The sequence below is a fragment of the Pipistrellus hanaki genome (genome assembly GCF_964339955.1).
Source record: "Pipistrellus hanaki genome assembly, chromosome: 2".
Classification (NCBI taxonomy): domain Eukaryota; kingdom Metazoa; phylum Chordata; class Mammalia; order Chiroptera; family Vespertilionidae; genus Pipistrellus; species Pipistrellus hanaki.
The window spans coordinates 196,237,449-196,375,332 of record NC_140504.1 but is presented as its reverse complement, the minus strand read 5'-3'; the positions used below and the strand labels follow the sequence as shown (position 1 = coordinate 196,375,332).

The 137,884-nt window shown below is 62.4% G+C and overlaps 2 protein-coding genes and 2 long non-coding RNA genes across 7 annotated transcripts; 2 read left to right on the top strand and 2 right to left on the bottom strand.

The window, feature by feature from the left end:
* Positions 1–2,607: 2,607 nt before the first annotated feature.
* Positions 2,608–2,978, bottom strand: LOC311618367. The gene is made up of 2 exons (XR_014794310.1): positions 2,901–2,978; positions 2,608–2,868 (listed from the first exon to the last, which is right to left on the bottom strand). It is a non-coding gene; the product is annotated as an uncharacterized lncRNA (long non-coding RNA).
* A 6,187-nt stretch (positions 2,979–9,165) lies between these two features.
* Positions 9,166–23,910, bottom strand: LOC311618363. Its single transcript, XR_014794303.1, has 3 exons — positions 23,657–23,910; positions 9,621–9,915; positions 9,166–9,281 (listed from the first exon to the last, which is right to left on the bottom strand). It is a non-coding gene; the product is annotated as an uncharacterized lncRNA (long non-coding RNA).
* A 31,153-nt stretch (positions 23,911–55,063) lies between these two features.
* On the top strand, positions 55,064–80,813 carry H6PD (hexose-6-phosphate dehydrogenase/glucose 1-dehydrogenase). 3 transcript variants are annotated; one of them, XM_084875763.1, is made up of 5 exons: positions 55,064–55,301; positions 64,277–64,913; positions 65,855–65,972; positions 76,152–76,421; positions 77,765–80,813. In XM_084875763.1, the coding sequence occupies exons 2-5, from the start codon at positions 64,296–64,298 to the stop codon at positions 79,123–79,125; spliced, it is 2,367 nt and encodes a 788-aa protein (XP_084731889.1). In that variant the 5' UTR covers positions 55,064–55,301; positions 64,277–64,295; the 3' UTR covers positions 79,126–80,813. The 3 variants fall into 3 exon arrangements, with proteins under 3 accessions (XP_084731889.1, XP_084731890.1, XP_084731891.1); XM_084875764.1 differs by lacking the exon at positions 55,064–55,301 and adding an exon at positions 60,237–60,277; XM_084875765.1 differs by lacking the exon at positions 55,064–55,301 and adding an exon at positions 61,866–61,943.
* An 8,025-nt stretch (positions 80,814–88,838) lies between these two features.
* On the top strand, positions 88,839–137,517 carry SPSB1 (splA/ryanodine receptor domain and SOCS box containing 1). Of its 2 annotated transcripts, none has more exons than XM_084875841.1 (3): positions 88,839–88,980; positions 131,761–132,524; positions 135,645–137,517. In XM_084875841.1, the coding sequence occupies exons 2-3, from the start codon at positions 131,831–131,833 to the stop codon at positions 135,770–135,772; spliced, it is 822 nt and encodes a 273-aa protein (XP_084731967.1). In that variant the 5' UTR covers positions 88,839–88,980; positions 131,761–131,830; the 3' UTR covers positions 135,773–137,517. The 2 variants fall into 2 exon arrangements, with proteins under 2 accessions (XP_084731967.1, XP_084731968.1); XM_084875842.1 differs by lacking the exon at positions 88,839–88,980 and adding an exon at positions 89,789–89,888.
* Positions 137,518–137,884: the final 367 nt, after the last annotated feature.

The window sequence follows — 137,884 nt, the reverse complement described above, 5'->3', positions numbered from 1 at the left end:
TATATATATATATATATATTATATTTAAAATGCTATTCATGCTCATCACTACTTTTCTAGCCATCCTAAGACCAGCTGTCACTGGATCTTCTGTAACGTGCTCATAACGTGTACTACTCTAAAACAAATGTGCTTTCATCCACAATTATAGTATGTAATTATAGTATATAATTATATACTATAATTATGCCGCTTCGTAAGTTTGCCTTTATCCTTTGGGTCACAGGCATGGCTAGATGGCAGAGGGGCCCGTGGCAAAACCAAGGCGGAGAGCCTGTGCCCAGGGCTTGCCTCGCTTACACCTCTACCACCATCCCAGGGGCACACGCTGTCCTGGTCTCAGGTTCACACCCAGACCCCGGGTCACGCACAGTGCATGTGCAGTGCCCACTGTTCACCACCAGGAGGCACTGCTCCTCCCGGGTCAGAGGAAGCCCAGGGGCAGGTTCTGGCCTCCTCCCTCCCATCTGTGTCCTAACCAGGGCTGGCCTCGGAACCTCCCGGGAGCGCTTCCCCCTTTTCTCCATCTCTCTCTCCTTAAACTTTTTGTGCTGAAAAAGCACACGAACCCCCAGGGAGCCATCAGCCAGCTTCCATAATCACGACACACGACCAATCTCGAGTCATCACGCCCTGCCCAGGGAGCTAAGAGCACCAATGCCGGGGCAGCGCCCTTGATGGGGGGACTGAGGGTTAAGGCTTATTGTGAACCGGGCACGGACTCCTGGGCAGGTCTCCAGACATTACTGCTCCTGGCTCTCAGGACCTTGACCCTGCCTAACCCTGCCGACCTGAAGGTCCTTTGCCATCTCTGACCCCAATCTCCTGATCATATCCATTTCCTCTTGCCCTGGCTCCAGGACTTGGGGAGCAGAGCAGCTGGCTCCTGTCCTCGGCACCCTCGCTCTTCCTGTGTGGCCTGAAAGCCGGTATGAAGTAACCCGTGCCTCAGGCCCTTGAGCAACCACCCTCAGCCACGTTCTGCTGGCGGCCCAGGCTCACGGCGCCTCTTCCTGTGGACGGATAACACACTGGGGAGATCGTGTTAAGCATTAACCCTTGATTTTGAACCCAGAAAAGTCCCCGTGGAAGGCTGAATCGTGTCCATGCCGTCCCCTCCGTGCCCCCAATTCATATGTGGAAGCAGTAACGCCGCAGTTACTCAACATGTGGCTGCATTTGGAAATAGGGTCTTGAAGGAGATTAAGCTGAGGTCACTGGGGTGGGCTTCTGACTGCACCTGGCGGGGTGAGGGGTCCCCCAAGGTCCAGGCAGGAGCAAAACCACCTGGCGTCTACCAGTCCTCCCCATTCTGGAAGCACCCTTGCTGCAAGGCCTGGGCCAGGTGCCGGCTCCTTATTTTCATGTTGACTGGATTCCCCACCAAATTTAACCACTGGTCCTACAGTTTATATAATAGATTATTTTGTATGTTTGCAAGTACAAGCTTAGAAAACAGAAAAGAATTTGAGTTTGAATATTCCAGGAAATCACAATCTGATGACCTCAGTTCTTGTCTGTCCCTCAGTTTCTGGTCTGGAAAATGGGATTGTATCACCATGAGTCCTCTCACTTGTATCACATTGGAGGAGAGGATTCAGGGCTCCTATTGGTTTCAAGAGCTCTGCAGGATTCCTTCTGGCCATACAGCCAAACAAGGGAACAAAATTATATATATACTAGAGGCCAGGTGCATGGATTCGTGTACCAGTGGGTCCCACGGCCTGGCCTGTGGGTATCGGGCCGAAACCAGCTCTCCAACATCCCCAAGGGGTTCCGGATTGCGAGAGGATGGTTCTCGGGGGACGCACCCTGGAATTTGTTTCTTCCTCTCTGGTTCTGGGTGCGTCACCTGAGAACCACGGCTGCCGAGTCACCGTAGCTCGGCAACTCCTGGGTTGAGCAACTGCATCATAGCTACTGGCCCGGCAGACCCTTAGGCTTTTATATATGTAGATACTGTGAACCCTGAGGGGGTCGGGGGGAGGACACCTACTCAGAAGGGCTCCTTGTGGCTAAATGGGTTCAGAAAAGAAAAACAAGACAAAACAAAAACAGCCTCGCAGCCATTCCTGCACAGGGGCCTCTCAGGAACACTGCACTTCATGGGGAGCTGGGGAACTCTCCGCTCCTGCCATCTGAGCCAGTGCTTCTAAGGAGTCCCTGGAGTCCTATTTCAACCAATAGGAACGAGGCTTTCTCCACCCAGTCAGAGCTATGCAGCTCTGACCAATCAGAGCAGCTCTACTCTGGCCAATCAGGAACCAGCAGTCCGGACATTGGTCCATATATGCCAGCTCCCCCCGTAGGTCCAAGAGTGCATTTCCCTCAGGTCTCATGCCAGGGTCACAGGCCAAGGGCAGGGGCAGAGCGACGGTTGGGGAGCTGCCGAGCTGAGGGGGCTGGTCCTGGGCAGCTCGTGGCGGCGCCATTTCCACGGCAGCCGCGGTTCGCACTGCGGGACGTCCCACAGCAGTGTCCTCACCGCCATGCTCTGCTCCCTCCAGCTGTTTGCGCTGTCAGGTTTCCTTCCTTCTCACACCCCGATTGGGCGTTCCTGTTGGCATTTGAGTTTGACAATCCATATGCACACAGACACACACAGACTTTTGTTTTTCTAACCTTTTTATTTTGGAATAATTTTAGATTTACAGAAAAGTTGCAAAGGATAGTACAGACTCCCTCAGACCCTTCCCCCGGTTTCTTTTAATGGTACATTTGTGAATACTAAGACATTAACACTGACATATTACCTTTAACTAAAGACCTCTTTTGGATTTTACCTTTTTTTTCCCTACTCGTGTTCTTTTTTTTTTTTTTTGTTCCAGGATACCACACAGCATCTAATCAAATAGAAATATATATGCTCTAATTTTTTATTTTGAAATAAAAATAGCTACTCAAGAAATTCTTTTTAAAAAGGGATGTACCCTTCACCCAATTTCCCCTGGTGGTTACGTCTTATGAAACTACAGAACAATAACGAAACCAGGAAACTGATAGGATAATCCACAGAGCTTATTAAATATGTATGCACACATGTATTGAATCAAATACTTTAAAACCCCCCTTTGCCTCTCAAGCAAGATCAACTACTTTTCCTCAGAACATATAAGGTGCCCCTACCTCAGGTCACCATGAAATTCTTGATCCCTCTGTCCAGCCCATCAGTACTGACCACGTCGGCCCTGCAGTCCTGAAAGCAGATGTGCACTCTGCCCGGCATCTGTGTGGACACCTCCATGTCCTGGACCCTGGCCTTTCGAAGTCATGGCCCGTGGGTGGGGACCGGGGGGAGGAGTGAGGAGGGAGGTGGGGATGAGGGGGGTAGCTCCGCTTTGTCTCAATCCCTTCTCTACACTCACTCCCATGCGGCCAAGGTGGCCCTTGGTGCCTCCTAGACCTCGGAAGATGAAGCGCTAGACGGATGCCCAAGCACCTTTCTCCTGCCAGGCAGACACCACGCACACACCCTGTACCCCTGCTCTGAAGGCGGTATCGCTTAAATTCCACTGCCGCCCAGCCACCCGCTCCATCAGAGCGCTGGGCGGAGCCAAGATGGCTTACTCACTGCCCAGGGCGCCTGCGGTGAGCTCCACCAGACGGGGACCCTTTCTCTGGGGACCGTGGCACAGCCTGAACACCGTGGGAGGGGACAGGAGGCTGCTTGCAAATGGTTTTCCCTGAACTCGGAATAGTAGGTTACTGAGGTCAGAACCCTTTCACTTAAAAGCTCAGGACCCAGCCCAGCCGGGTGTGGCTCAGCGGTTGAGCGTCGACCAGGGAACCAAGAGGTCACTGGTTCGATTCCCAGTCAGGGCACATGCCCGGGGTTGGGGGCTCAATCCCCAGTGGGGGGCGTGCAGGAGGCCAATCAATGATTCTCTCTCATCACTGATGTTTCTGTCTCTCCCTCCCTCTCCCTTCCTCTCTGAAATCAATTAAAATATATTTTTTAAAAATAAAATAAAAGTTCAGAACCCCGAATCCATCGGTGGTTGGGCGGTGGCAGACATGCTTTACACCGGCCTGGAGCTGGGAAAAATGCGAAGACTTTGGCTCAGAAACCATCCCAGAGGCCGCGCCGGTTAGAGCTCCCTCCCGCGAGGGATCGGGATCCGGGCCTCTGTCCCTGCAGCCACATTCCGGGCATTCCCGGCCCCACTTCAGCCCACACTGCCGGCTGTCTCCGCTCCCTCCGAGGCTGGGCAGCCAGAGGAATGGGGGCCACGTGGCCTGGGCGAGGCCAGTCCCTGTGTGAGGCAGGCCCTCGGGGCGCTGAGGAGGAGGAGACTGGTTCCCACAGGAAGGCCTCGCATCGCAGTGTGACTCCCAGAACACCTCTCTCCGGGGCCTCTGACCTCCATACGGTGGTCAGAACACAAACAGGCTCCTCCTCCGCCATTGGAGGCAGTGAGGCAGGGAGACAGGCCAGGCAGAGCAGGTGGGGTCCATCCGGCGGGCAGGGGCGGGGCAGGTGCCCGGGCAGGAGCTGGGAGGGAAGCAGCAGGAGGCGTGGGGAAGCCGGGTGTGTGTGTGTGTGTGTGTGAGATGGCAGGTGCTGTCTTAGGCCGGAGTCAGAGGCACAGGCGGTCCCTCCTCTCCCAGACCCTGTGGGTTTGATTTAGTCCGCGTGCTGGAGGAGAAGCCACCGACACCAGCCTCACCTCCCAGACCTGGGCGTGTTTCTGTGCGCACCAGACTGGAGACCCGTGGGAAGAATCAGAGGATGGAGACCGGGAGTCCTCAGGGCTCAGGCCACAGAGCGCAGGGACACGGGCGGGAGGGAGGCAGGGTCCAATCAATGATTCTCTCATCGCTAAAGCACAGGGCCTGCTGGCGGCTGCCCCGGCTCCCTGGCGGCCCTGGGTGTGCCTGGTGCTCCGAGACCTGGAGGGGCTGCCACGGCCTTCCTTCTCCGTCCCCTGGTGGCGGGTCCCGTGCCCGTGGCCATGGCCTCAGCCCGCTGGAGCGGGAGCTGCCTCTGGCGGGACCCTGGGAACTGAACCGTCCTGGGCGGCCGGGCTGCCTCGGAGGAGCCACACTCAGACAACACACCGCCCCTCCTCACCCCGCCGGCCTGGGCCCCCGGGCAGACACATGGCAGTGCCCACAGCGCATTCTCCACAGAGACTGCCCTCGGAATGTGTCTCCGGGGGCAGAGTGGGTGCGAATGGGTGCGTGTTCACGCCCAGGTCACCGCCAGGCGGGGCCACAGGGCAGTGCCGCTACCCCCGGCCCATCCCCGGGGACACGGGCCGGTGATCAAGGTGCAGCGCCTGGAGCCTGGCTGCTTGGGTTCAAATCCTGGCCCCGCCTCCTCCTGGCGCATCCTTAGCGACCGCTGTCTTCCGTCCCCGTCCTCTGTGTGAGAGGAGCTGCAGCCTCTCACCAGGAGGCGATGCGTGTAGAACGCTGAGAACAGGGTCCCACCTACCGATGGCTCCGTGAACGCTGGCGACTGTGATCCCCACATGCCCACCTCCCCCGGCCTCCGGGAGCCCTCCCAGCATGCTGCCTCCTTCCTTCAGCACCCGAGCCTCGGCTCCGGGCCCCCCCCCCCCCGCCCCCCGGAGCTGGCTCCCCAGCGCCCCACCCGCCGGCGTGACAAGCCACGTTCTCCATGTCCTCCTGGCGCCTCGCAGACATCTCTCCTCTCGGGCCCAACAGCGCGCAGCATTTCTAGGGCAGTATACTTGCTGATTGCTTCCCTCACTATTGCTCACAACAACCAGCTAAGACACTGCCAAAGAAACACCCACAGAGGGCCTGCGGCGGGGGGCAGCCGTCCGGCCTCCCCGGGACCTGTGGAGAAGAAGGAGACCTGGGGAGGAGAGAGGGGACGGAGGAGAGAGCCGAGACTGGCCACGGAGCCCTCCAGGGCCGGCCCACCAGGAGCCGACAGGGGGAATATGAGCCGGGACTTCCCTGGGAGAGGAAGGGGAGAGATGTCCATGTGTCTGCATGGGAAGCCGGCCGCAGCATACAGCAGCCCCCCGCCCCCGCCCCCCGTCGAGCACCGTGCAGAGCGTGTATCAGTCAGTTCTGCTGGACAAAAAGCCCGCAAGAGGCAGAGATAGAAAGATTCATTTCAAGGCAATGACTGACATGGCCCAGGCTGGAGGGCAGCCACGCCGAGTCCACCAGTGGAGCTCCTTCTTCCCCAGAGAAACCCCAGCTCTGCCCCTAAGGCCTTCCACTACCAGGCGAGGCCCACCCACTACACACCCCGAGGCAGACCCTCCCGGGGAGTCCCAGCCCGGGGCCGAGGGAAGGTTACAGTTGCATGAATGGTCCTTCTGACGGAGGGGCCCTGGTCCATCCCTGATGGGCGAAGCCCGCAGCGGGAACAAGAGATTCAAGGCCTGGCTCAGGGCGCAGCCTGACGTGGCCGTCACTTCTCACAGGGCCCTGAAGCCCCAGGCCCCACAGGCGTGCTGTGGGGTCGGCGCTGCTGGTCTAGGGAGCGAGGGGGAATGCAAGGAAGCCAGAAGTCATCGTCACCAGGGCAGTCTTCAGTTCCTGGCACTTAAGCTTTACGAGCCCGCCCGGCGGCGTGGCTGAGTGGCTGAGCATCAACCTATGAACCGGGAGGTCACGGTTCCATTCCCTGTCAGGGCATGTGCCCGGGGGGTGGGCTTGATACCCAGTGGGGAGTGTGCAGGAGGCAGCTGATCCATGATTCGCTCTCATCATTGATGTTTCTCTCTCTCTCTCACCCTCTCCCTTCCTGTCTAAAGTCAATTAAAAAATATATTTTAAAAAAAGAAAAGAGCGAAAGAAAAAGTGATTCCGGTAACAAGGCCCTTGGAAGTCCCGCCTTCTGGGGGAGCAGACGGCCCCTCCCCCCCCCCCCCCGGATGTGGAGGGGCACTCAGGAGCCCCGCCCACAGCGCGTCCTTCGGAGAGCCGCGGACCGCACCCACCGCACCTACCGTGCTGGCCACACGCGCTGGGAGGACTCGTCCGGGGACGGATGTCCTGGCCGCGGGGGAGCGCGGAGAGGGAGCCGGGCGGGAAGGGCGCACAGGTGTTCGCAATGGACTGCACGCCGTTCGGAGCCGCGAACAGTGCTGCTCCGGGGCCACCTGGAGGGAGAGGCGGGTCCTGGCACCACCCACGCCCCGCGCCCGCGGGAGCCCGTGGGTGTGGTGCCGGCCAGTGTCCACAGGGACACCCAAAGCGGGACAGAATGTTCCGGCTCTCGCACTGCTCTCATCCGGTAACCCTGACCCGGTGACCCTGACCCGGTGACCCTGACCCGGCGGCGGGAGGTGAGCAGGCTCAGTCAGCCTCGGAGGCTGCCCCGTCCGCAGGCCGGAGCCGGGCGGGGAGAGACCTGCCCTGAGAGCGGAGGAGGTCTCAGGGGCCAAAAAGGGACTGACTTGGATGTTTTCAGTCTCAGCAATGACATCAGGCCTGTGCCTACCGGAACCCGCCCCCCCCTGGGGGCAGCCAGCACCTCCGTTCCCCCTGAGATCCAGGAGAGAGAGAGAGCTCAGCGCGTTCCTGGCAGTGAGCTTGGTGCCGCCTGTCCTGCTGCTGGGCCCGCAGGCAGCGTCCCTGGGTGAGTGACAGGCTCGCTGGCTCTTCGGGGAGAGAGGGGCGTGGGGGGAGGGTCTGCCCTTTGCAGAACCAGAAGCCTTGTTCTGTTCACCTGACGCCTCTGAATAGCCAGAACCCTCATCCCCACCCCCCCCCCCCCCACGCTCCCCCCTGCATCCTAGGTCTCAGCGAGGGAGCTGAGCAGTCGGCCTGGGAGGCCTCGGATCACCGAGAGGGAGGAGAACTCAGACGCTGGAAAACTCCAGCCTTGATGCCAGAGGAGAAAGCCTTCCTGGGGGTAAAAGGCTCAGGGTGGACACCGAGACTGCCTGACGCTGCCCTTGTGCTAAGAATTGAATATGGAGCCCTGACCAGTGTGGTTCAGTAGATAGAGTGTCGGCCTGCGGACTCAAGGGTCCCAGGTTCGGTTCCGGTCAAGGACATGTACCTTGGTTGTGGGCACATCCCCAGTGCGGGGTGTGCAAGAGGCAGCTGGTCAATGTTTCTGACTCTATCCCTCTCCCTTCCTCTCTGTAAAAAATCAATGAAATATATATATTTTTTTAAATAATTAAATACAGCCTGGCAGGGCTCAGGGGTGGAGCGTCGACCTATGAACCAGGAGGCCACGGTTCCATTCCTGGTGAGGGCACATGCTTGGGTTGTGGGCTTGAACCCCAATGTGGGGCGAGCAGGAGCCGCCTGTGGATGAGTCTCTCTCATCGTTGACGTTCCTCTCCCTCTCTCCCCCTCTCCCTTCCTCTCTGAAACCAATAAAAACATATACATTTTAAAACAAGCTGAGTATAACATACATGTGTTTTAGGAGAAGGGCTATTGCATTTCCCCAAATCAGTCAGAAATCAGAGTGGGTTTACATTTTCTGACGCAGCAGACACTGTTGGTCACCTGTCCCGAGTCCACGCCCCTTCTCCTCACAGGCCCTGACCGGGCTCAGGTGAGGCTTCCCGGCTCCCTGGTCTGGCGTCTCACCAATTCCACCACAGCAACCTGTCTCACCAATTCCACCACAGCAACCTGTCTCACCAATTCCACCACAGCAACCCCGTCTCACCAATTCCACCACAGCAACCTGTCTCACCAATTCCACCACAGCAACCCCGTCTCACCAATTCCACCACAGCAACCTGTCTCACCAATTCCACCACAGCAACCTGTCTCACCAATTCCACCACAGCAACCCCGTCTCACCAATTCCACCACAGCAACCCCGTCTCACCAATTCCACCACGTCAACCCCGTCTCTCGCCTCCGATGGGCTGGGCTGGCCAATGGGATGTGCGGGAAAGCCAGCAGGGGGTGGGAGGTGTCCTCACTCAGCAGGAGAGACCCCGGGAGGGGAGCCCGCCAGCGGAAGCCGGTCCTCGGAGAGCAGATGTGAGAGAACCTGACCCCATGTGGCCGAACTGCTGGAGGTGCCCACCACGGGGGCGGAGGGGGGGGGGTCCTGGGTCTATTCCTCAGACCTGCGCTCCCTCCCTTCCTGTGCACCCCATACCCCACCTTCCCTCCCACCCCCAACATCCCCGGGAGACAGGAGACAGGGAAGGGGCGCTCACCGGCTGGACGGTCGGAGGGACAGGCTGGAGCTGGCTCTGCAGGCGGAGTCTTCTCACAGGAGAGGGGATGTCAGACCCTCGGTGCCACGTAAAACCCATCCCCTGGGCCGGCGCGTCAATGTGAGTCTCAGCAGAGGCCCAGCAATCCCGTGTTCTCTGCGTGGGGACAGCGGGTCCCTGGATAAGGCTGAGCCCCCACCCAACCCCCTGCCACACACAGCAGGTAACGGCCCCACCATCAGCACCACGTGTGCTCTCACCCCTCCGGACTGGCCTTCCCGCCGGCCGCCGGGCATGCACAGCTCGGTAACGTGTTTGCTTTTCGGAACCCAGGACCAGGCGATGGTGCTTTTCGCTTTTCTAACATCAAAGCCAAATTTCCTATGCAAAACCCCAGTAAACCCCGGCCACACCAAATAACGATTTCCCCCACTAACTCCAAAGGCCTTTCCCTCAAAGAACTAAACCAGCAGAAAACCTCAGACGGTGTCTTACCTGCTTTGTGGCTGCGGGAGGGCAGGGATCGACCTCCAGCGGCGGCCCCAGGGCTGCCGGGCCGGCTCCACCTGCCGGACTCGTCGGGCTTGCTGCCGCCTCGGACGGGCGTGGCTGCCAGGGGCAGGGCTGGGCCAGCGCCCTGCCCTCCACGGTGCACTCACCTACGGAGGTCAGGGCTCGGCATGTGGGTTCTCTCTCCTGTCCTCGCCGCTCTGCCCCCATCCTGTGACCTGCCCCAGCCAATCCGGGGCTGGGACATCTCTCCTGAGTCATCTGGACTCTAAACCTGAAGCTGAAGAGAAAGAACGGGAAGAGGAAGAGGGTGGGGAAGAGGAAAAACCCGGCCCGCACCCGCCAGCAGTCCCTCGCGGACGGGGACCGTCAGGTGGGGCTGGGCGGCCCGGGGCCCGGTGAGGCCGCCAGGGTGACCATCAGGGTCAAATTCCAGGGCTGCCCTGCCCCTCGGGCGGCTATTTTGGGAAAGTGCTCGGCTCCGGCCGTCAGCAGACCCGCTACCGCGGACCTGGCATCCGGAAGGCGCGGCTCTGCCAGGCCGGCCGGGCGGGCGCAGGTGAAGGCGGGGAGCAGCCCGGAGAGCAGAGGGAAGCCGGGCGCCCCGCACGCTGCTCTGAGCACATGCAGGCCCCATGCCCCCGGCCCCGGCCCCGAGCACCTGGGGTGTCTCTGGTCTGTGGGAGAGGCCTGGCTCGGTGTGCAACCAGGGTCCCAACCAGCCATTCTGGGGGGCTGCTGGCACTCTGGGGGGCTGCTGGCACTCTGGGGGGCTGTTGACATTCTGGGGGGCTGGTGGCATTCTGGGGGGCTGGTGGCACTCTGGGGGCTGGTGGCACTCTGGGGGGCTGGTGGCACTCTGGGGGCTGGTGGCACTCTGGGGGGCTGGTGGCATTCTGGGGGGCTGGTGGCATTCTGGGGGGCTGGTGGCACTCTGGGGGCTGGTGGCATTCTGGGGGCTGGTGGCATTCTGGGGGGCTGGTGGCATTCTGGGGGGCAGGTGACATTCTGGGGGGCTGGTGGCATTCTGGGGGCTGGTGGCACTCTGGGGGGCTGGTGGCATTCGGGGGGCTGGTGGCCTCAGGCGCAGCATCACGGCCTCGGGGCCGCCGTCGGACTGAGTCCTCGGCAGCTGGTGTGGCTTCCCTTCCTCCCCCCTCCGGCCCCGATGCCCCTGGAGCCTGGGGATTGGGAGCGCCCAGCTGTCTGAGGTCACGGTCACAGACGTGGCTGCGGGCGGGACCGGCCACCCCGGCCACCGCTCAGGCTCAGGCCCAGGACACCGAGCCCCGGAGCCCCGCAGAGCTGACCCGCGTCGCTGCGGGGAGCGGGGCACCCGGGCTCGTCTGTGACTCGGTTCCCGAGAGCAGGGCGATGCTGAGGTCTCACCCCCTCCTCAGAAGCCGGGGCCCATTTCCCTGGGGGACAGGGAGGCAGAGGGAGGAGCAGGGGGACCGGTGGTGGAATTCAGGCACCTCACCCACGTCCTCGGGGTCCAGCCACTCCCCGCCCCACCCCCCCCCCCAGGCTGGAAGGAGAACCTGGCGTGGCCGCCAACCTGGGGGGAATGAGGGGGTGTCTTCTCACAGCCTCACTGTGCTGCGTGAGGCCCCTCAAAGCCAGGGGCTCTCTGTGACCCCCTGGGGGACAGTAAACCGGCAGGTCTTGACCTGATGGGTAGCGGGGGGTGTGACCCCAGTGGGCCCATCCTCCTCCTCCTGGCTCTCCAGCCCCGCTCCACTGCCTCCCTCTCCCCCAGGGCTGGGTCCCAGGCCCTAAGAAGTCCTCCCAGCACGGCCAGCCTTGGGCCCCTGGCCCGGCCCTCAGATCCCCCACCAGTCGCTGGGCTGAGAGCGGACGTCACGGGAGGGAAAGGGCGGTGACTTCAGAAAGCGGAACCGCGGAGGTGCGGGCAGGAGAGCCGGCGGCGGGGGCTCCGCCCGCCCAGCAGGACTTTGGGGAAGCCGGGAGACGCGGGGTCCCGGCAGGGTCCTGGGGTAAGTCACCGGGGTCCCCCACGCGGGGCAGCTGCGTGGGGCGGGCGCTGGCGAGTCACGCAGACAAGTGAGCCGGTGCCTGTGCTCAGCCTCCGGGAGAGAGCGCGGGGGGCCGCGGGGAGCGAGGGCAGCGGTGATGAAAGCCCCTCCGACCCGCACCCTGAGCCAGCGGTTCTTGGGTAAGGTGCCCAGACGTCCCGCTTTTGAACAATTTGACCCGCGGCGTTTTAAAAAAGTCCCGATTTTTTTTTTCAAAAATCGGGACTTTTTTAAAACGCCACGGGACGCGGGACGAATTGTTAAAAATCGGGACTGTCCCGCCCAAAGCGGGACATCTGGTCACCTCATTCTCGGGGGCCGGGGTGGCGGGGGGGGGGGAGCGGGGAGCAGGGGGGATTGTGTGCCCCATCGGGCAGTGTCACCACAAGGGAGGGGCGCCCCTGGGACCCAGTGGGTAGAGGCTGGGGGGCTGATGACCACCCCCCAGGCACCAGACAGCCCCCCCCGCCCCCCAAGAACGGCTCCACCCCAAACGTCAACAGCCCTCCACGGAGGAAAACGGCTGTAACACAACGAAAAGGTGTTTTTTAAAAGTCCGAGGCACACAGTCATCTTTGGTCACCGGACACGTCCCTCCGCCCAGAGGGCCACTGCTGGGGACACGGCCAGGGGAGGGCGGGGCCGGCACCGGGAGGGCCTCCGGGACAGACCCCGCCTGGGCGAGGGGCTCCCTCCGCAGAGCCCCCCGGGCGCGCTCACAGGGCAGCGATGGAGAGAGTCCTCACCCCCGGGGCAGGTGCCTCCGGGCCGGGACCGGCACGTGTGCGTCTCGCCCGGATGGATAAAGCCCCGTCCGCCCGGAGAGCAGTCAGTCTGCGTCCCTGACCCGCCAGCCAGGGCCACGCACCCAGAGGTGCCTGCCCCGGGGGAGGCCAGCCCGACCTCCCCCCGACCCCCACAGACCTCCCCCCGACCCCCACAGACCTCCCCCCGACCCCCAGAGACCTCCCCCCGACCCCCAGAGACCTCCCCCCGACCCCCAGAGACCTCCCCCCGACCCCCACAGACCTCCCCCCGACCCCCACAGACCTCCCCCCGACCCCCACAGACCTCCCCCCGACCCCCACAGACCTCCCCCCGACCCCCACAGACCTCCCCCCGACCCCCACAGACCTCCCCCCGACCCCCACAGACCTCACCCCGACCCCCACAGACCTCCCCCCGACCCCCAGAGACCTCCCCCCGACCCCCAGAGACCTCACCCTGACCCCCACAGACCTCCCCCCGACCCCCAGAGACCTCCCCCCGACCCCCACAGACCTCCCCCCGACCCCCAGAGACCTCCCCCCGACCCCCAGAGACCTCACCCCGACCCCCACAGACCTCCCCCCGACCCCCAGAGACCTCCCCCCGACCCCCACAGACCTCCCCCCGACCCCCACAGACCTCCCCCCGACCCCACAGACCTCCCCCCGACCCCCAGAGACCTCCCCCCGACCCCCAGAGACCTCCCCCCGACCCCCACAGACCTCCCCCCGACCCCCAGAGACCTCCCCCCGACCCCCACAGACCTCCCCCGACCCCCACAGACCTCCCCCCGACCCCCACAGACCTCCCCCCGACCCCCAGAGACCTCCCCCCGACCCCCAGAGACCTCCCCCCGACCCCCACAGACCTCCCCCCGACCCCCAGAGACCTCCCCCCGACCCCCACAGACCTCCCCCCGACCCCCAGAGACCTCACCCCGACCCCCACAGACCTCTCCCCGACCCCCACAGACCTCCCCCCGACCCCCAGAGACCTCACCCCGACCCCCACAGACCTCACCCCGACCCCCACAGACCTCTCCCCGACCCCCACAGACCTCCCCCCGACCCCCACAGACCTCCCCCCGACCCCCAGAGACCTCCCCCCGACCCCCACAGACCTCACCCCGACCCCCAGAGACCTCACCCCGACCCCCACAGACCTCACCCCGACCCCCACAGACCTCTCCCCGACCCCCACAGACCTCCCCCCGACCCCCACAGACCTCTCCCCGACCCCCAGAGACCTCTCCCCGACCCCCACAGACCTCACCCCGACCCCCAGAGACCTCACCCCGACCCCCAGAGACCTCCCCCCGACCCCCACAGACCTCCCCCCGACCCCCAGAGACCTCCCCCCGACCCCCACAGACCTCCCCCCGACCCCCACAGACCTCACCCCGACCCCCAGAGACCTCTCCCCGACCCCCAGAGACCTCACCCCGACCCCCACAGACCTCACCCCGACCCCCACAGACCTCCCCCCGACCCCCAGAGACCTCCCCCCGACCCCCAGAGACCTCCCCCCGACCCCCACAGACCTCCCCCCGACCCCCACAGACCTCCCCCTGACCCCCACAGACCTCTCCCCGACCCCCACAGACCTCCCCCCGACCCCCACAGACCTCACCCCGACCCCCACAGACCTCCCCCCGACCCCCACAGACCTCCCCCCGACCCCCACAGACCTCCCCCCCGACCCCCACAGACCTCCCCCCGACCCCCAGACCTCACCCTGACCCCCACAGACCTCCCCCCGACCCCCACAGACCTCCCCCCGACCCCCACAGACCTCTCCCCGACCCCCACAGACCTCCCCCCGACCCCCACAGACCTCCCCCCGACCCCCACAGACCTCCCCCCGACCCCCAGAGACCTCCCCCCGACCCCCACAGACCTCCCCCCGACCCCCACAGACCTCCCCCCGACCCCCACAGACCTCTCCCCGACCCCCACAGACCTCCCCCCGACCCCCAGAGACCTCCCCCCGACCCCCACAGACCTCCCCCCGACCCCCACAGACCTCCCCCCGACCCCCACAGACCTCCCCCCGACCCCCACAGACCTCCCCCCGACCCCCACAGACCTCCCCCCCGACCTCCAGAGACCTCACCCCGACCCCCACAGACCTCCCCCCGACCCCCAGAGACCTCCCCCCGACCCCCACAGACCTCACCCCGACCCCCAGAGACCTCCCCCCGACCCCCAGAGACCTCACCCTGACCCTCAGAGACCTCCCCCCGACCCCCACAGACCTCCCCCCGACCTCCAGAGACCTCACCCTGACCCTCAGAGACCTCACCCCGACCCCCAGAGACAAAGTGCGCGTGGGGGCAACTGAGGACAGGATCTGAGGAGGCGGAGGTCCGGAACTAAAGGGAGCCCCTCGCAATCCAATCCGGGCATTTGCTGGTCGCCCTGAGGCCCAGCAGAGTCCACAGAAACCGCCCCCTAACTGGGTGGCCGCGCCAAGGCAGATGCAGGCCCAGGCTCATGGGGCCGCCTTAGGGAGCTGGGGGAGATGTGGACTTTTAATTTTACAAGAACCTTTAAAAAAATAAAAATGAGAGCAAATACTTCGTATCCATACCTACTGTCCTGGGGACACACTTTCCCTGCTCAGAAAACTTTCCACCGAGTCTCCCACGGCTGCCGATCAGGGTCACCGGACCCCCACAGCTGCCCCAGTGAGCCTGGGGGGCAGAGGGGAAGGCAGGGGCAGGCGAGAGCACCCCCTCCGGCTGAGGGAACGGGAAAAACCAGCCTCTGTGCCGCCAGGCCCACGGGGAGGAGCCGCGGCTGACCTCCCCGCTCCTGCCCACACCCCAGCAGGGGGACCACAATGAGGTCCTAGGGCATCACTGGCCCCTGGGTCACCCTGAGGAAGGGTCATGGGTGCTAACGTGCACCCCGCCCCCACCCCAGCACCTGTAAGCGCTGTGCCTGCTTCTCCCCCGGAGCTGCCAGGCCAGCCCCCTGCCCTCGGAACCGCCCCCTGGTGCTCCCGGCCTGAGATTCAGCATTGTCACGGCCGCCACCTGTGACCCCCTCCAACGCCCAGGAAGTGTCCCCCAGGCCCCCCCCTCCCAGATGCCCGTCCTGCCAGCGGAGCCCAGACCGAGGCCGGAGCTGGGGGCAGGGCTGTGCTGGCAGGAGCGCCCGCTCACGGCTCTAACACCCTCATCTCCTTCCCTCTCTCGTCAATGGCAACGCCCCGCGCAGCGTCTGCCACAACCACGGCACAGTGGAACCAGTCGGTGCACTCTGAGACTGCCGTAAAGGAAAGCGAATCCGTCCATAAAATAAACACCCAAAGCTGTGCGTGTGTCTGCGGATCACACACAACCTACCGCTGCCGCCCTGGCTGGTCTGGCTCAGCGGATAGAGCGTCGGCCTGCGGACTGAAGGGTCCCGGGTTCGATTCCGGTCCAGGGCATGTACCTTGGTTGTGGGCACATCCCCAGTAGGGGGTGTGCAGGAGACAGCTGATCCTAGTTTCTCTTTCATCAATGTTTCTGACTCTCTATCCTTCTCCCTTCCTCTCTGTAAAAAAATCAATAAAATATATTTAAAACAACAACAACAAAACCTACTGCTGCCGCGCCCTGGGCAGGTGCCCCGGCAAACAGAAGCCACCTGCCCGGCGGGCTGGCCAGAGGGGCTGCCCCGCTGGGCCCGGCCCGGGGGCTGGGGCTCTGAGAAGGCTGCCATCTCGGGGGACGAACGGGAGATCCGGATACAGGAGGGAAGAGGGGGAAGAAGTCCAGTGAGTTAATGGGGGAGCCTGCTTCCTGCCCCCCAAAAGGAAGGGCATGGGGACCCAATGTCCAACGCGGTGGGGCCGCTCCAGGCTGGGCCGAGAGGAATAGGAAGGAGGGGTGCCGGGGGCCCCAGGGGCTGTCCTCCTGCCCCACATCCTGTCACGTACCCCACCCCTCGGACCCGGCCTGCCCTCGGAAGAACTCCGACACACACACACTGGTGGGCCGAGCAGAAGCTTCGTCCGTTCAGGGGATTTTGCGTGTGAGGGGAGAGTGAATTTGTCATCTAGCTTACGCCAAAAGAATGAAGCTCCAGTTTTTAATTTCCCTGAGGGAGAGGGCGGGTGTGGCCGTGGGCGGGAGAGCTCCCTGCGGTCACAGACAGGGCCTCCCGCCCGTGGGACGTTAGCTCTCTCCTGCCCGTGCCTCCGGGGCCGGTCTCTGCCCCCGGCACCCTCCCTCCCTGCCAGTTTCACCAGACGACCGTGCTGGTCCTGCGGGCCTCGGTCAGCTCTCCCCTGCTGGGGAAGCACCGAATTTCAAGTTAACAGTCCTCTGGGCTTTCCCCAGTTCGGTCCCAAAATGCTAACACTACTCTTGTCCGGGACGTAGCTGAGCAGCCGGCTCAGAGCAGACTCAGACACCCGGAAACACCTGCCGTGCCCCCTCCGGGCAGGGCCACCCCCGCCTCCCTCTGTGTCCTGGCACCAGACACCGGTGAAGGAATGAAGTGTGATAACAGGATGACAGCAGCATGACGTGGCCCCACTGTGCGCCAGGCGTTGTTCTAGGCACCAATACAAATCAGCCCCGAAGGACAGACACATCGAACCCCGGGGCCTGTGGATGGGACCGCATTGGGAACAAGCATCTGTACAGATGTGAGCCCGGCTGGTGTGGCTCAGTGGTTGAGCATCGACCTAAGAACCAGGAGGTCCTGGTTGATTCCCAGTCAAGGCACATGCCCGGTTGCAGGAGGCAGCGGATTGTTGATTCGCTCTCATCGTTGATGTTTCTATCTCTCCCTCTTCCTTCCTCTCTGAAATCAATAAAAAATATATATTTTTTTAAAATAATTTTGAGATGAGGTCCTTTTGGATCACCTGGGTCAGTGGTCGGCAAACTGCGGCTCCGAGCCACATGCTGCTCTTTGGCCCCTTGAGTGTGGCTCTTCCACAAAATACCGCGGCTCTGGGCGAGTCTATTTTGAAAAAGTGGTATCAGAAGAAGTTTAAGTTTAAAAAATGTGGCCCTCAGAAGAAATGTCAATCGTTGCACTGTTGATGTTTGGCTCTGTGGACTGATGAGTTTGCCGACCCCTGACCTGGGTGAACCCTAAATCCAATGACAAGTGTCTGTCCTTATCCATGGAGGCCCAAGGAGGTTAAAGGCAGGAGAGGAGACGGACACTGGAGGTGAGGTGAAGAGAGGAGGGGCTGCAGGGTGCAGCCGGGACCCCAGGGGTGCAGGGGGCCGCAGCGGCAGGAAGGAGCCAGGACGGGTGCCCTGCTGGATTCCCATGCCTGACCTCCCGGCTGGGGAGGGGAAATTTCTGTTGTTTTAAGCCGCCCAGTTCGTGGTAATTTGTTACAGCAGCCACCGTGCACTAATACACTCCCAGAGGCCTCTGGGAACTCCTCCAACAACTGCACGGGGGGGGGGGGGGGGGCGCAGACAGCACGGGTTTGGGGAGCGGGGTGGGAAGGGGTGGGAAGGGGTGGGCAGGGACGGAGGAGTGAGCGAGAACGAGGCCTCTGAGCAGCCCAACCCCAGCGAGCATTTGCTGCCCTTCCTGAGACCGTCCTGGGACCCCCAGTACTGTGTCCCGGTCATCTTCCCGTTGTCTGTCCATCTATCACCCCCTGAATAACACCTCACCTCGGCTCCACAGTGAAATCCAGAGGCAGGTACGTCCACGACGGGACTGACAGTGAACAAAAGCAGCGGGTCCCCGCAATGCCGCGTTCCAGGGAAGGTCCTCTCGCTGTGACACTGGGGAGGGCAGGCTTGCTCTTCTGCCCCCCCTCCCCGTACTAACCTGGTCCCTCCATGCAAGACTAACTGACAGGGGGGGGGGGTTCTGACCCCCAGGAGTTTAGGAGCAGCAACTCAGAAAGGAGAAGGTTTGCTGGAATCAGTCACTGACAGAACGGAGAAGAGCGAGGGGCGGAGGACAGAGACACGGAAAGGCCATGAAACACACATCATCCACAGCCCCGAGGTTCGGCGTGGCCCTGACTCGGCAGAAAAGGCAGACTGTGTCTGTTCGGGTGTAAGCAGGCACACTGTCCCCTTTGTCTGCCTGGCCCGGCTGTGACCTCCAGGGTGGTCCCCTTGCCAGCAGAGCATAAAGCTGCCCACAGCGCCCAGGCCGAGGGTGTGCCCTCTCCTGATACTCTGCCTGGGGTGTGTGTGTGTGTGTGTGTGTGTGTGGGTGTGTGTGTGGCCACGACTCTCGGCACCCAGCACGGGAACGGGCACCGCACACAGAAGACATCCACAGTGTTCGGCCACGTCCTGGTCCTCCTTCAGCCACTCCTCTGGTTGCGAGGTGGTGTGACTTCCTCAGAATATGTTCAATGTCAGGGTTAGCCATCCATGCCGCTCCCGTCAGCTGACACCCCTCCCCCAAGGGGACCTCCCCGCCCCCACCCAGCTCCTCCTCCTCCGAGGCACCCTCCTTTTCTCCGCCCGCTTTTCTTCCACTGAGTGGTGAAACTCCTTTCTTCCGAGGGGGAGGGAGCGTGGCACCCCCACCCCCCAGGCTGACCCGCCCAGAGGAAGGAGGGGGGCCCGATGGGAATCCGGCAGGGGAGGTGGGGAGGCTGGGAGCAGTGGGTCCCCAAGGACAGCGTGGGAGAGGTCATTGGCACCGTGAGGTGGGGGGTGGGGAGGAGGGCATCAGGTCTAGGCTGGTAGATGTTGGGCTCTACCCACTGGGGTCAGCTACCACCTGCCCACAGCCAGGGACTGGGGTGGGAGAAGGGGTCGGGTGCGGTTCAGGGTGCCTTTGGCATCCACCCAAGGCACTTTACTCCCCTAAGTATCAGCAATGCTGGCTAAGGACAACAACAAAGGAAAGCACCATTTTTAGGAAGTGGAGAGAGGGAGATTTGCACCCCTAAGTATCAGCAATGCTGGCTAAGGACAACAACAAAGGAAAGCACCATTTTTAGGAAGTGGAGAGAGGGAGATTTGCAATGCAAAAGCCGACCAAACAAGAATCCCCAAAGCCCGGGGAGGGCAGGGAGGGCAGGGATTGCAGGGGTGAGGAAGGTTCTCCCGGCTTCCACCTGGGAAAGCGAGGCTCTCCGTCACGGTGAGGCCTCGTAGCGGCCACGGCCTGCGGCAGAGTGTGTGTCCATCATCGGATGGATTTCACACCCGGCTCCGCGGGGGGGTCCCCCACGAGCCCGGTCTGACAGATGAGGAAGCAAACCCGGGCGGTTAGTCATCCTTCCCGATTCACCAGCCAGAGGCTGGGCCCGGGCAGCAGGCCTTTGACCCGCACCCAGCCCTGGCGGGCACTTCCAGGGGAGGAAAAGCTGCCAGACCCCGCACCCAGCAGCCTCCGTGTGGCATCGGCACCCAGGCCCAGCATGCGGGAGACAGCCGACGGCGGGCACCAGCCACTTCCATTGCTGAGGACTCCGATCACTGAGGCTGGACTTAAAGGGCCCCTGCCAGTCCTCCCCTACTGTACACTACACACACACACACACACACACACACACACACACGTGCACGCAAGAAGATGCCACTTCTGCTGGCTCTGGAGTCCACGCCCCTCCTCTCGGTGTGGTACAAACAGTGATCTGCCTGCCTCCCTAACACCGGGGTCCCTGCAGGTGCTGCCCCACCAGCAGCAGATCACTCAGTTTGTACCTAACAGGAGGGCAGGCCACCCACCACCCATCCATCCACCCATCCATCCAACTACCCACCCACTCACACACCCACCCATCCACCCACTTACTCACCCATCCATCCATCCGTCCATCCATCCAACCAATATTGATCAAGCACCTGCCACACGTCAGGCGCTGTCCTGTCACTTTCCTTGCCCATCCTCTCCCTGTTCTCCAAGATGACTATTTCCCACCTTCTGCTCCACCACCACCCCGCCCTCGGCAATCCCATCCAGCCCCATGGCACCATCTTAGGTGCCATCTTAGCAAGACCTCTCTCTTTCACTCCAGGTCCCAACACCCTACCATCTCCACGTGGGCAACTAGCCAAACCAGAACTGCAGATCTCCCAGAAAACCCTGCAGCCTGCTGCCCCAGGCTCCCCATCCCAGGGAACAGTCCGTCCTTCTGTGCAAGGCACAGTCTGTGCAGCCATCTTTGATGCTGTTTGTTTGCTAATCCTCACCCGAGGACACTTCCCCATTGATTTTCAGAGAGAGTGGAAGGGAGAGGGAGAGGCTGAGAAAAACATCAGTGTGAGAGAGACACATCAGTTGGTTGCCTCCTACATGCACTCTGACCAGGGCTGGGAAACCTGCAACCAAGGTATGTACCCTTGACCAGAATCAAACCTGGGACCCTTCAGTCTGAAGGCCAATGCTCCAACCACTGAGCAAAACTGACTAGGGTGTATGCAGTCATCTTTGTGTCCTCCTCCGCCCCTCCCCGTCACCCACCCAGGAGCAGGCTGCTGGCTTTACCTCCAAAGTTTCCTCCCCTCCCCTCCCCTCCCCTCCACACTACAGCCGCAGTCCAGGAGGGGACCGAAGAATAGCCTCCAGGGGTGTCCCTGCTGCCACTCTTAGCTCATTATTCTCTTTACACAACAGCCAGAGGGGTGGTTTTAAGGTGTAAGATCATGACAGGTGCAGCTCAAAACCCTCCAAAGGCTGCTGCCATCGCCCGCTGGATTTTCTTGCGAAGTCCTCGGGCCTACAAAGCCCTGCCCGGCTCCACCTGGTACCTGTTAGCTCTCTCCCGTCCTGGCCAATGTCTCAGATGCACCAGGCACAGGATCTGCTCTGCTGGCCCTGCTGCCCGGGAAGCCCTCCCCTCCCTCGATGACGTAGCCGCCCACCCCCACCCCCACCCAAATGACACCCTGCCCCGGCACACGTCACCCTCCTACTGCTCATAGCACTGATCACAACCTGACAGTTCCAAATATTACTCTGTCCGTTTATCGCCTATTACCTCCACCAAAGCCCAGCTCCCCACCCGCCAGGATGTGCCATTTGTTTAACTGCCATCGCCTCAGAGCTAAAAGGATGCCAGCGCATGGCAAGGACTCGATAAATATTTGCTTTACGAATGGACGAAGGCAGGAATGAATCCCGTCTATTTCCTTATTACTGCGATTTTCAACCTTTCTCACTTCATGGCACACATACTAATTCCTACAATCCTGCAGCACACCAAAAAATATATATATATTTTTTGCCTATCTGGCAAAAAAAAAAAAAAAAAAAAAAAAAGGTATAATTTTGATTCATCCACCCTGGATGGCTATGGTTGTGTTGGCTGTTGTCGTTTTTCAATTGGACAGTCTGAGGCAGGGGCGGGGACATCCGGCCCCTGGGCCAGAGGAGGCCTGAGAAATATTTGGTCTGGCCCTGCCAAGGCTTTCGGGGCGAGTTAATTAAATGTTTGCTCAAATATGGCAGGCTCATTGCTAAGTGGATAATTCTGTGTGGCCCTCGGGCAATCGTAAACATATCCAAAGGGCCCTTGGCAGAAAAAAGGTTCCCCACCTGTGATCTGACTAAGCGGCTGGCTGCCACATGCTGTAAAAACTGGCGCTCACCAGCGGAACATCGCTGCCTGGTCAGAAGCTCGGGTCTGCCCTAACCTGAGGTGGAGCAGTGTGGCCGGGAACCTGCTGGTCTTCCCGTCTTCCCTCCCCGCCTCGCCGGGAGGCCAGGGACCAGGCCGGTTCAGGGCGGGATGGCCCTCGGGTGGCGCCATCCAGGGAAGTCCCGCCCGCTGTGCGGAGTGGAGAAGGACGCTATTGATCTGTGATGGGTGCCAGGACTTGGGGCGGGAAGTAAACCTGCAGTCCGGTCCGGGGACCCAGGACGCGGGAGAGAGAGCTGACAGGAGGGGCAGAGCGGGCCAGTCCAGCCAGCCCTCAGGCTGGGACGGTCAGGAGACAGGCCACTACCCGGATGGCAGCAGATGCCAACGGGCCCCGGGGTCCCTTCCGGTGCTGCCCCACCCGCTCTCCACCCACTGACAGGCCGTGAGGGAGCTTCCCGGGTGCACAGCACTGGGGGCTCCGCGGGGACACAGGCTCAGAGGAAAGGCCGGGTGTCCCGGAGCTCGGACCCGAGGCAGGCGCAGAGCCCGCCCGCCCCTCGTAACCTCCTCGTGCCCCTGACACGAGGGCATCTGCTACGGAGGCCCCCCGGGCGCCCCTCCAGGAGGCACAGCCGCCCTGGCTGCAAGAGGCCGGGGAGGATGGACCATCTGCACAGCCAGCAGCCCTGCTCCCTGGGCTCCACCAGGCACAGGACAGTGAAGGCGCCAGCATGTGCCCATCCCCGCTCCCTGGCCACGGCCACCTCCCCTGGGGAAGCCCACCAATACCTCCACCCACCCCCACCTCCACCCACCCCCACCCCCACCTCCACCCTCCCCACCTCCACCCCCCCCACCTCCACCCCCCCCACCCCCCCCACCTCCACCCACCCCCCCAGCCACGCGCCTGCAGGTCTCAGCCAGGAGCTGGACTAGGACAAGCGGGCAGGGCTGCAGCCGCGGAGTGGGGCGGGCGCGGGGCGCTAGTGAGGGTGGCGCTCACCTTCACCTGGGGCAGTGGTCTGCAGACTGCGGCTCAGCTTGCGAGCCACACGTGGCTCTTTGGCCCCTTGAGTGTGGCTCTTCCACAAAATACCACGGCCTGGGCGAGTCCATTTTGGAGAAGTGTTTAAGTTTAAAAATTTTGGATCTCAAAACAAAGTCCAATTGCTGTTCTGTTGACATTTGGCTCTGTGGACTAATGAGTTTGCCTACCACTGACCTGGGGGACTGGAAGCCTGAACCCCTCTCCTGGGCCTCTTTAGGGCAGAGCTGGGAGACCTGCCCTCTCCATCACCATTACAGCACCTTGCTCAGCCCCAGGATTTTCCGTAACCGCGTTGGGGGGGGGGAAGGGGGAAAGCCCCCCGCCCCCCGCCCCCCACCTCCCACCTCCGGGGTCAGGGTTTGCTCGGCCCCGTGGGCGGCAGCGGCGGTAACACCAGCGCCCCCTCCGCTCCGCTCCAGGCCGGCGCCCCTGCGCGGGGCAGCGGAGGGAGCAGGGCGGCGGGCGGCCCGAGGAGGACCCTCTCCGGGACCGCGTAGTCCCAGGGCATCGCGCTGCTTCTGGGAGTTCTCCCCTTTGGCCTCGGAGGCCACAGGCTCAGCGTGTTCCTATGGGGATTACAGCCCCAGAGCCCGGTGCAGCCCAGCCCCGCCCGCTCACCTTCCCGCGGCGGAGAGCGGCGTTACCTGCGCTCCCCGCGGACGCACGGACGGACGGACGCACGGACGGGCGCGGGGCGCGACCCGGGCCCCTCCTCCCGGGCTTGGCGGCGGGGCTCCGGCAGGACCTCCGGTCCCGGCTGCGCGGCCGAGGGAAGCGGCGGCTCCGGACAAGCCCAGGCAAGCCCGGCGCAGGCAGGCGGGCGCGGCCGGTCCTCCCCCTGCGCCGCGGGGCGGGAGCGCGTCCCACCGCCCCGTCCGGCAGGCGGCGCCCCGGAGGCCGGGCCCGGCACCGCCCCCACCTGAACCGGAGGGACCCGGGGGGGACGGAGGGGCGGGGGCGCGTCAGCGGAGCGGGACGGGGCGGGGGCGCTGCAGACGCCGGTCCGTCGGGGGCGGGCGGTGCGCTGGGCCGCGAGGCGGGGCCCCTCGGGCGCCGGGCTGTGCGCCGCGGGGATAGCTCGGACCCTGCGCCGCGCCCCTCGCCTCCGCCGCCGGAATGCCAGGGCGCGTCCCCCAGGAACCGTGTCCCAGCCCGTGGCCCCAGACCCTCCGAGGCGGCCCGCAGCCCGGCGGGCGGAGCGGGGGTGCAAGGAGCCGAGAGGAACCCGGGGACCCCCACGGGCCTCCCCCGGAGGAGGGAAAAGACCCGTGTCCGGCGCGGAGCCGGGCGGCGTCCCGGGCCCGCCGGAGGCTGGGAGGGCCCGCCGCCCGGCTCCAGGCCCGGCAAGGGGTCCGGGTGCGGAACGGGACCGGGAAGTGCCCGCCCGGGGGAGGCGGCCGGCGCGGGAGGCGGGCGGGGGCACAGCGGGGCGCCGCGCCCCGGAGCGGACCGGGCTCCTGGGCTGGGGTCCGCTCAGGGCGCCGGTGCAGCCCCTTCCCGCACCCGCCACGTCCCGAGACACAAACGCTAACGGGTCGGTGCAGAGCACGGAGCCGGGGAAGGCGGGGACAGCCCGGGAGGCGCCCCTTCTCCCTTCTCTCTGTTTGCCTCTACCCTGTGCCCTTGGAGTTGGTGGGGACGCAAGTGAGTGCAGGGGTGAACACCCCTGAACCCCCCTCCCTGTGGGAAGGGGCTCCCCAATAACACCCACCCCAGGCATCTAGATGCCACCCAGCGGGAAGGCGGGACCAGTGTCCTCGGCCTCCCTCTGCCCTGGGGGCTGTTGCAAGCTTCTCTGGCCCCGGGTGTGCCCTGGCACATGCCCACTCACAGCTCCGAAACAGTGCCATCCCAGAGGCCTTCCGTCTTAACCGTAACCACCGAGGCCCGAGGGTCCCGCTCCCCAGCTGGCCGGCCTGCGGGTCCATCTTGCCCAAAATGTGAATTAAACACAGACGGGTGACGGGGTCCTGGGATTGGAGCACGGTCCTGGTTGCACGATTTTGTCAACAGACGAAATCCCACGACATCGCACACTGTGCCCTGGCGAGGCGGATGTCAGGGAGCCACGTCTCAGCAGAGACAGAAGGAACCGCCTTCCTCACCGGCTGGAGGACATGGCGTGAGCAGGGCCGGCCACCGGAAGCCCAGGCGCTCCTGGCAAACGCCAACACCCTGGCCCAGAACCGGCCCCTTGTGGGGGGCACGGGGGAGGGGGGACAGGCGTCCTGCGGCTGTGGCCCTTCCCTGTAGGGGCCGGCCAGCGGTGGCCGCCACGGGGCAGGTGGCTAGGAGACCAAGCAGCCTGTGGCACCCATGAAGACAGAACCACAGGGACGCGGCCCCGGACCTGCAGGGGCCGGGGTCTCTGGGGGAAGGTCTCTGTAGCCCTGACCTCAGAGAATCGCGTGGGGGTGGGGGTGGAGGTGGGGGTGGCAGTGGATGGGCCAGTGTGTGTGTGTGTGTGTGTGTGTGTGTGTGTGATGAGGGAGTGCTCCAGGGAGCACAGTGTGCAAGGCCCCATCTCTGAATAAGAAACCCCGGTGGGGGGTGGAGAAATCACCCCCAGATTAAGAATAAACAAATGCAAGAAGTCCAACCGCTGTCCCAGGAGAAGCGCCCGGCGCTGGCTGCCTGGCCCTTTAGCTAAACTAGCTCTGAGGTCCTCTTTGCTCCCCTGAAGCCGCTCTCGGCTCAGCATCAAGGCACCCTTTCCCCGAGGACACAGAGGCCCGCCTGTCCCCAGGAGCCACCTGAGGATGGATGGACCCGTGTGCAATGCAGACCCAGCCGCCCAGCCGCCAGCTGCTGCTGACAAGTCCTCATGTCCGTGCAAGGCCCTGCTCCCTGGTTTGCAGTCTCGCTCTCATTGGTCCCCCAGCAGCGCCATGAGCTCCCTACTCCGAAGCCCGTTTAGCAGGTGGTAAACTGAGTCTCACAGAGGCTTCAGCCCATGTCCTTGTCTAAGGTCATGCAGCTTGGAAGCGGCAGACCTGGGACTGGGCCCTGTGCTGGGTGCCCGAGGCAGGGCCGTCAGCCTCAGGACACAGGGCCGCTGTTTGACAGAGGCACTGGCCCGGGGGAACCCTCGATTTTTACTGGGTGAGTGTAAACTCCCAGGCCTGCGTCCAGAGAGGGGAGACACCGGGACTGTGTGCTGCCTGCAGCTTTCGTCACTACGTGCCCCTGGTCCCCCCGTTGCTCCAGCTCCAAGAGGGAAACAGGGCCACACTGACCACAGCCCATGGCCCAGCCTGAGGACTGTGGGAAGGACAAGGGTCCCGCCCCTCAAAGACCTCCCTGAGGCTCCAGTCCTGGTTCCCGCCCCCCTACCCCTTCAGAAGAGCCTGGGCCAGCCAGGCCACCCCTGCTGGGAGGAGGGTGGAGAAGGATGCTCCTCTCTCAGACGGGGCCGCCCCTCGGCCCTCAGTGCCACGGCTCTCCGACAGCCGTGAGTCTTGCCGACCCACACGCGAGATTATTCACAGACACACCAGGGGTCTCCCTGGGCCAGGCTCGGCACAAGTGCTTTCCTTGTTTAATCCTCACACGAACCCGAAGCTTTAATTAGCCCCATCTTACAGACGAAGAAACTGAGGCACGGAGAGGTTAGGCCCAAGGCCATGGTGCTGTTGCTGCTAGCTAGCATCGGAGATGAGGTGTGAGCCCGCGGGTCTGGCCCTGTCCTTGCTCTGAGCGCTGCCTGGACTCTGCGTCCACCCCCTTCCCAGGACACTCAGGTCCCCGGGCTTGGCTTCAGGTGACATCCCCGGACACCTCAGCCTTTGAAGTGTGTGATTCCTGTGGCTGACCTCCTCGGGGACCGCCCAGCCCAGGCAGTGCAAGGGTCAGGGTCCGCACCTCCTTCCCCCAGGCATCTAGTCGCCTTCCCGCCATCTTCACGCTCCGCCCGGGGAGGGCACACCACACTACCTGGCCACAGCCTCCCTCAGCCCCAGAACCGGGTCCCAGGGACCCGAGTGGCCCTTCCCAGGGCAGAGCGGCTCCTCGGGGGAGGTCTGGGACTCCACTGCCAGAGGCGGGGCCCCAGCTTCTCTCCCCTCAGTACAACGTCCTCTCCCGCCACCCTGGCCCAGCCCAGCTGGTTCGCGCGTCGTCCCGATACGCCAAGGTCGCGGCTTCCATCCCCGATCGAGGCACACACAACAACCAACCAGTGAATGCATGGCTAAGTGGAACAGCGACTCCATCTCTCTCCTTTCCTCTCTTTCTCTCAAGCCAATAAAAATTAAAAAAATAAAAAGGTTTTTTAAGTTTCATTCTGTCTCACCAGGTGCTTGCTACCCCACAACATACATGTAACACACATTATGTCGTACATGCAGATAATATGTGTCTCACTACGTATATAACCTGTTACCTCAAATGGATGGTTCTTCACCTTTTGGGGGAGTCACATGATCCTTTGAGAATCTGACGGAAGCTATTAACCTTTTTCTCGAAAAACAAAACAAAAAACCAAAGCAAAACCTAAAAAACAACAACTAGCATCTCACGGAATTTTACAATTTTGGAAGGTCCTTGACTGCCTCCTCCCAACACATTGAAGAGGCTACAACCTGCCTGCGAGGGTGTCCCTGCTGTCCGCTCGGGAGCCGCTGGCCACTGTGACGATTGGAATTCATTATCTAATCCAATGTCCGAGGCACTTCCTCCCTCCTGGCCTCAGCACGGGCGGCCAGTGGTTCCCGGACTGGACAGCCACTCTGACGTCCACCCTGAAGGAAGCGGGGGCGTCTGTCAGGGAACGGTGCTGGGTGGCCGGGGCCCACGTTGGGGGCCTGATGAGAAAGAGCCCAAGACACAGCCCCCACGCGTGATGATCGCGCTAAGGCACTGTCAGCACGAAGCATACCAGGTATTGACAGGCGTCTCCACGACAACCCACCTTGGGGGGCTGAGACCCCAAGTGCAGCACGGGAAAGGGACTCTTCGTTAGCCCCCAACGTGTCCTTTACGCTCCTCGCGAGCTGGGGGCCCCTCCTCTGCCAGCGGGCGCTCTGATCGTGAGAGGTGGCCGGGGGACTGCGTTTGCACAAAACGCTTTGAAGGGTCGGCTGGGCCGCTGGTGCTGGGCGGCTCCCAGAGGACAGAGCTCGTGTGGCAGCCCTGCGGCCCAGTGGCCGGAGGCTGCCTCCGGGCGACCCCGGGGACAAGAGGCCGGCCCAGGAGGCCTTCAGGACTGGCCAGGGCCCACCGCTGAGCTGCCCGCCCGCCCGCCTCACAGACCGCCCCCTTCCTGCTGGGCCTTTGTCAAGGTCATTGGTGACCTCAATAATGGCCAACTCCAAGTCCCATTTGGCTCGACCCATCGGCCTCAGTGGACACAGCTGGTCCCTCATGGACTTTTGAAGCCGTTTTCCTTTCCTCTTGAGTTTTGGATTCTACTCTCTCCGTTCCCACTTCCCTCACCGACCTCTGCCTCAGTCTCCTCTGCGGGTTCCTCCTCCAGGCCTCACTGTCTGTGTTGGGGGACCCCAGGGCCCAGTCCACTCCCTCCCTGGGGGATCTCATCCAGCCTCACGCTTGTCAATCAAGAGCCGCCCACGTTCCCATCTGCAGCCACGGCCTCTCCGCCGACCGCCGGACTCTGACAGCCGAGTCTCCCGATGTAAGGGAGTCTGAGCACGCGATCGCTCCCAAACGGAGGTCCTGGTGGCAGTGACCTCTAACTGCCCTCCGGAAGTCCCCCATCTCCACACACGCAGCCCCGTGCTCCCGGCATATCCTCCCCACGTGCTGGCAACAGTCCCTGCAGCCCGGCCTGGACCATCAGCACAGCCCGATGCAGACCCTCCTGCTTTCCCGTCACACGCCTGCCTCCGCTCCCCGGTCCAGGCCGCTCTCACGGTCCCACCCGCTGCTGCCCGGCCTCCCGCCTCTTCCTCTTGGCCCTGCTCCCCACGCCTGTCCTCACAGCACCCAGGAGAGGCCTGGTGTCTGATCACATCACTGGGCTGCTCATACCCCTCCAGACACTTCCCCCCGCCCCCCAAGGCAAAGCCAGAGGCCCCTCCGCAGCTAAAAGCTCAGGTGAGCCAGCCCCCCTGGCCTGGACCTCACGCTGCTCCCTCTCGCTTACTCTGTTCCAGCCACACCGCCCCCTTGCTGCTGCGGAACAGCGAGACGTTCTCTCCCGCTCCCCCTAGCTCTGGACCAGGAGCTGGCCAACAGTCACCATCTCAGTACACCATCCGCGGCACCACCATCCTCCTCACCAACGGGCGGGAGAGCCAGAGGCTGTCCCCACGGAGCCTTTCCCAGCCTGGGCCCAGGGAGGCATCAGAGGGAACAGCTCCCAGGAGGCTGGCCCCAGGGCCCTGCTGACCACACAGCTCCGGCAGCCGAGGGGCCCCGGAGGGAAAGGGACGCTTTTCTCCTGGCTCAGAAAATGCGGACTCAACATAGCGTTTCCGATCACCACAGCCCCCTGGCCTGGGAGGCCTTCGGGACCAAAGGCTATTGATTCTATTCTATTGAAGAGAGAGAGAGAGAGAGAGAGAGAGAGAGAGAGAGAGAAGAAGAAGAAGAAGAAGAAGAAGAAGAAGAAGAAGAAGAAGAAGAGAAGAGAAGACAGGAGAAGAGAAAGAAAGGAAGAAAGGAGGAAGGAAGGGAGGGAAGGAGGGAGGGAAGGAGGGAGGGAGGGAGGGAGGGAGGGAGGAAGAGAGGAGAAAAAGAAGGGAAGGGAGGGAGGAAGGAAGGAAGGAAGGGAAGAAGGAAGGAAGAAAGGATGAAAGGAAGAAAGGAAGAGAGAGAGGGAGGGAGAGAGAGAGGACAGGTGCCCTGGTGAAGCAGGGCAGGAGTCAGAGACACAGTAATTGGCGTGCTGGGCGCCCGCCTACGGCACATGCACGCTAAGGACAGGGGAGGGTTCAGAGAAGGCACCGGACCTCCCTCCGCACAGCGGTGGGCTGTGGGCCAGGGGCTGGCTCCCCCCACGATGACGCCCTTGGCCCGGCCTCACGCACGCTGGGAAGACACCGCCACGGTGCACGCTTGCCGTCGCCGCCCCTTTCGGCGTCAGTAGCCTCAGACCAGCATCCCCAGATCTTTCTAGAAATGGATGCACGCGGGGCACGGCCCTCAGAAGACCATACTGCTGGCAGCATCCGGATTGCAGGCTGGGAGAGACCAAGGGCTCTCGCCCCTCACGGGACTTCTCTGCTGGAGCGTGTCCCTCATGGGCCGGGCCGGGGGAGCGAGGGGGGTGGGGGGAGCCTGTGGAGACCTAGAGAGGCAAGAGGCCAGGCGGTCGTGAACACCAGACACCGCCAGGCCCGGGGTGCAGGCGCCGAACTGCAGGCACCGGCCTTCTCTCCCAAGGGTGGCTTCCCCGGTAAGAACCCCTCCTTTGAGCTAGGACAGTGGTCGGCAAACTCATAAGTCAACAGAGCGGCAAACCTCTGCTCTTGAGCTGCATGTGGCTCGCGAGCCGCAGTTTTCTGACCACTGAGCTCGGGCATTGCAGTCCCCGGGCAGTGGCTGGGAGAGCGTGCGCCAAGCAGAACGTGGGAACTTCTAAGGTGAGGGGGACGGGTCAGCCATAACACAGACGCGGTGCCCCGGCCGCCGGGCTGAGCCGGGGCGGTCCTCAGAGAGGACCTGCAGCCCCTGGAGCTGGGGGAGCCCGGAGGTCAGGGAGGTGACCCCCAGGGGGGAGCATCAGAGGCGAGCTCGGCCCATTTCACAGTTTCACCAACTCGCTCCAAACCCTCCTGTTTGGAAGAAAACCCAATTCTGTACTTTTTCAATGGAGCCTCCTATGCCTGGGCCACTGTCGCGAAATAAGCCCATTTACGACCCAGAAGGAAGCCTGGTCCGTCTCCCTGAGTGAGGGACAATGACAGCATTTGGGCTGTGGGGCGAGGGGGCCGCCCCGGGACAGGCTGGTGGGGGAGAATGAGTCCAAACCCGGGGCTGGTCCACGCGGACTCGTGGCTGGACTTGCTGCTGTCGCTCCGTAAGGTTTCCTGAGCCAGGGGTGGGCACAGGGCCCCCTGACACCCACTGGCGGCCTGAGAGCTCAGCTTAGTGAGCAGATGGATTGTCCCATCTGACCTTTAACACCCCCCCCCCCCCCATTCAAAGACGGGCAGCATAGCCCGGGAATATGCTAATGTTCTCAGGGAACAGGTTCATGAGCAACTAGCCCAGCCTGCTCTGAGAAAGGAGAGTGACCTCGAGCGCCCGCGCACCCCTCTGCTGGCCGGAGCTCTGTAAGATGTCCGAGGAGATGCCACGGATGCTGAACGGCAGGGGGATTTCTAAGTGGACTTCCTAATTTTTATTAGTTGACACAAAAATCTTGAAAACCTCTTCTGCCTGCCTGCATGGGATCATATAGCACTAACCACCCACCCCGAAAACCACCCCTCCCGCCAGGGCTGGGTTTGCTTTCCTCGTCCTCAGGAGCCCTCTGCTGGACGAAGTCTGAACTACAACTTCAGCAACCTGACTGGGAGCCGCCAGACTCCAGTGGCCCTAATTTCCCAGCAGTGAAGGAGGAGGAACCATGAAAGCCCGAGTTCCTCCCCCCGCCCCTGCCCCCCGCCCCTGCCCCGTCCCCTCTATCCCGCCCCCCACCTCCGTGTCCCCCCTCCCGCCCCTGGCACTTTGCCCGCTGAGAGCTGCAAATCGAATGTGCTGCAGACCTGCTGGGAGGCAGCATCCCAACCCCAGAGCAGCACGGCCTGAGGCCCCCAGGTCTGTCTGTGTCACCTCCCGGTCCCCCATGTCCTTACCTTGCTCTGTGTCGCCCGAGACAGGGTGCCTGGCGGGTGCAGCGCTGAGGGCTCCATCCTCGTCCCCGGTGCCAGGTCGGGGCATGTCCCAGGGACTCCCAGGTCTGCCCTGGGCTCCCCGCATCCTTGGGCACCGCGGTCCGCTCTGGGCCTCACTGCGCTCCTCTCTGAGCTGGTGCTAAGCCCAGACCACTCCTGAGCGTCCTTCACTCTCGGGGCAAAAGTTCACCCGCAACGGAGGAGAGCCTCCCGCAGACCTGCAGGGGAGAGCAGCTGAGGAGCGGCTGACACTGCACTGTGTGCAGAGCAGAGCCGGCCGGCAGGGGACCCTTTCCTGCTGCCCCCTCCCCCCGCCTGCGTCCCTGGCAGCCCCCTGCTTCAGGGCTCGGGTGCTGTGCCTCCCGGCTGGGCACCATCCGTGCCCCCCATCTGTTCCTTCACCCCCTGCCCTCCAGGGCTGCCCGTCGGCTCTGCCTGGAGGGAGCAGGCACCCTCTGGAGCCGCCTGTCCCCGTGTCCTTGGCGGGAGTCTGCAGTGCCGGGACGGTCTGGGCTGAGCCGGGACGGTCCGGGCTGAGCCGGAGGCCCCTGCGGCTTGTCCTGGGGCAGCCCCGGGCCTGGGCAGGCCCCAGAGCTGATGACATCAGCTCAGAGCAGGGTCTGCAGTCCCCTCTCTGCCCACCTCCCATCTCCCTCCCGGGGCAATGCAGGCCCCAAGGGCAGCCTCCGTGGTGCAGACACTCGGGCGAGTGACGGGGAGAAGCGGTCCCGGGGCCGAGGCTCTCTCCTCGGAAGTCCGGGTCCGGGCAGGAGAGGAGCAGGCTCCGAGCCGCCTCGCCACCACAGCGGCCCCTGGGCACAGCGTGACATCACTTCCCATCTTGCCAGGAGACGAGGCTTTTGCCAGGAACGGGCCCCTGGGGACGAGGCAGGCAGCGTTTTCATGACGCTGGCATAAATGAAGCCTGCACCACAGGCTGCTATTCTGGGCAGAGACGCCCTGGGACTGTCCTCTCTGTCCCCAGGCCCCTGCTCCTGCCACACGGCTCTCTCTCACGTCATCGGGGGGTGGGGGGGGCTGCGGCAGGACCCCGCCCACATTGGCTGCTCAGCTGCCCTCTGCAGGGGGAGCTGGGGCCTCCACACCCACCTTTAACCTCTGCCACCAGTTCCATGGCAGGGGGGACCCCTCCTCCCGCCTCTGAGCCTTCGCCAGGCCGTCCCGGACACCCCGAGGGGAGCGTTCAAGCGTGGGGGCCAAGAAGGACCCTCTGCCCGCCCCCCAGAGGCTCCTGTGCCGGGGGTCCCCTCCTTACCCGCCAACTGGGAAGGCAGCGTCTCTTCCCAGACTGGGGTCCGTGGTCCAAAGGAGAGCCGGAGCCCGGAGGGGACCCAGCTCCCCCGGCACGGCTCCCCGGCTCCTCGGCCTCCGCCTCGCCGGGCTGCACACGGAGGTCCCGACGTGCCCCACGCTCGGCGGGCACCCATCCCGGAGGCGCCTGTGAGGATGCCCGAGCGGAGCCGGCTGGTGCAGGAGCCCGTTCACCATCCTTCCTCCCCACGGCAAAGGCTGCCTCCCATCCCGGTCCTCCACTCCCGGGGAGCAGAGTCGGAGAAAGGTTGTGTCCGTCCAGCGGAGGCTCACTCCCTCCCTGCACCAATCAGGGCCGGCCCGGCTCCGGCCGGCGGTGCGCAGCCGCCAGGAGGCGCCGTGGGGGCCGCGGCCGGGCGCCAGCGAGCAGTGGTGCAGGGCCTCCGCACCCCGCTGCAGCCGCAGCCACTCTGCTGACTTGGCCCCGGCGCCCGCCCGCCCGCCCGCCCGCCAGCGAGGGGGAGGGGGGCTGCAGCAGCCGGGTCCCTCTGCCCCTGAGCAAGGAGACCCAGAGCCGAGGCCGCCAGGCCGGGCAGTTGGGGGTGGAGGGGAGAGTGGAGAGGCCCTGAGTCAGCATGGTGCATCGCCAGGCGCCCTGAGCCTCGGACCAAGACACACAGCCCTGTCCAACGTGCTCCTGCAGGCACCCCCCCACACACACACACCCTAACTGCAGGCACCACCCCACCTCACCCCCCGACTGCAGGAGCACCCCCACCTCACCAGGGACTGGCTCCAGCCTCATCTCCACCTCAACTATGCCAGGACTGCCCTGAGCGCTCTGGGGATGGAGACCCGGGGGTTCTTTGTAAAGAACACCCCGTCATGCTCTGGGTGTTACTGTGGGGTCAGCACAGGCCCGGGGGAGCTGACCGGGGGGCCAGGAGAGGAGCGTGTTGGCCTCACTCCCATCCTCTTGCGGCCCAGCGAGGGGATCGGACACAGGGACACCGGGGGCCTGGGGCGGCTGTCACCAGGTGCGTGGGGGCTTTCGCCTGACAGAGCCTGGGGAGCACCGGCCGCTCTGTGGCCGGGCTGGCTCTGCCCTCGCCGGCTCTGGGCAGCTGGCTTCCCTGTCCTGCTTCAGGTATGAGGGGCCGCCCCCCCCCCCGCCCTGGCCCACCCCTGAGGGTCCCGTGTCACCTTGCTGCTTCATCCCCAACTGCCCTGCTGGGTCCCCGCGGCCCAGACGGTGCTGCCTGAGGCCTGGCCGTGGAAGCCACTAGAAGCCTGTCTCCCTGCTGGGGAGGGAGGGGGCGTGTGCAGCTCAGGCCACAGCCCCGGAGGCCACAGCCCGGGCTCAGGGTCACCTGCTCCCTCTCGGAGCACACCTATGCCGGTCCTGTCTCCCCAGACCTCCCAGGGAACCAGAGACGAGGGGGCCTGGGCGGGCGCTGGGGGCCAGCGGCTCCATTGCTTTTCGGTCACTGACAAGAGGCCCATCTCCGGGCTGATTCCAGGGACAAAGGAATTAATTCCGGGAACAGAGGGAGCCCCTCTGCCATCCGTGCTGGACAATCCCTCTCACTCTCCCCCCCCCGGGGGAGGGGCACCTGCACAGCCGTCCCGTCTGCCCAGTCATTGGGGTGTGTGTGGGCCGGGCCAGCGCCACCTGATGGACAAACCAGGCTCCACTCCAGCCCCACGGGCTGCTGACCTCAGAGACCCCGGCTCCCTGGGCCCCGAGCCCTTCTCATCGGGGTGCCGCTCAAGGGGGCGCGGAGGTCAGAGAGGGCCTTAGAGACACAGGTGGGCCGAAACCGGTTTGGCTCAGTGGATAGAGCGTAGGCCTGTGGACTGAAGGGTCCAGGTTCGATTCCGGTCAAGGGCATGTACGCTGGTTGTGGGGCGTGTGCAGGAGGCAGCTGATCGATGATTCTCTCTCATCAATGTTTCTAACTCTCTATCCCTCTCTCTTCTTCTCTGTAAAAAAATCAATTAAAAAAAAAAAATATATATATATTTTTAAAAAGATTTACAAAATGAAAATATGCACTTAAAAAAAAGAAAAGACACAGGCGGTGTATCAAGGCGGGTGGGGCCGGACGTGGGGGATGCGGGGCCGGATGGGGGTTTGACAGACGAGAAGCGGGAAGGCTCCCCGATGTGGGGGAGGGGGCTGCTTTCACCCGCAGAGCTGTCCAGTCTCGGCAGCCCTGCGGCCTCAGACCCTCTGTCAGGTTTGTCTGGGCACCTGTTTGCCTCCCACAGAAGGTCTGACCGGAGCCCCTCGCCCCAGCTGCAGCGGGCAGTGCTTTCCCACCAGGACCCGCCCCTCCAGGGGCTCCTGTCTGTGAGAGCAGAGCCCCAACAGGAGCCCTCGGGGGCAGAGTCCTGGCAGCCCGGGGCCGGCTGTTGGGTCATTTCTCTCTGAGAAGTCTGCTGCTCCTGAGAGGCAGGGCCCGGGTCCACCTGGGCAGATGCCACCATCGGCCCCGCAATGCAGACCCCGGTCCAAGCACGTCTGTCTGGGGAGGCCACGCAGCAGTGCAGCCTGGGGGACCTCGGCCGCCGGCACCACTGAGGCAGCAGCTGGCCGGGGCTGCCCTTGGCTGGAGGGGAAGCATCGGACCCGAGACCACGGAGCCCCGGGCTTAGGTGCCAGGGCTGCGTGCGTTTCCCCGCCAGAGCCCGGCCCCGAGAGAGCGCGCTGTCTGCTGCTTCTGCGGGATCCCCGCCTCGGCGAGCCCCTTCAGGAGCCCCCCTCCCCTGCCCGCACCCCGCACAGCACCCCTCAGCACGCACAGACGCAGAGGGGGGTCATCCCTGTCAGTGCTGCAGCCTGCGCCCCTGCAGCCGCGATCACGGTTTCGAGTTTCCCTCCAAAGCTCATCCCGGTAAACCCCAAAGAATGAAAGCTCCACCCCCAGGCACCAAGGCCGCCAGGCTGCGGCGGTCCCCCGGGCTCAGCCAGGCCGGAGAGAGCGCCGAGCCCGCAGCCTCGGAGAACAGCTCCGAGGGCCAGTCCGCCCGCCCGGCGGAGCGCAGGCACCGAGGCGAGGACTCCTGCAAACTCATCCTAAGTCCGTGGGGTCCCCCGGCCCAAGCGGGGGACGGCCAGCCCCCAGGTAAGGTCCTGGCTGTGCTTTAGGTTCTGCAGGGGGCTCAGCGCTCCCCAGACCCAGGCACCCAACCCAGCGGCTGACGGAGAGTGGGTATCCCTCCCCCCTGCCCCCCTCCCCCTCCTCCCTGCCTCCCCTTTCCCTCCCCCCCACCCTCGGCCGCCGCCGCTGCTGCGGTTCTGCAGTCACTTGAAGGAGAAAGATTTCGCAGTACGGCATTCTTAAAGCTGCAGTGTCCAATTCTCCTTCAAGCCCGGGTGTCAGGGACACCGCTCACTTACCGGAGTCTCTGGCGGAGGGTGGGTGGGCGAGCAGACGGAGGCCGGGGCGGGGGCTCGGAGGAGCCAGGGGCGGGAATCGGAGGCCCAGGCTCCGGCGGCCGGCGGGGTGAAGCCAGGCCGCCCGCACCGCCCGCACCGCCCGCACCGCGGCAGCCTCTGCGGCGAGCCAGGTGCCGGCCCGCAGCGCCGGCTGCAATGGAGAGGGATTTTTTCCAACCTCATCCTCCCCGCCTCCCCAAATTTCTGCCACAAACTTGGATTCTTTGCAGCTTCCTTCAAATGCAAGACGCAAAAAAAAAAAGACACCCGCAAGCAAACCCATTTGCATTTTACAATGATTTCGAGAATGTGGCTCCCGTGGACTGACTCAGCTCCCCACGCCGCGCGGCCGGGGAGCCGGCGGGGAAGGGCCCGGGGGAAGTTCCCGGAGCCCGGAGTTTGTGCAAAGTGCGGGGAGGGGGCTGCAGCGCGGTTCAAAGCCCCCGGGGCAAGGCGTCCTCCCGCCGGGCCGGCCTCGGGAGCCCTCAGCGCCGCCCGCCTCCCCGAAAGTTACCTCCGTCCTCCGCTCCGCGCCGCGTCCTGCCGCCCGCGAGTGGCAGACTGCAGCTGGGAGGCAGCCCGGTCCCGCGAGTGGCAGACTGCAGCTGGGAGGCAGCCCGGTCCCGCGAGTGGCAGACTGCAGCTGGGAGGCAGCCCGGTCCCGCGAGTGGCAGACTGCAGCTGGGGAGGCAGCCGGTCCCGAGCGTCCGCTGGCTCCGGCACCGAGGATGCGGGAGCCTCTGGCTGCAGCCGGCGCGGGGACCGCCTCTCCCCCGCCCCCGGGTTAATTCAAACCCCTGACACTGCAGGACGCCGAGGAGCGTCTCCGCGGAGCCTCCTCCCTCCCGCACCTCCTCACAGCAGGTCCAAGCTACGCTCCACCTCCCGCATCACAGGCTTCACCTAAGACGCTTCTCTGGCGGGAGGGGGGGAGCAGGGAGGGTGACGCTGGGACTGCAGAATCCATAATCCCGTCCCTCCGGAGCCCGCATTTTGGAGAAGGTGGCACTTGTTTGGAAGTTTGAGAATTGCAGCCTGATGCCCGGGAGGGAACAGAGAGAGGAAAGGCATGATGGTCTGATTGGCTTTAGACAAGCCCGCACCATCATTTTCCTTAAAAAAAAAAAAAAAAAGGACAGCGGTCAACCCACCTGGAACAGAGAGAATAGGACAAGTCCTCTCTGCCCGCATTTCCCGGGGTTTGGGAAATCAGTCTTTGCCGCTTTCCTCCCGGAAAACACCTTTTAAAAAATATGGCATGCGTGTCACACATACAAGATGGCCACAAAGTGAGTTTTGTCCCGATGGGGCTGGTGTTCTGGAAGTTCTGGCTCCGGCCTCCCCAGAGGGAGCAGCGCCTCAGGCAGAAACGGGTTTCCCCGGGACATTCCGGGGGAGAGAGAGGGTCTTTAACGGCAGAGCTGGTGAAAGCAGCTGACACACCGCACGGGAGAGGGTGCAGACAGAGAAGCCGAGAGGCAGGAGAGGGTGCAGGAAGAAAGGTGCCCCCAGACTCTGAATGCACGCTGGGCGTGTGAGAAAGGACCATGAAGGGGAAAGTGGGGGGCACCCATGACAGACGCTCCTAGGTACATTGTTCAGGGGGACCCACTGCATCCACTGCAGGTGCATCCATCCCCGGAGTGAGAGCTGGCTGCGGCTGTGTCTGAGCAGGACGGGGAGGGACGGTCAGGCCCGGGCTGCAATGCACCAGGCCGGCGTGGCGGGCACCGTGCCAGCACTGCACCCAGCAGCCTGCCAGGCTGTGCTGGGGAACAGGGCCCAGGGCAGGCCGTGCTGCACCCCTCGCGTGGCCGGGGGTGGCCGTGCACCCACGGGGGAGTGTCACCGGGGAAGGGACCTCGCAGAGCGGACAGCCAGATCCCTCCATTTCACTGACAGGAACACCGAGGCCCGAGGCCGCCCGGCCAGGGAGAGGCGGGCCTTAAGATGCTCGTCCTGCGGGCTCCCTGCACCTGTCACCGGCCCTGTGAGATGGGCAGGCTGCCTCTGCAGCTTCCGCGCGTGACCTTGAGGATGACCTCTCTGCACAGTGACTCGGTTTCCCTTCCACAGGTGATACTGAGTCTCGGGCAGAGGAATTTCAGCTCTCGGAGAGCAGAAAGGATGCAGAGTCGCTTTCCTGTGGGCAGAGGCCGGGCCACATACGCAGGCTCCAGAAGCAAAGCCGGCTCTCCTGCCCCTCCAACGGGGACTCAGAGTGCCACCCGCCTCCGCCTCCTGCGGCTGCTGCCCCAGACGGCCACACGCCTGGCGGCTTCCAACAGCAGACACTTGCCCTGGCTGGAGTGGCTCAGTTGGTGGGAGCCTCACCCCATGCACCGGAAGGTCGAGGGTTCGATTCCCGGTCACGGCACATACCTAGGTTGTGGGTTTCGGGGAGCATATGGGAGGCAACCTAATGACATTCCCTTTCATATCAATGTTTCTCTCTCTCTCCCTGAAAAAAAAAAAAAAATCAATAACCATATCCTCGGAAAAGACAAAAAAAAAAAAAAAAAAAAAAGACGGCTCAGCACCTTTCCCGGCGATTCAGTCGTGTTGGCTTATTGAGGTCCTCCCGCAGCCTCTGAGCTTACCCTCAGGGGACCTCAGGCGCACGGAGGGTGTGTGGCCAGCTCGGTGGCGGGATCGGGGCCCCTGGCTCAGGAGTCCGGCTCTCAGCCACTCTCCTCTCCGTGGAGCTGGGGGGGCGGGGGGCGGGTTGTCTCTCTCTCTCTCTCTCAGCCTGACAGCCGGATTGCTGTCCAGCCCACAGCCCCAGTGCTTCTCTGACAGATGCGCAGGGTCGCTTGTGACCGGTGCTCCGTGGTGATGTCAGGTCAAGTGCCGTCCGCGATGCAGCCGGAGGGAGTCGCCGGAGCTCACCGCGCAGGTAAGCGTACAAGGTCACCCTGAGCGTGGGGGGCGATGGCGCAGCGCCCTCACCCTGTCACCAGGGGTTAGCGAGACACCTGCCAGGCCAACAATGAGCGTGGCACAGCATTCGTTCTGAAATCAGTAAGGAAGGAGGGCCCGGCCGGCGTGGCTCAGTGGCTGACCTGTGAACCAGGTCAGGGTTCGATTCCTGGTCGGAGCACATGCCGATTTGCTGGCTCGATTCCCATCGTGGGGCGTGCAGGAGGCAGCCAATCCATGGTTCTCTCTCATCACTGATATTTCTCTCTCTCTTCCTCTCTGACATCAATAAAAATACTTTTTAAAAAGAAAGAAGGAACTTGAGAACACGATCATCTTTCGGGAACTGCCCACGCTATGGGTGTTTGAGCTCCCCTTCTCTCCCCGTGCTGTGAGAACAAGTTCTAACACGTGTTGGATGTCCCTTTAGCCCCAAATCCTCGGAGCTTTGCCGCCCCAATGGCCCTGTGACATAGACCTTGTCACGTAACACGTCCAGCCAGTTCCCTATCGGTCTCCTCCCCGGGCAGCGAGCAGTGTGCCCACACAGGGTGGGGGGCGGACAGGGTCCTGTTTGTCCCCACTGTTGGCCCTACGTGGGGTTCATTTGCAATTGCCTCAGTGCTCTGTTTACGCTGGTAACAGCCGTAGAGGAAGGACTAGGTTAGAATCAGTGGGAAAGCCTCCTACCCAATGCTGACCTACAAGATTACTCCAGAGGTGATGGCAGGGTTTTCCCCTTTTAGGGTGAGGCAGGAGCCCCGAGATAAGCTCGCGGTGGCCTGACCCAGGGGAGTTCCTGCCTCTTTGGGGGGGCAGTACCTCTGGGCTGGGGCTGGAGAGCGTGGGGGTCCCCGCAGCGGCCCCTCTTTCCGGAGCCACGCCTCTGCGATGACCTTCGGGGGGTCGGCTGGCCTTTTCTCCACCAACACAAACCCCGTCCCGGGGAGGGGCCGAGAGGCTTTCCCGTCCTGACACCTGCGTGGCCCGTGTGGGCACTGCGCTGCCCCGTCCATTCCGCTCGGAGCAATGCCCTGGAGGGCGCCGGTGACAAAGCCAAACGCGTTTCCCAGTTAGCGAGAGCCCTTCCCCCCGTGCAGCTGCACTGCTGCCTCTGCTCCTCCATCACCTGCTACGGTGGCAGCCCCCTACCCCCTACCCACCCCGCCTGCCTCTCAGCGGGTTTCCGCGGAGCCACACACGCTCAGATGCCGACCCGTGCGCTCTGTGAGCGTTCCCCCTCGTCCATGTAAACAGTGTTTATTGAGCACCTACTATGTGCGGGCAGTGGGGAGATGCACACCTGTCAGCACTGGGCTCACCCTGGGCCCACGCTCCCTAGATGGCTCATCTCTCCAAGGTGCTGGCGGTCCCCTGCTTCCGCTGACATTCCTCCCCAGGCGAGTGAAGACACTGCCCAGGGCGGAGGGCGGAGGGCGGCTCCAGGCCTGGCTGCCCGATGAAAGGTGGTGCAGTGCAAGGCGGCCCCTGCCTGGGGCCCTGAGAACGGCCGCCTCGGCTGTGGAACCCACCTCGCCTGGGCTGTGGCCTCATCAGAGTCCTCCCGCCTCCCAGTCAGCACCCCAGTGGCCCCTCGCTCTCCTCCCGATCCGGCTGCGTTTCTCTGCTGCGCAGGTGTCAGCGCCGGGCGGGGGGTCAGCACCGGGCAGGTGTCAGCGCCTGACCGCATACGGTTCTTCGTGGATTTGTCACACGTGCACCTGCAGTGAGGGCGGCTCCCCCAGCTCAGAGCCGTCGGCTGTTTCATTCACGGCATGTCCCTCGTGTCAGAGCAGCGCTCAGCGCACAGTAGGGCCCCAGAAATATTTGTAAACGAAAGAATGACTGAATGAGTGAGCACATTCCCTCCCCGCCTGTGCCTGGTGAGATCCTCCCTCAGTCCCGGGCAAACCTCCCACCTCCACCCTCAGAGTGGCAGCCGGCTCCCACAGCCACGCGGCTCCGCAGACCCCCGCGGGGAGGTCGCGCTTCGGGCCTGGCCGCGGGCTGGCGGGATGGCTAGCGCTGTCCTGCAGCTGTGCCCTGGGAGCTGGGCCTCACCTGGACAAAATGCAAATGCTCAGGCCGGGAGGCTGTGGGTCCCGCCTTCCTCTCCACCCCAGCCTCCCCTGGCCACTCTCTCCTCTCTCTGCTCAGCCCTGAAGCTCTGGCCTCCTGGGGGGAGGGGGGAAGTTGGGGGGACCTCTAAAATGCCCCCCTCCATCCCCTGCCGCTGGAATCCCCCGCCCCCCCCCCCCCCCCTCGAGCAGCCGGCTGCTCACCTTCACCTGCAGGTCAGCTGGTCCCGCCTCTGGCAGCCTCTTTGGCAGCTCCCTGTCTGCATGCCCCCCCCCCTGGGGCTCCCAGACAGTCCCCGCCCGGCACCTGCTCAGCCTGGTCCTCTGATCCCCCAGCCCGGCCGGCACGTAGGATTCTGTCTGTTCTCGGGTCCGTCACGGATCTGCCTGTGCCCGGCACATCAATAACAACAGCGGTGACTGTGGGTAAGGGATGGCGGCTGCCTCCAGATGGTCCTTCCAGAGCCTTCTGTGCCGACACCTGCATCAATCTGCTCGCTGCCATGACGAAGCACCGCAGACGCTTGGCACCAACAGCAGAAGCGCGTCCGGTGCTGAGGCTGGCGCCGGAGAGCAGGCTGGCACAGGGACTTCCTCCCGAGGCCCCTCCGTGTCCTCACACGGCCGGCCTCCCTGTGTCCTCTCCTCACAGGACACCGGCAGGACTGGCTGGGGGCCCGCCCCGCTGAGCTCATTCTAGCGGAATGCAGTCCTTCTGAGGTGCTGGGGGTTAGGGCTGCGGATGTGGAATCGGGGGACACATACCAACACTTGCCCTGGCCCCCAAACTCCCACCCGTCACCGGCCGAGCCCCTGCTCTCCTCTGCTCCTCCCAGGGACCCCTGTGTCCTGGAACTCAGGTTTTACTCCCGGATCCTTGTTGCTCCGGCTGGTTATCCGACCGCTGAGCCCTGCAGCCAGCAGCTGCCCAGCGGGCTGAGTGCTCGGTGAGGGCCGGGCACTGCCCCAGCGCGCCCCACACTCCGGCCCCCATCACCCGGAGGCAGCACTGACTGCCCCATGTGACTGCAGGTCACAGGAGCTGCCTGAGGTCATGGCGCTGAGAGTGGGGGTCCCGCAGGGGGACCCAGCCTTTGCACCCCCTGGGCACGCGCACTGAACACCGTGTGTGCCCCCAGATCCTGAGGGCACATCGCCAACAGGGCGGACACTAGGACAGACGGACAGACAGACAAGCTGCTTAAAGAGCAACAGGCAGGGCCGCTGACAGACTGACCGCCAACGACACAGAAACCTTCTGGGCTGTGTGTGGGAGAGCGGTGAAGAGCATGGCAGTGAGTCCGGCTCAGAGAGCGGCCGGGAGCCGCCCCTGCCCCGCCGGGCCCACGGCCACTGCTCACCTGCTCCAGCGAGCAGCGGGACGGGGGTGCCGAGTCAGGGCCGGCAGGGTTAGGAAACAAATCACAGGACTGACTCCGCGTTAGAGCTGAGTTTCAGACAAACAACAGATTACCTTTTACTATCAGCATGTCCCGTGCAGGATTTGGAATATTTATTTGTTGCTCATCTGAAATGCAAATGTACTGGGTGTCGCCTAGTTTGTCTCGCGACCCCCACGCTCATCGCACGCTTGGTCTGGAAAGGCGGGAGAGGACGCAGTGCGCTCCGGAGAGGTTTCCTTCCGAAACGGGGAACGGGAAGATCGGTGCTGAAGCAACGGATGCAGCAGATGAGAACCGCATGAACGACACGAGTTATACACACAGAGGCTTGAACAAATAAAAGTTTATTTCTCTTTCACGTGAAAAGAAACCCCCGGAGGTGGGAGGCCCTGGGGGGTCCCGTGGTGCCACAGCCCCGCCAGGAATCCCGGGCTCCTTCGACCTTTCTCTGCTGTCGTCCTTGGCCTCTGACTTCCGGCCTCACGGTGGCCTCAGGAGCCAGCAGAGTTGCCGGTGCCCCAGCTGTCACATCAGCATTCCAGGCAGGAACCCAGGAGCAGACGGGGAACGGCTCTGACAAAAGCAGGTGCCCGCGCTCTATCGCCCCCTCTCGCCTCATTGGCCAGAACTTGGCCGTGTGGCCACATGTAGCTGCAAGAGAAGCTCGGAAACGCGGTGTGAGAACTGTGCGTTTCCGCGTTGAATAAAGTCAAGGGTCCGTGACCAGAGAGGAGGCTGGGGACTGGGGAGGTAGAGAGACCCAAAGACACTGTCTTCTTTGTATCTGAGGACACCTGGCCTTTTCTCAGGGGGATGCTGGGAGCCCACTTTTTAAAAACATAGGCAGTTTAATGAGCCTGCTATTTTGTTTAATAGACTTCACTTGTCATGGCGCTATGCCACCAACGGTACCATTGAATATAGTAAAAGAGTAATAAAATAAAGCGGCAGATTGTTATTTTTTTATATACCTAAGATCTAATTTTAAAAGTACGTTTTTAAGGAGAAGAGTAAACTCCTTGAAGAATAAATTCCTGGTCTTGGTGGATCTCCATAGAGATTCTAACTCAGTTCCGGCTTCGTCTAGAGCAGTGGTTCTCCACCTTCCTGATGCTTCGACCCTTTAACACAGCTCCTCGTATTGCGGTGACGCCCGACCATAAAATATTTTCGTTGCTCCTTCATAACTGTAATGTTGCTACTGTTAATGAATCATAATGTAAATATCTGTGTTTTCCGATGGTCTTAGGCTCCACAGCAGTAAAAGGTCTAGCAGGGTCGCCTAAGACCATCAGAGGATGCGCCCCCCGCCTGGGCCATGAACGCCCTCACTGACGCCTGGCTGGCGTAGCTCAACCACTTGAGTGTCGACCTAGAAACCAGGAGGTCACAGTTCAATTCACAGTCAAGGGCACATGCCAGGGGTTTCTGGCTCAATCCTCAGTAGGGGGCGTGCAGGAGGCAGCCGATCCATGATTCTCTGTCATCATGGATGCTTCTCTCTCTCTCTCTCTCTCTCTCTCTCTCTCTCTCTCTCCCTTTCTCTCTGAAACCAATAAAAATGCGTGTGTGTGTGTGTGTGTGTGTGTGTGTGTTTAAAAAAGACCTCACTGACTGTGAGCACTCCTACAGGGGACTTGTGTTTGGAGACAATTCTCGGAGCTCCTGAAGTCCCTCAATGGTTCACACGGGTCCCCTGAGTTCTGCTGGGAACATCTCACCTTTTAGGTTTAGTATCACTCTCACCCTGAACTGAGCCAGGAAAAGAAAGTCTTGGTTTCGTCAATCCATTGTCATCTAACAGGATGGGGCTCGGGCTCCACGTCAGTCGCAGGCCCAGGCTTGAGGCCACCGTTCCCAGCTCCAGGGTGAGCGGGGACACACAGGCAGGCATGCACAGGACCGGCCTGCGCCACCCTTAGCTCAGTAACTACTTTGAGGAGGGAGAGAGGCAGCACTTTGCCACGAAAGAGTTTCCTAGAGCCAGTGTCTGCAGGAGCGCCCCCACGTGGAGGAGCAGGGGGCTTGCCTCCATCACCTCCTGCTGACCCAGAGGATCTGTAGGGAGAGGACCAGAGGCCCCGTCCCCTAGGACCCCGACATGGCACTTCCCGGCGAGAAAGCTTCTGGGGACGAGGCGTGGGTCTGGAGTCTTAGACCTCCCAGCGGACCGCCTGGAGGGGAGGAAGGACCGCCTAGAGGGAGGGAGGACCGCCTGGAGGGGAGGGAGGACCGCCTGGAGGGGAGGGAGGACCGCCTGGAGGGGGGGAGGCCGGGAGGAAGAGTGGCCGGCCTCCAGGGGCTGAGGGTGGCACGAGAAGTACTAACAAAAGAGCAGCTGGAGAGGTTGTTTTCTTTTTAAAATATATTTTATTGATTTTTTACAGAGAGGAAGGGAGAGGGATAGAGAGTCAGAAACATTGGTGAGGAAAACATCAATCAGTTGCCTCCTGCACACCCCCCACCGGGGATGTGCCCGCAACCAAGGTATATGCCCTTGAGCGGAATCAAACCCGGAATCCCCCAGTCTGAAGGACGGCGCTCTATCCACTGAGCCAAACCGGCCAGGGTGAGAGGTGTTTTCACTGGAATCCAAGGACAGCGGGTGAGCCCTCCCGGCGGAAGGAGCCCCCGAAGACCTTCAAACGCCTGCGGAACCCGGGGGCAGACAGACCTCACCTGGCCCTCTTCCTCCCCTTCCTGTCCTGCTGGGATCCACAGGCCACAACTAGCAAGGGAGACGCTCACCAGTGTGTGCGTGTGTGTGTGTGTGAGTGTGTGTATGTGTGTGTGAGTGTGTGTGTGTGTGAGTGTGAGTGCGTGTATGTGTGAGTGCGCGCGCGTGTGTGTGTGTATTGTGTGTGTGTGTGAGTGTGTGTGAGTGTGTGTGTGTGAGTGTGTGTGGTGTGTGAGTGTGTGTGTGTGAGTGTGAGTGCGTGTATGTGTGAGTGCGTGTGTGTGTGTGTGAGTGTGTGTGTGAGTGTGTGTGAGTGTGTGTGTGAGTGTGTGAGTGTGAGTGTGTGTGTGAGTGTGTGAGTGTGTGTGTGTGAGTGTGAGTGCGTGTATGTGTGAGTGCGTGTGTGTGTGTGTGTGAGTGTGTGTGTGTGTGTGTGTGTGTGTATACACAGGATCCCCACCTCCCCAACCCCACCTCAGGAGCCGGGGCAGGCAGAAGCTGTAACGGTGGTGGACTATCACATGGGACTAGACTTTTGAAGTCCGGGCTGGACAGAGAGGCCGAGAGGTGGCTTTCATCCTTAGCTTTCCATCCAGAACATTCCGGCAGGCCCCCACAGTGGGAGAAGATGCAGTTCTCTCTCGCAGCCAGTGAGCCCGGTGGCCACACACAGGAGCGTTAAGGGCCAGGGCTCACTGCCCCACTGCAGGGGGCGCGATGGGCACGTGCACTAGCGAGGGCTCCGTCTGCACCCCGGCCACCCCTAGCTCCTGCCTTTGGGCAGGTGGCGCCAGGGCCGCGCCCACTGGTGTTCTGTCTGTGACCGGTGCTTCCTGAGGGCCCGGGAGCCCAAAGCCTCACTCTGACATGGCCTGGCGTCCGGGAACTCAGTGCCGATACTCACTTGGTGCCTCGTCCATGCGGTACTCACTTCTGGAAGCGCCAGAGAGACGTCATGGCCGCATGACCCAGCTGCGCGGGTCCTGGGAAGGGAAGGTCTCGGGGACCTTGGTGTCCGCTTGAATTTCCTACGCCATCGACTTTGGAGCAGGGACTCACACGAACTGAACCTTCTCCATCCGGGACCGGTTCTCAGGCACAGGGTCTGCTTAAGCCCACACATGGCCATCCTTTCACAATCAGATCGCGTGGGACAGGTGCAGCGGCAAGCGGGCCCCGGAGGCGTGGAGGAGCTGGGGCCTCGGGGAGGCTTCTGCTGAGTGGACACTGGCTGCTGTCCCAGCTCTGACAGTTGTCAGTCTTGGGATAACCCTCCATGTGTCTCCCTTCTCGGTGACTTAAAAAAAATTGTGATGAAGTGTTCAATTCAACAGCATTACGTACTCACGACACTGAGTGACCATCGCCAGGTCCCCTGCAGAACTTTGCTCATCTTTCCCAACAGAAACTCTGCACCCAAACAATGCCACCTCCCCCAGACCCCCCCCCCCCCGCCCCTGGCACCACCTCCTACTTTCTGTCTCTCTGAGGTGCCTATGCTGGGCTTCCTTCACTCAGTGTGATGTCTTCCAGGTTCATCCATGTTGTAGCGTGGATCCGAATTGCCTTCCTTTTGTGGCGGGAGATATTTCACGCTGTGCACATCCACAAGTTGTCTGTCTGCCGACTGACACTTGGGTTGTTTCCATCTTTGGAAGAAATGTGACTGTGCTGCTGTTGAGCGCTCGCGTACAAGTTTCTGAGTCCTAGCTTTCAGTTCTTGGTGTGCAAACCTAGAAGGGGAAATTGCTGGTCCCACAGGGATTCTGTGTAACCTTTGGAGGAACCTCTAGGCCAGTGGTCGGCAAACTCATTAGTCCACAGAGCCAAATATCCACAGTACAACGCTTGGAATTTCTTGGAGAGCCAAATTTTTTAAACTTAAACTTCTTCCAAATGCCATTTCTTCAAAATAGACTTGCCCAGGCGTGGTATTTTGTGGAAGAGGCACACTCAAGGGGCCAAAGAGCCGCATGTGGCTCGAGAACCGCAGTTTGCCAACCAAGGTCTAGGCTGTTTTCCAAGCATCGGCACTCCATCAGCCATGCACAGTGACCCGATTTCTCCACACCCACAGCACTGACTTCCCTTTTGTGCATTTGATCCCAGCCTCCTAGTGGGTGTGAAGTGGTGTCTCATTTTGACCTGCTTTTCCCTAAGGACTAATGATGTTGAGCATCTTTCCATATGCTTATTGGTCATTGTGTCTTCTTTGGAAAAAATATCTATTCGTGCTTTTTTGCCTGTTTTCAAATGGGGTTGTTCGGTTTTCTTGTTGAGTTGTAGGATATTTAGATATCAGTTGTAGGGTATTTTAGATATTAATCCCTTATCAGACACATGATTTTCAAATAGTTTCTCCTATTCTGTAGGTTGTTTTTCAACTCTCCTTAAAAAAATGTTTTTATTGATTTTCTTTTTTAGAGAGAGGAAGGGAGAAGGTGAGAGAGAAACATTGATGTAAGCAAGAAACATTGATCCGTTGCCTTCTGTACGCACCCTGACTGGGAACTGACCCACATCCTGTGCATGTGCCCTGAACAGGAATTGAACTAGTGACCTTTCAAGGCATGGTATGATGTTGAACCAACTGAGCCACACTGGCCAGGGCTCTTTGCACTCTCTGGATGGTGTCCTTTGATGTAAAAAAAAACTGGCCTGACAGAAACCTGCCATTGACAGCTATGCTATATTAACAAATTCACCCATTTTAACCCACAAGCATGAATCATGGGGGGCCTCGTGCTAGATGCTGGGGGGGGGGAGATGTTCAAAAGACACAGAAGCCACCAGACAGCTCACCTTCAAAGTGTCTACTGTCTAGCTGACAAGACACATAAACCAGAGAGGCTGAAAACCAGTGACAATGAATGTCAGCAAATGCCATCTGAGCATCTCAAAGATGTGAACTGCAGACATGTGACCAGAGAGAGCCACGTCAGGGGAGGTGGGTCAGGGCAAGCCGCACAAGCCCTTCACCGCCTGCCCCGAACCACACCATCCAATCTCTCACCAGCAATCGATACTTCCCATTGTAGGCGCGCTGTGATAAATCAGCAAGAACTCGAGAACCACAACTCCAGGTTGTGAGCAGGTGGGCGGTAAGAAGCCAGTGCTCCCAGACTGCGAGAGGGATGACCCACTGCTGGCTTAGGCCCAATCCCCACAGGGAGCGGGCCTAAGCCAGCAGGTGGACATCCCCTGAGGGGTCCTGGACTGCGAAAGAGTGCCGACCAGGCTGAGGGACCCTCCTGCCCCAGTGCACAAATTTTGTACACTGAGCCTCTAATTAATACCTGCAAGGAGCAAAAGGAAGCTGCTTATCTGTCAGTCACACCTGGAAGCAGTTCATTGGCCAGAATAGTGTGGCCACTGCAAGGATCTGAAACCTGAGATGCACAAGCTCCTAGACAAAGGGAGTGCTCTCTGGCCCCCGCGGCCTCTGGCCACTCCTGGCTTGTGGAACGCACATGCACTGCATTCACACACGTGCTCGTGGCCTGGGCTCCACACAATGGACCATGGACTTGAACTGCTGCATCGGACCAGGCTCCACTGCGAAGTGGAAACTCTGGACACTGGCTTTGCTTCTAGCTTTAGTGAAGCCCCCGCTACACATTTTCCCAAACTGGATTAAGGGAACCGAGACTTTGGAAACAGAGAAATACAATTCCACGCAAAGAAAACCCATTCGTTATCCCGTGAAAGACTTAGAAGATTCTTTTTCTCAAGATATCACAAGAACCCCACTCCCACGAACCACAGAACTTCCCCATGCAGTCCTCCGAAACAACATGGCTTCTAACTGGCGGATGCCCACGTCTGCACCATGTATCGATGCTGAGCGACATGTCTGGTATTTAAGGCAAAGTGCACTCACGCTTCAGGGAGCCTCGCTGACTAGCGTGGCCGGCTCTCCCTACTTGAAGCTGGGCTCTCCCATGACAGTCTAAACCAGTGGTCGGCAAACCGCGGCTCGTGAGCCACATGCGGCTCTTTGACCCCTTGAGTGAGGCTCTTCCACAAAATACCACTTGCGGGCGCACACGTACAATGCGATCGAAACTTTGTGGCCCAGGCGCAGAAGTCGGTTTTCGGCCTGGGCGAGTCTATTTTGAAGAAGTGGCGTTTAGAACACTCAAGGGACCAGAGAGCTGCATGTGGCTCGCGAGCCGCAGTTTGCCGACCACTGGTCCACACTCACTGTGGGCAGCTACGTCTCCTGGCCCCAAAGACTCGCTTTGAGAGTGAGGGTCCCCGCCTACTTAAACCGAAAGCCCAGACAGTATCTTTGATTCTTCCTCTTCCCTGTCACTACATCGAACACATCAGCAGACCCTGTCCATTTCCTTCCTTGAGCCTCTCTCTGCGGAACACAGGTGCCTCCTGTGTGTTAACCACGTGTTTATTTGGCATCTGGGGCCTGGCTGACCCTGGAGGAGAGCCCCCTGGGTGTGAGCGCCCCCTGGAGGAGGAGGTGCCCCCCATCAAGGACAGCCAATTCCTAGGAATAGTAAATGATTCCCTGGGGAGAGCACATTTCCCTTACAAACCAACCCATAGGAAGCCCAACCTCCCACCTCCTCCTCCAGGGGGCGCTCACACCCAGGGCCGCTGATCACACCCAGGGCAGCCCTTAAGTCCCCAAACCACTGAAACTGTTCACTGGGGCCGGGCCTGAGCCTGCTGACCCCGTGTTCCCACAGAAACCGCAATGCAGGCTTTTGTCCACATTCCCTGTTTCCTCTGCCTCCGGGCCGACCCTGGTGACATGTGACATGTGGCTGTACGGGTGACTTGGTCTGCCCCCTCCTCTTGGGGACTGTAACCAACCGTCTTCCCAATGACAGCCACCTCCCGATCGGCTGGCCTTGCCACACCTGAATGGTCACACCTTTCCAATCAGCCCGGAGTTGTGTCTCTGGCCTGTCTGGACCCTTCGAAAGCTTCCCACCGGCTGTGTGCTCTCCATGAGGCCCGAGGCCCAGGAACCAGGGACTGTTTCCAAATGAAGACGATGATTTAATATCCTCCAGAGCCCTCCACTACACATGGGAAGAAAACCCGCAACCTCCATGGCCTCTGAGCCGTGCGCCCGGCTCCTACCTCTTACTCAGGATCCCGGCCACACGGCTTCCTGTCAGTGCTTCAGAGACGCCAGGCGGGCTCTGCCTCCGGCCTTTGCACGCGCCATTCTCTCTGCCCAGGACACCGTCCCCAGCCTGCGGGACCGGCCTGTCCCCCCTCCTCTCAGTCAAAGATCACCGCTCAGAGTGGGCTTCCTAAACCAGGCTGTCAGACATCCATTCCGAGTTCTGATTGCCTTTTCTTCACCACACTTGCCACTCTGCCATGTTCTTTACTTGTTTGCTGTCCGTCTTCCCACCCCCCACACCTCCACTTGGAGTCAAACATAAGCTCCTTGAGAACAGGGACCTTGTTCACAGCTGTGTCCCCCAAGTCTACACAGCCTGGCGTGTAGCACTGGACAGATTCATGCGGGACCTTACCTGTACTCCCCAGGACCGGAGAGGGGAGGGATGGGAGGAGCTGAGGGGTGCAGAGTTGTCCCAGGCTACGGCCTTGCAGCCCCTAGGGAGTGTCGGCTCACCAGAGGCTCCCACACTCCTGGCCGGGGGCCAGGCCACCGCAGTGCCAGGGCCGGGAAGGGCAGACAGGCCTGCTTCCTGGCCCAGCCGACGGGAAGCGCCTGTGTCTCGTGAGGTCCTGCTGACCATCGCACTTTCCCTGCGAGACCCCAGGCTCACCGGCTGCCGGCTCCGCAGCTGGGCCGTCCCCGGCCGCACGGAGCTCGGCTCGGCCCGCAGGATGCAATGCAGCGCTGCTGGTGCAGAGACGTCTGGGGTGGCTGCCAGCGCTTTATCTTTCCGTTTCATCTGCCAGCCAAGAGCTTTCCCTGCTTTTGCCTCTGAGAGCTTAAAACAGGGAATGCTGACCTTGAGTACAGGTGCCTCTTGCTTTGTTACTCAAGGTCCCTGTCCTGGTTCACATCTGGGCCAGCTACTCCAGTCTTCTTTCCTTTGCTTGACACCCTCCCCCCGCCCCTCCAAACACACACACAAACCTCCCCAGGCAGCCTCAAAGCAAAATTTTGCATTTCCCACCCTGAGATCTGGCTCAGGCAGTAGCAACATTTCTTTTTCCCAAGGGCACTGGGGCACCCCTTCAGACTGGGGCCCAGTGGCCACTCAAGTTCCCAGAATCACTCAGCCAAGTGCAGAGCCAAGGGGGTCCGGCACCCGACCGTGGAGGCCCTGGCTCCCCACCTTGCATCACATTCATCTGACAAGCACTTTTGGAGGCTCTGTCATTTGCCAGACAGTGGTCAGCCAGGGCCTGCCTCGCTGGACCTGGTAGGGACTGCGGTCACATCAGTGTGGTGTAGCTATCCAGGCAGAAGCTCCCGGAGCTCTCCCACCCAGGATGGCTGAAATCCCCGCTGAGTTCCAGCAGCCCGTTGCAGGCCCCCAGATGGCTTGGGCCTTGGTGACGCTGGGGTCCAGCCCCCCTTGCCTTTAACGTCCGGAACCCATGTGTCGCCTTACTGGGCAAACGGGACTTTGCAGGTGTGACTAAAGGTAAGACTCTGACACGGGGAGAGTCAAAGCACGTGGTGGTCTGCTGTGGCTTTGACGATGGGGCTCGGGGGCCAAAGCCTGGGGATGTGATGTCGCTGGACGCTGGGAATGGCCTTCTGCTGACAGCCAGCAAGGACGCATGGATCTCGGTCCCAAACCACAAGGAACTAAATCCTGCCAGCACCCAACTGAGCAAGAGAAGGGCTCCCCAAGGAAGGGACACAGCCCCTGGGGACCCGCGTGGGACTTCTGACTGACGGGACTGGAAAAGTCTATGTTTGTGTTGTTTAAGCCACTAAATGGGGGCAAGTTGAGCGGACATACAGCTATTCATGGAGACTCTTGAAGCCATCCTTTACAAAGCAGGGTGCTGGTGTTCTTCTGCCTGGGGAGGGAAAGATCTTCTGTGGCCAAAAACCCATGACACCTGTTCATTACCCCACCACCACCACCACCACCACCATCACCAAAGCCAAGCGTGTACAGGCAGGGCTGACCAGGGAGCGCTGCCCAAAAATAGAAACTCCACAGACGTCCTCATGGGTCACTCATCACCCTGGGTCTCTGTCCGTGTCTGCGTCTGCGAAGCTGCCTGTGACCCTGACATCTGCCCACCCCGCGATTGAGGAAGACAGACAAACCTGCTGACAGAGCCCCCGGGTGCCCGGACAGGCCCAGTTCGGGTCCGGGGACCCTGCGGGGGATGGGGCGACATCTCCTCTCTCTGGCTCCCTCCAGTGTCCCCCGCACACCTGGCGGCTGATGGTGTGGCCTGGAGTGTCTGCTGCACCGTTAGAAATGGTGCTGACGCTAGGACTTAGGTCCAGCCAGCAGGTTTAGATATTTGCTTTGGGGGCCGTACTCTCACACCTGGATGAGACCACACCGCTTGCAGATGGAAAGAAAGCAAAGCAGTGATCCAGCTCAGGCGAGGAGGTGCTGAGAGGGGAGAGACGGCGGTAAGCACTGAAGGTGAGCGAGGAGGGCGGAGAAACGGAAAGGCCCCCGTGACATGTGGGGTGGAAATCCTCCCGGGAAACCAGGTATGACATCCTAGGCTCATTGCCGTCACTCCTCAGACCCCGCCCCACAACATGCAACTGCACACACACTTTCTTAATAAGCCGGTTACAACTGACCGGCTTTGGGGGGTATTTTTAAAGATGCCTTCAGGGTACCTGACGATCACCCTCGTGATGCCTGCAGAGGAGTCTGGGAAAGGCCGCTCCGCTCACCTGTCTCTGGGCACCTGGGCCCTCCCGTCTGTGCCTGCCTTAGCCCGGGCTTACATGGCTGTGCGGGTGCATGGTGCGCCCAGAGTTACAGAGCGTGGGGAAGGCTCCTACCAGGAGTCCTGGTATCGCTCAGTCCGGTTTGGCTGGTCCCTGCCCAGACCCTACTGCCCATGTCCAGCTGTGAAGGCAGCCAGCGGGTACCTGGCTCCTTGACCCTCTCCGCACAAGCCCCATCCAGGATGGCAGAGTTCCAGCAGCCCAGTGCAGGCCCCCAGATGGCTTGGGGCTTGGTGATGCCGGGGCCCAGCCCCCCTCGCCTCCCCAGCTTTCTTGGAACCCTCTTGCCCAACATCCTGTGTGGCAATTCTGCCTGTTGGCCCTACTTCGTCCTGCTGGCCACTGCCAAGTTCCCTCTGCCATTTCCCGACCGGCTACCTCCCCCAGACCCTTCAAGAAACAAAAAGCTGCTCCCGTTTTCCCGCTCGGGTCAGATCCCCTCTCAGGGGGTCCAGCGTCCTCCAGTGAGATGGCCACGCATTCTTTCCCCTCACGGATGGGAGGAAGCAGGGAGGAGCAGCCGCCTCTGCAATGCCCGGGGCGCCCTGGGCACACACAGTGCAGTGGGGCTGGGAGAAAAGTGGGCACAGGGCTGCTCCGGGCCGAGGAGCAGGGACTGCATGATAACGGTGAGGAGTCGGGTAGAGGACCATATATAAGGTGACCAGATGTCCCAATTTTTAACAATTTGTCCTGTGGCATTTAAAAAAAAAAGTCCCGATTTTTTGAAAGATAAATCGGGATTTTTTTTTAAAACGCTGCGGCACGCGGGACAAATTGTTAAAAATCGGGTCTGGCCACGTTAACCACATACCATTCACTGGATGGCGAGCCAGGCAGCTGGCCAGGCTCCCTCACTGTACCCCTCACATCACTCCACAGAGTGGGCAGGGCCTTCCTCCCACTTCCTGTCTCCCTAACAAAGCCCCCCAGGGGCAGGCTGCCGTTTACTGGGCACGTGTCACCGGCCTGAGAGCCCTGGCCAGTGCTCTCACTGGCCCCCCTGGCGCAGGGAAAGAAACTGGGTCCCCGGTCACCGTCTTCAAGGTCACGCGGGGATCAACACAAATAAAGCTGCCTGGTGGAGGCGTGGGAACAGCTTGCTCTCGGACCCCTCAATCAATGCCTCTGGCTGCTGAACATGGGAGAACCCTGCCCCTCATCAGACCACCCGGATGGCGAAAAGCGAGGCCTGGGGGGCGGGGGGCAGGTACCCCGTTCCCACAGCGCGTGTCAGAGTCCGGGGAGGAGCCAGCGAGCAGGCTCCCGGCTCCCGCCCGGACACAGCCTCTCCCCGCGGCCCCTCCGTCTCAGAGGCAGCCCCTCCGCCCCCAGCGGGGCCGGGCGCCGCGAACGGGAGGGAGGACGCGCCGCCTGGCCGAGCCCTGCGCTCCTAGGTCCAGCGCAGGCAACCGCGCGAACCCGGAAATCGTCCCGGAGGCCCCGCCCCTCGCCCTCTGACCCGAGCCGGGGGCGTGGCCTCGCCTGCGCCTCCGCCTCCAGCGCGCGCCACCGGCTCAGTCCCAGTGCGCGTGCGCGCGCCCCTGACCCGGGGGGCCCTGTGCGCGCGCCCCTGACGCGGGGACCCCCTGCGCGCGCGCCGAGGACGCCCGGGTCTCCGCGCTTCCGGGCGGGGAGGGGCCGCGGGGCTGAGCGCGCCCTCCCGGCTCGCCGCCCCGGCTCCGCTGGCGGAACCCGAGCGCGCGGCGGGCGCGGGGCCGTGACGCACACCTGTCGGCCGCCGGCCCGCGGACAAGGAGGGTGCGCGGCGCCCCGCGCTTCGCCACCTTCTTACTTCGCGACGCAGTAAGCTCTTCCCCCGCTTCCCCGCGGCTCCTTTGGCCGAGCCGGAGGTCGGTGGGTCGGCCGCCGGCCACGCGCGGCTGTGAAACCCGCGGGCCTTTCGCTGGGGCGTCCCCTTCGCCACCCCCGCCTGCTGCAGCCGCTGGGGAGCAGGCGGGCAGAGCTGGCAGGGACTCCCCTCGCACCCTCGCTGCAAATAAATGGCTTGTCCGTGCCCTGCCCCTGGGCATAGGTCTGTCTGCTGGCGGACCTGCAGCTGGCAGCCTGGCCCCTGCGAGGCTAGTCCTGCCGCCCACCCCCCCACCCCGTGCTTTTCCCCTGGGGTCTGCTTCATCTTTGCATTAGCCCTCGGGTTTCAACCAGCGTTTCCAATGCACAAGGACTAGTTTTCCAGAAGTAAACCTGCCCAGAGCTCTGAAAATCGGCTCACTCAAATTGGAAAGTTTTGCCTGAAATGAGAACTTACGGGAACATTATAAGCCTCGGTTCCTTGCTCCCCTCTCCACCCCCGTTATCCCCACCCCCGGAAAGGGGCGGATGAGGGAGCGCTGGTGCAGCGTGGGCGTGTTCAGGCCATGCTCTGCCCCTGCAGCAGTGAACGGCTGGTTGAATGTTGGAGCGTGTAAGGCCCAGTGTGTACGTTTCAGGAGCACCGGAGGTAAAACTGCTCCGTGTTTGGCCTGAACAGAACTCACGTTCCTGGCAGCTTTTTTTGTAACTTTCTTTGAGGCACAGGACTGCTCATTAGTAACCGCTCCAGGCAAACACGCAAGTCATTTGTATCCAAACGCTGGAGTTTACTCAGTTACTCTGTTTAAAAAAATTGTTTTTCATCAATGATGTGTGAGAGAATAGAGGAACATGGATAGGTTGTTCCACTTATTTATGCATTCATTGGTGGGTGCTTACACGTGCCCTGATGGGACCAAACCCACAACCTCGGTGTATCTTGGTTTTGCAGGATTATGTTCTAACCAATGGACCACCCAGCCAGGGCTGCTAAGTTCCTATCGGGTGGTTTTAGGCCATTGAGAAGGGAAACGGTTAAGGGCAAGGAAAGAAGCCGAGAGGCACGTTGGTCACCTGGGGCCCGGCCATCTCACTCTGTGGATGGCATTGTCATCCTGGTTGGCAGACTGCACCTGGGGTGTGTCTGACCCTCCCCCGGCCAGAGCAGGGAGTCTGGTTTTGCTTCTTGCTGCTCCCCGTTGGAAGCCAGGAGGCTCTTGGGGAGAGTTCTCACTACTGTTGCCTCCCATCGAATTTCTGGGGGTTTTGGCGATGATCCCCATTTTACAGCTGGAGAAAAGGCCCTCGGCAGTAAAGCAAAAGCCAAACTCATTAGTCCACAGAGCCAAACATCAACAGTACAACGATTGGAATTTCTTTTGAGAGCCACATTTTTTAAACTTAAACTTCTTCTAACGCCACTTCTTCAAAATATGCTCACCCAGGCCGTGGTATTTTGTGGAAGAGCCACACTCAAAGGGTCAAAGAGCCGCAGGTGGCTCGTGAGCCGCAGTTTGCCGACCACTGGCCTAGGGCTAGGGAGTTAGAGGGTTACTCTCCTGTGCTCTCTAGGCCCAGGTTTAAACCCTCTCTGGGGCTGGGGGGGACTTTTAACCATCTCAGCATCATTTCCCGTTGCTTTCCCATCTGTGTGGTAGGAAGGTCGGGAAGCTGTCGATGAGCTAGCTTAGTTGTTCCTTGGCATTTTCTGCCTAGAGGTTAATTGTCTGGTAGCCGTTCCAGGAAGCTAGCGAGAAGAGTCCCTGGACTCCTGACGCTGCTGGTTTCACAATAAGGCCCTTCGAGGGTGGTGCTGTCGGTTGCGTAACGGTGTGGCTAACGTTTCTCGGGTGCTTGCTGTACACCAAGCTTCTCCACACGGAGCGTCTTGTTTGTTTTGTTCTGATCGGCGTGCTGTCCCCTCCGAGGGGAAGCGCGGGAGGCCAAGCCACGTGCCAGGTCACACAGCTGCTGTGCGGCCGAGCCGGGACTGGAACCCCGAGTTCTCACACTTCAGAAACTGGAGGCACCTTCCTGGTTTTAACAGAGAAACAAGGCTTTCCTGACGTCAGGGGGAAGGAGGAGGGTGAGTCACGGCCAGGCAGAGGGGCCGAGGCTGGTCACAGCGCCCGGTGCTCGGGCTGTTTGACCGCACGCTGTAGAGCTGCCTCCCTGTGTGGGTGGCGGATGCTGGAGAAATGCCATATAATTCACTCGTGTCCTGGCTGTGAGAGGAGCAGGATCCGTGTCCACCCTAATACAATGTGTACGTGTCGCCGTTTGGGGCTGGAGTCACCCATTTTTACAGGTGTGGGGGGGAGGTAGGGCTGGAGCCAGGCTGCCTGGATTTAGATCCTGTCACCTCTGACCTGCCTGACCTTCTAAGTTACTTCACCTCTCCCCGCCCTGACTTCCTCTCTCCGCATTCTAGAAACAGGGACAGTCAGTACTTCTCAGGCTGTGGTGTGATACATGTCCAGCTCTCAGCCTAGCATCGGACATATGATTAAATACTCTATAAAGATCTCTTTTATTATTCATAGTATTGGCACACGTAGTAAGTTGCTGCTAATGTGTGCCGCGCCACGGTGCTGGATGTCACCGCTGGAGCCTTGTTCCCGAGTGCCATCGCTCGCGCAGAGAGCTCACACACAGGCGGCCGTGGTCTCCTGCCAGTGGGTTTACCTGTTCATTCAGCAGATGTTCATGGCTCACCCGCAGAGTGCCAGGCCCCTGTTTTGGATACAGGAGACATGCATTGATCCGCCACGGAAACCTCTGTCCCCACCAGCACGTATGTTCTTGTGGGGGGAGGGGTGACAGACAAGCCTCCTATTAATAAAAGGCTAATATGTAAATTGACCGAACAGTGGAACAGCCGGTTGCTTGACACTCACTAACCACCAGAGGGCAGACGCTCAACGCAGGAGCTGCTCCCGGTGGTCAGTGCGCTCCCACAGAGGGAATGCCGCTCAGCCAGAAGCCCTGAGCCAGGCTCACGGCTGGCGAGCACAGTGGTGAGGCCGGGAGCCTCTCCCGCCTCTGCAGCAGCGCTAAGGATGTCCGACTGCCGGCTTAGGCCTGCTCCCCATTGTCAGTCGGACATCCCCCGAGGGCTCCCAGACTGAGAGGGCTCAGGCCAGGCTGAGGGGAACCCTCCCTCCCCCCCACAGTGCACGAATTTTGTGCACCAGGCCTCTAGTAACAATCACACATTAAATAGCGACATGTACCACGGAGAAGAATGAAACGGGTTGACTTGGGGACGAGAGGTTTCCGGTTTTACAGAGTCGGCCAAGAAAGCCTCACTGAGGTGACATTTCAGCAGGGAATCAAAGTTGCTGAGGGGTGAACCAAGTGGATATCTTCGGAAGAAGCAGGTGAGGCCGAGGGACCAGCAGGGACAGAGACTCGGGGGCAGGAGTGGCTGGAGCCTCAAGGGGGCAGGGGAGCCGGGGAAGAGATCAAAGAGCTAACAGCTAGGAGGCCAGAGCATTAGACCCTGCAGGCCGCGGAACAGAGAACACGGTGACCTGACCCGTCTGTAAAAGATCTCCCTGCCTGCTGCGTTCCGGGGAAGAGGGAAGCGGGAGGCCAATTAGCAGGGCTCTGAGCAGCCCAGACAGGTGCCGGGGGCGGCCAGGCCAGCGTGGCGCTGGGAGGTGAGAGAGGTGGGCGTTTTTACAGAACTGTCGGATTTGCTGACTCCGTCGATGACCCGAAGTTTGCCGGCCTGAGCACGGGAAGGCTAGAGGAGCCTCTTACTGAGAACGGGGACATGTGCATAGGGAGCAGGCTGGGAGCTAAGCTCATTGGATTTTCAGCGTGGGAAGTTTTGTAGACAACGGCTAATGGTGTCAGAGTAGCAGTTGGTTATCTGAGCATGCAGGCTAGGGGGAGAAAGTCCAGCCTGGAAACAGCCTTGGCAGAGCAGGCCGGGCATGCTGGTAAATGTGTAACAACCCCCCGGGCAGGGGGGCTGGCTGGTGGGGAGCTGGTGTGTGGTGTTGGCCAATGTCTGTTGTGTAAACACTGCTGGCCGGCCAGGCTCAGGAACTTGCTACAGAATATTTTCCCTTACAGATGAAACAGTGGAACTAATGTCAAGAGCACAGATAATAGTAAAATGCAGTCTCACCTGTGTTTTTAATATAATTGATTTAGTTCTAAGTTTGTATCATCCCGTTATTAGCAATGCCTGTGCTTAACAAGTGGCTTGAAAAATTCCTGGAAGCTTAGCATTGAATCTTGTGTGGAGGTACAAGGGGGCTCCGTCCAGCACAGCGTTTGGGTCATGGGGACCCCAGACTGGTACCTAAAGAGGTGATGGGAATCAGGACTCTCCGAGAGGAGGAAAAATGGCCCGAGTTTACCGTGTGTGTGTGTGTGTGTGTGTGTGTGTGTGTGTGTGTGTTGGGGGGGGGGTGTGTGTGTGTGTGGCACAGACGGTCCCCCAAGCAGGAAAGAGTGAGGGAAAATTGAGTTGGCACTCACAGAAGGGACTGGGCACGGCCCTTTGTACTTCAGTTGAAAAGGATCTTTAGTTTCACTTGTTTTCCTTTTAAAGATTCCAAAGTCCTGGGCTGTGGTTTGAGAAAACCTTCCTTCTTCCTGCCTGGCACACAGAAAGTGGGCGCCCAGGCTGTGGGTACCGGCAGAGGTGTGGATGCCAGGCTGTGCTGGGGAGGGCAGGCCAGCAGCGGCCTCTGACCTTTTCCTCCTGCTCCTCTCCCGCCCTCGGCTGCTGGGCCCAGGGACCAGAGCCGCTTCCTCCCGGGCTTTACAGACACGCCGAGCGCAGCACGGGCCACCCGGTCTGTGCGGGCCCGGGCAGGCACGGCGTGCGGTGCCCCACAGCGCCTCTTTTGCTTGGGCAAAAGCAAGGACTGGAACCCCCCCGATTCTGACCCAAACCCTCTGGCCGGCCAGTGCCCACACGTTGTGATGTTAGCAGAGCTGTGCTGTGAAAGGTGAGTCCCCAGCATGCCTGTAGACCCCTCAGTCTGGAGCTGGGGTGCCTGGACCCTGGGCAGGTGCCCGGTCAGCCCCAAAGCCCCGATGAGCCGCCAGAGGACCTTCTGTTACCTCCCCACCCCTCCAGGAGGCCTCGGGCCTGCCCCGTGCTGTGCAGTGTGTTTCTGGCGAGTGTCTTGAATAATAATTGTTGTAAATGAACTTGCATTTTCTGTGCATGTAACTTACAGCTTCATAGAGTTTTGTCTTAATTTCTGAATGACACTCATTGCTTCATATTTTATTATTATTATGTTTTTATTGCTTCATATTTTAGTTCTGCATTTCCACCTGCTACTTTGGCCTCGGGCTGTGTTTCTCTGTTAATATTATAGATGGCCATCTTCTTTCCGTGGAGAGTGTAGGAGTTGAGGACCGGAGAGTGTGGTGGCCCTGGAGCTCAGACCTCATGTCCTGGATGGGACGCGGGGGCCTAGCCTGGGTAGAAGTCTCATTCAAGGTGGTGTGATCGTTTAGCAGCCGGACCTGGGCAAGAATCACCACGTGTTCCAACTCAGTCCGCTGTCCCGTCCGTCCTGCCCTGTGGCTTCTCCACCTTTTCACTGAGGGTTTTCTTGTTTATTAATGATAAAGAGAAGGGATTCAGAGCAGGGTCAGCGGTCAGAACGCCCCCTCCATGCTCTCGCGTGAGCTTCAGGATGTAGCTTTAGATTTCCTCCACAGCCCGGCCCTCTCAGGGCAGGCGAGGAGGCAGGAGGAGGAGCTTCAGCGGAACCTCCCCAAGCAGAGCTGTGAGCAGAGCGGGCTCCGGCCACAGGCTTGCGGGGGCCGCCCCGGGGGGGGGCCCTGTTTGTCATTGAGGAGACGTGGACCCTCACTGTTGAGGGGACTTACTGTGTGCCAAGCCAGGGTCGTGTGGCTGAGCCCGAGGTGGCTTTGAGCCAGTCCTCTGATTGAAATGCCACGCTCTGTCTACACAGACGGAGGCTCAGGCTGTGTGGCCCCTCAGCTGCCGCACCTCCAGTTTCCTCAGCTGTCAGACGGCCTCCGCGCTGAGCCGCCTCCACAGGCGCCTGGGGGAGGTCAGGCACTTAGCCCTCCGCGCACACTGCCTGCTCGGGCACCTCGGGCGTTAGCGTCGGGCTCGGGGGGTCGCCCGCCGTGGATGCCGAGGTGCCCATCGCGTGGTGAAGGGAGCAGGAGGCAGGTGTGTGTGTTTGGACCTGTCGGGGGGTCGCCTGCCGTGGATGCCGAGGTGCCCATCGCGTGGTGAAGGGAGCAGGAGGCAGGTGTGTGTGTTTGGACCTGCGGCCCCTCTGCTGAGACTGCCGCTCTAGACTCAGTGCTCCGTGTCCCCGAGTCTGGCTCTCCGGCCCCTCCCTGGGCCCTCTGCACCAGAATCTGCATTTTAAAAAAATCCTCAGGAGACCCAGATGCATATTAAAGTTTGAGAAACACTGTTAAGGTTAAGCAAACATGGCAATAAGCAAATCCAAACACACACACACACACACACTCACACACACTCTCACACACCGCCCACACTGGTTCAGGGAGGAGCTGTTCCCGGGCGTTTAGCAACCACAGAGTAAGCAGACTTGCTGCAATCACGGGTAGCTCTGATCTGTGCTTGTTTCACGGAGTTCTGGGACATACGCTGAGGTAAGGGGGCAAACTGGAAACCGGCTGGTCAGGGGAGGCTGCAGCAAGGGCTCTGAGTCAGAGCCGGGTTACAGAGGGACTGGGAGGCGGGCGGGCAGGCCCGGGCCATCCATCGCAACTCTCTGCAGCCTTCTGGGACCTGCCGGCGGTTCTGGTCCGTGGCTCCCTCACCTGCCCACCCAGGCTCCGGAGGTTCTTGAGCTCCTTCCCCCGAGTGTACGGGCACATCCAGAACCCTGGCCGCTGCTCGAATCAGGAGCCCTGAGACGCAGCCTGCCAGCTGGCGGCTGCAGGCTTCACCTTCCTCCTGCTCTGACCTTGCAGCTCTCCCTCCCTCCCCACAGGGCATTGCCACTTAGGAAGGAAATGCTGAAGGGCCAGGGCCAGGAACTGGAGAGCAGGAGGAGAAAGTGGAGGGGCCTGTGGCTCCTCTGCATTGGGGGGGGGGGGGGGGGGGGGAGTGTGCAGGTGAAGGAGAGGGGAGCCCCCGGTCCTCCACTTAAAGCTGCAATCGGGAAATGTCGGTGTCCTGCGCATGCTGGTGCCGACACTGTGGTTGGATCTCCTCTTGGTTTGGCTGCTAACGGTGCCGTCTCGGGGATGGGTCCCCAGAGATGAGGACGAGGCACAGGGCACGTGGAGGAGGGGGTCAGATGCCCGAGTCAGGGGGCAGATCCCGGGCCTCGATCCAGGGGCGATGCAGCCTGCAGAAGGTCGGCTGGCCGGGGCTGCAGGGCTTCTGTCACTTCCTGTGATTTCTTTAAGCCTCAGTTTCCCTCTCTGTAGACCAGATTACAGACTTGTGGTGGAGGATTCCCTTCATTTTTTTATCTGCCTGCCATCATAGGTGTTAATCAGTCATTCTAGTTCCAAATAAATAAATAAATAAATATTTACATGGTATTGATTTCAGAGAGGAAGGGCGAGGGGGAGAGAAGAGAAAAGTCAATGATGAGAGAGAATCATTGGCCAGCTACCTCCCACAGGGCCCGCACCAGGGATCGAGTCCACAGCCTGGGCATGTGCCCTAATTGGGAATCGAACCGTGACCTTCTGGTTCATAGGTCGATGCTCAACCACTGAGCCACACGGCTGGGCCCAGTCCCTTCCTCATTAGCACACCCAGGCTGGACCCATTCCCCCACCTGTTCCTGAGACCCAGCTGCTGGCCCGACTCCTTCCTTCCTTCCTCACCCCCGCCTCTCCCTCGGAGCGAGGCCCCGGTGGAAATGGAAGGATGGGGAGCCTGGGAGTAAAATTGAGCCCGATGAGCTTCACAACCTCGGTTCGAACAGAGGCCAGAGAAGTCGACTCCCTGGTGTGTTTGTGGCAGGTGCGAGGCCTCACGCCCTTCATACGTGTCAGCTGCTCCAACCAGCCAATGGTAGGCCCGCCCGGGGAGGCTGCAGCGTGCCGCTGCTGTGCAGTTAGCTCAGAGCCAGCGGCTGGTGCCTGCCGGCTCCCCCACCTCTCACCTGGGGACCCTCAGTGCCTCGGCTCTCCTACCTGCAGGAGGGCCACGAGGTGGGACCCACCACTGCGTCTCAGGCTCCCGTCCGCATTCCGTGAGACCTAATGCTCATGCGCATCACGGTCATGCTTGGAACGTGTTAGCATTCAGTGTTTGCTGCTCTTACTAATATACCACGATAATTATACAGCCCTGTCCCCGCACAATATAAACATTACCTCACTGTAATCTTGTAACAGCCCTATGATGTGGGAACCGCTAATACCCCATTGCAAGCGAGGAACCGAGGAACAGAGGTCATGATATTGTCCAAGGTGAGGGCTTGCGCTGAGATTTGAACTCAATCCTTTGGTTCCGGTCTGTGCTTTTATCCCCCGGTGTATTCGCTGTGTGCTGGAGCCAGTGCACTGGGAGAAGCCAGGGGAGAGGTGAGAGGAGTGGCATCTCTCACAGCTGCAGCCACCAGCTAAGGCCCTGCCACCTTCCCGAGCTGAGACTGGCCGTGGCCATGAGGTGGACAGCTCCAATCCCATGGCGGCCCTGAGGCCTCCCTCACGGCTGTGCCACCTTCCCGTGTTCCTGGAGCAAAACGTCCCGCCTCTGCCCGGAGCTGCCCCCTTCCCGGCAGAGTCCTGTTGACAGAGCACACTGCCGACCCGCCGGCTTCCTGGCACTAACACAAGCTGCCAGGAGGATTGGGGGGGGGGGGGGGGGCGGCGGCGAGCGCTGGGACTAGCGGTTTCCTGAGAAACACGTGGCTGTGTCTTGCCAGGCAGGAAATGTTCGATAGCCTGGAATCGCGTTCGCCTGCATCACGCCACCTGGGCGAGTCTGATCCTTCCTTGTTCTGTGTCTCTCCCAGGCGCCCGGGCTTCTGGAGGATGCTCCTGGTGGCCGTGTGCATGGCCCTTCTGGGCTGCCTGCGGGCCCAGGGCCTCCAGGGCCACGTCTCCGTGGTCCTGCTGGGGGCCACGGGGGACCTGGCCAAGAAGTACCTGTGGCAGGGGCTGTTCCAGCTGTACCTGGAGGAGGCGGGGAAGGGCCACAATTTCAGCTTCCACGGGGCTGCTCTGACGGCCCCCGAGCAGGGCCAGGAGGTCATGGCCAAGATCCTGGAGGCCCTCTCCTGCCCCAAGGATGTGACGCCCGATCGCTGTACCGAGCTCAAGGGCCAGTTCCAGCGGCTGAGCCAGTACCACCAGCTGAAGACCACGGAGGACTACGCGGCCCTGAACAAGGACATTGAGGCGCTGGTGCAGCGCGAGGGCCTCTGGGAGGCGGGCCGCATCTTCTACTTCTCCGTGCCGCCCTTCGCCTACGTGGACATCGCCCGCAGCATCAACGGCAGCTGCCGCCCCGGCCCCGGTGCCTGGCTGCGCGTCGTCCTGGAGAAGCCCTTCGGCCACAACCACCAGTCAGCCCAGCAGCTAGCCACGGACCTCGGCAGCTTCTTCCACGAGGAGGAGATGTACCGGGTGGACCACTACCTGGGCAAGCAGGTGAGCCTGCCAGGCTGGAGCGAGCGGGGGCCACGACCCTGACTGTGGGGCTGGCCTGAAGCTGTGGGAGACATGGCTCCGTGGTCGTTTTGAAGCCGGGCAGGAGGTGAGAGGGCGAAGGGCAGAAGGTGAGCCGGTCTGTGTGGCCCTTGTCCTCGTGCCCTGTCCTGTTTCCCAGCAGGGGCCGGGCTCTGATCTCTCAGCGGTGCCCCGTGCCCCCTCCGGAGGTGGCCCCGAGACACTGGGGTCTGAGCCCGGCTTCCGGCTGGCTGTGCTGTAGGAATTAGAATTGATACCTCATTCCACCCCCAGTGGCCTGGTTTTCAGTATTTTTTCTTCCTGGGTTCCGATCTTAGAACAGAATAGGGACCCAAGGCCCCTGCTTCTCAGTTGGGCCTGTGGCAGAGCGTGGGGCTGACCCGAGGGACGCACCTCAGCTGTCTGCACCCTCGGAGCCCCGTTAGGACACCCCCCTCCCCACCTGGAAACGCCAGCAGAGAGTGCGCCTGCGTGCCCGGTGCTGACCGGCGGCGGGCCCCGGCCTCAGGCGTGGCTCTCCGTCCGGCCCCATGAGTGTCAGCGTTCCCAGAGTGGCCCTCAGCCAGGCCTGTCCCGGGGAGATGTCACTTGCTTGTGAGAAAATGAAAAAAATAACACTGAATGTCAAGCCGAAGCTTTCCTTATTCCGTTTTTGGTGTTACAGTATCTCTCTGATATTTAAAGTTGATGGTAAGAGGCAAAAGATCATCTTAACTATTTCCTTTCCTGACAAACTAAAAGGCTGGCGGTCACCTGAAGTGGGAGGCGGGAAGCCTGACGGCCAGGGCCATCGCCCTGACGGCCTCTCGGAGTCGGGAAGAGAGGGTGGGGCCCTCCTGGGAGCCAGGCCTCCTCCTCGGTCCCGAGGAGACCCCGCAGCACCCCGTCTGCTTCCCCGCCAGGCCGTGGCCCAGATCCTGCCTTTCCGAGACCAGAACCGCAAGGCCCTGGACGGCCTGTGGAGCCGGCACCACGTGGAGCGGGTGGAGATCGTCCTGAAGGAGACGGTGGACGCCGAAGGTGCGTGGAGGGTCCGCTCCCGCCGCCTCGTCCTCCCGCCGGGTGTCCGCGGGGCGCTGGCTGACCCCTGCCTGCCAGTGCCTCGCAGAGGGTGCTGTCGCTGGTGTGTGGACCGCTAGCCCCCAGGGCCCTGCAGGCAGACCGGAGTGGCCAGCGCTGCCCTCAGAGCGTGGGGTCTCCTCAGGTCAGTGTGGCTCTGATGCTGAGCGGTTGGCCAGCAGTAAGTGCCAGAAGGTACCCCGAGTTCTCTGGGGGTGCGGGGGACAGTCGGGTCGCGTGAGGCTTCCTCAGACTTTTGTACTCGTCCAGTCCAAGTGGCCACCTCTGCCTGGTGCCTGCCGGCTCCCCCACCTCTCACCTGGGGACCCTCAGTGCCTCGGCTCTCCTACCTGCAGGAGGGCGACGAGGTGGGACCCACTGGTCTTCTCAGGCTCCCATCCGCATTCCGTGAGACCTAATGCTCATGCGCATCACGTTCATGCTTGGAACATGTTAGCATTCAGTGTTTGCTGCTCTTACTAATATTCCGCAATAATTATACAGCCCTGTCCCCGGCACAACATAAGCATTAACTCACTGTAATCTTATAACAGCCCTATGATGTAGGAACCGCTAATACCCCATTGCAGGTGAGGAACCGAGGCCCGCCCTGCCCCGCACGGTGTGCCTGGGCGGAGCGGGACCGGACCCTCGGCCTGGGTGGGGGACGAGGAGGTCTGCCCTTGTTCTCTGCCTTCTCCTCTTTTTTCTTCTCTCCCCTGGTTGCTCTCTCCAGTTTGCTCTCCCTCCTCTTTGGATGTGTATGCAGAGCTAGATCTGGTGACACGGGGAGCAGTGAGATGCAGCCTCTGTCCCCCAGTACCTCACACATTCATCGGGGGGAGAATATATTGGGACAGACTCCAAACTGGATGAGGCAGGCAGGGGTGCGTGGGCAGGGGCATCGGTCAGCCCTTGGGAGCCAGGCCCGAAGGGCACTGCCGTCCTTCAGAGGAGCCGGTTCCTCCATCCCGGACCCCCATCAGAAGAGAGGTCCCCACGCAGTGAGCTCCCCGGGGTCTCAGGATCACCCCAGCCCTGCCGGATCCCCCTGTGTCCTTAGCGAGGGCTCAGGCCGGGGCTCCCTCCCGGGCCTGTGTGTCTGATGTCCTGGCGGCAGGAGGGCGGGGCCTCCGCTTGCTCTGTCTGCAGAGGGTGCCCGCAGGCCCTGTGCCGGGGGCGGGGGGCGGGAGGGCGGGCCGAGGGCCGCAGGATGAGGAGCCGGCCGCACCTGCTGCGGGACCAGCACTGCCCTGCTCTGCCTGGAATGGCCTGCTCGCCGCAGGGCTGGGGTGCAGGGCTCCCCTCCTCCACGCTGTCTGGCAGCTGCTGCAGTGCCTGCGCCAGGCTGGGGAAGAGCCGGCTGTCTGGAGGACCCAGTGGGCGCCATGGCCTCTCATTTCGGGGCCCCGTTGTCATTTGTGGGTTTCTTTGCAGGATCCCCATGGAGCCAGGGCCTAGACAAAGGGCAACATTCTAAAGGAAGTGAGTTCTCTGTCTCTGTGTCTCTTGCTGTCTCTCTGTCTCTCCTCTGTGTGTGTGTGTCTCTGTCTTTCTCTGTCTCTCTCTCCCTCCGACCCCACTGGGACTTAGGACACGCATTCTTCACATCCAGGAGGTGGCCTGTGCAGCTCTGGTGCCCCGAGCACTGAGCCTCGCTATCCCCTCTGGGTCCTGCTTTGGAGCCCGGACCCTGCAGCCCCCCCACCATGGCCAGGAAGCCCCGTGTGCAGCATGTCAGGGCCTCGGCTCACCTCTGGGTTGGGTAGGAAACAGGCAGGGCAGTCTTTTCCCTGCTGCTGGGGGGCACCGCCCGCTGCAGTGGGACTGAGCATGGCCAGCAGGCAGCTCTGAGCCGGTGCCTGCTCTGACCATTGAGCCAGAGGGAAAGTGGGCCTTCTCCCTCTAGCACCCCAGCACTCAGCCCCTGGCTTTCTCCTCCTGCAGGTGCTCAGCCCGCTGAGTCCTGTGAGGGAGGCAGGGCGGGTCCCTGGTGGCGGCCTGGACTACCACCCGAGCGCTGGCAGGGGCGGGGTTTGAGCCGTTCTGGCCTGAGCAGCTGCCCCCGGCCCGGGAGAGGGATTTGTGAGCTGCAAGGCCATTAGGATGTCCCCACCCCACTCACTCCCATCCACGGGGACGGGGCTGGCTGCCCCAGCTCCCTCCCTCCACGGCTGCGGTGGCTTTTTTCTTCTTCCTTTTCTGCCTCAGCTTCTGGCCCAGAGGAGTTTGCTGCAGCGTCAAGGCCGCTGCGCAGACAGCAGGGCGGGGGGGGGGGGGGGGGGGGGGGGGAGGGAGAGGGGGAGAGACGCTGAGAGAGACAGACGGGAGGAGGGAGGAAGACGCAGGCCTCCCTCCGCTGCAGTGCAGCTCCCTCTTCTCATCCCGGTGCCCTCCTGAGGGGTCCCCATCCAGTGAGCCCCTGAGAGTCTCGGGAGCCTGGGACCAGGTCCCCTGACACCGCCCTGTGGGCCACACGAGCAGTGACCTCGGTGGGCCACTTTGCTTCTGTGGAGATGACGCCTGCGGGTCCCAGTCCGGGCTTCTGGGAAAGGCTCTGCGGAAGGAGGGCTGGGCCGCTGACCGACTGAGGCCCGGCTAGGGAGGGTCCCTGTCCTGACCCTGCGGACAGAGCGTGATGCGTTCCACTTCTGAGGGCGGAGTGGCCGCTCAGGCAGCCGGGTCCTCCCAGAACCAGCTGGTGTGCCAGAGGGGCCGGAGCGCACTCAGCAGTGCATCCCCCTCCCTCCCGCCCCCTCTCCCGCCCCGTCTGCAGAGCGGCCAGGGCGAGCCGGGCAGTGCCAGGCAGTGCCAGGCTCCCTGACCAGTGGGCGCTCACTCCTGGGCCCGCCCCCTTTTTGTTTTTAGTGATCCCAGAAGGCACTGGTGCGGATCTCAGCTGCTTTTAGTTTCTTGTGTTTATAAAGACCTGTTTGTACCAGGAAATTGGGATCTCCCATAACCTGGAGGCAACAGGACCGGTCTCCGGCCCCAGCAGTCTCTGTACATAGCTACGGTGACCCGGGGTCTGTCTCTCTGTCTCTCCCCGTCTGCCTCTCTGCCTCTCTCAGAGTGTCTTGGGGGTTAAATCTGATGGTGTATGTACATGGGAATACTTTACAACCGGAAATGCTGTTCTCTATATATGTTGCAAGGATAGGAAGTGGGCATGGCCTCAGGCCCTGGGTTCCACCTGACTTATTTATTTTTATTTTTAAAATATATTTTTATTGATTTCAGAGAGGGGCAGGGAGCAAGAGTGAGAGAAACATTAATAATAAGAGAGAATCACTGTTTGGCTGCCTCCTGCATTCCCCCTACTGGGGATCTAGCCCGAAACCCAGGCATATGCCCTGATTGGGAATCAAACTGTGACCTCCTGGTTCATAGGGTGGTGCTCAACCACTGAGCAGCACCAGCTGGGCTAATATATACCTTTTAGTAGCTCTATATTTCTGTTCAATTCTGTTTATGCCACAGAGTACGGATTGTTCTATTTTTAGGCATTTTGGTTGTTTCAGTTTTTGCTAATTTAAATAGTCCTTTGTGAGCTTTCAAAAAAATGTTAAGATATAATTCACATGCCACAAAATTTACCCTTTTAGCCCTAGCTGATTTGGCTCAGTGGATAGAGCATCAGACTACGAACTGAAGGGTCCCAGGTTCGATTTCGGTCAAGGGCACATGCCTGGGTTGCGGGCTCCATCCCCAGTTGGGAGCGTGCAGGAAGCAGCTGATCTGTGATTCTCTCTCATCATTGATGTTTCTCTCTCTCTCTCTCTCTCTCTCTCTCTCTCTCTCTCTCTCTTCTTCTTCTTCTTCTTCTTCTCTGAAATAATAAAAATATATTTTTATAAAATTTACCCTTTTAAAATGTACAGTTCACTAGTTCTTAATATATTCACAAAGTTGTGCAACCATAACTTTGTGAATATATTCTAGAACACTTATGAGTATTACGTTTATTTTCCCTCTAAGTTAAGGTGATCAGACATCCTGCTTTTGGCGGGACGGTCCCGATGTTTAACAATTTGTCCCGTGTCCCGCGGCGTTTTTAAAAAGTCCCGATTTTTAACGACTCAGGACAAATTGTTAAACATCGGGACTGTCCCGCCAAAAGTGGGACATCAGGTCACCTTACTCTAAGTACACTCCCGAAGTGGAATGAGTAGGCCAAAGGAGAAAGTCTCCTTTGCTATTCCATCTCCCCAGACTTCTCCTGCCTCCCATGGGATGCCAACCTTTGAGGTTTCGAGGGGCAACGCAGCGGGGGGCAAAGCGGTGGGTCTGTCCAGCGTGTGACAGAGCCCTGGACTCGGGCAGGATGGAAGCCAAGTGTATCGGGCCTTCCTTCCATCGTCCCTCCCACTGTGCTGGTCCATCCTGTTCACATCGATGGACTTGAACCCTCAGCTTTCAACCCAGGAAAGAGTGCTAGGGTCAATATAGATCATTTTCAGAAAAACAAAAAACAAAAAACAATAGAGTCCACAAAAGCTGGTGGCAGCTAGAACAGCCCAGCTTGTTGGCATCTCCAGGAGGCCTCGCCCTCCCTTCCCTGGGCCTGTGCTTAGCTGCAGTCCTCCCCCTGAGAGGCACAGATTCGGGTCACTGCACTTGAACTCTGAGAAGACAGCCAGCCAGGGGAGGATCGGAGTCTGCAATCTGTGGGCGGCGCCGGACGCGGCACCCCCAGGCGCCTGAAATGAGGAGGAGAGGAAGCACTCTTTTACACAGCGGGCAGGACGCCTCGAAGTGCGTGCTCCCCGCGGATCGGGAGGGATAAAAATAGGAGAGGGCCACTGAGGGATTTGCTCAGCTAATGAATAGTAAGCAGATAACAGGGCTTTTAAGGACTCTGCTGTGTTCTCGCCATCAAAAATTCCTCTGTTTGCAAAGCTTTATTCTCTTTATACTCTTAAGTCCGCTGCGATTCATTGATTCTGAGACATGTTTTCCCCATCTCTGAAGTTGGATTTCCCACTGGCGAAATGGCAGTTGAATTGGCACTCCTTTTCTTCGAGGTTGTAAAAAAAATGATTCTTTCACCATCGATGGCAGTTTTGATTTGACGAAATCCAGCATATCCTTCCCATCATTGCCTCCCCAGGCCCATCTCAGACACCTTTTAAGATTTCTACCTTTTAGGATTTCTTTTTAGAGGAAGGGAGAGGGGGAGAGAGAGAGAGAAACATTAATGATGAGAGAGAATCATTGATCGGTTGCCTCCTGCACGCTCCACACCCAGGATTGAGTTCGCAACCGGGGCATGTGCCCTGACCCGGAATCGAACCATGACCTCCTGGGTTTGTAGGTGGATGCTGAACCGCTGAGCCACACTAGCCGGGCACTTTTTAGGTTTTTTTCACTGGAGGCCACACCACCTCTTCCGACTCAGCAGCGTTAGGACTAAAACCATCCTTGCATTTTTCTCATGAAATATAACTACTCTAACTCTTAATTCCCATGTGGTGACTGCTGTCCGAGTTGCCTGGCCGGGCCCCTCTCATGCCGCCCCTGAGCAGTGCCAACACCAGCCGGTGTTCATGGTGCTGCCTGTGTGCCAGGCACGGTTCCAGGCCTGCGTGTGTGCGGGCTCATTAGCCTCCAGCAGCCCCGCTGGGAGCACGTGTGAGACAGCCACTCCCCGGGCCACAGGCTAAGGCATGGCCGGACGGGGACCCCACTCCAGGTCCCGACCCTGAGCTGCCTCTCGTCACTGCTGCTCCCCGCACCCCGCCCTGCTTACTGTCATTCGGCCGCCCCTGACAGGTCACCGGCAGGCCCTGGCCGGCTGGTCTCCCCACAGCGCCTCTCATGTCTCCACTTTGTAAAGCAGTTCTATGGAGAGGTGATTATGTGTCACAGTTCACCCCTTCGAGGTGTGCAGTACAGTGCCTCCCATATGTTCACGGAGTGGGGCGGCCATCCCCACGACCCACTTCAGAGCATTCTCGTCACCCCCAGGAGCGCCTGCCTCTAACTCCCTCCTCTCCCCCAGCCCCCCGCAGCCCCTGACCTTTCTGTCTCTATGGATTTGCCTGTTCTGAACGTTTCACATCAATGGACTGATTGATACGATCTGTGGCCTTTTGTGTTTGGCTTATTTCCCTTAGCGTGATGTGTTCAAGGTTCGCCCATGTTGTAGCATTTGCCAGAGCGACCTTTTTCACTGCTGCCTAATACTCCGTCCTGTGGGCAGGCTACATGTTAGTCCTGCGTTCGTCAGCAAGTGGACATGCAGGACGCTGCTCTTCGGTGGCTGCCGGGAGCAATGTGGCCATGAGCACCCATGTACAGGTTTTTGTGTGGACGTACGCTTTCCTTTCTCTTGTGTATACGTGACAGTAGGATTGCTGGGTCACATGGTGGCTCTTTAACTACCGTATTTTTCGGACCATAAGATGCACCGGACCATAAGACGCACCAGTTTTTAGAGAAGGGAAATGAAGAAAAAAAGATTCTGAAACAAATAGTGTCCTAAAATATTTTATGTGCATTAAAACCCAACATCACAGTCATAAACACATGTAATCAACCCTGTAAAGTAAACAGCAGCATTTAGAACCATTTTAGAGCCGGGCAAGCACACAGAGACCACACAGAGCCGGGCAAGTAAAAAAACTTTTTTTTTACAGTATATGTGTAGGCTATATTTGGACCATAAGACGCAGGGACTTTTTCCCCCCACTTCTGGGAGGGAAAAAGTGCGTCTTATGGTCCGAAAAATACGGTAGTTGCGGTCAAGAACTTACAAGCTCCTCAGACTCCTCAGTCTAGTTTCCAAGGCCCTTCCCTTCCATCCTGGATGCCTGCTGTTCCCAGCCACAGCCGCTGCTTCTGCGGGGCCAGGCGCTGCCGCTGAACAGTGTGCTGGAGCCTCTGCCCTCTGGCCAGTGCTGTCCACCCAACTGGGATGTGGCCAGGGACAGTCAGCCCAACATGCATGCCTTTGAGTCACGCAGCATGTTAAGCAATCTGAACTATGTGTGCACATTGGAAAACCATGAGATTACGCTCCTTGGCCCAAATGCTATGTTCTCCAAAACAATGAGAAGGCTTGGTCACCCCGAGCCCACACTCCATGAGGCACCACCTGCTGGCAGCAGAGGCATTTAACTGTCCCAGGGGACGTAAGTGCTGCCCCATCCCCCTCACACCCGCACTGGCCCCCAGGCACGGGGTCCCCGACCTTTGACCTATCCCTTTCTCTGGATCCCTGTTCAGTTTGCTCCTCCGACCATGGTGCTCCGTCCTGAAGTTCCTGGTGCTTGGGCCACCAAGCGTCACTCTGAGTGCCGTGTCCTATGGTCGTTTCAGTGGGGTGGAGGAAGTAGAAAGGGAGGTATTTGGTGGCAAGAACTGCAGGTGCTGGGGCCAACTGCCTGGTTCAAACCTTAACCAGCTGTGTGACCTTGGGCAAGTTACCTGACTTCTCTGGGCCCAGGGGTCACAGCAGGACGTCCTTAGATATCAGTATGCGAGGAGTGAGCGGTCTGATACCCATACGTTGTTATTGTCACAGCTTTTTCCTGGTGTTTTCTCAGCAATGTTGTAAGAGCACTGTGGGGCGGGCTCGGCCATTGTCTTTTTGGGACTCTGAGCATGCGGCTGGACAGGGCTGGACGGTCTGCTGTCCCCGGGTTTCTGGCCAGGGATGCCGAACTCCCGGTGAGCAGAGTCAGCGCGCCCCCACGGGGACACGGTGCCTTCCTGCAGGCGGCCGCGGCCTCCCCTCGCCCACAGCACTGGTCCCCGCGTTGGCGTGGCCTGTGTTCAGGGCGGGTTGTTCCCTTGCCTGGTCCTGCTCATGTCCAGCTGCTGGAGCCGCGCTGGGAGCCGGGCAGGCAGGGGGCTCGGGACCTCACTCAGGCCCTGGTGGCCGCTGAGGGCAGTGTGCTGGCCACGCCGCCTGAACAAGGAGCCCTCCTGCTGTTTGTGTGAACTAGATATTGACTCGATAAAAAGGAATGCGTACAAAATGCACATAAGATCCGCAGGACTGTGGCACAGCAAATACCACGTCCCCCCACCCGACTTTGAAACGGCTCTCTTGTCTCCGGGTCCCCCCCAAACTGCCTCCCGCCCCGCCTGTGGACCCGCCCTGGCTCTGCCTGCTGCTGCCGTGGCTGCCTGACCCTGACTTGGCTGTGGCATTTGAAGGGCGCGGTGCTGAGTGTGGGCTGGAGGTGGCTGTTTGTCCCTTCATCCTGCACTCAGGACAGTCTCTGAGGTCTGGCTTCTAATAACTGACTCCTTCCCTGTTTCTGGCACGGAGAGCATCCCCAAGTTCCTGGAGCAGGTTTCCTGTCGAGGTTCTGTTTCTCTGGTCATTCTCCATCCTGTGTTCAGTATTAATTTTGGGGGAAGCATTCATGTTTTTTTCCATCAACATGTTTTTTGCAGTCGTTCCGTGGTGACGCGTGTCTAAGCGTTTTCTCCGCCGTTCAGTGTCCGTGGCTGCAGGCTGCGCTCTCGGGCACCAGGGCAGCCGCACTGAGCAGAGCCCAGCTCCTGCTCCCATGGGGCTCCGGGTGTCGCCGGGCAGCGACGGGCGGGCACTGAGTCGGGCAGGAGTGGGCAGGAGGCAGGGCCCACAGGGGTGCCAGAGGTCAGGGACATCTCCCAAAGCTGACGGCGGCCGCGTGGCGCTGCGGGGGTGAGAACTAGCCTCATCGTGGACAGGGCATGCCAAGCCCCACCCACCATCGCCCTCCTGTCGGGATGCGAGGCTTCCTCTGTGTGTCCTCGGCTGGGACAGGGGCCCTGCCATGTGCTGGAACCTCGCTCTCAGACAGTGGAGCATCTGCACTTGACTCTGACAGTCACAGCTCACGCCGAGCTCCGGAGGAGAGTGTGTGTGTGTGTGTGTGTGTGTGTGTGTGTGTGTGAGAGAGAGAGAGAGAGAGAGAGAGAACCGCCCCATCGCTGCTGTCCTCACCAAGTCCTCTCTTGCCCCGGGGGAGCAGGGACAGGTGTGGTGGCTGCCGCGCCGCAGGACCGTGGTGTGAGTAGAAGGCCCGGGAGCCTCTGCACTGGGCCGGGCCACAGCGGGCTCGGGCTGTGCTGCGGCCGTGCCCAGTCTGTGTTCCTCCCTCACCTCGTCCACCGCCAGACGCACTCGGTAACGGGTGCGTCTCCACATGCGTGTTCAGCCAAAACTCACCTGAAACAGAACTCGCGTTTCCCTCCATCTGGCTGCTCCTCGCCGTCTCCCCACTTCGGTGATGGCTCCACCACTCTCCTTCACTTAGGCCTTGATTCTAGGAGTCACTTTGGCTCCTCCTCCTTGCTCAGCAGCTCAGTCATCCCTCCCTCTAGCCCCTGTGCTCCCACTAAAGCCTTGTCCCTGGGTTCCTTGTTTCTACAGCTCTTTTCCCCTCACCTCTACAGCTCTTCTCCCCTCACCTCTACTGCTCTCTTCCCCCCAGCCGGCGTGGTCTAGGCCGAAGGCGCCTCTGAGCTTGTCCCTTCCTGCTTGAAATCCACCAGGCGCTCCCCCTGAGCTCAGAAGCAAGTCCCCCCCTCACCTGGGCTCCGGGCCCCTGTCCCTCCCTCTGGCCATGAGCCAGCCAGGCTCCATCTGCCTCAGGCTTCGCTCTGGAATTGCTCTCCTTGCCGCTGCAGGGCTGACGCGTCTCAGGGGCCTTCCCTGCCTCTGTCACATCTCTCGTTTCTCTATTGACTTACTTTGCCCTCCCTCCACCTCCTTCCCCGGAAGCCGAAGACAAGGACCTGTGCGTGTCCTTGGCGCCTGCGTGTTGCTGGCACCTTGGTGCACTCGGTAACGGGTGGCAGTTGTCAGCCCCGCTGATCGGCGGGAGGCAGACACAGGCACTCAGAGGTCACACCAGTAAGCGGCCCTCGGACCGCAGAGCCAGGCCCTCTCCATGAAACTGGGGGGCCGGGGCCGGGGCACGTGCAGCCTGGCCGTGGCTGGGGCCAGAGCCTTCCCACCACTTCCTGGAGAAGCCCAGAGTGTGACGCCGTCTCTTAAACGGCTCCAGGGGTTTCCGCATAACCCCTGTTTGTGGGCTCTGCGGACCGGGCGTGGGTGCGGACAGGCGCCGGGCTGGGGTCTCGGTGCACCTCGGGACGTGGGCGTGCTGCCACCTTCACGGCTCCGGTCCTCCCCCTCAGGTCGCACCAGCTTCTACGAGGAGTACGGCGTCATCCGGGACGTGCTGCAGAACCACCTGACGGAGATCCTCACGCTGGTGGCCATGGAGCTGCCCTTCGACGTGGGCAGCTCGGAGGCCGTGCTGCGGCACAAGCTGCAGGTGTTCCAGGCGCTGCGGGGCCTCCGGAGGGGCAGTGCCGTGCTGGGCCAGTACCAGGCCTACAGCGAGCAGGTGCGCCGCGAGCTGCACAAGCCGGCCGGCTTCCTCAGCCTCACGCCGACCTTCGCAGGTGGGCCCCGGGCCGGGCACGGGCACCCCCACCCCCCAGTGAGGCTGTGAGCCTGTCCGGCCACTGCCCAAAGCACCCCCCCCCCCCAGAGCATCCTCTGGGCAGTCCCCGAGGCTCAGAGCCTTCTGGGAGGGGTGCCCCTCAGACGGCAGATCATACCCCCACAGCACAGGAGCAGCACTGCTGAGTGCCAGGCACTCCATACACATCATCTCATGCAGTCCTCACGGCACCAAGAGGCAGTTGTGGTTATTATCCCGCTTAGAGCAGGAAGTGTGAGGTTCAGGGACGGTGGGAAACCTGCCGAGGCCCGCAGGCATGTAATGGGACCCGGGCCGGGAGCTGAGTCCGGGGGACCCTCAGCCTGGCCCTTAGTCCATGCCCCCCACCTGCCCAGCCCCCCAGCAGTCAGCCTCCCCCATCCTGGGATTCAGAGGCTCTGGGTCCGACCTCAGCCCAGCTCTCCTTCCTCGGGGTCGGTGAGTTTAGAAGAGACGATGTCTGCGATGGTCCCGTGGCTGCTTTTCTTGCTCCTTTTTCTTCTTTTTTAGTTGACCCTCACCTGAGCATATTTTTTTCATTGATTTCTAGAGAGAGGGGAAGGGAGGGGGAGGGACAGAGAGAAATGTTGATGTGAGAGAGACATGATTGGTTGCCTCCCGTACAAGCCCTGACCAGGGCCAAGGATCGAGCCTGTAACTGAGGTATATGCCTTTATTTATTTATTATTTATTTTCAAAATATATTTTATTGACTTTTTACAGAGAGGAAGAGAGAGGGATAGAGAGTTAGAAACATCGATGAGAGAGAATCATCCATCAGCTGCCTCTTGCACACCCCCCACTGGGGATGTGCCCGCAGTGAGGTATATGCCTTTAACCAGAACTGAACCCGGGACCCTTCAGTCCGAGGTTGACAATCTATCTATCCACTGGCTAGGGCTGCTTTTCTTTCTTTTTTTTTAAAAAAATATATATTTGTATTGATTTCCAAGAGGGAGAGGGAGAGAGAGATAGAAACGTCAATGATGAAGGGTAATCATCGATCGGCTGCTTCCTGCATGCCCCACACTGGGGATTGAGCCCATAACCCGGGCCTGTGCCCTTGACCGGGAATTGAACTGTTAACCTCCTGGATCATAGGTTGATGCTCAACCACGGAGCCACACTGGCCCGGAGAGGCTGCTTTTTGAGCACCGCCGGAGGGAAAGTCATGGGAGGGGTGCAGGGGGGTGGGCCTAGCTAGGCCGTGGGTGCCAGAGCGGGGCGGAGGCAGGAAGGGGAGGCGAGCGGGCGGAAGCCGTGTCCGCGCTGGAGGGTCACCGCCCTGTCCTCGTCCCGCAGGCGTCCTGGTTCACGTGGACAACCTTCGCTGGGAGGGCGTCCCCTTCCTGCTGATGTCGGGCAAAGCCCTGGACGAGCGGGCGGGCTACGTGCGGGTGCTGCTCCGGAACCGGGCGTGCTGCGTGCAGAGCGAGGCGCACTGGGCCGCCGAGCGGAGCGCCTGCCTGCCGCGCCAGGTGGTCTTCCACATCGGGCACGGCGCGCTGGGCGGCCCCGCCCTGCTGGTGAGCCGCAACCTGCTCCGGCCCGCGCTGCCCCGCGGCTGGGAGGAGGCGGCCGGCCCGCCCGGGCTCCGCCTCTTCGGCCGCCCCCTGTCCGACTTCCACGTCTACCGCCCCGCGCGCGAGCAGGACGCCTACTCCGTCCTCATCTCACGCATCTTCCACGGCCGCAAGGACTCCTTCATCACCACCGAGAGCCTGCTGGCCTCCTGGGCCTTCTGGACGCCCCTGCTGGACGGCCTGGCCCGCGAGGCCCCCCGCCTCTACCCCGGCGGGGCGGACAACGGCCACCTGCTCGACTTCGAGTTCAGCGGCGGCCAGCTGTCCTTCTCGGTGCAGCAGGCGGAGCAGCTGGTGCCGGGGCCCGGCCCCGCTCCCGCGCCCAGCAACTTCCAGGTTCTCAAGGCCACGTACCGAGACGGCCCGCTGGTCACCGCCTGGGCCGAGGAGCTGATCGCCAAGCTGGCCGGCGACGTGGAGGCGGCCGCCGTGAGGGCCGTGCGGCGCTCCGGCCAGTTCCACCTGGCGCTGTCGGGCGGCTCCAGCCCCGTGGCCCTGTTCCAGCAGCTGGCCACAGGCCACTACGCCTTCCCCTGGGCCCGCACGCACCTGTGGCTGGTGGACGAGCGCTGTGTGCCGCTCTGGGACCCCGAGTCCAACTTCCAGGGGCTGCAGACGCACCTGCTGCAGCATGTGCGGGTGCCGCACTACAACGTGCACCCCATGCCCGTGCACCGGCACCGGCGGCTCTGCGCCGAGGAGGACCGGGGCGCCCAGGCCTACGCCGAGGACATCGCCGCCCTGGTCGCCAACAGCAGCTTCGACCTGGTGCTGCTGGGCATGGGCGCCGACGGGCACACCGCCTCCCTCTTCCCGCAGTCGCCCGCCGGCCTGGAGGGCGAGCCGCTGGTGGTGCTGACCGAGAGCCCCTCGGGGCCGCGCCGCCGCATGAGCCTCAGCCTGCCGCTCATCAACCGCGCCCGGAGGGTGGCCGTGCTGGTCATGGGCCGGCTGAAGCGCGAGATCACCCTGCTGGTGAGCCGCGTCGGCCACGAGCCCAGGAAGTGGCCCATCTCGGGCGTGCAGCCCGCGTCGGGCCAGCTGGTGTGGTACATGGACTACGAGGCGTTTCTGGGGTGACGGGGCCTCGCCCTCCGCTCACTCCCGGGCAGCCTCTCCCCGTCCTCCCCCGTCCCGAGTCCTGCCACCTGCCCGGGCGCCTGGCTCTCTGGACCCGGGTGCCCCAGGGTCAGCCCCGGGAGAGGCCCCGTCCCAACCCCTGATGGTCCCTGTCCCGATGTGTCAGACCCAGAGACGAGGAGGAGAGGGAGGCTCGTGAGAAGCTTCAGATCCAGGTTAGGGAGAGGCGTCCCCCTAACGGGGAGACTGACTGGGGCTTCCATGTCAGCATCAGCCCGCCTCGTGGCCAGGCTGGGCGCGGGTGCTCCAGCTTCAGCAGGGAGCCTGGCCCAGCGGTGCAGGGGCCGTGCCGGGCAGGTGCTGGGATTGCCTGGAGACCCAGGCTTCCCAGTCCTGCAGCCTCTTTCCTTCCTGCTTCCCTTTCCTCCCGGAGCCTCTGCCGTTCGGCTGCCGTCCTGCCCCCGTGGGCTGCCTCCTGCTCCGTGTGTCCTTCCTTCCTCCTCCTCCCGACTTGGGGGCGTCCATCCCTCCTTGGTATGTTGGCTGTCCCCAGACTTCCTGTTTAGACAGGAAGTTGATGACAAGAACACAGCCACAAATGCTGGGTGCTATCACCGTGCCAAAACCCTGTGACTTGTTCGGGGCCCTTCCTCAGCAATGACCTTCTCTGCATGGGGGGGCCGCGCCCTGCCCGCTGGGCACACGCTGGGCACAGCCTCAGCCATCCCAGGGATCCCTCCCGAGGGCTCTTTCCCTCTCAGGACCTCCCGGCAGGTGCTGCTCGCAGGGTCCTCCCTGGCTTACCAGGAAAGATCTCGTCGATCTCTGATGGGGACAGCTCTCTGGGGGAGAGATGTGACATCAGGCGATGCATCGTCCAGACGCTCTGATCGGACCAGACAGGAGCCAGGCCTTTTGCTGGGGCGGCCGCGGCTCCAGCAGCCGGGGCTCAGCACCCTCCTCACACTGCCTCTCTGGCACCCGCCCGTGGCCTCCTGCCTGCCCGCCCCTCCTGCCGTTCCCTGCACCGCTGCATTGTGGGAGGCTCGGGAGCAAGGCCAGCTTCTCCATAGGAATGGGTGAGGTGCTCCCCTCTCGAGAAGCGGGGCCCTCGGGGCCTGTTCTCCCGAGACCCCCCGGGGTGTCTGAAACGCTTTTAAAAATCACCAGTGATGGGACAGAGTATTTCAGCTCTCCACCTGGGCATGCCCCACTGTGCTGTCAGGAATAAGATGCTTCATGTGACTGTGCCCCGCCCATAGCCTCACCGAGACAGACACGCCATCAGATGGGCTGTCCTTGATGAGGAGGGCCCCCCGAAATCCATTTCTCTGCTTTTGACTGCTCAGACTTTCCTCACAGCTACGATTTAAAGGACTGTGGCTTCCGTGTGGGGTGGGAGCCTGGGAGCTGGTCCCTGTCCAGGGGCTCCCGTTAAAATCTTGCTTCTGCTGGCAGGCTGCCGCCAACCTCGGCAGCACAGAATCAGTGCCGGGTGGGGAGTCAGCATCTTGGCCTTTTGGCTCTAGAGATGCTGGTGGACACAGGTGGTTGCAGGTCGGTGGCCACATGGGGGCGCTCAGGCACCATCCCTGCCGTGTTTTGCAGTCTGACCCCCATGAATTCCCCGTGTCCCAGGAATTCCCCGAGTCCTGCTCCCGTTTTTTGCACTCTGCCTCCCTGGGCCCCCAGCTCCCCTCCCCCCCCCCCCCCCCAGCTGCTCCTTGGAAACGTGTTCCTCTGGGGTTGCAACACCAGAGAGGATGGGACCTCCCGTGCCCGCCTCAGTCTGGGATAAAGGGTGAGCCGTCACCACTTCTGAATAACCGTGAGTCACTGCAGCCTGAGCCGAGCGTGTCCTGTTCTTAGAGGGCTGCCTGCCCCGAATGTCTGGGGGAGTTTGCACACGGGGTTGGGTTGGGGCAAAAATGCCAAAGGTTTCCTTTCACAATCCGCTGCTGTCTTAAAAGTCCCCCCGGGGGCCCTGTCAGCACTCACTCTCCCCACCCTTCCCCTCCCTCTTCCCCTTCCCCTTCCCCTCCCCGCCCTGAGCAGGGAAGCTCAGCTGGTGGTTTCCAAAGGTTTGGGCCCGTGGCCCACAGCCAGAGCCCCGTCTCTAGCTCAGCGTGGTCAGGAGCATGTGCCTCTTTTCTGTCTCGTTGAGAAAATGCTGCTCATCATCCGCTAACTGAGCTGATCCATAGTGTGAAAAGTGCTGCCGGAATCCGGCTTTACCCCGTTCCACGCCGAGGACCCCGGCTTGGGAGGGAGCACGCCTGCCTGGCTCCCACGGGGACACTGCCACCATGCTGGGCCTCGAACCCGGGCTTCCCAGTCCTGCAGCCTCATGCCCGGGCCCAGAGCAGGGGCTCCCCCAGCACCTCAGGGCTGCTGGGGGGCGGGGGGGCGTCACGAGGGGACAGAGCGGTGGGTGGTGAGGAAGTGCTCCCCAGAGGCCTGGCAGTGATTGTGACGGGGGCTAAGTCCCCGGCTAAAGACTAAACATTCTGCACAGCGTGGTGTCTGACCGTTCAGCACCCTGTGAAGTGGTCCAGAGCCACCTTTGCCGGTGACTGTGGAACTGGTGTCTAATGGCGACAGGCCAGGTGCTCCTGAGCCGGGTCTTAGGACTCTAGCCGGGCCCTCCCAGCCCGCGGGGCGCCTCCCTCCGGAGCCCAGGTGCTGGTGCAGCGCAGCGGCCTCAGCGGAGCCTGCACAGGCTGAGGCCTCCTGGGCTGTCAGAGCGGCATCTCTGGAGAAGCCGGTTGCCATGTGTGTCCGGAAAGGAGGGGACTTTCCAGGCTGCTGTGAGCGGGAATCTGATTGTGATCCGGGAGCCGCGCTCTGCTAACCACAGCCCCCGTCTGTCCGTGCTCCTGCCCGGGTCTCTGCAGACGGCGCTTCGTGGCCGCGGACCGGCACTCCGCCAGCTGGCTCCTCAGCTCTGCCCGGGGTGTCGCTCCAGAATCAGGCTGGGCTCCCGGCCTGGGCGCCCCGTCCTCCCCGGACCCAGGGGTGGCGTGGTGGGAAGGAGGAGAGCGCCCATCAGACCGTCTACAGTTCAGTTTTCAGAAACAGTTTTTTCAGTGGAAACACCCACAGCCTCATCGGCAGTTGCCAGCAAGACGCCTGGAGGGGGTGGGGCAGGGACGCAGGTGTGATGGTGTCCGTCCTCTGCCCTCTGTCCTCTGCCCGGGGCTGGGAGACGGCACTGGGCTCTGACCAGGGAGCCGGGGGAGACCCCTGGGCTGTGGCGGGGGGGGGGGGGGGGGGGCGGGGGGCATGGACACACCCCTGCCAAGCAGCAAGACTGCGGTGCCTTTTTGCCAAGAGAACTGCCCGGTTTTTATGGGAAAACTGGGCCCTTAAAGAGGCCTCAAACAGACACATTCAGTTTCAAAATGACTTTTTCTATGTGAGATGAAACATATATTTTTTTAAACAACAAAATTGTTTTGCCAAAATCCCTGTTTTCCTTCTTTCTGTGGGAGCTGGGGGGTGCGGGCTGTGTGTCCTCGGAGGAGGGGGTAGGGAAGCATGGAGGGCCCCCTCAGACACGGGCCAGCCCAGCGGCTGCATCCCATCTCCCGAGGTCCCTGACCCATCTCACGGGTCACCCACCTTCCCGGCAGCCGCGGGGTGGGGAGGACACCCGCCGGGGGGGCGCTGTGCACCCGGGAGGTGCCGGAGAGGGCAGTTCAAGCGGCAGGACCGGGGCCATTGCTGGCTTTGCCATGTCCTCTGCCTGATGCTCACCCCAGCCTGTGCCACCAGGAGCGTAGGGTTGTGGGCGGGCAGATAAAACTGCAGAATGGGGTGGGGGGCAGGGAGAGAAGTTGGAGGGGGAAGGGGGAGACGGGCGTGCACATCAGAGGTACAAACATGACGACTCCCCCTGCTGCACGGAGGGTGTCCTCACCCTCGGGTCACTGTCCCCGCTTCCTGAGGAGAGCAGGTGCCATGGAGGCCCTCCCCGCCGCAGGGAGGTCCAAGGAGAGAGGGTGACCGCAGGGTCTGTTTGCCACCCTCTGTCCTGTCAGACCCGCCGATGGAGCGTGAGTGGAAATTATCACCCAGCAGAGCGGGCGCCCGGACTGGCCCGTCCCCCGGAGGACACGGCGCCCACGCGGCCTGGCCTCCCGTGTTCATCGCTCGGGATCCCCACGCTGTTCCCGCCGTTGAGCCTTCCCCCGACTCTGCAGGTCTGGGCTGCGGCTCAGACCCGAGAGCCATTTGCTCTCAGACCTGGCGGACGGCTCACTTCCCACGCCCGCGGGAGGATCCGGGCCCAGGACTCGGGTCCCTGCTGCTCGAGGCCTTTGCAGGACCGCGTGCTGCGAGGGGCAGATCCTGGGCTCTGGGTTCAAACCCTGGTCGTGCTGGTTTGCCGGGGAGCGAGGGGCCTGGTTTACCAGAGCTCTCTCTCCTCCTCTGGTAACCGGTAAGGGCTGCTTCCTGGGGAGGGGTCAGCGTGGCCCTCCCTCTGGCTCCCTCCACGCTGGAGGCACCACAGGGACTGTGTCCACTCACCAGGCCCTCCCTCTGACACTGCAGTCTCTTGTGCCCCAGGGGCTGTGACACAAGGGGAGGAGCCCGGCGCACAGGAAAGGACAGTCTAGCAGAGAGCTGAGCAGCCGACAGGGCCGGCCCCCAGGTGCTGCTGCTGTCCTGGGCGGGGGGCACAGGAGGGCTGGGGGGAGGGGAAGGTGCCGGGGCCACAGATTATGTTGAGTTTCCAATTGACTTCACACCCCTCCCCTCCCCCGGTATTTATTGAGCACCTACTACGCGCCAAGCACTGTGCTTGGTCCGGGCAGTAATGGGGGCCCAGGACAGAGGAGGACCAGCCTGTGGCTCCCAGTCCCGCCGGTGGGGAAAGAGACAGGACCAGGTGGTCGCAGGCTGGCTGGAGCTGCAGGGGTGCCTGGTGGGGGCACTGCCCTGCCTGGGGCACCACAGACGTTCTCCAGGGGGTGCTACAGCGGGGAGCCCTGGTGCGGGCCATGGGCACAGCCCAGCCCCCTCCGGGCCTGGGCCTCATCCTCTGAGAGCCTGGGCCGAGGGTGCGGGACTGTGGCTGTGGGTTCTGGGGCTGATGGGATGCAATTCCCAGGAGGATCTGCTCCTACTCAGTGACCTGGCAGCCCCTTCGAGGGCTCGCTCAGCTGTCAGGATCGCGGCTGTGGAGGCAGATTGGTCCCCAGAGCTGTCCATCAGCAGCCCAGCCGGGCAGGGCCCTTCCTCTGAGCCTGCTTTGCCCACATGCCCAGGTCTCAGTAGATCTGCATGTCCCCCTCCCCCAGCCACACCGGAACCCGGAGCCCCTGGCGGGAGGCAGAGCTGGTCTCTGGGCCTTTGCTGCCATCCCGCTGTCCTTCCCAGCTGCCCTGGGAGACAGGGGGACCCCCTCACAGGCCAGCTGCAGGGTCGCCTGGGGCCCCTCCTTGCAGAGACGCACAGGTTGACAGATGGCTTCAGGCATCTGCTGCGGAGTGTCTCCCAGATGCGGCTCCCAGACGGAGCTCAGCCCACGCTCGCTGCGTACCAGCCGCCTGGGTGGTCTGGAGCGGAATGGAATCCAGAGGCCAGAGGAGCCGGGTTCCGATTGCCACCAATTTCCTGAAAGTTCCTTCTGGAGCTGGCTGAGTGGGGAAAGCAGACCCTCACTGAAACCAGATGTCAGCGTCTGTCCCCACCAGCCCAGCCCGCCCACCACACAGCCGACAGGGAAGGCCCCGGGTAGAGGAAGCCGCTTCTTACTGGCACCTAAAATACTGGCTTCGGTTTTCCCCTTTAAATAATAATAATAATAAAAAAAAACTCCCTTCACCCTAGTCCTTCCCCTCCTGGGTGCAGAGTGGGCACCCTGGGGACCTCACCCAGACTCGGCTTCCCCAGGGACTGGAGCAAGGACAGCGTGGAGAACAGGAAGGGGCTGGCCTGCCCTGGGGGGGCATTCCTGGGGGAGGCGGGGAGGGGCTGACCGGCACTGGGTGAGCCCAATCCCCAGAGCACCCTTCATCTCTGTGGCACAGAGAAATCAGAGGACAAGGGCGACCAGATGCCCCAAAACATGAGAAAGGGGCAGGAGGGGCTAATGCCCAGAGCCACCTGGCTCCTGACAGCACCTTTGCCTAGATCCTCCAGGGGCCTGTGCCAACAGGGGGTGGCGTCTGGGGCAGAACCTATCCCTCTGGGTCAGGTGCCAGCACTCTGCCAGGACTGAAGGCTCTGCTCCCGCATCTTAGTAGCTGGCTGCATGGGGGTCCTCAGTGGCTGGCTGAAACCATTACTGTCACAAGTCCGAGGTTACTTCTTTATTGATTTCTTTTCAAAGTTATGGGAACTTTGCCTGGTTTTCACCAGTGTCTCATTGAAAGCCACTGAAACTGCATGATTCCTTTATTCTGATGAGTGACCATGTCTGAGAGCGCTACACTGCAATGTCACATGCTGCCAGCAGGTGGCGATGTCCAATATGTGATCCTTAATGAAACCCACAGATGTTGAAGGCCAGAGCCTACTCATTCATGGACGCTGTGAGATCAAAGTTCTGTCAGATAAGGTCCACTCCGCTTCAGGGTCACTGCCTGAGATAAAGAGGTCCTTTGCTAGACATGCAGAACGGGTCTAAATTGTGTTAATACTCTTCAGTGTTCTTTTTGTTCTGCTGGACCTTGCCACACTTCTGTATTATGGATCCCATGCTTTTCTCTTTTAAAAAAGATGAATCTTTATGGATTTCGGAGAGGAAGGGAGAGGGAGAGATAGAAACATCAATGATGAGAATCACTGATTGGCTGCTTCCTGCACGCCCCCCACCAGGATTGAACCTGCAACCCTGGAAATCGAACTGGGATTCCTTGTTCATCGATGGATGCTCAACCACTGAGCCACGGCCAGGCAAGGAAACCTCTTTTTATTCTTGTCAATAATAATATGTAACATGCGTCCATTATCTGGAAAGTCCTCAAAGCCCTATGATTAATATTTGTTGAATGACTGTCCCTCACCCCACAAATTCTGGGAAACGTGTAGAGCTATACTACAGATGGGGAAACTGAGTCTCAGAGAGGTGAAGGAACTTGCTCAAGGTCGCACAGCCGGTGAATGGCAGAGCTGAGGTTTGGGTTAGGCGTGTCTGGTTCCAAATTCCTTGCCCATTTACTCCAATCAGCAAAGGAACTTGGAGAAAATGGAGTCCCTCGTGCTTATGAAAACAGTAGGAGCCCGGCCAGTGTGGCTCAGCGGTTGAGCGTTGACCTATGAACCAGGAGGTCATGGTTTGATTCCCGGTCGGGCACATGTCTGGTTGCGGGCTCCATCCCCAGTGAGGGGTGTGCAGGAGGCAGCCGATCAGTGATTCCCTTTCATCATTGATGTTTATCTCTCTCACTTTCCTCCCCTCCCTTCCTCTCTGAAATCAATAAAATATATTTTTTTAAAAAAAGAAGGAAGGAAGGAGACAGTAGAATCCTGCTCTAGGGGCCCCAAGAGGGCACAAGACATTCCTGGACAGACTCTTCGTCATCAGAAAAAGCAGCTGCTGTTCACTTTGCTATCTTATAGTTTCTCCCCCTCATCTTCCTGAGACAGATTAGAGGCGTGAGCAGATTGTCCTGATGAAAGTGATGATATGTGTGTGTGGGTGGGGGTGGGGCTAGTCACCCTCCTGCCTCCTCACCCTTGTGGGACACAGATACTTAGCTGAGGACTCGGAGTCCCGTCTGCAGATTCCTGGATGGTGTTTATCAGCTGATGTCACGGCGTTGCAAGATTGCGTATCTTCTAACCAGCAGTAGTGTCGGCACTGATAAGGGGAGCGCACAGGGGCCTCCTTTGGTCTCCCTGGTTGCTCAGCACCGCTCCCTGCTGGCGGGCCTCTGCGGGAGACCGGCTTCCCAAGCTCCTCTGGCCCCCAGCCCGGTGTCCGGGTGGGGCGGGGGCCCCCCGGGACCTGCTGGGAAATCAGGTCAGCAGATCTAGTTACCTGCGTGGGTCGGAGCTGGGTTTTTAGCTCCATGCTGCAGGCGGGGGGGGGGGGGGGGGGGGGGGGGGCGAGAGTGCTGAGGACGGCACACGGGGAGCCATCTGTCCGGGTTCCCATCAGAGGCGGGGGCTCTGGCCCCAGACAAACAGACCTGTCCCCTTGAATGAGGTGCACGCAGTCTGCATTGTCCAGAAAAGAATGTTCCGGAAGATGCCTCCGGGATGAGACTCGAGGCCGCACCGTGAGAGGACGGCCCCGATGGGGCGCACCCTCGGCCTTACAGCACTGGGGTCACAGTGACCATCGCGGCAGCTCGAACCCGGAGTGTCAGCTGAGCGGCCAGGATGCCCGCACAGGCCTGTCCACCCCCTGGCAGCCAGTTGAGCCTCTATCTATCTATATATAACATATTTTATTGATTTTTTAAAATTTTATTTATTTATTTATTTATTTATTTTTCAGAGAGGAAGAGAGAGGGATAGAGAGAGAGTTAGAAACATCGATGAGAGAGAATCATCCATCAGCTGCCTCCTGCACACCTCCTACTGGGGATGTGCCCACAACCAAGGTACATGCCCTTGACGGGAATTGATCCTGGGACCTTTCAGTCCGCAGACCAATGCTCTATCCGCTGAGCCAAACGGTTTCAGCGAGCCACAATATTTTTAAAAATTCAAAACAAAAGCAAAACCGACTCACAGCACGAGGTGGGGAGACATCGAACTTCGGAAGCTAACGGAGTCCGGTTAGGCTCCAAGCTTTGCTAAGCCGGGTCCCTGCCACGTGTGGCCTCCTCGTCTTTACAAGGAGCTCGGCGGTCAGTCCTGCCCTTCCCGGCTCTGGTGCAGACGGAATACCCAGAGACCCACTGTGCGTAACAGCTTCTCCGGCAATGCCAATGCCCCGTGCCCTTCTACACTACACAGCACGGCCTGGAGGGGTGTAAGATTTTGTTCTTAAATCCGTAATTTCTTTTAAAACGTCCCAGGTCTAGGGTGCAAGTGGCTGCTGTGTAGGGGACGGGGAGCAAAATGCCTCCGATGAGCGAGAGCCACAGGACACCGTGGGGAGAAGTCCTCAGGCATGGGGACCTCCTGGGCAATTGCTCTTTCATTCATTCATTCATTCATTCATTCATGTCACGCATGGAATGCAGTCTGCTGTTTGCCTGGAGCCATCAGGGCTGGGGTGCCCAGGCGCCCAGGCCCTGGGGTCTGAGGGTCCTGAGACCCCCCACACACACACACCGTGCGGGTACGACGCGCACCGGGACGCTGGAGGGGGCTCAGCTCTGCCCGCGCCCCTCTCCGGCGCCCTGGAATCCCGGGGCTTCCAGCCTACGGCCTGGCTCCGAGGTTCTGAGCCCCGCTCCCCAGGGGATTGCGAATTATTATTAGCGAGACCCCCTCCTGCCCTCCGGGCCGCACCGTGCTCCGGCGCATGTTGCAACGCCGGCCTCTGGCCCAGGGAGGCCCCGGCGCTCCCCGTGGGCGCTCCGGGGGGACCGGCCCGGCGCCACCCGCGGCCCGCGGCCTGGAGGGCGAGGCGGGGCGGAGCGGGCGGGAGGGCGCGGGGCGCGGGCGGCGCTGCTGGTCCCCCGCCCGGGCCGCCGGGCCGCCCTCCGCGCCCCACGGAGCCGGGGCGGGGCGGGGGGCGGGGTCAGCCGGCCGCACCCCCCCCCCCCCCCCCCCCCGCTCTCACTTTAAAGCTCGGCCGCCGGGGCTCCGCGCAGAAGTCGCCGGGCGGCCGCGCTCCACGGATCCAGCTCCAGGCGCCGGGCCGCGGGGAGGCGGCTCCGTCCCTGCGGGCGCGGCCGGCCCCGGCCTCGGCCCCGGAGAGCGGCGGCGGCGGCGGCGGCCTCCCCGGTAGGCAGGGCCGGCGGGGTGGGCGCGGGGACCGCGCACTTGGGGACCGCGTAGGAGGGCGCGGGCCGGGCGGGGAGGGCCGGGCGGAGTCCGGCGCTGCAGCCCGGGCGGAAGGCGCGGCCCCGCCGGCTTCCAGGCGCGGGAGCCCGGTCTCCGCTCCGGGGGCCTCCGCCGCGGAGTCGGTTTCGCTTTTCCCGCCGTTTGCCCGCCCCGCCGCCCGGGAGCGCCTCCCCGGGGCCCTGGGCGCCACCCGCCCCCGGAGCCGCCGCGGAGCCCGGAGCCCGGAGCCCGGAGCGCGGAGCGGGGAGCCCGGAGCCCGGAGCGCGGAGCGGGGAGCCCGGAGCCCGGAGCGCGGAGCCCGGAGCGCGGAGCCCGGAGCGGGGAGCCCGGAGCCCGGAGCGCGGAGCGGGGAGCCCGGAGCCCGGAGCGCGGAGCGGGGAGCCCGGAGCCCGGAGCCCGGAGCGCGGAGCCCGGAGCGGGGAGCCCGGAGCCCGGAGCCCGGAGCGCGGAGCCCGGAGCGCGGAGCCCGGAGCGGGGAGCCCGGAGCGCGGAGCCCGGAGCGGGGAGCCCGGAGCGCGGAGCCCGGAGCGGGGAGCCCGGAGCCCGGAGCCCGGAGCGGGGAGCCCGGAGCGCGGAGCCCGGAGCGCGGAGCCCGGAGCGCGGAGCCCGGAGCCCGGAGCGGGGAGCCCGGAGCGCGGAGCCCGGAGCGGGGAGCCCGGAGCCCGGAGCCCGGAGCGCGGAGCCCGGAGCCCGGAGCCCGGAGCCCGGAGCCCGGAGCGCGGAGCCCGGAGCGCGGAGCCCAGAGCGCGGAGCCCGGAGCCCGGAGCGCGGAGCCCGGAGCCCGGGTGGCAGGACCTTCTGGACGGAGAGCCGGGAGCCGGTCCGCGGTGAGGATGGCGGTGGACACGGTCAGGGCAGGGGCTCCGGGGATGGGAATGGCCCGCTTGGCTGCAAGCGTGTGTGAGTGTGTGTGTGTGTGTGTGTGTGTGTGTGTGTGTGTGAGATAGAGAGAGAGAGAGTGAGTGAGGGAGGGAGGGAGGTGTGTGCCTGAGCTGTGATGCCGTGTGAGTGGGTCCTTGTGAGCCCGTCTGTGTGCGTGTGTGACTGGGTGTGTGAATGCATGTGAGAGTGTGTATGTGAGGCTCTGAGGTGTGAGTGTGCTTCTGCATAGTGTGTCTCTGGGAGTATGTGTCTCTGAGTGCATGTGTGTGAGCATCTGTGTGTGTTTCTGAGTACATCTGTGTGTGTCTCTGCATCTGTGTGTATCTCTGCATCTGTGTGTGTCTCTGCATCTGTGTGAGTGTGTGTCTGTGTGGGGTGAGTGTCTCTAAGTGAGTGTGTGTGAGTGTGCATTGGTGTGAGTGTGCATTGGTGTGAGTACTTCTGTGTGAGGTGTGTGTGTGTGGGTGAGTGCATCTCTGTGTATGTGTGAGTGTGTGTCTGAGTGCATCTGTGTAAGCGTGTGTCCGTGTGTGTGAGTGTGTGTGTGAGTACTTTTGTGTGTGTCCGTGTGGGTGAGTGTCTCTGAGTGACTGTGCCGCCCATGCTCACTGGCCGTGGACCCTCTGGTCCTGACTGTGGGTGTGTTGGACCCACACTGGACGAGGGGCCTGCGGTGCCAGCTGAGGCGGAGCAGATGCCTCCCTCCCCCTCTCTTTCTCTGAACATGAACCCTGCGCTTGGGGTGAGCTGGCAGGGGCCGCTTCCTGAGTGAGTAATATTTAATTAAACACCAGCGGTAGCATCAGAACTGGTCATGAGTGAGTTTTAACAGGTGCTGGTGGGACAAGCGCCGTCCGTCCGGTGACTAAGGCTTGGTCCTGCAGTAAGCCTCCCTGGGGTCGGGGGTTGGGGGGGGGGGTGAGGAGAGCAGCCAGCCGGCTCCCTCCTGGCCTGGCTCCACTCTGGGTGGTGGGGAGCGCTGGGTGACACTCTGGACAGAGGCTGGCTCCCAGGAGCTGGGAAGTCCTGTCTCACAGGCCCAGAGACGGTGGCTGACTTACCCAAAGGGCACAGCCAGGGCCATGGACCAAGCCTTCGGAGTCCTAGCTGTTGCCATTGGTTACTGTCCCCCGGGCTGAGGTCATGGGCCAGGCACTCATGTCTCCCCAGCTGTGAAGTGATGGGTGGATTAGGTCATTTGAAGCACTTCCCTGACTGCTGTTCTCCTGCAGAGAGTGCTTTACCAGGAGATGGAGAGAGAAGGTGGGGGGAGAGCGAAAGAGAGAGAGAGAGAGATGGATGGGGTGTGGCATGACCTAATGCAATAACTTTATTAAGTCTCCCTTTCCTTTCCCCGGGAAGCACAGAGACAAAAAAGCAGTGACACGTTGACTGCCGTGGCTCGGACAGCCCTGAGCCAGCATGGATGTGGCTTTAGGGAGGTCAAGGATCAGGGGAGAACCCGAGGGCTCTGGGGGTGCCCGGAGGGAGAGATCCTGCTGGGGGCGCCAGTGATGTCACTGGGCGCTGGGTGGGGCTGCGTTCGTGGCTGGTGGGGCCAGGCTGCACCCACCCTCCCGGGTTCCCCAGGGCCGCCTCCCAGAATCCCAACGCCCTGGACCAAGGGCGTGTGGGCGGCAGTGGCGCAGGGAGCAGATCCTGGGATGGCCCTGGGATGGGTCCGGGCGGCTGGGCCAGCTCCGAGTGCCCTTGCCAGGCAGGCCGCTGACAGGAAGGTGTGCGGGGGGGTCTCTGCAGGAGGCACCGGGGGCCCCAGAGCCGCCTGGAAGGCTCTCTGCTTTAGAGTTTTCTATGTCTCTCTTAAAAAGAAGTCACAATAACACCCGCGTAACATCCAGCGTACCGTGTTCGCCATCTCCGAGCGGCCTGTGCGGGCGGTTACACACTCACTCCCTCTGCTGTGCAGCCAGCACCTCTGTTCCCCCCGGGACTTCCCATCCTGCCCATCTGAATCTCTAACACCCTCCCCGCCCTCCCCCAGGCCCGGCACCCACCTTCGGGGTCTGTGCGTGTGACTGCGAGGTCCCTGGGAGAAGTGGAGGCACCCCGGCCGTCCCCTGTGGCCGGCTCATTCCACCCGCACGGGGTCCTCATGGTCCGTCCTGCTGCAGCCCGTGTCCGCGTGTCCTTCCTTCGTAACCCGCACTGACTGTCCGTCCACCCCCGAGGGACGCCTGGTCTCTGGCGTCCTGTTGCTCTCCCTGAGTTCGGGCTCCAGGGAGGGGCGCTGTGGGGATGCAGGGCTCTGGGGTGGACTTCTGGGGCCCCTGCCTTGCCCGGAGGGGACTGGCCCAGCCTCACAGGCCGCTGGCTGCCCCGCTGGCTGCTGGGAGGAGAGCTGAGGCTGCTGGGGGAGCTGGGGGTGTGTGTGTGGGAGGGGGTGCTGGGAGCAGGGTCTCAGGCCAGGACCCGGGGTTCTGGCTTTAAGCACCCCCAGGGCTGTTACTGGGTGAGAGGAGTGGCCTCCCGCGGAAGGCCAGCTCCCTCCCAGGTCAGCACGCCTGGTCCCACGTCCTGGCGTCCTGCAGGGGGAGGTCACTCCTGCCGCCCACGTGCACAGCTTCCCAGTCCGCCCCACTCGCCCGCTCTGCTGCTTCCCCTGCCCCCTCCTTTCTGCTGAGAGCTCCCTCCGCCCCCTCACCCGCCCGTAATGTTGCTGCTGTTGATGAGTCGTAAAGTAGATATCAGTGTTTGCCGATGGTCCTAGGCGGCCCTGCCAGCGGGTCTCATCCTGTGGGTCCATAATCACAGCGATGAAGTAGCAGCGAAAATAACGTTTTGGCTGGGGGTCGCCACAACACGAGGAGCAGTTACAGGGCCGCGGCGTGAGGAAGGTGGGGCCCCGCTGGCCGAGGGCACTATGGGCCGGTGACAGGCAGAGGTGAGGGCAGGGCAGGGGCATTCCTGGTGGAAGGGTGGCCGGTGTAGACTGTGAGCAGGGGCTGCTGAGAGGCTGGAGGATGGCAGGGGATGGATGTGGGGGAGGGGCTGGGCGCAGGGGATAGACCTGTGGGGGGAGATGCGAGGAAGGGGAGATGCCCGCTTCCTGCGGGGTTAGGGGTTCATTGGATGAATGGGGCTTTTGGGGTGAGGACGGAGGGGCCCCGGGTTGTGAGGAAATGGGGGCTCCCAGCGGCAATGGGACCGGGTGGCTCAGTGGAATCAGCTCCAGGAGGGCTCTGATCCCTCAATATGCCAATGGCTCAGGGCCGTGGGCCCATAGGGTGGGTTTTTAAATTGAGGTGACTGTCATGTAACAGGACAATTAACCTTTTAAAGTGGACGACTCGGTGGCATTTAGTGCAGTTGGCCCTCTGTCTCCCGGTTCCATATCCGTGGATTCAGCCAGCCGCAGCGGGAGAGGTTTGGGGGGAAGTTACGTGGCTGCAACGTGCTCTGTGGTTGGTCTGTGCGGAGCACATGCAGGCCTTTTTCCTCGTCATTATTCCCTGAACGATACAGCATAACAGCTGTTTTCACGGCACTCCCATTGTGTCGGGCGTTAAGGGTAATCTAGATGTGATTTTAAGTAGCTGGACGGGAGGCCCAGCCAGTGTGGCTCAGTGGTTGAGTGTCAACCTATGAACCAGGAGGTCAGGGTTCAATTCTCGGTCAAGGGCACATGCGCAGGTTGTGGGCTCAAGTCCCTAGTAGGGGGTGTGCAGGAGGCAGCCAGTCCATGATTCTCTCTCATCATTGATGTTTCTCTCTCTTTCCTTTCCTCTCTGAAATCAATAAAAAAAATATATATATATCTGTACTAATAAAAGGGGAATATGCAAATTGGTCAGGATGCCCTCACAGTAACGACCAAACACAGGCTGTGTGGGGCAACAAGCCTGGCAGGGGGGCTAGTGAGGGACGACCGAATGACTGAACAGCAGGCTGCGTGGGGCGACCAGGCCAGCAGGGGGGGGGCATTTAGGGGCGATCAGTCAGGCAGGCAGGTGAGCAGTTAGGAGCCAGTGGTCCCAGATTGGAGAGGGTGCAGGTTGGGTTGAGGGGACCCCCTCCCCTGTGTATGAATTTCATGCACCGGGCCTCTAGTATATAAAATAAGTAAAACAAAGTAGGCAGGAAGCTGTGTGTAGGTTATATGCAAATACTGCACCGTTTTACATAAGGGACTTTAGCACCTGTGGTTTTGGTGTCCACAGGGGGTCCTGGAACCGATCCCCTGCAGATACGGAGGGACGGCTGGGCATGCACAGTGCTGTGCAACCACCTCTCTCCAGTTCCAAACGGAAACCCTATACCCAGTGACAGCCACTCCCACGCCCGCCCCAGCGCCCGCAACCACCGTCTGCCGTCAGTCTGTGGACGTGCCGTTCTCTAGACGTTTCCTGGGACTGGAAGCGCCACCCTGTGACCTCTGGGGCCGGCTTCAGATTACGGTGTTTCCCAGGAGGAAGCTGGCCTTCCCTTCCTGGTTCACTGGCGGGTGCCTGGGAGGCAGGCCCCGTGTGGTTCGGACAGATTGTCAGACACCAGGCCCCTGGTCGTGAGCAATCCTCATTGTTTTTAATTTTCTTCCAGTGATCTTTTAAAAATGAACAGTTGGAGCCCGGTCAGTGTGGCTCAGTGGATGAGCATTGACCTCTGAACCAGAAAGTCAAGGTTCGATTCCCGGTCAGGGCGCATGCCCGGGTTACGGAATTGACCCCCCCGTGTGGGGTGTGCAGAAGGCAGCCGATCAATGATTCTCTCTCATCATTGATGTTCCTCTCTCTCTCTCTCCCCCTTTCTCTTCCTCTCTGAAATCAATACAAATATAAAAAATAAAAAAATAAAAATGAACACCTGGGAGCCCTGGCCGCATAGCTCAGTTGGTTAGAGCGCTGCCCCCATATGCCAACGTTGTGGGTTCAATTCCCCATCAGGGCATATACAGGAAGCAACCAATGAATGCATAAATAAGTGAAACAGCAAATCTCTCTCCTCCCTTAAATCAATAATAAAATAATAATAATAATAAATACTTGGTGATGTCAGCTCCCTTCTTAAAGCTCGTCTGCAGTGACCATTGCTCTTAGGGTACACTCCCAAACCTGTTTTCTGAGACCGGACAGGCCCTGAAGGGGGTGTCAACCAGCCATCATGCCATTTGCTCTCTGCCCGCCCTGACCGGTCACCGGCATCCGAGCCGTGGGCCCTGGCCCGGCCCCAGAGCGGTGCTACCATGCCTGCGGGTTGGGGGCAGTTTGTGGGAAGGAGACCGGTGGGTTACCCCAGGCTGGGAGGATACCTGCTGTGACCCCCGCCCCCCCAGGAACACTGGCCCCTGGGCCATCGGAGCCCCCGACGTCTTCGTCCTGCCTTTCCCTCCCCCTCCGGCTGCCGTGACGTTCAGGGTCTCCGCTCCGTCTGCTCTGAGGGGGGTTCTTAGCCTTTCTCTGCTGTCTGCCGCGTGCCCGGCCCGGCGCCCACCATCGATGGCTTCCAGCCCCTCCCGCGGCCCTGGGCGCCCGTGGTGCCGCGCCATGAGTGGACGGGGAAGGAGTGAGCTGCAGGGGCAGCTTCTAAGTCACTGGAGCTGACGGGGCTCCGTGGAGGAGGGAGTTGGCCTGGCTCCACAGCCTGTGTCCTTTCCGCTGTGAATATCGAACACCTGCCGTTATTGGGCACTTACTGTTTACCAGCCTGACTCTGTGAAGCAGCCTCGGCTCCTGAGAGTCTGCGTGGAGCAGGTGAGGGGGACAGGGTGTGCAGGACACGCTGACTGCTGCCAGGAGTGCGGGGTAGGCGGCATGGCGGGCGTCGGGGGGCTGTGCAGGAGGGCGTGTGCTGGGCCGGGGTTTTCACGGAGGGGGGCAGAGAGGCTGCCCCATGGCAGAGGCACCTCCAATGCCAGGTCCAGGGGCTGTCCGCGGGCACAGGGCTGTTCTTGCATTCCTCTCCCACCCCATTCACCCCAAAAGTTGCTCCTGAGAGTGGGGGTCACCTCATCTGCCTGTGCTTCCTCTGTTAACCCTCTGGCTGTCTCCCTAGGCAGCCCCGAGCCAACCCCCTGGCCTTTTGCCGGGACGCTCCGGGGGCCTTCCCGGCGGGTCCCTAACCGTCGGCTTGGTGATCTGGCTGCAGGTCTGACCAAGACCGGGGGTTCTGGCTGGGATGGAGCCACCCTGCGGCTCTGAGTCTTTGCAAGGTCAGGGGTGCTGGGGAGGGTCCGTGATGGTCCCGCAGCCACTTCGGGGGGCCAGACAGGAAACGGCCGTGCGGGTGGGTCTGCCTCTGAGGTGGACCCCAGGAGCCCCAAGCAACCCCGAGGTTAAACACGGGGTTCAGGGTACGGAGGGTTTTGTGCAATGACAGTTCTTTTAAAAAGAAATATATATTTTATTGGCTTTTTACAGAGAGCAAGGGAGAGGGAGACAGAGTCAGAAACATCAATGAGAGAGAAACATGGACCAGCTGCCTCGTGCACGCTCCCTACTGGGGAAGTGCCCGCAACCAAGGTCCATGCCCTTGACCCGAATGGAACCTGGGACCCTTGAGTCCGCAGGCTGACACTCTATCCACTGAGCCAAACTCGTTAGGGTGCAAGGCCAGTTCTTGAGGGCCCCTCCGTGGGTTTCCGAGGGAGGGACCCCTGGGTAGGACAGGAGGGCCTGGAGGTCAGAGCCTCGCTGCCTGCTTACCCTGAAGGTGGGAGGGGAGGGGAGACTGGGACGGGGTCTGCCTCTCAGTGTGGAGACTGTAAGAAGCCCACTGAGGAAGGTGCCCTCAGTATGAAGCTGGAAAGCCCTCCTCAGGGTCAGGTGGGGTGAAACGTGCTCTGATTATGTCAGGTTCCGTACAATGCCAGGGTCCCCTCCACAGAACGTCCTGTCTCCGGAGGGAGGTGGTGTTCAAAGGGCAGCTCCCCCTCCTCCCGCTGTGGCCCGGGGGCCGATTTTGATCCCATTTGTGCGAACGGCCCCCTTTGCCCGGCCTGCCCTCCGGGCCCGGGCAGCCCGTGGCCCTCCCTGCGGAGTCACACTCAGGGGTGTCTAGACGGCTCGGGGGAGCGGGTTTTTTAATTCCCCCGTCGGCCAGCCAGTCCTCCGTGAATGCCCGCTCTGTCTGCCTGCCGCCGTGCCTGGCTGAGCCGCCCAGACAGCCCGGCCCGGAGGCCACGTCTGAGGGCCCGGGCCACGCCGGCTCCTCCCGCCCCGGGGGGTGTCTCACCGCCGGAGGTTTGCTCTGTTGTAGTGTTTACATGTGTGTGTTTTTTGTGGAAAATTCTGAGCCCCTGCGGGAGCCCAGGGCGGCCTCCTTTCGGAAGACGGGGCTCGGGCGGCACCCACGGCCCAGGAAGGGGCAGCTGGGGCTCTCGGGCTCCTGGTTTTAGTTTGTTTGTTTAAGATATTTGTATGGATTCCAGAGAGGAGGGGAGAGGGAGAGAGAGAGAAACATCCATGACGAGAGAGAATCATGGATCGGCTGCCTCCTGCACACCCCCCACTGGGGATCCAGCCCGCAGCCCGGCACCTGCCCTGGACCGGAATCAAACCGTGAGCTCCTGGTTCATAGGTCAATGCTCCACCACTGAGCCACACGGGCCGGGCAGCTTTGGGGGTTTAAAACCATGTCCTGACGAGGGGCACCGAGCTCCCAGGGGCGCCAGCCCTCCTCAGCTTGCCTGGCTCTGGGAGGAGCTCCCTGTGGGTGCCGCCTCCCCTCCCCTCCCCCGCCCCCTGCTCCCGGCCCGCCCCAGGGCGGGAAGACACACCGCCTCAGGACCTGGCAGCACCCAGGGCGGCTTTATCCACCGGGTCTGGGGTCTGGGGTGCGATCTCCCTGGGTTTGGAGCCTCCTGGGGAATTCTCTGTGGCGGCCGGACCACAGGTCAGGCCCAGCCGGGAAACAGGCGTGGGGACCAAGTAGAAACGGGGGCTGGGTTTCTCTCCCGAGGCCGGAGGGAGGGTCAGGAGGCACCGAGACAGGGGGCCCTCCCGATGACCCGGTGCTTGTCCCGTTATAACTGTTTCCCTGAACGGACAGGCGGGCAGCACCCACTTCCTGGGTGGGGCACAGTGGGATGACGACTCGTGGGGACTCGGCGTGCATACAGCAGGCGCCGATGTAGGATTCCTTTCTGGTGTCGCCGTTCACATGCTCCCGTTGTACATGCCCACTGTGTACAGCTGGGCAGTCCTAGCACCGTCAGAACCATTTCTCCTCAGAACTGAAGCCGCCGGGCGGGCGGGGCCCGGGCCGGGTGCAGCCCCCGGGACCCCGAGGTGCCGGTGGCCACGTGGGCGGGTGCAGCCACGGGTTTCTGGGGAGCAGCCCCTGAGCTGGCTCTGTGAGGTGGGACCACTCGCACCGCCGTCACATGGAGCAGCGGTGTGGGCAGTGCGGGCGGAGGGGGTGACGGTACGGTGGCCGGTGACGGCGCTGCCGATGGTCCCCGGCCGGGCGGAGGCCGCGGTGCCCCCGCCGCCCGTGCCCGAGGCCGTGGGCCCTCCGGGCGGAGGCCGGTCACTGGGATTCCGTGGGCGCCTGCCATGCGCCGGGCACTGCTCTTTACCTCACTGACCGCTGCCAGGAGCTCTGCTCAGGGGCTTCTCATGCCCGTTGTAAAGGTGGGCAGACGGAAGCACACAAGTCAGATCGCTGGTGGGGATCACACAGCCACGGAGGGAGGCTGGACGCAGACCCGGGGTGTGCTCAGGCACAGGGGGGCTCGCCATGTGGTGGGGACGGGATGGGTCAAAAGGCCACAGTTCTGTGATTGGGTGTGCCAAGTACCACGGGGGGAGGGGGTGTGTGCTGGGTGCCACGGGGGGGGGGTGCCAGGTGCCATGGGGTGTGTGTGCTGGGTGCCATGGGGGGAGGGGGGTACCGCGTGCCATGGAGTGTGTGCCAGGTGCTAAGGGGGGTGTGCCGGGTGCTAAGGGGCGGGGGTGCTGAGTGCCATGGGGGGGGTGCTGGGTGCCACTGGTGGGGGGGCTGCCGGGTGCTAAGGGGAATGTGCTGGGTGCCATGGGGGGAGGGGATGCCAGGTGCCATGGGGGGTGCCGGGTGCCATGGGGGGAGGGGGTGCCAGGTGCCACGGGTTAGGGGGCTGCCAGGTGCTAAGGGGAATGTACTGGGTGCCTCGGGGGAGGGGGTGCCAGGTTCCATGGGGGGTGCCGGGTGCCACAGGGGTGTGTGTGCTGGATGCCATGGGGGGAGGGGATGCCAGGTGCCATGGGGGGGGTGCCGGGTGCCACGGGGGGAGGGGGTGCCGGGTGCCATGGGGTGTGCCGGGTGCCATGGGGTGTGCCGGGTGCCATGGGGTGTGCCCCTGCCGTTCTCGGTGGCCGGCCCCCAGCAGTGCTCCGTGGAGGGGATTGAGCTCAGTCCCTGCAGAGGCGAGAGGCTGGAGGCCCTGAGTTCATGCTTTCCCTTCGGGAGTGACCAGGACAGCTTGAAAATGCCCTCCAATGACCACCTGACACTTCAGTCTCTGCTGGGCTCTGAGGAGACCAGCTGGTTCCTCTTGACCCTGCCTCCCTTGGCCCCCCAATACGCAAAACAGCCGAGGGCTCCCCGCCTGTGAGCAGCTGTCCCGGACCCCCGGCCACCTCCTGTGTGTCCGGAGGGGGACACTCTGAGCCGGAGGAGAGGGCGGGGCGGGGCGGGGCGGGGCGGGGAGGGAGGGGGGGCGGGGAGGGAGGGCGGCTCGGCACCTGCTCCGGCCGGAACCACGTGGAGAACTTCGGAAAGTGAGGGCTTCCCTCGGCCGGACCGGGCGGGGGCGTCTTGTTTTTCTGCCAGAACAATCGGCCGAACGTCAGACCTCAGTCCCCGCCCGGGTGCTTCCTGAGCGTTTCGGGTGGAAAGTGGTTCATGCTTCTGAGTGAAATTAGGGTTTCAAACTGGGTCACACACTCAGGGCTCCAGGGGCCCGGGAGGAGGTGCGGGCGCTCAGGGGGAGGCGATAGGGGCGGGGAGGGCTGTGGCAAAGCGGGATTCCGTGTCCGGCGGAGGGCGGCCTCGCTGACCCTCGGGAGTGGCGTCCGGGGCACAGGCAGTGCCCGCTGCTTCTTTGTGCTAAAAGGAGCCAGGAACCCAGTTTTTAAAAGAAATGTTCGCACATAACTTAGTGGTGGTTTGTTTGTTTGTTTGTTTTAAAAGAAACAACGCAGCCAAAACCGGTGTGGCTCAGTGGTTAGAGCGCCCGCCAGCGGACTGAAGGGTCCCAGGTTCGATTCCGGTCAAGGCCACATACCTTGGCTGCGGCCACTTCCCCGGTGGGGGGTGTGCAGGAGGCAGCTGGTCCATGTTTCTCTCTCGTCGATGTTTCTGACTCTATTCCTCTCCCTTCCTCTCTGTAAAAAAAAAATCAATAAAATATATTCCTTTTAAAAATGAAAGAAGCAACACAGAATAAACTCCCTGGATCCTCCATGTACAGACGAGGAGGGCAAGGTCATGGAGCCTGGGGCTCAGGGCGCTGGGACCAGACCCGTACCCATGGGCGCCTGCCCAGGCTCCTTCCCCCCTCGCCTGTTGTGTCCTGGGGAGAGCAGAGGGCTGGGCTCTAACTCAGCCCATCCCGGGCACCCAGGGCCAGGGCTGGGGGCACAGAGCCCCCAGACAGGGACCCCCCACCTCCCCTCCCTCTGGAGTCAGCCCCAGGGCTGCCGCTGGGGCCAGGCACGCAGGGCTCTGTGGGGTCTCTGGGGACCCCGACAAGGCCCCTGCAGGTCCTGGTGCCCCATCTTCCGCGTGAGGAAACGGAGATCCGGACGGGTCCCGCTCCCCGGACGGCGTGGGTTCACTCAGACGAGGGTCGGATTCCTGAGCTGAGACCGGGCCCTGGGGCCATGCACCCTGGACCAGTGCAGGCGGACCTGCCATCCCTCCGCCTTCGGGCCCCCGCCCAGGGCAGGCCCTTCTGGGGCGCATGGGAACCTCCAGGGCACGGCGGCCCCGCCCCCGAGGGGCCGCTCCGGGGCTCCCCCCGCTGCTGACTGCACTCTCTGTGCAAACGGCTCGGTTTCACATGCTCAAGTTTCCAGTAACTCCGGGGGCGGATTTGTTTCACTTCAGGGGAAAGCAAAACAAAACACAGCGTGCAGGGGGTTTTCTCTCCCGCCCGAGCGCAGGGCCGCCAATTTCGGGTTCTGGTGTGTGCGGCCCGGCAGCCAGAGGCTCTTGGCAGGCGGGCGCCCTCCGGGTGGAAATCGCTTAGTCACTGGCAAGCGGGGCCGGAGCAGGAGGTCAGGGCGGTGCGCGCTCCGCCGCCGGGTCCTGGGGGAACGGCGCTCCCGCTCTTCCCCTCGCAGCCTCCTGGCCGCCGGGCAGGGCCGGGCCGGGGCGGGAGCCGGGGGGCAGGCGCCTGGGCCTGGAGGAGACCCTTCCAGCCAGCCACACTCGCCGCTGGCCTGCTCCAGGTGAGTTGGAGATGGGGGTGCACCAGGCACCTTAGCTTCTCCGGCGGGGGGGGGGGGGGGGGGGGATGGGGTGGGGGGGGTGGGATGGGGCGGGAGAGGCAGTCCCCAGGGGACAGCGAAGGGCTGTGGGTATGTGTGCACACACATGTGTGTCTTCCCAGGTCATGTCAGCACGCTGGTCTGGGTGGGCACTGGCCACGCAGAGCAGACTTTGGAGCTGGGTTTGGGCAGGGTCCTGGGGCCTCTGTGGTGCCAGGCCTCTGGATGTGGGGGTTGGGGGGGGAACCCCAACACCTCTGGGAGAGCGTGGGGATCGCAGGGCCCCTGCACCCCTTCGGAGCACAGCAGACAGGCCGTGTGTGCCGTCTCTGGCAGATGCTTCCTCTCTGCGGGAGGCCGCCCAGAGGCTGTATTTAGGCGAGGGGTGTTGGCCGGAGCAGGTACCGCCTGGCTGGGGAGGCAGATGGAGGTGGCCAGAGGGTGGCTCTGGTCCTTCCTTCCTCCTCCTGTGGCCTGGGCCTCGGGTCCCCCTCTGGGAAAGGGGGGTGGCGAGAGTACCTTGTGGATGGAAGGGGCTGATGTGGGGCGAGCTGTCTGGGGCAGCCCTTCCCGTCACGGGGACTCTCGGCCTGCGGGGCGGTGGGCCTCCCCTTCCACCGTCCTCTCTGCGCTGGGGAGGGAACTGCCCTGGAATTTCCAATCCTTACTCCTGGCCTCTGAGAGCGTTTGCTTCCCGAGCTTTCTGGAAGGGAAGAGGGCAAACCTGCCGTTAACCCTCAAACAAAACCATCTTAGGCATCACCTGCCCCAAAGCTGGAGCAAGGAGAGGTGATCGGAAAGGTCTGGAGGCTTTTGATGAGCATAAGGGTGTACGCTCAGCAGGTGAATCCAGGAGGACTTCCTGGAGGAGGTGGCATTGGGGTGTGTAAGGACTAGAGGGGGAAGAGGAAGGGAAGGGATCTGTCGCTGGCGGAAGGGCATGTGGGCATGCAGAGTCGCCAGGGGCTGCAAGGGTGCCTGGCACGTAGTAAGCACGGAATAAAGGTCATTGTAAAACTCGGCATGCCTCCGTCCGGGGTTTCCAGTTTAGGTGTCTGGGAGAAGTGTGTGTGTGTGTGTGTGTGTGTGTGTGTGTGTGTGTCAGAGAGAGAGAGAGAGAGAGAGAGAGAGAGAGAGAGAGAGTGCGTTTCAGGCCACCAGGTAGGGGAAGAGTTTCAAATTGTATGCCACTGATTTCCTGAGGCGTGGGAACCGATTCTTTCTTTTTTTCAGTCCTGCAGTTGCTCATCTCCGTGGTGGCACTTTCATTCTTTACCTTCCCGTCCCACATGCCGCACGAGCCTCTGAGTGCCGGGCTTGTCCTGCTCCGGCCGGTGGGCGCCCCGGCGGGAAACGGGACCCGCGAGGAGCTGGGGGTCCCCCGTCACTGCTCCCGGACTTCCCGGGGCCTGGCCGGTCCGGTGCGCGGCTGGGTGCGCGCCGGCTCTCGGCCCTCGGGGAGCCGGGGAACGGGAGGGGGGGGCGGGGGGGAGCCGGGGAGCGGGGGGCCGCCTGGGAGTCGGGGAACAGGGGGGGGGGTCGGGGAGCGGGGGGGAACGGGGGGGGGAGCCGGGGGAACGAGGTGGGGGGGCCGGGGAGCGGGGGAGCCGGGGCTCCGGGACCAGCCAGGTGGGGCCGCAGGAAACAGCTGGCCGCGCTCCCTTTCCGGGCAGGTTGGGGGGAGGTTGGGGGAACGCGGCGTTCCTTCTGGGAAGCTCCAGCCGGGCGGATGGCGTTTCCTGAGGCCTGATTGGGGGGGGCGGTGTCCGGCTGACAGCGGGCGGGGTGACGGTGGACCTGGGAGGCCCAGGACGCACCCCTAGCTCCTGGGCTGGGACACCCTCGTGCCCGGCTGCTACCCCACGCGTCCCTCCCGGCCTGTGGCCCGCGCCGTCTCCGCTGACGGCCCTGAGCCGCAGCCTCTGTGCCGTCCCGGACAGGGCAGCGCTGCCTGAGGGCCCGCATCCCCAGGCTGCGGGGCGGGGGAAGGGGGCAGAACCCTGGGAGCATCCTTCGCCGAGGCCCGCCAGGCCTCCTCCGTGTTCTTCTTTGTCCCCACGGCCCCGCCCCCACCTCAGGGCCCAGCACCCCGGGAGGAGCGTGAGCTTTGATTCTGGCTGGACCTGGTTCCCGGACAATTACTTGGCCTTCTTGAGCCTCAGTTTCCACATCTGTAAAAGCGGGCATGAGCCCGGCCGGCGTGGCTCAGAGGCTGAGCTCTGACCTGTGAACCAGGAGCCCGGGTTCCATTCCCGGTCAGGGCACAGGCCCGGGCTGCAGGCTGGATCCCCGTGGGGGGCGTGCAGGAGGCAGCCGATCAGTGATTCTCTCTCATCATGGATGTTTCTGTCTCTCCCTCTCCTCTTCCTTCCTCTCTGAAACCAGTAAAAATTAAAAAATAATTTAAAAGTGGGCCTCAGACCCATGTCGCAGGCAGAGACCGCTGCTGCGCCCCCTGCAGCTGAGCTGCGGAGGCAGCGGGGACATTCCGGGGCCGGGGCGGGGCCGGGGCCGGGCCAGGCCGGCGAAGGGACTGGTGATGGGCAGGGAGGAGGGGCCGGGGCCGGGCCGGGGCCGGGCCGGTGGAGGGACTGGTGATGGCGGGGAGGAGGGGCCGGGGCCGGGGCCAGGGCAGGCCGGTGGAGGGACTGGTGATGGGCGGGGAGGAGGCCTGGCCCTGGAGCAGCCCCAGGTGTCGCCGGGCGTGGGGAGCGGGGGCCACGGGGCAAGGGGAATTGGGTGGGTGTGGCGGGGGATGGAAGTGCCAGGTGTGGCTGGTGTGGTTTGGGCGGGGGGAGGGGGTGGTGGTGGTGGTAGTGGTAGGGCCACCCCTTGAAGCACTGTCCAGCCTGGTGGTTAGAGACGGGCCAGCCGCTCGGAGGGAGCTCCTGCGCCCACAGCCCCGGTCCTGGGGTGGGAAGCTGCTTCCGCCTTTCCTGTCTGCGGGCGTCCAGCCCACACCTCCCGGTGGCTCTGGCTGGGCCTGGCCCCGGCCCCCAGCACCTGCCTCCCCGGCCCTGGGTCAGAGGCAGAGCACCCCTCAGGAGGGAGCACGGGGACTCACACGCTCACGCCCATGGAATGCACGGACCCAGGGGTGGCAGCCGGACTTCCTGCTCAGCCCAGGCTGGGGTCCCCGCCAGGGGCTCCCCATGTCCGGTGGGTATCTGCTTTTCACTGTTTCTGGGCACTGCCCCCGCCCCGCCCCCTTCCTTAGGTTTCTCTTCAGTGTTCGTAGCAGAAGCTCCTGCGAGTATTTCTGAGCTCCCGCCTGGGCGAGCACTGCCCTGGGGGGGCGGGGAGGTATCTCCCACCGCAGTACCTCTGCCCCCCTCCCCACCGGATGGCTTCACCCTCCTCTTGCCTGTCCTCCCGGCCTCCCTCAGTGTGTGCAGGTGTGGGTGCCCTGCCCCCCGTTCGATGGGGAGTCCGAGAGCCTGTTCGTCACGGCGCTCTGGGGCGCTGTGCGTAAGCGGGGGCTTCTCCATCCCTGGCCCCGGGGGAGGTGCGCCCTCCTGTTCCCTCTGGCGAGGGTTTCGGGCAGTGGAGAGGAGAAGCGAGTTACCCACGTCGCCGAGGGAGATGTGGGGGGGGGGGGTTCCTGTGCTCAGTGGCTCCGTGGACGTCCTGGGGGGGCACTAGGAGTCGCTGCAGGGTCCTGCAGGGCAGAGGCCTGGGCTGTCACACCGGGTGCAGTGGCTGGGACACCTGGGCTCCGTGGGCACTCGCTGGAGGGATGGATGGAAGGATGGATGGATGGATGAGTGCCAGCCTCTTGAGGACATGGAAAAGCTGGCTCCTTCATGCAGGCAGCTCAGCTTTCACGGCCGTCTGTTAACTGCCTCCACAAAGGCAGGGCAGGGCGCCACCAGCCTTGCCCGGAGCCCGAGCCTGGGGCCTGGCACACAGTGGGACTGGATCACTTGGTCCGGTTTTCGGGTCTGGCCGCAGCTCCCGAGGGGCTGCCCCTCTGGCTGGCCAGGACCTCTCTCTGGAGGCGCCCGGAGGCGGGGGCGCCCGGAGGCTGGGCTCGGTCTCTTGTTTCCGTGTGGGGGCTTGTCAGGGTCGTCACTGGGTTTTCCGGCCGGTGTTCGTGGGCGGAATCAGGAAAGGCTGGTGTGTGACCGGAGGGGTCGCCCCGAGGCTCCGGGGAGACCAGGCCGTCATCCTGCTGCTCCTCCGCTGGTCCCGTCTCCGATTCCTGCGTCCGCCACGCTCTGCAGGCCCCAGCAATGGCGCTGGAACAGGTGGCGGTGTAATGGCAGGACTGGAAACGGCCTGTTTTCCTCTGAGCCTCCCCTTCCCCCCGTCCTGTCCCCGTACACACATACACACACACACACACACACACACATTCACACACACACACTTACACACACACACACACCACACACACACACATTCACACACACACACACCACACATATACACACACACACACACCACACACACTCATACACACACACACACACACTTACACACACACACACACCACACACTTACACACACACACCACACACACTCATACACACACACACCACACACACACATTCACATACATACACACATACACACACACACTTACACACACACACACCACACACACACACACACACACACTTACACACACACACCACACACCACACATATACACACACACACACACACATACACACACACATACACACACACTTACACACACACACACCACACACACACACACATACACACACACACACTTACACACACACACCACACACACACACATTCACACACACACACACCACACACACTCATACACACACACACACACACACCACACATATACACACACACACACACACACATTCACACACACACATACACACACACACACACACACCACACATATACACACATACACACACATACACACACACACTTACACACACACACCACACACACACACTCATACACACACATTCACACACACCACACACATATACACACACACACACTCACTCACACACACACTCACATGCACACACATACATACACACACATGCACGCGCACACACATGCACACACTCACACACATATACACACGTGCACACGTACACATACACTCCCACACACATGCACACACATACATATACACTCACACATACGCACGCGTGCACACATACACATATACACTCGCGCACACATGCACACACATACATATACACTCACACATACGCACGCGTGCACACATGCACACACTCACACATATACACACAGAGACACACACACACACACACACCCAGCTGACAAAGCTCTTAGACGGTAGTTTAGTCTGCAGAGCATGCAGGCGGGCCTTAAACATTTACATTCCTCGGGCTTAGCCGGGTCCTTGGGACTCTTTGTGTCGCGTTTCTGGGTTAGTGGTGCGGAGGGGGTGGCGTGTGGGGTGAAATGTCCCGGATGGCACGGCGGCCTCGAGCTCCGGCCGTGCTGGGAGGGGCAGAGCCCGCGCCCTCCCTGGGACCGGCCCTACCTGCTCGCCATCGCCCTGGTGCCCGCGGGAGGCGGCTGGGGGCTCGGCTCTCAGGCCTCAGTGAGCGCCGCTGCTCAGCCGGACGGAGGAGGAGGGCCTGGGAGAGCCTGTGACCGGGGAGGGGACAGTCCTGTTTGTCACAGCCAGGGCCGTGAGAGGAGGGGCGCTGTGTAGGCAGCTTCCCTGACTGTCGCTGTCACCTGCCATCGGCCCAGGCCCAGCCCCAGCGCCGCGAAGGGCAGACGTGACGCCTGCGGACGGGGGAGACGGGATGGGAGAGCCATTCGGCTTCCGGCTGCCTGGGGGGCAGTTTGGGGGCAGAGCGGGGCCGGGACTGCAGCAGCAGCCAGAGCAGCGCCGTGGGCACTGTTGACCCAGTGCCGCCCATTCCCGCTCAGCCCCTCGCCCTGGGAGCCGTCGTGTGCCTGCTGTGCGGGCGGACGGACGGGCAGAGCCTGGAAGAGCCCCGGGCAGAGAGTCAATCCCGCACTCCCCGCGCTCCCCAAGGGCTTTGATCGGCTCTTCATTAAGGAACCAGATCGCAGGGCGCGGTCCCTGGGGCCCGGCTCCTCCTCGGCCTCGGACCCGCCTGCAGCCTCTCCGAGCGAACACAGCACGGGCAGGGCGGTGTGCCCACCCGCAGCATCTCGCCTTAAGCCGTCCTGGAAGCGAGCGCCCTCTTAAAGGGACCACCGTCCCCGGAGCCCCCTCTTAAAGGGACCACCGTCCCCTCAGCCCCCTCTTAAAGGGGACCATCGTCCCCGGAGCCCCCCTCTTAAAGGGACCACCGTCCCCGGAGCCCCCCTCTTAAAGGGACCATCGTCCCCGGAGCCCCCCTCTTAAAGGGACCATCATCCCCTCAGCCCCCTCTTAAAGGGACCACCGTCCCCGGAGCCCCCTCTTAAAGGGACCACCGTCCCCGGAGCCCCCTCTTAAAGGGGACCGTCATCCCCTCAGCCCCCCTCTTAAAGGGACCATCATCCCCTCAGCCCCCTCTTAAAGGGACCATCATCCCCTCAGCCCCCTCTTAAAGGGACCATCATCCCCTCAGCCCCCTCTTAAAGGGACCACAGTCCCCGGAGCCCCCTCTTAAAGGGACCATCCCCATTGGCGTCACTAGCGGAGGGTGGGTCAGACTCTCCCGTGTGCTTTGGCTTTGGCTGTGGCCCAGCTGCCGGGGAATGGGGGAGCACTGCTGGGAGCCGGGAGGAGTGTTAATGGCTTTACTGGAGGAGGAGTTCTCCCCAGACGATGGCCGTGTCCCATCAGCCTTTGCGGCTGGAATGGCCCGTCTTAGGAGCTTTAACAGGAATGCAGTTCCGTTGTGGGGAGAGGGGGATGCACCTACCACCTCGCTTCTGGCGGCCACTGGGGGGAAAATACCAAAATAATTAATAATAATAATAATAATATCTCACAACACCAACCACAGAAACCCTTAATTGCTCACAATGTCGTGTGGCATCCAAAACCGGTGTCTCCGTAACAAGTGGCAGGCGGTCAGTTTACTGTCCCTAACGCTGGCCTCTGAGAAGCAGTGACCAGTCCTCACTGAGCAGTGACGGTGCCCGAGGCCAGCCTGCCCCGCCCCGCCCTCCCGGCCTGTGCCTCTCTGTGACCCGTCTGCGTCGGTACCAGTGTCGGCGTCGGAGTGTCAGCGCGCATGGTCTGTGTGTGTCCCAGAAACACCCACGCGCACACACCCTGTGAGGCCCATAAGGCTGTTGCCCTTGTTTTGCAGGTGGGGAAACGGAGGCCCAGGAAGCCTCAGGTCGCAGCCAGGGAAGGGTCAGGCCTGGGATTTGAACCCGGGGTCGTCCGCTCCGTCGCCCTGCTGCCTCTCACCCCACAGCTCTCCCTCAGCCCGCTCCTTCGCCTCCCAGGCCGTGTTGTGGCTACGCCTGTTGGCAAACGGGATCTGAACGTCCTGGCGTGGTGGTGGCCGGGGAGGGCGTCGGAGGGAGGGGACGGCACCCGAGCCCGGGGGCGCTGCGCGTACGGGGTCCTGTGCGGAAGGCCGGGGCGGCTGGGGCCCGCGGGGCTCCACGGGCTGAGACGGACAGAACCCCGGAGGTCAGCGGCCCGGGCAGGGGCAGGGAGGCTGCAGGAGCACGCTCGGGCCCGCTCCGGCCGCCCTGGCGGTCAGCGGGAGGCTGAGGGGCAGCCTGGGGGCCCGTGATGGAGGGGAGCGTGTGCGGGACCGTCAGACACCTCCGCCCGCCCTCCCCCTCCCCTTTGTTGTCTGGCCGCCGCAGACGTCTGGGCGTGCAGGGAGTTCCTGAATGGGCCTCGGAAAGAGGTCACTCCCTTCCCGTGCCGCCGCGCTGACCCCCACGTGACCTCCCCCGCGGTGACAGTGTCTGGCCGTCCCTCTTTGATGCCGGCTGCGCAGGGACAGGGAGTGTCCGGGAGCCGGGCGGCCGGCCCTCCCTGCGCTGGCCTTCGACGGCTGGCCGTGGTCCTGCCCGCGCCCCCTCCCCTCTGCCATCTCGGAGAGGGGAAACCCACACGGCTGACCCTCTGTCTGAGCGTCCGACCTTTTCCGCCCCGTGGCGCTGGCGGCCTTGGCTGGCCAGACGGGACAGACGGATTCCCGCTGGGCCTGCGCCGAGGGGGCCGGCGGCTGCACTTGGCCCCTCTCCGCCCCCCGCCCCTCTGCCTGGCGCTCGGCGGTGGGCGGGTGTCTCTTCCACAGAATCGCGGGGGGTTTCCGTTTCTCCCCCGGCCGGCCTGGGCGCTGTCCCCCGGGGGCTGTCGGCAGAGATCACGGTGCATCTCAGAAGACGCCCTGCAGCCCAGGCGCCAGGCGGACCAGGAAGGTCCACGCCATGTCGCCAAGCCGCCCGCACCCGCGCCTGCAGCCCTGTCTGCGGTGGGGGCTGAACTTGGGCTTCCCCTTGGTCTCCATGGCACCCACCAGTGCACGGCCCCGTCTCCCTCCCGAGGGGGTTCCGGCTGCCCCTGTGGCCCCGGTGGCCCCCGGCCCGGAGCCCAGCGGGGCAGATGCTGGGGCAGTGGCCCTCCAGGTCCCTAAGGCCGCCTGGGCCTCGGAGACAAGGCCACGTCCACTCGGGGTGTCCAGGTGCCAAGATGTGGTTTCAGCTGAGACGCCCACAGAGGGCAGGGCTGTGCCTCGGGAGCGTGGGGCCATGGGACTGCGAGCCTCCTCCCTCTCCCCCTCCCTCCGCTCAGGCCCTGCCTCCTGGGGGCCGGAGGAAATTGGGGGGACTTTTCCTGCAAGAAGAAGAACCAGCGTACAGACCCCAAAGAGCAGGGCAGCGGGGGAGGGGCTGCTGCAGGCTTGTCACTGTCTTCTCTCGGCCCCGGAATTGAGCTCCCAATCTGCCTGGGGCACCCTGCTCGCTTGGTCCCACTTCCTGCTTCCTTCCTTCCTCCTTCCTTCCTTTTTTCCATTTCTGTTTTTTTGTTTGTTTGGGTTTGTTTTTTTTTTTAGATTTTTTAAAGGCCATATCCCTTCTGTGTGCCAAGGCAGGGGGCCAGATCCCTGGGAGTGATCACACGTTCACACATCTGCTGGTGCCGCTGGCATGGGCTCCAGGTGGGCGGTACCTCCTCAACGGTTGGTGGCATCAAGGAATTGAGTCCTAATTGGCTGTCATCACATCGATGGCCTGCCTCTGCGGCAGGTTCTGCTCGGACCCCATTCTCCGCACAGAGGGGGTCCCCTGGAGGCTCCGGGGGAGACGTGGGCTGTGTTCAGGGTGGGAGCGCGGTCCCGGCTGTCGTCTGTGGCATCTCGCTGTGCCCAGCCTCCTCGGGAGGGCCGGCTGCAGGGGCCTGGGGTCCGGACGCTGTGTACCCGACAGGGAGGCCGCCAGCCAGCTGCTGGGGACGGGCGCAGTCCAGACAAAGGCCTGGTTGTGCCCCGGAGAAAACCCAAACCTGGGTTTCCCTGAGGCTGGAGCCGGGTGCCGGCCGCCGGCTCCATAAAGGGAACTTTGTGCGGCTCCGAGGGAGGAGGCGCCGGGCTCCCTGGGAACCGCCGGACGCCCCGGAGCCACAGTTCACGCAGAGATAACTCTGTGACCCTCGACCTCGCAGACAGAGCGGACACCCGGCCAGACGGTCATGTTTGGGACAAGTCTGCGCTGGGTGCCCGGGGCCAGCACTGTCTGGTCCAGGCCAGACGCGTTGCTTCTTGGAAAACCGAGGGGGAGGGGCCGCAGGAAGGCTCCCCCGGAGCCGGAGGGGGCCACCTCTGCCCCCTGCGGACTGGTTTCCGGGAAAGGGGGCCGGGGCAGGTGAGGGCCCTGCTCTCCGGTCCTGGCAGCCCCACACGCCAGGGACAGTGTGGGGTGAGGGGTGGGCTCTGGCGGGGACAGTGTGGGGTGAGGGGTGGGCTCTGGCCAGGGACAGTGTGGGGTGAGGAGTGGGGACAGTGTGGGGTGAGGGGTGGGCTCTGGCGGGGACAGTGTGGGGTGAGGAGTGGGGACAGAGGCCCCCTCCGGCCCGGGGCGGGCGGGCTGCTCGGCGCGTATCGGAGGACAGGGTGCCTGCATGGAAAGCACCCCCGGTGTGAGGCCCGGAGCAGAGGCCTCCGAGGGGCGCGGGGGAGAGGTCAGGGAGGCTTCCCCGGGAGAGCCGGAGTCCAGGCCCCCCGCTCCCCGGGGAGAAGCCGATAAGAGAGCCGCGCCTCCCAAGTGGGCGAAACGGCACGAGCAGAACAGCGAAGTCTTTCAAAAGCTCGGCCTCGAGTCTGGCAGGACGTTCCCAGGGGTCAGGGACAGACACCCGATCCAAGCAGCCTTCCACAAGCCACTAAAGTGCTGAACTGGAAGCAGCTGGAAAGTCGAGGGGTTTCAGGCATGTCTGGATCCAGGGGCTCAGACGCTGGCGCGGGCAGTTGCCTCTCTATTTAAGCACCTGCTTTCCCTGTCTGGGGCCTCTTCCTCAGAAGGTCGTTAGAGCTGAGATCCCAAGGTGGGCTCTGACCGGCCTGCAGACTCCCTGCTAGGGGGTGGCTGACGGCCCAGGGCAGTGGACTGAGGCGTGTCCCCGCCCCCAGAGCTGGGACAGAGCAGGCGCACAGCCCGGGGCCGGGAGAGGGAAGACGGGGCCTTCCAAGTCAGAATGGAGGGGCATCACCGAAACAGGAGGGGCCCGGGGCGGGCAGGGGAGTCCGGTGCCCGCCCCAGTGTGTCGGGGCCTCGGTGTTTTGTGTGTTGCAGCCGGAAGGGCAGTGGGGAATGAGGTCAGAACAATCCTGGTCAGAAGCAGGCCATAGAAGGCGTGTGTACGGGAGAGTTAGGTCACTGCCCCTGAGGTGGCCCCGTGACGCTGGCATGTAGGTAGCAGGCACACGGAGAGCTTGCCAGGGCGACCCGTGTGTTTCGCGAACGGCCACCAGACGGCCTGAGCAGCCCCAGGAGATGCGGTTGGAGAGGGCTCTGGGTGGAGGCTGTGGGCCGGCAGGGAGGGTGGGCGCTGCCAGGACCCGGGAGGGCTCAGCACAGCGCGGCCCAGCCTGGGGGCCCCTCCGGCTTCCTCCCGCGGCCTCGCTCGGCGGGCCCCTCTCCCGGCGGGGCCGTCTGGCAGATTTGGGCGGCGGAGCGGAACCCTGTCATTAGCTCTGCCCCGGCGTCCTCCGTGCCATCCGGAGGGCTGTTCGCTCACTTCCCTCTTTTAGCTGCCGGTGGGCGAAGGTTTCTAAAAGCAGCCGCCGCCCGGAGTGGCCTCCTCGCCCGGGTGGCCCGCTTCCTGGGCTGGCACGCCGCTCCCCGCAGCTGCCCCTCTTTCCCTCCGCGAACACGCCAGGGGACACGCAGTTGGATCCCCTCGTCTGCCCCGGCGTGTCCCGGGAGCAGGGGGCATGCCACGGGGAGTCGGGGTCCCTGAGGCTCGTCGGGCACCTGCACCTCCTGTGTTCGGTCTTCCCCAGGGGCGGGGCGGGGCGGGGCGGGCAGAGGGCAGGGTCCCCAGCGCCTGGCACCGGAGGGCGGCGGAAGGCTCTGCGCGGGGTTGGGGCTGCGCTCCTGGGGTCTGCTGGGCCTGGGTGCTCACGAGGTGGCTGGGCAGCGAGGCATCACCCCGCGGGGCCGCTGGGACCTGGCCAGCCCCAGCGCTGCTCACCTCGCTTTTCTGAGCCCATCTCTGCCCCGTGCCCTGGGGCCCCCAGACGTCCCCCGTGCCAGCACTCAGACTCGCCCGAGGTGCCCACGAGCATCAGTGGGTGGAGCCTGAGCGGCTGCCCCAAGCCACCCTTGAGCGGGGACTAACGGCCTCCAGACGGCCGAGGAGGGGAGAGGGGGCCTGGGTTCCTGGGGCCACTGACCATCTGGGTGCGGTGTTCTCCCCGGTGATGGGCTGCCTGGAGGGCTGGAGGGAGGCCCCGGGAGGCGGCCGCTGGGCAGAGGTGCCCGGCCCTCCGCCCCTCGCCAGCCCCCAGCAGTCCCTTCCCTCCCACTGCCTGGCAGCAGCGTCACCCCGCCGGCGGCGTCTCAGGGGCTTTCCTCGTGGCTGCACGCTAGTCTGCGCTGGTTTAGTCGGAAAGACACGGTGCTCTGAGTCAAAACACAGAAATCCCCTGCGCGCCCTGTGTCTGCTGCCGGGGAGCAGCTGGCGCCTTCTGTGGGGGGTCCCTAATCCTGCCCTTCCTGCCTGCCCAGCGCCAGGCGGGGGTGGCTCCTGGCCCCGGGACCCAGCCTCCCCCCACCCTGGGGTGTTCTGGGGCAGCGCTCAGGGCAGATGTCAGGAGGAGCCCTGGCCCGCGATGCATCCACTGCCCGTCACTGGGGCGAGGCGGGCACAGTGCCCACGTCCGGTGCATGTTCCTAGGACAGAGTCCACCACACAGTCCAGGTCTTTTGGGGGTACACGTTTCAAAGTCTGCAAATGGGGTTCATAACCCCCTCAAAAAAGGCTGGTAGCTGCTTTAAATGAGGTTGTGGTTTGTGAAGGGAGGGGTCAGGGGGCCAGGGAGGTCTTGGGGGGGGGGGGCGTGGACAGACAGCAGGGTCCTGGCACTGCCCTGTGCTTTGGGCACGAGGTGGCAGCTGGTGGGTGTGACATGGGGCCTGAGCCTCCCAGAGCCGGCCCCAGCAGGCACAGGGCAGTGTTCTTCGGTGGCCAGCGACCTTTTCCAGGTTCAGGCCAAAGGTCAGCTCACTGCGGGCCAGAGCCCATGTGGGCTGCGTGGGCCGTGGGACCTCTGTTGCATTTACCTCACTGCTGGTATCGTGAGCGAGCGAGAGAGCCAGCCGGTATGTGAGCAGAAGGGCAGGGGTGGATGCCAATAAAACTTTATTGGCAACGCCAGGCTGTGGGCCCATCGGTTGCCAAATCCTGGTCTGGATGCAGAGGACGGGCCCAACAGGGCTCTTATCAGCCAAGATTGCCCGGCATAGAGCAAGGCCTGACCTCTGGCCTTGGGTTCGAGGCTGACCGACAGGTGGGGCCTGGGGGACGCGGCGTGGCCCTCGCAGAGTTTGCGGAGCTGGAGGTGAGCAGCGTCCCACCGCACAGTGAGCGCGCTCAGCTCTGTCCGCCCGGGCATCTCCCTTAGGGCCAGGGAAGCGGGGCGTGGGGGGGGGCCTGCTCGGACAGGATCGAGGAGCTGCGGAGCTGAGCGGGGTCCGGGCCCTCCAACGGGCGTCCCTGGTGTCGGGGGGAACGTGCTGTGGGGAGAAGGTCCCCTCTCGTCTGATGTGGGCACCACGGAGCTAACACCTGCCGAGGGCACCCTGCTCGCCAAAGTCCGAGAGAGACTGCCGGCTCCGAGGGCAGGAGGCACACACTGAGTTTGTTTCCAAGTCCAGCGTGGGTCATGGAGAGCAACGGGCAGCATTTAGGTAGCTCGTGGCTGGGTAGTCAGTTGGTTAGCTCGTGGCTGGGTAGTCAGTTGGTTAGCACGTGGCTGGGCAGTCAGTTGGTTAGCACGTGGCTGGGCAGTCAGTTGGTTAGCACGTGGCTGGGCAGTCAGTTGGTTAGCTTGTGGCTGGGTAGTTGGTTAGCACGTGGCTGGGCAGTCAGTTGGTTAGCACGTGGCTGGGCAGTCAGTTGGTTAGCACGTGGCTTGGCAGTCAGTTGGTTAGCTTGTGGCTGGGCAGTCAGTTGGTTTGCTTGTGGCTGGGTAGTTAGTTGGTTAGCACATGGATGGGTAGTTAGTTGGTTAGTTTGTGGCTGGGTAGTCAGTTGGTTAGCATGTGGCTGGGTAGTCAGTTGGTTAGCACGTGGCTGGGTAGTCAGTTGGTTAGCTTGTGGCTGGGTAGTTAGTTGGTTAGTACATGGGTGTGTAGTCAGTTGGTTAGCTCGTGGCTGGTAGTTAGCACGTGGCTGGGTAGTCAGTTGGTTAGCTCGTGGCTGGGCAGTCAGTTGGTTAGCACGTGGCTGGGCAGTCAGTTGGTTAGCACGTGGCTGGGCAGTCAGTTGGTTAGCTCGTGGCTGGGCAGTCAGTTGGTTAGCACGTGGCTGGGCAGTCAGTTGGTTAGCTTGTGGCTGGGTAGTTAGTTGGTTAGCACGTGGCTGGGTAGTTGGTTAGTACGTGGCTTGGCAGTCGGTTAGCTCGTGGCTGGGCAGTCAGTTGGTTAGCTCGTGGCTGGGCAGTCAGTTGGTTAGCTTGTGGCTGGGTAGTTAGTTGGTTAGCACATGGATAGGTAGTTAGTTGGTTAGCTTGTGGCTGGGTAGTCAGTTGGTTAGCATGTGGCTGGGTAGTCAGTTGGTTAGCTTGTGGCTGGGTAGTTAGTTGGTTAGCACATGGATGGGTAGTTAGTTGGTTAGTTTGTGGCTGGGTAGTTAGTTGGTTAGCACGTGGCTGGGTAGTTGGTTAGCACGTGGCTTGGCAGTCAGTTGGTTAGCTCGTGGCTGGGTAGTCAGTTGGTTAGCATGTGGCTGGGTAGTCAGTTGGTTAGCACGTGGCTGGGTAGTTAGTTGGTTAGCACATGGATGGGTAGTTAGTTGGTTAGCATGTGGCTGGGTAGTCAGTTGGTTAGCTCGTGGCTGGGCAGTCAGTTGGTTAGCTCGTGGCTGGGCAGTCAGTTGGTTAGCACGTGGCTGGGCAGTCAGTTGGTTAGCTTGTGGCTGGGTAGTTAGTTGGTTAACACGTGGCTGGGCAGTCAGTTGGTTAGCTTGTGGCTGGGTAGTTAGTTGGTTAGCACGTGGCTGGGTAGTTGGTTAGTACGTGGCTTGGCAGTCGGTTAGCTCGTGGCTGGGCAGTCAGTTGGTTAGCTCGTGGCTGGGCAGTCAGTTGGTTAGCTTGTGGCTGGGTAGTTAGTTGGTTAGCACATGGATAGGTAGTTAGTTGGTTAGCTTGTGGCTGGGTAGTCAGTTGGTTAGCATGTGGCTGGGTAGTCAGTTGGTTAGCTTGTGGCTGGGTAGTTAGTTGGTTAGCACATGGGTGTGTAGTCAGTTGGTTAGCTCGTGGCTGGTAGTTGGTTAGCACGTGGCTGGGTAGTTGGTTAGCACGTGGCTGGGTAGTCAGTTGGTTAGCACGTGGCTGGGTAGTCAGTTGGTTAGCTCGTGGCTGGGCAGTCAGTTGGTTTGCTTGTGGCTGGGTAGTTAGTTGGTTAGCACATGGATGGGTAGTTAGTTGGTTAGCACGTGGCTGGGTAGTCAGTTGGTTAGCACGTGGCTGGGTAGTCAGTTGGTTAGCACGTGGCTGGGTAGTCAGTTGGTTAGCTTGTGGCTGGGTAGTCAGTTGGTTAGCTCGTGGCTGGGTAGTTAGTTGGTTAGCACGTGGCTGGGCAGTCAGTTGGTTAGCTCGTGGCTGGGTAGTCAGTTGGTTAGCACATGGGTGTGTAGTCAGTTGGTTAGCTCGTGGCTGGTAGTTGGTTAGCACGTGGCTGGGTAGTTAGTTGGTTAGCTCGTGGCTGGGCAGTCAGTTGGTTAGCACGTGGCTGGGCAGTCAGTTGGTTAGCTCGTGGCTGGTAGTTGGTTAGCACGTGGCTGGGTAGTCAGTTGGTTAGCACGTGGCTGGGCAGTCAGTTGGTCAGGTTAGGTGTTGTTTAGGTGACGCGGGTCTCCCAGGGGGTCCTGTGGGGACGGCTGCCTTCCGGGGGCGGTGGGTGGATCAGGGTGGGCACCGGTGGAGCTGCCCCCACCCGCCCGCCTCGGCGGCTCGGGCTCCTCTGGAGGCAGGAGGACGCCCGGCAGGTCAGAGCCAGAGCGCCGGGCAGTCGCCCTGTTCCTCGGAGAGCGCACGCACGCACGCACGCTGCGGGGCTCGGTCCCCAGGATGCTCCGGAGACACCGCCTGAGCCGCGGTCCACGGGGCGGGTTTGTGGCCGGAGCCGGCGCCTTGCTGGAGGTGACGTCCCACGATGCAGCCGCTCTGTGGCTGCTGCCGCCGCTGCGGCCCCTCGAGGAGGAAACGGAAGGTGCTGGGGCCGTGGACATGGATAAGGAGGGTCACTGACACCGGCCTCGTCCGGCTGACGGCCCCCACACATCCGTGGCCTCACGTGCGCACTCCTCGCTCCTCCCTTTCCGCCTGCCACGCCGGGCCCAGTGCTCACCTGGAGCACGTCCCCGTGTCTTCTGTAAAAGCTGTGGTAGGACACGTAAGGGCCTCCACCCTCTGGCTGAGTCATCTCGAGCTGCTCTGACAGAAGACCACAGACCCGGCGGCTCGCACAGCAGACGCTTGTTTCTCACGGTTCTGGAGCTGGAAAGTCCGAGGCCGAGGTGCTGGCAGGCCCGGTGCTGGGAGAGCCCTGCCTGGTGTGCAGATGGCCGTCTCCTCGTACACACGTGTGTGGACAGAGATTGTCTCTGGGGCTTCTGCTCAGAAGGGCACGAATCCCATTGAACCACCTCCCAGAGGCCCCACCTCCATTGACTATTTTAAAGAGAGGGAGGAAGGAGGGGAGGAGAGAGAGAGAGAGAGAGGGGGGGGGGAGAGGGAGAGAGAGGGAGGGAGGGAGGGAGGGAGGGAGGGAGGGAGGGAGAGAGAAACATCCATGTGAAAGAGACACATCGATTGGTTGCCCCCCACACTCTGGGGATCCAATGGAGTTATGTGCACGCGATCGGGAATCGAACCCAAGACCCTTGGATCCACACGCAGGCCGGGGCACTAACCACTGAACTAACTGGCCAGGGCTGTTGACTTTTCTTCTGAATTGCCTGTTCGAGTCTTCCGACCAGATGACGGTTGTGCGATCGATAGGAGGGCCAGCAGCAGATGTGACAGGCTTCATTGTAGGTGTTGAAAATACGCTGCTTTTGTGCACTTTTTAATTGCAGATTTTTCCAAATAAGACAGGGTCCAAGGGAGAGCGTTGAGGTCAGAGAGACGCTGTGGGCAGGGAGACCCGTGTGGAGGCTCTGAGCTGCTCTAGCCCGGGAGGCGACAGTGACTTCACACTGAGAATGGGGACAGCTTTGGGCAATGTGCTGATGATGTGGGAAGCGGAGAAGAGGAGGAATCCAGGAAGATGAGGCGTTTGAATCGGGGTGAGGGGCTGGGGGGATAGGGACAGAAATAGCAGAGATGTAGAGGCTGGGAGGGGCCCCGTTTGTCGGGGGGGGGGGGCTGGGGGATGGGGGACAGGGTTGCCCTAAGAGTGCTGCTTTGGACCAGCCTGTAAGGTGTGTGATTGTCTAACCCAGTGGTCAGCAAACTCATGCATCAGCAGAGCCAAATACCAACAGCACAACGATTGGAACTTAATATTTAAAGAGCCACATTTTTCAAACTTAAACGTCTTCTAACGCCACTTCTTCAACATAGACTCGCCCAGGCCGTGGTATTTTGTGGAAGAGCCACACTCAAGGGGCCAAAGAGCCGCATGTGGCTCACGAGCCACAGTTTGCCGACCCCGGGTCTAACCGCTATGCTGTACATCGGACACTGATGCAGAATAACACTGAGTCTAAGCGGTCGAGAGTGAGGCTGTTGGGTGGCTGTGTCAAGTTCAAGAGGAACCCATGGAGGGGGGCGCTCAGGAACGTGTGTGTGTGTGTGTGTGTGTGTGTGTGTGTCTGTCTGTCAGGGGCAGGAGGAAGAACTAGCAAAGGAGCCGGGGTGGGGGCCCCTCCCGTGCGCGGGAACCAGTGTTCCAAGGTCAAGGGCGTGGTCGGGATTCTTCCACGCCTTGGGGGGGGGGGGGGGAGGAGATGCAGTTCCTGCCATTGGATGTATTGATTGGGAGGTTGTGACCTTGAGAGAGTATTTTCTTTCCCTAAAGCGGTTGGTGCAGAAGCTGGCTTGCTGGGTTTCGCGGCCTGAGTGCTGGAGGGTGACGAGGCACAGGAAGTGTGGGCGGCTGCAGGAGCGGGTGCCGGGGGCACGGGCTCGGTGGCACCCGCCTCGGCCCTGGCTCCCGTGTTTTCACAGCCGGTGTGGACGGAGCCACCCCTGTGGTCCGTGAGTCCCAGCAGGTCCCCGGGGGAATCCACCAGACACGGCCTCCTCCTGAGAACCCGAGAGCCGGGGTCTGCCTGCTGGGTGTCTGCTCTCGGTGCGGCCCCCTGGGCCCAGCGGAGACATGACTCATTTCCTGGACAGCAACCTGTCCCCGCTGCCTAGCCATTGGGGGCCTGGCCTCGCATCAGCGTATCTTCCTTTCATGGCCCTGTCTGTTTCCTGCCGGCTCTGTCTCCCTGTCGGGTTCGAGAAGCACCTGCTGTGGGAAGCAGTGAGTGAGGAGTCCCATAGACTTGCCCGGGAAGCAGCCTGCGAACATTCAGTCTCTTCCTTCTTATGTCAAGCTAGAGGCCCCGTGCATAAAATTTATGCATGAGGAGGGGGTCTCCTCAGCCCAGCCTGCACCCTCTCCAATTCAGGAGCCCTTTGAGGGATGCCCAACTGCCGGTTTAGGCCCAATCCTGAGGATCGGGCTGGCAGTCGGACATCCCTCTCAAAATCCATGACCACTGGCTCCTAACTGCTCACCTGCCTGCCTGCCTGCCTGCCTGATCACCCCTAACTGCCCTCCCACCCCCGCCAGCCTGGTTGCCCCTAACTGTCCCCCCCGGTGGCCTGGTGGCCCATTACTGCCCCTGCTGTGGGCCTAGTCGCCCCACGCAGCCTGCTGCTCGGTCGTTTGGTCATTCCTCACTTACCCCCCTGCAGGCCTGGTCATTCCACACAGCCTGTTTGGTTGCAATGGTCACTTAGACTTTTATATATAGAGAGTTGGGAGGAAGGGAGGTTGGCAAAAAGGTAAATGGCGACTCTGCCTCTCTGCCTCTGCCACCTCGAGGCTGCCTTCCCTGCCCAGCACAGCATCTGGGACAACTGCTCCTGCGTGGACACTGGTCGGCTTACAGATGCAGACGGGCACAGCCAGGGACAGCTGGCCAGGGCCTCAGGATAGGGGCGCCCCTTTCACCATGTAATCTTTCTAGGCCTCTGATTTTTCTTTCTTCTTTTCATGTAAAACGAGGCCTCTCTAAATTGTGTAACATATAGGTGCCCTGTTTTGTGCCTGTGTTTTACACATGTTTTGATGGCCATTGGTACCATCGTGATGTGTGTGCCGTTCAGTGGCAGAAGCACAGACCCACGGTGGTGCAGCCATCGCCATCACCATCTGCAGAGCTTTCTCCCCCTCCCACCCTGAGGCTGTCCCCAGGAGGGGCCGGCCCGCCCTCCAGCTCCTGGCCACACCCCCCCCCCCGCCTGTGCCCGGGTTCTAGAGGCCACCTGAGTGCACGCGTGAGGCGTCTGTCGTGTTTTGGCGGGCATGTGATGTCGTCAGGGTTCATCTGTGCCGCTGGGTCCGTGGCCCGGCTGTGTTCATTCCAGTTCCATCGACCGGGCCCACTGCACAGTGACGTCCCTCCCTCTGTCCGAGGACACGCGGCTGTGGAGATTGTGAACGTGTTGGAGGCCCGGCTTGCCCTGCTCCTGGGTCTGCGAACGCAGAAGTGGACGTGCCGGAACGCATGGTGCTTCTGCCTTTATTTTTTATTTATAGAATACGCTTCTTTTTAAAAAGTACTTTATTTATTTTTTACAGAGAGGAAGGGAGAGGAACAGAGAGTTAGAAACATCAATCAGCTGCCTCCTACACACACCCCACTGGGGATGTGCCCGCATCCAAGGTACATGCCCTTGATGGGATCGAACCTGGGACCTTTCAGTCCACTGGCTGATGCTCTATCCACTGAGCCAAACCTGTTAGGGCTGTCTTTACTTCTTTTTTTAATTGTTTGTTTATTGATTTCAGAGAGGAGGAGAGAGGGAGCATGAGATAGAAACATCACTGATGAGAGAGAATCATGGATCAGCTGCCTCCGGCAGGCCCCCTACTGGGGATTGAGCCTATGACCTGGGCCTGTGCCCTGACAGAGAATTGAACCGTGATCTCCTGGTTCATAGGTCGATGCTCAACCGCTGAGCCACGTCGGCTTACCATACTGCCCTCCGCAGCAGCTGCCCCGTTTTACGAACGAAGCGTTTTTATCCGGTCATCTGGAAGGCCTCTGCGGGCTCGACCAGACAGTGGGGCTCTCTGGCTCCGGGGTCGGAGGCTGGAAGGTGACTGTGGAGGTTGAGGTGGAGCCACCTGGGCATCAGGTGACCCCAGCACCTGACACCTGACTGTGTGTGAGGGGCAAAGTGCCCGAAGCGCCCCGGCATAGCCAGGGCCGTGCAGCACCCGGCATTGTCTGAGGACCCACGTGTGCGGGGGGACCCTTGGCCTCTTCGTGAATATTCCTGTTGCCTGGGACTCGGCACGCCTGCACAGCCGTGTGCGGAGCCCGCGGGGCCTCCACACTCCTGCCTCCTGAGCCGGCTGCTGCCTCCCCGGCTACTGCCTCCCCGGCTGCTTTCTCGGTTCCTCTCCCTGTCTGTCTCTCTGTCTCTGTGAATCTCTGTCTCTGCTCAGTATATGTGTCTCTGCTTTACTCTCCCTGTTTCGCTGTCTATCTGTCTCTCTCTGTATTTGTCTGTCTGACTCTCTCTCTCTCTGTCCCCTGGGAGGCCCCGAAGCCAGGGTCTGACTGGGGAGAACTAACCTGTAGGCCTTGGAGGTCAGGTGGTGCGACAAGTGTTCTGGTGGCTCCTCGTTCATCGGGGTCTGCACCTGCTGCCACATTCCCCATTCAAGGTCGGCATCTGCCCCAGAGAAGGCCGGGGGGATGGGAGAAGAGAGCATGGCTGGATGTGTGAAGGGCTCAGGTGTAAACCCAGAGGGACAGGGGGCCCTGCACATGCCCCTGCCACCTGGGGAGGCCTGGGGGAACTGTCGCCTCCTGTACCCCATTCCACTCCGGTTTCTGCTTGTGGGGACCTGGGGCCCCGCCGGGGCCCAGGCTGCGGGGTGCCCCTGAGTGGGGGAACCCCTTTTCCCAGGGAGGCAGTGGGGATCAGTGACCAGGCTGCGTGCGGGGGGGCGGGGGGCGGGGGGCTCGGTGTGGGGGCAGCAGAGCCCGGTGAGCAGGCATCTTACCATTCGCCGGTGGGTTTCTGTCCGTTCATGACAGGCTGCCTGGGGACAAGACAGCTGGCCGTGCTGGGAGGGGTGCTCGGAGGAGGCTGAGGGTCAGGGCTCTCCCGCATCCGCCCTGCAGCCGGCGGGCGGGGTCTGCAGACGGACCGCACCTCCGCACCTGCCGGCCGCCTGTCACTTTGCAGACTTGGCCCGGTGGCTGCTGAGAGGGGCGAGGGCACCCCTGTGTCTGCATGGGCGGCTCCCCTGGGACCCCAGCCGGCTCTCGGGGCGTCCGTCCCGAATCGCTGGACGGGCAGGGGAGGTCCCGGGGTCCGGGAGGCACAGCAGCAGGAGGAAGGGCCTGGCTGCCGCGGCTCCGGGCCCCGGCTCCCTGTGGAGGGCGTTGGAGAGCCGGCCGGCCGATTACCTTGTAATTGTTCCCAGCAGCGAGGCCAGGCCCGGAGCAGGAGCCGCTCCAGGGTTTGTTTGCCTCTGTGTTCGCCGGCCGCTGGTAACCAAGGGCCGCTTCCCCTTGGCGACGGAGGCGCTTGCTTCGGCCAGGCCGCTCCAGCCCCGGCAAGCGAGGTCGGGGGACGGCAGGGCACACGGGGGGCCAGGCGCTGCCCGCAGACCCCTCAGCCCCCCGCCCCCTCCGAGGACCGAGGGCTTCCCTCCCTGCACTGCCCGAGCCATTCCAGAGCTCCGGACCCCGGTAGGTGTCTGGGTGCCCCGGAGGCCACTGGCCAGCGGGCCGTGTGGGGTGGACCTCAGCCAGCATGCGACGTGGGGCCGGGAGTGACCTTCCTTCCAGATTCCGGCAAGCCCCTGGGCCCTGAGGAATCCGGGGGAGGTTTGCGGGGAGCAGAGCCGAGCTGAGAAGCAGCCCGGGTCTGGGCCAGGGCGGGCGCTGTGGCCAGAGGGCAGCACAGGTCCTGGAGGGAGGGGGTGGGAGGGTTGAGGGTGTTGGTGTGAACGGAACGGCGTTATGACAGGTGTGGCCAGGAGAAAGCAGCCAGGCCGGGTGGCTGGTGGCCTCGGGGATCCTGTGGGGGCAGAGAGAGTGGAGGGGGCTGTAAGGAGCTTGGAGGGGGGCAGAGGGAGCCCCTGCTGAGCCGTGAGCAGAGGAGGGGCCTGGACGTGGTGTCTGCCATAACCTTGGTCTTCCCGACCCGAGCAGCCGAGACCGTCCAGGCCGGCAGCCCTGCCTGTGACTGTTAACCTGTTGGCTTCCGGGCTGGGTGTGTCTGAGCCAGGTTCGGGGCCGGCTTCCTGCAGAGGGATGGACACCCCGTGTCTGCCTTTCCGATGGGTTTCCTCCTCGTCTCCACGGCGGGAGGACTTCCACCAGAGCCCGCCCCCGCCCGGGCACGCACGCCCGCCCCTGGGTGTTCGGCTGCGGTGCCACCCCCGGGCCGTCTGCAGGGAGGGCCGGGCGGCCTCTCGGCAGCCCCCTGCCCCGGTGATGCCCGGGCTGGGACCGGCCGCCCGGTGGGACCAGCCACGGGGCACTCGGGGTGACTGACCGCCCCCCCCCCCCCGAAAGGGACTGCTCCTCCAGGAAGGAGTCAGGCGGCCCCGCGGGCAGGGTCCCGGTCGGTCGTGTCTGCTTTTCCGTTTGGGGACTGGAGAAGGGGTGCCGTTCGTCAGGAGCGGCGCCGGGCCAGGGCGTGGGGACTGCCTGGGCTCCGCTGTGCGGCGTTCACACGGACCCTCCCCTCGGCCAGCTGCGGAGCCATCGGGCCTCCTGGGTCATGGCAGCGAGAGGGGAGGGCGTCATGTTATGAGGACATGGGTCCCGGCGGCCGGTCCCACTGGCGGGTCTGCTGGCTCAGCAGGAAGGAGGCCTCTGATACGGGAGCGGAGACCTGGGCCAGCGTTAGGCGGAGAGGACCGCCGGGCCTGGGCTGCGTCCGGTCCGCAGGCTGTGACCGGGCAGGCCCTCCTTGGCACAGGAATGTGGGGCATGGCCTCTGCTCCCCGTTCTGCCAGAGAAGGGACGCGGTTTTACTTTCCGGGAGGAAATAGCTCTGCAGTACGGCCTGTCTGAGGTCTCGGGGCACCCGTGCTGAGGGGGGCACGTGAGCTGTGCGTCTGTAGCCCTGTGTGTATGTAGGAGTGGGGTGAGGGGAAGCTGGGAGAGGGGTGTCTGGAGTGGCTGGAGTGGCCAGTCCTGGGCTGGCTCACGTTCCCGAAGTTGGGCCGACAAGGGTGCCGGGCAAGCACGTGCCTTCGTTCTTGCTTCTTCTCCCCTCGGCCCCGATGGCCCCCAGGACCAGCCGGTTCAGTGGATATGGGTCCCGTTTCCCCTTTTCCCTCTTCCCCTTTCTTCCTCCGTGTTCTCAGCGGTGACGAGTGGGATAGACGCGCCAGGTCACAGCTGCTTTCCTGAGACAGCGTTCTGTGTGTGTGTGTCCCGGGCACCTGGCCCCGGAGATGCCCAGAACCCCCAGACCCCCCCCCCCCCACCGCAGGGGCCACCCCTCCTGGAGCCGGCACAGCCGGGGGCTCCCCCCGGAGGCCTCGCCGTCACCGTCAGCGGGAGGCCTCGCCGTGCCCAGGTGGCGCGGCCGCGGGGTGTGGCCTTGCTCTGCGGAAAGCAGGGCCGGGGAACCCCACATGTCCTCTGCTCCACCCGCCTGTTCCCAGGGCGGGAGCGTGCGCACACGCGTGTTCCGCCGTGACATCGGTTCTTCCATGTCCTCACCCTCAGGCCGGCGGCCCTGGTGCATGCGGCCACCCCCCCCCCCCCCGCTCCCCCCCATCACACTCGGGGTGCAGGCGCGCATTCCGGACTCCTCCGGGCAAAGGCGATCTGCAGGTGCCGTGTCAGGGCCGTGGCGCTGCCAGACCGCAGCTCTGCGCGCTCTCCTCTGGGGGCCGCAGCTCTGGAAGGCGGCTCCCACACATGAATGTCGTTAGCCGCGTCCCCGTGTGTCCCCGGCGAGCCGGCCGCCTCTCTGCTCTCAGCGCCCCCAGTGCCTGCCAGGTGGGTTTGGGAAGATGCGCGTTTTTCACCTGTTTTTTTACGTGTTGGGGTAAAATTCACATACTACAGCAATAACCTGCATACAGGCCCAATCCGTGGCATTCGGTACATTCCGATGTTGTGTGACCACCACCTCTGTGGAGTTCCAGAACATTTCCACACCTGCCCCCCCCCCCCCAAAAGAGGCTCGGACCCCGTCAGCCATCGCTCACTATTCCTCCCTCCCTGGCCCTGGGCTCCTGGCCACCACTCACCCGCTTCCTGTCTCTGTGGACTCACCTATTCCAATTATTTCATATAAAGAACATGCAACAGCTCTAGCTGGTATTGCTCAGTGGGTAGAGCGTCGGCCTAGGACTGAAGGTCCCCGGTTTCGATTCCAGTCGGGCACGTCCCCAGGTTGCGGGCTTTATCCCCAGTAAGGAGTGTGCAGGAGGAAGCCAATCAATGATTCTCTCTCATTATTGATGTTTTTATCTCTCCTCTCTCCATTACTCTCTGAAATAAAAAACAATATATATATTTTTTAAATGAATGCAATATGTGACCTTTTACATTGAGTGGCCAGATTATTATGATCTCTGAACACACAATAATCTGGCCACTCAGTGTATATCCTGTATAATAAAAGGTTAATATGCAAACTATCCCCTTAACCAGGAGTTTAACCAGCGGGCAGGCCGGCCAATCGCCCATGTCCCCTCCCCCTGGCCAGGCTGGCCAGACCCCACCCATGCATGAATTCTAGGCCTCTAATACACACACACACACACACACACACACACACTCTGAGTGGCCATATTATTTCGCTTTCAGAGATCAATATAATCTGGCCACTCGGTGTATATCTGGCCTTTTTCACTCAGCATCAAGTTTTTGAGGTTCGCCTACATTGTAGCAGCCATCAGTACTGTGTTCCTTTTTTTTAAGTATATATATATTTTATTGATTTCAGGGAGGAAGAGATAGAAACATCAGTGATGAGAGAGAATCATCGATCCGCTGCCTCCTGCACAACCCCCACTGAGGATGGAGCCCACAACCCGGGCCTGAGCCCTGACCGGGAATGGAACCCTGACCTCCTGGTTCCTAGGTCCATGCTCAACCCCTGAGCCACGCCGGCCTAGCAGTACTGCATTCCTTCTTATGGCTGAATGGCGTTCCACCGTGTGTGTGTGCTACCGTCGGTGTATCCACCCACCACTGCTCACCGTGGACGCCCCCCTCCGTGGTGATTCTGCAGTGATGAGGCGGCGGTGAGGCAGTCTGAGCGAAAGGGAAACCAGAAGCTCCCCCTCCACACCCAGCGTCTCACTCCCCTGGGTCCCTTTCCGCCCTCCCCGCCTCTGCCTGGGGAGGTTTGTTCTAGATTTCACTCTCAGTGCGGATCCCGTTGTGCCCTTCGCTCCACTTGCCCTGGCACACCTTTGCCTGTGCCTCTGCACGGCGATCCTTCCGGCCAGCACCTGCGGGGCTGTCATACCCCCAGAGGCGCCAGCTGGGGCGGCCTCCTCCTGCCTGACCCCTCCTGCCTGACCCCTCCTGCCTGACTCTCCTGCCGCCTCCCTGCCGGTCCCCCGTGGGAGCCGGGCCCCAGCCCCTCCCGGCGGCCTTGTGGGCCCAGGTGCCCAGGCCTCTCCGGGTTGGCTGGGTTGGAGGAGGAAGGCCAGCGGCACAGGACGGTCCTGCAGGCCGCGGTCACCTCCGGAGCGGGTTTAAGACCCTCCTGCCCCACCTGGCCTGGCCGCCCGGGAACCTCTCCCCGGGCTTCCTGCTGAGCCCCCAGAACCCCGGGAGCGGGCTTAGGCTGCACCCGGAGCCACGCTGCCCGGCTTCTCAGAACCCTTTCCAAGTTCATTGGCTGCCGTCCCTCCCGGGCCCCGTGGACGAGCCTTCGTCCGCTGAGCTGCGCGGGAGCTCCTGAGCGCCGGCCGCCGCCACGGCCACGGTCAGCTCGAACCCGGGAAGCCCGGCGATGGGGTAGACGTTGGGTTTCCTTCCCGGGGCGGGGGGGGGCGCGGGGGGGTGTGCCGAGGTCCAGGATCCCAAGGGCGGTGAGAGGAGAGGTGGCCGAGCACGGAACGAGCAGGAACTGCCTGGGGGTGTTAGGGAGAAAGCCCTGGCTTGGTGCAGACGCCCAGAGGTCCGTCTGTCGGGGAACGCCACGGGAGTCATGACCGTGGAACACTGGGCCGCCCCTGACACGTGAACGTGGCCTCCCGCCAGTAGATGGGTATTTGGGGAGAGCACAGGGGAGGACTTGGGGGAGGGGTCCTTTGCTTTGCGTCTGCACTTGAATGCGCACCAGAGAGGGGGCAGGGGACCCTTTACGGTTTACATATTCCTGTGCGGAGCGTTCCTAGGAGCGCAGGTGGCCTTTGAAATCTGTCAAGTCAAGACAGCGCAGGAAGTTTCACAGATGGTGGCGATCAGCCCGCGCCTGCCGGTTCTCGTGTCATAGGGATGTGAGTTTCCAAATACTGAGCCCAAGTCCTTTCAGCCAGCAGCGCCTGGTCCCCGGAGGACTCATTAGGATGCAGATGGGGCGGGGGGGTGAGGGGGGCACCCCGCGTCTCTGATTCAGGAGGCCCGGGCAGGGCGTGGCTTTGCGGCTCTGACCTGCGATGTTGATCTGCTGGTGCCAGGGGACCTCACTTTGAGAACCGCTCCCGTGAACCTAAGGACAGGCCAGCATCCCTCCGGCCTCTGCCCCTGTGGGACGTGTGTGGGACTTCTGCACCTGTGGCAGTGGGCCCACGGGGGTGGTTGATTTGGGGGTTCTGAAGTTGCACCCCCAGAGGCAGCTTTGCCGGAGTGCGGCCTCACGGGGGCGTCTCACCTCCCCACCCTCTTCCCCGCCTGATGGAAGGGTGTCTGCGGGGCTCTCCCCTCCCAAAACACCCCCCAAGATGGGGCTGGCTCCTCGGCCGCCCTGGGAGGCCTTACCCTGTGCCCGCCTGGGCACTGCCTGGCCGAGCGCCCTCCCGCACTTGGCATTCACGATGCCATCCCTCCAGGTGTCCACGGAGTTCCAGGGGGGCGGGAGGGGCTGGGCGGTGTGGACGCAGCTGCTGAGGCTGTCCGTCACCCGGGGGGTGCAGGCTGCTGCCCCCAGCCAGGGAGGGGCGAGGGGGACCAGTGTCCCCCAGCCTTTCCCCGTGGAGGGGCCATGGCACTGCTCTCTGCCCGCCTTCCTGCCGCCTTTGCGTGGGGCACCCCAGCTCCTACGTGGACCGGGCAGGCCGGTGAGATAGACGGATGCCCCCACTGTCCTGCACACGTTCCGGAAGGTCCCCCCGAGCCCGCCGTCGCCGTGAGCTCTCTGTCTCTGTATGAGTGGCGCGCTGCTTTCCCAGGCCCGGCCCGCTCTGAAGGCGCCGATGAGTCATCCGGGGCCTCCGTGGGTGTTGACGGCAGGTGCGTCTTTTGGTCTTTTGAGGTCAGAGGCTAGAGCTCTGGACCGGCCGTGGGGGGACTTTTTCCTCCAAACTCCCTCGTCAGAACTTTCCAGAAGGGTCCGGCCCTCGGGTCTGCGTCCCTGCCTGAGCGAGAGCACAGCTCGGGCCGGGCGGGAGGGGGCGGGGCTGTGCCCGCCTGGCACTCCTCCTGCCGGCGGCCCCTCCCCCGGGCCCCGTGGCCAGGCCTGCAGGAGGTGCCCTGGGCGCTCCCACGGGAAGCGTGGCGGGCCGTGGCTCCCAGGGGCCCGGCCCTCACGGCGGGCAGAGCCGGCGCTCAGCCAGGCACAGAGGCTGCCAGCACAGACCTGCGAGGATCTCAGATCGCTCGGGGCGGCTTCTCTTGCAAAACCCTGGGCTGCAGGCACCCATGTGTGGGGGGGCGGAGCCGCCGCGGGAGGGAGCGGGCTTGGTCTCCAGGTGAAAGGAGGCTTTCTAAATAGGTCACCTTGTTCCACATCCTGAACTTCATTCTTCCCCCATCCTGGGTCCAAACAATGCTGTTACTGTTCCGGGGTCCGTGGGACGGACGGACCGACAGACGGAGGGAGGGACGCACGGAGGGGGCTCTGAGCAGGGAGGAGGTGAGAGTGTGTCTGCCTCTCCCGCGCACCCTGCCCCCACCCCGCTCCGCGCATTTGTCACCCGTCACCCTGAGGTGCCGCCGGTGCCACCCAGTGCTGCTCCCGCCGTGAACTCTCTGGAGCACAGAACAAAGGATCGGTCACGTGGGCGGCCGCGCACTGAGCTGGGGGGGGCCTCTGGAAGGCTGAAGATGGGGGGACCCCACGGAGCGCCAGGCAGTGCTAAGCCCGCTGTCCCCGGAGCCCAGGGCTGAAATTCCTACCCTCTGCGGCCACTGCCCTGCCCTGCACACCCCCTGCCCCCATGCCCCTGCCCGGCCTGCAGAGTGGAGCCGCCCGCCGTCCGGTGTGGTGACTGGGGTTCGGGTTTCCCAGCTCACTCGTTTCCTGTGTGGCCGGTGGAGAGAGACAGATGGCGAGCCCGTTTCTACAGGCAGATGAACGTTTGCGAGTTAGAAGCGGTGTCACTGGACATCTCGGGAGAAATTACTGTAGAGATAACACCCTCCTTCCCGCCGTGGGATGGTCCCAGAGCTCCGCTGGGTGTTGGGACCTTCAGTCTCCCTGCTGTGGGCTCGGGGTGCGTCCCGGTGGGCAAATGAACACGTACCCTCTGCTCGGCTAAAGGGCACGACACACACGGGGAGTCGTCAGGATCCACGTTGGTGCCCCCCTGCCCAGTGTCCCCTGTCACATGGTCTCCCCTGTCACATGGTCTCCCCACAGCCCCCCCCCCTCCGCCCAGTGTCCCCTGTTGCCGTGGTCGGGGTGGGACCCTCCTCAGTGGGATTCTGAGGGGCCTTCCTGCTGGGGTGACAGAGCCAGGAACAGGGCAGTGGCTGCTCTGCTCAGGAGGCAGTGAGAGGAGCTCAGGAAGGTAATTTCCTCCTCATCCTCCCAGAGAGCCGAGCGTGCCCCCCCGGGCCCTGCAGAGGGGGTGTCCGCACAGCGCTGGGTGTGGGTGCTTCTGACAGACGCGCCGTCCCCGGCTCAGAGGATGCTCGGTGGAGGTTGGGGGCATCGCAGCCAGTCCCCGGGGTCACGGGACCCGGTGTCCACGGCAGCCTCAGCTCTGCCTCCCGCAGGCCTGGCAGCCAGCCCGCAGCCACGGGTGCCCCTCGGGGGCCGTACGGGGGTCCTGGAGGTGTCGGTGGCTCTCAGGGGTCGATGGGACTGGAAGCTTGGAACGGATTGTCCTGGGAGACCCAGGATGGGAGGACTCCGAGGTCTCCGTACGCACAGAACTTTCTGGAACCCGGTGGTCCCCCAGCAGCAGGAGGACGCCTGGGCTCTGCACCGGCCTGGCGGGCATTTGACACGAGGGGTCCCGGCCTGTCAGGGAAGAAACGACGGGAGGGGGAGACGCAGGGCCTGCGCTGAGATACGGGGCCCGGGGTTCTCTTCCGGAACGTTCTCCCCGCCAGGAGCCAGCCTCCAGGAGGCCGGCCGGTCCCAAAGGAAGCCATCCTCTCCCGGTTCCTCCCCCCCGGGCAGGGCCGGCTCCGGGGCGGGAAGGCCTCGGGAGCACCCAGCCCCTCGCAGTCCCCCCTATGCCCCCCTGTCCTGGCCTGCTGGTCCCAGGCAGACGGGAGGACCGTGGTCCCCGGCGCCCAGCTCCCGGGTCCCTGCCCTCCGGGCCCTGCAGCATCCTGTCTTCGCTTCCCGGTGGGAGAGCAGCGAGCTCACTGCAGAGGGGGAGCTCAGGAGCCTAGTCCCTGCCACTTCCTTCTCCGCGGCGGGCACAGGGACGGACCGGAGGGAGGTGGGTGAGTCCCTCAGCCCTCCGCCTGCTGAGCCCCAGGGAGCCGGCGGCGGCAGCCGGAGCGGGAGGAGGGGTCCTGGAGTCGGACTTCCTCCCGAGGGTCCGCGGGAGCCCAGGAGCCCCACGTGGCTTCGGTTGAGGGAAGAGGCTGTGGCCGTCGGCGGGCTGGCCCCGAACGCTGGGCGGGGGAGGCTCTCCTGCCCCTGGCCGGGGCTGCCTCGGGCTCCCGAGAGCGACGGGGCACCCAGTCCCGGCACCATGCGGAGGTGGGACCGTCTGGGGGGGCTGCTGCAGGCTCGAGGCCCTCGCTCACCAGGAGTTCATGGCTGCCCGGCCCGGCTCCCTCCCCGGCGTGAGCCCGGGGCCCGTGGGAGGCGGCTGTGCGGGAGGGAGAGCCGCTGGGAGGGGCGTCTCAGGGCTCTGCCTCCGGAAGCAGCAGGCTTGGGAAGCAAGCCCGCCCTTGCTGTACCCGGGGAGATGCCCGCCGCTGGGGCTGATTCCAGACCTGTGCCAGCTGGGCTTTCTGCCCTAAGAAACACCTCACTGCCGTTCCGGATCCTTCTCTCTCCCGGCGACTGCCAGGCCGGGGCCTCTCCCTTAGGACAGCTCCGCGGCGGGCACCGGGCAGGGTCCCCTCGGTGCCAGGGCCCCGGCCGGCCCCAACCGAGGGTGATGGGAGCCCGGAGCCAGGCTGTCGCTCGGACCCTGGCCTTCCCGGGGACCCCCGCCCCACCCCCCGCTCACCGGTCCTGTTTCTCTCTCCACCCGGCAGGCAGCACGGACCTCGCCGCCGCGGGAGCAGAGGCCCCGCCGGGGGCGCTGTGAGGCCGGAGGCGGCGGCCATGGGCCAGAAGGTCACCGGCGGGATCAAGACGGTGGACATGAGGGACCCCGCGTACCGGCCCCTGAAGCAGGAGCTCCAGGGCCTGGACTACTGCACGCCCACCCGCCTGGAGCTGCTGCTGGACATGCCGCCCGCGCCCCGCGAGGTGCAGCTGCTGCACTCCTGGAACCACAACGACCGCTCGCTCAACGTCTTCGTCAAGGAGGACGACCGGCTGCTGTTCCACCGGCACCCGGTGGCCCAGAGCACGGACGCCATCCGGGGCAAGGTGGGCTACACGCGGGGGCTGCACGTGTGGCAGATCACCTGGGCCATGCGGCAGCGCGGCACGCACGCCGTGGTGGGCGTGGCCACGGCCGACGCCCCCCTGCACTCCGTGGGCTACACCACCCTCGTGGGGAACAACCACGAGTCCTGGGGCTGGGACCTGGGGCGCAACCGGCTCTACCACGACGGCAAGAACCAGCCGAGCAAGACGTACCCGGCCTTCCTGGAGCCGGACGAGACGTTCATCGTCCCCGACTCCTTCCTGGTGGCCCTGGACATGGACGACGGGACGCTGAGCTTCATCGTGGACGGACAGTACATGGGCGTGGCCTTCCGGGGGCTCAAGGGCAAGAAGCTGTACCCCGTCGTGAGCGCCGTCTGGGGCCACTGCGAGATCCGCATGCGCTACGTGAACGGACTCGACCGTAAGTGTCTCCCGCTTCGTCCTGGGGGCACTGCCCCGGCCGCCTGTGTCCGAGGGGGCCTGGGCGGGCCTGGCCAGGAGCTGGTGCGGTCCTCGGGGTTCAGATGCCTTTCGGTAGACGCCCCAGCGTCCTCGGGTCCTCACAGGCGACGCTTGCTTGCCTCTGGTTAGATGGAAAGTTCTCGCTGGAGTCCGCCGGCCAACCTGACAGCACCTGGTGGATGAATGAGCGGGTGGTTGGATGGATGGATGGATGGATGGGTGGCTGGTTGGATGGATGGGTGGGTGGGTGGGTGGATGGATGAGGAATGAATGAGTAGATGAGTGGGTGGATGAATGAATGGATGGGTGGGAGGGTGGATGGATGGTGAGTAAAGGAATCAGTGAATGGATGGATGGTTTTTGACAGATGTGGCTTGTTTCTGGTTGACCTGCCTTTAGGATGTGCAGTGGACCAAATTCTAGCACAGCAGCCAGCGTGGTGTTGAGCTGGGGTTGGTGGTGCTGGCGGTAGTAGGTCCCTCGCATAATTGTGCTCCCGTAGTGGTAAGCAAGGGGCCTCGCTCACTCATTAGGGTCTTTCGCTCTGTGCTGGCGGCTCCTGGTAGGCGCCTTTGGGACACAGTCCCGGGGGGGGGGTGTTCGGCCATGATGTCCGGCCTGGGAGAGGATCTAGAGGAGGAAACCCGTGAGGGCTCTGCGGCGTCCTCCGCCCGCTGCCTCTGTGGGGAGTGGGATGAGGGGACGTGGCGGGAGCTGCCAGCCTCGCCTGCTGACTGACCCCCGGGTCCTGCGTTAGGAGAGCAGCTCGTCCTGGGAGAGTGGCCACGGGGAGGCCATGGGGCTAGAGCTCCCGCACCATGGCCAGACGGCTCTGGAGGCTGGGGACAGGGTCTGGAGACAGGGTCTGGGGGGTAGTCTGTGGCTGGGTGGTGTTTAGAGCTGTGACCACTGCCTATCTGCAAGCAGTGGGTGACTGTCCCCCGAGGGAGAGTCCCTGGCCCGCGGGTCCCCTCTGCCCCCACGGGAGCCGCCGTCTCTGTGCGGGAGGCATTTCCTGCGTTAGACACGTTCAAGTTCTCCCTCTGGTGCCTCCCGGATCAGGGTGCTGCCGTTTGTTGCGATGGATGGTTCAGCCGAGGCTCGGCTCCTTTCTCTGGGAGACTTCCGACTTGGTGACCTCCTCCTGTGTCCTCCTGAGGGCCTCGCCCGTGGGGGGCCCCTTCTGCACCTCCATTCCAGCGGGGTCCAGGGGCCATCCTCTCTGGGGGACTGACCACCCGCCCTGCAGGGGCTTCTTTCTGGGGGGCGTGCTGCCTCCCCCGAGGGGCTGGTCCTGCAGGGGCCGTGGGCGCAGAGTTGGGGGCAGGGGCCCAGGGGGCCACGCTACCCGGCCAGGTGCCAGGTGTCCTTCCCCACTGGGCAAAGACGAGGGCTTCGTGTTGGGTTTGCTGCTTTTTTGTAAGAGCTGCTGCCTGTGAAGGGGGCGGGCACACACGTCCCGGGAGGGCAGGCCCACCACACGTTCTAGGCTCCATCTCCCGGAGCACTGCCCCTGCCGCTGCCCCTGCCGGCGGGAGTGCGGCCAGGCCCCAGCGGGAGCGGAGGAGGTGAGGGGAGGCTGCCCCCGAATCCGGGCCCTTCCAAAGCGCATTCATGTCGCCGTGAATGAGAGGCGGCGGCGGGCTCTGGGGCGCCGGTGGTGTCGCAGGCTCTGAGGCCTTGGAGAGCCGTGGGCCAGGGTGCTGGGCCGAGCTCGGTCCCACAGGCCCCAGGTCACCGCTTCTCCGAGAAACGCGGAAGTTGGCGCCCGGACGCCCCAGTTCCTCAGCCTTCTGCTCCCATAAATAGCGCCGATTCACTTCCCGATCCTGAGCCGTGTCCCCTCTCATTCATAGAAACGATGCAAATGAGCGAGATGGCACCGCGGCCGGGCCTCACCCAATAGCTCTGCCCCCTCTGTTTGGGCACCTCCTCGGTGGAGCCCAGTGGGCACCCGCTTTGTGGCTGGAGCGGGTACAGAGGCCATGGCTCCCCCTTGAGAAGTTTTAGGGGCGGGGGAGGGAGTGCTTGGGGCCTGCTAGCAACCAACCAATAGACTCTAGAACCTGCCCATCACCCCCAGAGAAGCCCACCGCCGGGAGCCGTCACCCTCACACCCTCAGCTGTAGGAGGGGGTCCTCAGGGATTTGAGGTTTCAATGGGACTTTTAATGTTCTGAGACACAGTGGTGACGGTTGGAGAACGGTAACCCGTTTCCTGTGGGTGGCATGGGCTCCCGAGGGGAATGCTGGGGTGTCTCTGGGTTGTGGGGGGTCTGGTCTTCGCTTTGCTCACAAAGGAGTCTCAGAGTCAAGGGGCGCCCATTTGCGTCTGCCCTTTCTGTGTCCAGGACACTGAGCTCCCCCGGCCCTGCTTTTCGGGACGAGGGAAGGGGAGGTCACCTGGGGGAAGGGGTGAGCAGGGCCGCGGCCTGGCCGGCTCCTTCTGAGCTGAAAGTCTATCGGAGCCGCTGACTACAGGGGGCCCCGCTGGCAGGACGACGGGGCCGGGCCCTCGGGGGACACCGGGACACGGGCGCCCTTACAGCTGCAGCGAGAGGCCTCTTCCCAGGCCGGGTGCCCGGCCTGTGACCTTGGCCTATGACCTCTGTGCCTCAGTGCCCCCAGCTGTGACATGCAGATGGGAGCAGTACCCGTGGGCAGTTGGGGGGGGGGGGGTCCTCACAAGATAATTCCTTTCCCGAAAGCTTCGTGCAGTGGTGCGGGGCGCATGCCGGGAAGAGCCGGCGGCTGATGCCCCGGCGGCCGCCGCTCGCCGGGGTGTAAGAGGGGGGCAGCCTGAGTCAGCACCCAGCTTCCTGTCCGCCTGGCAGCCTGACCCCGGGCTACCTGGACTCCGCCCCTCCGTTCCCCCGCCTGCCTGTGACCCTGACATCACCGCCACCCAGGTGGTGGGAACGGAACTCCTGTTTAAAAAGTGGGTTCTGTGCTCGCCGAAAACGATGACTTTGAAATGAAAATTGTCCTCGCGTGTTCCCGCGAGTGGGGGGGGGCCTCCCCTGGCGGTGGTGTGCGCCCAGAGCCGAGCCCGCCTCACCCCTCTCTCCCCGTCTCCGCAGCCGAGCCCCTGCCGCTCATGGACCTCTGCCGCCGCTCCGTGCGCCTGGCCCTGGGGAAGGAGCGTCTGGGCGAGATCCAGGCGCTGCCGCTGCCCGCCGCCCTCAAGGCCTACCTCCTCTACCAGTGACGCCGGGCCCGCACACGGCCGCCGCCCACAGCCGCCGACAGCCAGGAGCCAGCGCCCGCTGCCCGCCCGCCCTGCGCCTCGGACAGGTGTCCGCAGCGGGAGGAAGGCCTGCTCCTCCTCCTCCTCCTCCCGCTGCCCTCGGGACACGGACGCGGACACGGACACGGGCCCCCTGTCCCCTCCCCGGCACTGGCAGGGGGCCCTGTGTGCCCGTGCCAGCCCCTCCTGGGAAAAGGACACAGGACCTCAGGAAGCTCGGCCTGCGCTCCCGTCTGCTCTCGGGGTGGCCTGGGAGCCCCCACCTGCCGGGTCCGGGGAGCGGGGGGCCTGGGAGAGGCATCCGGCCCCGGAGCAGACCCAGGGTGCTCAGAGGTGCTCGGCAGGGCTCGTGCCGGACACCCCGCTCAGGACGTCAGAAACACACCGGACGAGGCAGCAGCAGCCGGAGGGACCGCCTGCCCGCCCGTCCACCCGCACGGAGGCTCAGCGCCAGGCCCGCGGCCGGTGCCCCGGACCCTGTATTTATTCTCTCAACAGTAACGAAAGCCATTTATTTATTCCACGTAGAAAGGGACCGGCTCCGGTCCCCGCGCTGGAGGGCTCTCCTGCTTTTCTCCGCCCGCCCTGCCGCTCCCGGCATGTGCCAGCCTCGCCCGTCCTCGCCGGCCGGCCGTGGCGTGTCCCCACGTGGCACACGTGTCTCTGTGTGGGTTCCTCAACCCACAGTTCCCCGGGGGCTCTGCCCTGAGTTCCAAGCGGTGGGAGCGTCGTGGGGGTCACGGCTCCACAGCGGGGGCGGCTCCCGTGTCTCCCGGCTGCGACGGACACGTGGGCTCCCACGCCTTTGACGTGGCTTCTTTTCGTGTCTTCCGTGGGCTCGGGCTGTGGGTTTGGTTTTGCTCCTGCCTTCCTCGCTGAGATGGCCCACAGGAGGACCAGACCGAGGAGGGAGGAGGAACAAGGAGCAGGCTGGGGTGCGGGAGACCAGCAAGGTATCATGCCTCACGCAAGCCCACCCGTGGCCCACGCGTGTCTCCACGTAGTGCCTAGCTCATCACGACCCCCCAGAGCCAGGGGGCGGGGTGGGGCAGGGCAGCCGGCGGGAGAGGGCCCTCCTCCCTGCCGCAGCCCCCCCACGTAGCAGCCCCCGGCCCCCGCCACCACGTTTGGCGTTTCTCGGTCTCGAAGCCGGCTCCACGTCCCCTTCTGCACAGGTACAATAGATGACTTTATTTGTTTAAAATGTTTAATATATATGCGTATATATTTGTCCGTAAGAATTATGTTTTAAACAGCTGCTGTAGGGTACCTTTAAAAAGAAAAAAAAAAGAAGTCTTCCAGTGAAATATATTTTTTAAAGCACAACCTTGGTGCCGAGACCGGGGGAGGCGTGTCAAGGGCCCCTGGTCACGGCCAGGTGGCCGTCTCAGGCCTTCCCTTCCCTGTGAGGCCGGAAGGCCTGCCTCCCCCTGCTCCAGGCCGGCCCCGCGGTGACCGTTGCACATGAGAGCTCCACTCCCACGGCCCCCGCCGCCTTCCCTCCGGCCCCCGCGCCTCCCGCCGCGGCCGGACACTGGCAGGGCCCTGTCGTCTCTGCACCCCCTCCCCCCGCCGCCCTCAGCGTCGCCCCAAGTCCCACCCCCCCTCTCAGCCCAGAGCCCTGTGGCCTGTACAGTCTTGAAACTCCCATTCTATTTTATGATGGTTGATCATAGTCAGTAACCGAATAAAGGAAAGTTTATTAACTCTGAGTCCCTCTCTGTGCCTTCGGGGAGAGGGGAGAGGCGTGGCCGGCCCCTCCTGGGCGAGCCAGCTCCAGGGGCCCCGGTTTTCGGCGGGTAATGAGGGGATGGCCGGCCCCCGCCCCGTTCCCCTCGTCACATGCCCGCCAGAGCCTCCGAAGAGCAGGAGGACCCTGGATGGGCGATCCCAGAATGTCCCCACCTCCTTTCGGAAGTCTGTGAGCCCGTGCCCCAGACTGCGGGCCTTGCTGGCCTAACAGGAAGGACTGTGCGCCAGGCTCAGGGCAGTCAGTGGAAGGAGCCGGTCATTCATCGTTGGGTCTGTCCCCGGGGCCAAGCACAGGGTCCTCACCCCCCCCCGCCGGGAACA

Bases quoted from the DNA above. Each gene is read 5' to 3' on its own strand.
- SPSB1 (XM_084875841.1), top strand. From the start codon at position 131,831: ATGGGCCAGAAGGTCACCGGCGGGATCAAGACGGTGGACATGAGGGAC. The intron at 132,525-135,644 runs GTAAGTGTCTCC...CCGTCTCCGCAG, and splicing joins CTACGTGAACGGACTCGACC to CCGAGCCCCTGCCGCTCATG.
- H6PD (XM_084875764.1), top strand. From the start codon at position 60,252: ATGTTAGCAGAGCTGTGCTGTGAAAG. The intron at 64,914-65,854 runs GTGAGCCTGCCA...CTTCCCCGCCAG, and splicing joins ACCACTACCTGGGCAAGCAG to GCCGTGGCCCAGATCCTGCC. The intron at 76,422-77,764 runs GTGGGCCCCGGG...CTCGTCCCGCAG, and splicing joins CCTCACGCCGACCTTCGCAG to GCGTCCTGGTTCACGTGGAC.